A 144,179-nucleotide genomic window follows, 5' to 3' on the forward strand; every position below is an offset into this window, starting at 1 on the left:
GTTGGGTTAATTTCAGAGTTCGTTAAGGATGGACGAGGACTTCTGACGTTTCAAGGTCGGATTTGGGTACCATTCGTGGGCGGTACGCGTACTACTTTGATGGAGGAGGCTCATAGATCGAAATTCTCGATCCATCCCGGTGCTACGAAGATGTATTTGGACTTGAGGAAGGAATATTGGTGGCCTTGTATGAAGAGAGACGTCGCATGGTTCGTTGAGAGGTGTTTGACCTGCCGTAGGGTTAAGGCCGAGCACCAGAGACCGCATGGTAAGTTGCAGCCCTTGGAGATTCCCGAGTGGAAGTGGGAACAGATTACTATGGATTTCATCACCAAATTGCCGAGAACCGCCAGGGGAGTCGATGCAATTTGGGTGATTGTGGATAGGTTGACGAAGAGTGCACACTTCCTTGCCATTAGCGAGAGTTCATCAGCGGAGAAGTTGGCAGAATTATACGTGAGAGAGGTAATATCTCGGCATGGAGTGCCGATCTCAATTGTTTCAGACCGTGATGTACGTTTCACTTCCAGATTCTGGAAGAAATTTCATGAGGAGCTGGGTACTAAACTACATTTTAGTACCGCATACCATCCCCAGACAGACGGTCAGAGCGAGCGGACGATTCAGACATTGGAAGACAAGCTTAGAGCGTGTGTGTTAGACTTCGGGGGTAGCTGGGATGCGCATTTACCCTTGGCTGAGTTCTCCTACAACAACAACCATCATTCGAGCATTGGTATGCCACCTTTTGAGTTGTTGTATGGTAGGAGGTGTCGGACTCCCATTTGGTGGGGAGAGGTGGGACAGAGAGTGATGGGCAGTACAGAGATCGTACTTCAGACGACCGAGCAGATTCAGCAGGTTAGGCAGAGGTTATTGACCGCCCAGAGCCGACAGAAGAGTTATGCGGACAGGCGCCGATCCGAGCTTGAATTCCAGGTTGGCGACTTCGTTCTCCTGAAGGTTTCTCCTTGGAAAGGAGTGATCCGGTTCAGAAAGAGGGGCAAGTTGGGGCCCCGGTTCATAGGTCCATTCCGTGTGATTGCAAGGGTAGGTCGGGTAGCTTATCGGTTAGAGTTGCCAGCAGAGTTGGGACAGATTCACAATACCTTTCACGTATCACAGTTGAGGAAGTGTATAGCCGATGAATCGGCAGTGGTTCCGTTAGAGGATATTCAGGTGGATACGAGCCTGAATTACGCCGAGAGACCAGTAGCTATCAGGGATCGGAAGATCAAGGTTCTGCGGAACAAGGAGGTACCTCTGGTGTTGGTTCAGTGGCAACACCGGAAAGGATCGGAGATGACTTGGGAGCCGGAGCGTGAGATGCGGGAGCAACATCCGGAGTTATTTGCAGAGTGAGACTTCGAGGGCGAAGTCTAGTTCTAGTGGGGGAGAGTTGTAACAGCCCAGAATTTTAGGTATTGCTTTAATATTATTTTGGGGCATTTTAGGAAGGGACTCGGCGAGTTGGAGCCAGACTCGCTGAGTAGGGCCCCAGACATGGTCGCGGGTTCGCGACTGGACTCGACGAGTCCAGATATGGACTCGGCGAGTATACGCTGTTCAGCAGAAACCCTAGCCGTTTGGTTTTGGATCGTATATAACGTCCCATATGTCGTCATTGTCCGTCTTTTGGCCGATTGAGAAGAACCCTAAGCGTCTGTGGACTTCTAGAACAGGAGTGAAGGCTATTGGGACCTTGAAGAATTTGTTAGGCAAGAAGAAGAAGAGTTTTGGCCAAAGGAATATCAAGGGGATCGAGTTCTGAGGTTTGGGGACACAGAGAGGGTGTTATCCAGGTAATATTTCGGATCATTTCTTCTATATTGATGTGTGCACGAATTTAGGGTTTATGAAACCCATTTAGTGATTAGATGGGTTATTATGCTATTACCCAGACGTTTATACCCCAGTAATAAGATGTTTAGAAGTCCAGAAAGTCCCATGATTGTATATCTCGGGACCATACGTATTTCAGGAAGCAGTTGCTCGTCTGCATGGCATGGACTCGCCGAGTTGTTCTTCAGACTCGGCGAGTAGCTTGAAGATTCACTGGGACTCGCCGAGTTGTTCTTCAGACTCGGCGAGTGGAGTCGGGGTGGTCCCGCGATTCTTCCACGTGGATCTCGTCGAGTCAAGGGGGATACTCGACGAGTAGAAAGGGAACAACAAGGAAAGTTGGGGAGGACGTCCAGACTCGTCGAGTCGCCTTTGCACTCGACGAGTCCGGTCAAGTTGACCGTTGACCAGAGTTGACCTGCATGTAATTTCTTAGGGTCAGTTGCCTTGGATGATAAGAGTATTAATAAGGGTATATGGTATTATAGGGAGTCTGCGGATCGGCGGATCGAGTGCGAGTGGTTTCAAGAGTTGATAGTTTTCATTACCACGAGGTGAGTCTTCTCACTATACTACACCCGGAAGGGTTTGACTGTGAGACCGGAAGGTCGAATATGATATGTGTTATTTATGCTATAAATAGAAAGGTAGTTGCTATGCATGATATGTATGTTTATACGGGCCGGAAGGCGATATTTTATGTGACAGAAAGGTCAGGTATGATGTATGATATATGTGCTATGTGTGCTAGATTAAATGTATTATGTGTCGTAAACGTGATGGGCCGGAAGGCAATATGTTATGGGCTGGAAGGCAATATGTTACGGGCCGGAAGGCAATATGTTATGGGCCGGAAGGCAATATGTTACGGGCCGGAAGGCAATATGTTATGGGCCGGAAGGCAATTATGTTACAGGCCGGAAGGCAATGTATTGTGGACCGGAAGGTCAGGGCCTGGAAAGGCGTATATGTGTAAGTCGTATACTGGGGAACTCACTAAGCATTTATGCTTACAAGTTGTTATGTATGTGTTTCAGGTACTAGCGAGGACCGTGGGAAGGCGCCAGCATGATGCATACACACTGCTGCTATTTGAGATCTTGGGAATTTTATATATGTATTTGATATGAAACATGGAATAAATGCTATTGGTTGAGTAAAATCACTTTATTTTAAATGAAAAATTTGTTTGAAAATTTGCGTTGTTAGAATGATCTTGGGATGTGATGTTCTGATTTGACTATGTGATACAGTGATGTTTTATAACAATTATGAATGAAAAGGTGCTTTTAAAATGTGAAAATTTATTTGAAAATTTGGGTGTTACACAATCTGAAACTCTAACTTTGATCGACGCCTATCAACATAATTGTTATGTCAGCTATGTGTTGTCTGTGACCTCTGTCTAACCTAATAAATGATCTCCATCGTCTTGAGCAGGAACTCAATGCTCCTTATAACTCTCTGTCAAGTTCTCCCCAACAAATCGGGGTCCGAAACTTTCTTCCATAAAGAGGTGCATACAAAGGTGCACCAATGTTAGATATACAATGCACTACACATTATTAAATATATTAATTTTTTTACACTAATTTGAAAAAATAATCTATTTATAGGCATTAATAAAAAATATTAATTTTTTTACACCAGTTCGAAAAAATAATGTATTTATACGGAACACTTGAGGACACTCGGTCCACCCGTGTATAAATCCTTAAAAAAGGACATATTCGTGCAAATAGTAATTTTATTGCGCCTTTCATTTTGTTATCATTATTTTAGGATATATGCTTACCCACGTCGTCAATGTTTAAGGTGTCTATTCTAATGCCCACATTAATTTGTTTCCTATAAATGGTGGTGAATGATAAGGGTCCAACACGAGCACTTGTCAAATAAAAAGACCCCGTTATTTATTAAAGACTAGGTGTGAAACCCGTGTATTATACGAGTTTATTAAAAATAAAAATTTAATATCAATATATAAATATAAAATATTTTATAATGTAATACTTTACATAGCAGAATGTAATCTTCTGAAAATTTGAAAAAAAGATTAAATGATTTGAAGTATCTATGAGAATTTATTACCAAATTAATAGGATGATTTAATTTCCTTATAGAACCCATTACAATTTTATGGAATTTTATTTTAAGAAAATGAAAATCCCTAAAAAATGATAAGTGGAAAATAAAATTTCTAAAATTGTCACCAAACGACAAGTGTCAAAATGAAAGAGAAGACGACATGTGGCAAAAAAAACCTTCATTTATTAAAAAGGATTTTTTATCAATAAATTAATATCTATCTTGATTGCTTCATCTTAAAATTTCATCAAATTATTTTGTTTACGCTGTTCATATTAGGGGAATCTCTTATAAGTCCCAATATTTTGGGCCTATTTATAGTTTAGTCCAAACATTTATTTTTTTTTCAAGAAAACTCCCGATTATTTTTTGTTTTGCCCAAATTAACGAAATACTTTTGAATATAAAATGAGAGATTTTCGTATCAAATTAGATAATCACAATTTAAAGAAATTAAATTTTGAGATGAAATAATAAATTAACCCAAAATGTTGGAACTTTATTGAAGATTTCTCTTAATAGGAGGACAAAACACAAAAATATCCAACTTATTTTTAGTGCGGTTGTTAAAAAAGTCATTGTGTTATTTTATTTTTGTTATTGTTTTTGATATTTAAAAATGTATTTTCTAGGTAAACCAACATATTATTTTGGGACAATTTTTAGAAATATTATTTGGGTCCCATTTTTTGAAATATTATTATTAGGAATAGGATGTCGACCAACAATACTGTTTATGTGGTAACCTTTAAGGTTCATATTTCTAGACTGGTCCATATCAAATTTCTTGGGTTAACTGATGGTGAAGGACGATGGTCCATTAAACATTAAACAAAATGCCATATTATTTACGAGATGTTCTACTTGATAGTCGTAAACCATATTCACTGAATGTATCCTGCGTGTTGTGCAGGAAAGCAACTATGTGTTTAAAATATGTTAGAAATTACAATTTTATATATGTTTTTGTTTAGCCATTTTACAAATATAAGCTTAGAGGAGCTGGAACCGACGGTACCTAGAGTGTTATAATTTGTCCCAAAAACAGATTACATGTTTAATAATTCAAAATCACTTCCAGAATTGTTGGTACCGGTTCCAGTTCCAGGTATCGGACTTCGAATAGTGTTTAGAAGCTCTGGTGTATTTGTTTTCAGAATCGAACATAACTTGATCCTAAATAACCACGAACCAAAAATGAATATTTTCATTTCAGTTTTCGGTACGAAACCGGTTATATCGACCTTGGAAGCAGTTAAAACCAAAAAATCAATGTTCAATCTGAACCGGGAATAACCAAAAATAAACAAAACCGAGAGCTTTTTGGTACAAAAAATTTGTAAAGGGAGCTGTTTGATACTTATTTTTAAATTTTAGGGAATAATTTTGTTAAAATCTGAATGCAGACAAAGTAAATTGCAATGTGTTATTAGTCAATACTTGATACTTATTTTACTTAAAACAAATGACTTCAAATGCAAAGGAACTAATTTTACTGCTTTGTTAGTTATCGATCATCCTATTTTCATGATTGGGGTAAATAAAAAATGATACATCTATGGAATGAAGAACATATTTACTCAATGCACCAACTAATCATATGATTCTATCCGCTATTAGATTACATCAATGTAAATAAAAATATAGTCAAATACATGCATGCATATTTGTATTTGGAACATCAAAATGTCACCCAAAAAGAAGAGGTTATAAATAAAAAATACATATTGCCAACAAAATCTTAAAGATTTTTTCTCAAACTATAGGATAGAACTAAAATAAAAAATATTGGCCAAAGTTATGTTTTGTAAGCTTTCTAACTTACCAATGCCTATGCTAAAAATAAGAAATAGTTTATTGTACAATAGTTTTTACAGGTCTTCAGTCATAGAGTTTTGTAAGCTTACTAATTTTTGAACTTTCGGTTCAGATTCTTGAAACTCGTATACACGATACCTGCTAAGACCAAAAATCGATACGGAAATTGAGGAATATTTAGAAGCGATAATTGGATCGTTTATGTAACACCCCAATTCAAGACCAAAAATTTCGTTTTTAAATAAATTGTAGGGTCCATTATGTGTTGCGTCTTGGGCTCTGTCCATAGTCCAAATTTTGTATCCGGATTAGGCCTGTCCATCCGTGATTTAATTATTAGGGTTTAGTATTTATAGATGCTTGCAAGCATCTTTGTACGTAGCTTTTTCAGTCGATCATTCATAGTGATTATAGTTTTATTGATTGTAACCTTAAAAGCCTCTACAGTGGAAGTTCTTTATCGAGCTCTGCTGAGGTGTGAATCTATTGAATCATTCAGCTCATTATTGATTCATTCTCTTGTTTGATATTTTGTTTGCATTATTCTAATCAACCTGTGTAATATCTAAACGATCAAAGAGTTTTTCAACTCATCAATTGGTATCAGAGCAGGAGATTATGTAATTCATACACATCTTTTCTGTGAAAGAAGTGATTAGGGTTCATTCCGCATTCATTGATATTTATTGAGCCGTCACTCCATAATTGACGTATCTCTTTAATTATTCATCTTGCCCTAATATTACGTATTACAAAGTCTGATCTTATAACAGGTTGAACGATCAAGCATGGACGATTCTCAATCCAATCCCATCAACATCTCTAACAGCATCGGATCAACAACCAAGATCCCAATCCTCTACACTCAAGACTATGAAGTGTGGACGCACCATTTTGAAGATTACGTTATTGGATCGGAAGATAACGGGTATCTGATATGGGAAGCTATCAGAGCTGGCCCCTTCGCTCACTCAAGCACTTCAAGAATCATTAAAACTTAGAAGGAGTACAATGATCTATTAAAAGATGTGAAGGACGTCCCTCAGGACGAAAAGGAGAAGTTCCAATGCAACATTAAGGCATTGAGACTAATTCGATTCGCCCTTCAATCCGACACATTTCGGTTAGTAAGTTCTTGTGGTACAGCAAAGGAAATCTGGGATCGGCTGCGAGAGCTGTATTCCACAGATGAAGATCTGGAGCACTCGATTCAGACCCTACTTTTCTCTGAATTTGGTGAGTTCAAGCAGAAGCCAGAGGAGGTTGTTATATAAATATTCGATCGGTTCAATCATCTTCTCAGTAAGATGATCAAACATGACATAGAAAGAAAACTCATCGAACAGAAGGTCACTTTCTTAAATGGCCTAAGACCCGAATGGAGGGCGGTTGCGTCGACGGTTAAAGCGCATGAGCAGTTCAAATCATATTCTTTGGCAAAACTGGTGGGAATTCTGAAATCCCAGGAAAAGATTGTGCTACAAGAGAAGATCGTGGTTTCAAACTTGGGGTCTTTGGCCCTTCTATCTAAAGGTAAGAGTAAAGCAGAAGAAGAAGAAGATCTGAATCTGGGAGACTACGATCTGACATCTGAAGATTTTGCAATGATGGTGTCAAATCCCGGAGGTTCATCAAAAAGAAGTTTCCTACCAACAAGAACCGAAATTGGCAGGGAAGCTACAGCTCTGAAAAAGTGAAAGAGGAGCCGAAGGTTGAAGAACCAAAGAAAGAAGCGAAGGGTGAAGCTGATTCTGGTGTCAGCTGTTTTTACTGTCGAGGGAAAAATCACTACGCAAAAGATTGCGTGTTGAAGAAAATGGCAGAGAAAGATGAGGAGAAGGATGAAGAAGCAAGTCTCCTGAAAAGACTGGAGGAGATCAAAAGGAAGAAAGCTATCACTAATCCCTCTATGAATGCTCTTGTTGTGCATGATTCGGTAGATAATGAAGAGTTCGGTGGTGTACAGGTGTGGTCGACCGACTCAGAAGATGATGGAGTGAGAAAGCCTACTCATGGAAAGACTTATGTGGTGAAGAGTGGTGATACCAGTAGAAGATGTTTGATGGTGACAGATGTATCCCAGATGAGGGGATACAACACTGATGGTGGAAACGAAGTGGCTAAGGAGCGAGAGGACGTGTGCTTTACAGCGAAGCCTCTCAGTGTGCAGATCAGTGAACTAGATGAACTGATCAAGAAGGTACAATCCATTTTTGTTTCGTTTAAAATTCCACAAACATCATATGAAAAAGAATTAAATAATTTGAACTCAAGAACTTCAAATCTTGATAGTTTTTTAACTCAAACACATGTCACAAATTCTAATCTAACTGACCAAATGAGCAGGCTATCATCCAAGAGTGAGGAGCGGAGAATGTGGATTGAGCAGGAGTTGGAGCTGGTTAAATCTAGGGATGAAAATATCTATTTGCAAAGAGACAATCTTAAGTTGTTAAAAACAGAGAAATGGTTTTTGTTTGATTGCAAAAAGACTTTATACTAACATTACTCAACTGCATTTAGACTGTGAAATAGGCCAGAAGATACATCGCATGATTTTGCCCTTCCTTGAGCTAAAGGAGGATGAAATCGATGTTGAAGCATACAACTGTGAAAGTGTTGTATCTTCAGATGATGTAAATCCCACTTATATGTTTGGCCTGGACAAAATTGAATCGTTTATAAAGTCCAAAGACCATAAGGACATGCTTAAGAATCTTTTGGATGAAAATGATAGGTTGAAACTCAGAGCCAAAACTATACAAAAATTTGACTCATTGAGTACCAAATTAAGTTCATAAAATAAAATTGATGTTGAAAATGCATCTGAACTTAATAAGGACGATGACATGAGTGAAATCTCTGTAGAGGATGAGGTTGACTGTTCATAGTTTATTAGGAGCGAACCTGAAAACCACAAAAACTTGATTTCTAAAAATTCTGTGGAATTCGCTCGTTTGTCCAAAAATAAGTCCCCAATCCTTAAAGAGAAGGTCGTTGTTTACCAAAAGGTAAGAACCACTCCCAATCAGGTTTATAAGGTCACAGGAGTAACCGAACATCAGACAACCGAACTCTCTGCATTGGTGAATGAAGATAATGCAGATGGTTGTGATGAGTTTTTCTGGTCTGCACCGATAGACAACGCAGATGAAACAGTTGGTTTGTCAGAGCGAACATCATGGAAGGCCAAAGGTAGATATGTGGGAGAACCACTCAATAAACCTACCAACTTTGACGTGCCCAGTTCCAGTGGCACAAAAGAGGTTCCGATAGAATGCGTCTCCTCAACAAACGAAACCTCTTCCATGGAATGTGAACCAGTTGTTCAGAAGCCGAAACAAAAGGAAAATATTCATAGACAACCGAAACAGGTGAAAAATCAAAAGCAGCAGAGAAATCTGAGATACAAGAAAATTCTCTTAGAGCGAAAGCAATTTTGGCGCTCCCAAAATCCTCACTATACTCAGTTTGATAGAAACTCCAAGCCAAAAGGAGAAGAAAATAAGAGTAAAAGGAGCTTCGGTCCATTGGATCACAAGAACCAAAAGAAGACTTTTGGGCGACAGAAAGAATAACACCGGATGGACAGGTTCGCTCCTGAAAGTAACAACAACCGAAAGCCTGGTTTCGGTCCACCAAACAACAACAGACAAAGACCAGAGTTCAGTCCATCAAGCTTTTACAGCAGAAGACCCAATTTCGGTCAAACAACCCACAACAACTGAAAAGCCAGTTTCGGTCCATCAACAAACACCAATTGAAGGTCCAGGTTTGGTCCCTCAAATAGTCACAACCGAAAGGGTCATTTCGAACCTCAAGTCAGGAAAGATTCTCATTCTAACTTCTATTCCTCCAATTCTTCTCATTCTCATTCTTCTTCTAAGCCTAATTCTCGTCCTACACCAAGCTCACAATCGACGAAGGATTTGAAAGGAAAAAGGAAGATTTCCTCAGCAAATGATGACCGAAAGCAAGCTAAAGTCCAAACTCCTGAACCTAAATCCAAAACACTTGAATCTAACTCCAATAAAATCAAAGTGTTTACTATTAAGAGGAAAGATGAAACAACATTAATAAAACGAACTTATCTTGTTAATGCTTCTCTTACTATACTTGTTTCTGTAAAAGGCTCACGAGGACCCAAGAAACATTGGGTTCCTAAATCTGCTTAATTTTTGCAGGTTATAAGTGACGAGCAGTTCGACGAAGAATGGTACATAGACAGTGGCTACTCACGTCACATGACAAGAAGGAAGGAAGAGCTAAGGGAGTTTCGGTCCCTTCAAAACGGTGGTAACGTCAAGTTTGGTAACAACTCCTATGGAACGATAAAGGGTTGTGGGATGATAACCAATGGAGACTTTACAATCAGGAAGGTGGCTTATTTAGAGGGGTTGCAGCATAACCTCATCAGTGTGTCTCAACTGGTGGGAGGTACAGGTCTCCAAGTCTCGTTCGATGACGAAGGTTCAGAGATAATAGAGAAGAACTCCAAAAAAGTTATTCTCAAGTCAGAACGAAAAGGTGAAATGTTCCCTCTGAATCTCAATCCAATCAAAGGGAATCCAGCCATTTGTCTATTGTCCAAAGCCCATTGAGATGAAAGTTGGTTGTGGCACAGAAGGCTCTCACACCTCAACTTCAAAGACATCAATAAGCTTGTCATCGGTGGTCATGTTCGGGGACTTCCACTGCTTAAGTTCGATCGAGAACACTTATGTGCTGCATGTGAAATGGGGAAGCAAAGTCGCCAAAGTCACCCAACAATCATAAACACCAAAGTTGTTGAACCACTTGAGTTGCCTCACATCGACTTATGTGGTCCATCATCAATCGAGAGCATTGGCGGTAACAAGTACATCCTTGTTATTGTTGATGACTTCTCACGATTTACTTGGGTATTCTTTCTAAAGCACAAATCTTAGGCAACTCCCAAGCTGAAGATCTTTATCAAGCAGGTCGAAGTGCAACTGAGAAAAGTCATTCGAAACATCAGGAGCGACAATGGACTGGAATTCAAGAACAAAAAATTCGAAGATTTCTTAGCAGAAAAAGGCACCAGTCACAATTTCTCGGCCCCATATACACCTCAACAGAACGGAATTGTCGAAAGGCGAAACTGATCCCTGTGTGAGGCGGCCCGAACCATGCTGAGTTTTGCCTCCCTTCCTCTATATTTCTGGGCAAACGCCATTGCTGCAGCTTGTTTCACTCAAAACAGATCTTATCTCAACAAGCGTTTCTCTCTCACCCCCCTATGAGATTATTAACAACAGGAAACCGAATGTCAAGTTCTTTCATGTGTTCGGTTCGAGGTGCTTCATTTTCAACTCCAAAGAGCATCGCAACAAATTTGATGTCAAAGCCGATGAAGGCATCTTTTTGGGATAGTCTCTTACTTCAAAGGCGTACAGGGTTTTGAATAAGCGTTCTAAACGAATTGAAGAAACCTATTATGTAACGTTCGATGACAATTACGTTAAGAAATTGAAGTCTACCGAAGAAGCAATTGGAGAGATTTTCTCTCAGACAGGTCAAGTCACAGCCTCAATCGCCAATTTCTTTGACCAGTTCATGGATTTATTTGATGAACCTGAGAAGGCTACTCACTCTGAGGCCACGGCAGCAGACAACAAGATGGATCACCTTAAGAAGATTATCGAAGACGCAACCAAACAAATGGGAGAAGGAGAACCAGTTCGAAACGAACTTCCTCAGAGCAAAACTTTGGTCGAGTGGGAGAATCAATTCTCTTCAGATCAACAGGACTCCCATTTCCAGGGGGAGGGTCCATCATTTTCAATCAACGATAATGCTCACGGCAAGGGGAAGAATGCAATCTTTGTCCGAACCGAAAGTCCGGAACAACCCGAAAGTCCTGTAGCAACCGAAAGTCCGGAACAACCCGAAAGTCCTGTAGCAACCGAAAGGCCGGAACAACCCGAAAGTCCTGTAGCAACCGAAAGTCCGGATCAGCCCGAAAGCCCAATTGAAGAAAGATTTTTTGGTTCACATCCAAATGATTCATCATCTGTCAAGGGGGAGAATTCCAATATGCATTATGATGATGATATTCAATTAGAGTTGCAAGAAATGGTAAATGCTGAATTGGATCCATCCTATTATCCAAATTATCCTCCTCTCACCAAATGGACCAGAGATCATCCTGTATCTCAAATAGTGGGTGATGCATCAGAAAAGGTTCTAACTCGATCACAACTGAAGGCGAAGCAAACTGCTCTATTCTCGAAAGTAGAATTCTGCATGTTTAATTCATTCATTTCCAAAATAGAGCCGAAGACCGTCAATATTGCTCTCGATCATTCTGATTGGGTTCAGGCAATGCAAGACGAACTCAATGAGTTCGAAAGAAATAAGGTCTGGAGACTTAATCCAACACCAAAAGATGCCTCGGTTTTCGGTCTCAAATGGGTGTTCAGAAACAAAATGGACAAGGAGGGAAATGTGATCCGGAATAAGACTCGGCTTGTGGTGAAAGGATATTGCCAGGAAGAAGGAATCGATTATGAAGAGACATTCGCTCCGGTTGCAAGGTTGGAATCCGTTCGAATATTTCTTTCCTATGCTGCACACAAGAACTTTGAGGTCTACTAGATGGATGTGAAGTGTGCCTTTCTGAATGGGGAACTTGAAGAAACCGTGTACGTGGAGCAACCTCCTGGTTTTGTAAATGAAATGCATCCAAATCACTGCTACATCTTGGATAAGGCAGTTGATGGTCTGAAACAAGCTCCTAGGGCATGGTATGAAACATTAACCAAGTTTTTAAAAATGTCTAAATTCAAACAAGGTTCGGTTGACCCAACCTTCTTTCGTAAAAAGGAAGCTAACCACCTTATGATCGTTTAAATCTATGTCGATGATATCATCTTCGGCTCCACAAATCCTAGCCTAACAGCTGAATTCAGGAAGTTGATGGAGACTAAATTTGAAATGAGCACAATGGGTCCGATTAATTTTTTTCTTGGTTTAAATATCAGACAGGGGACCCGAAGGCATCTTTATCAACTAGGAAGCATACACAAAGACTCTCCTTGTCAAATTCGGTATGATGGGAGACTCAAAGGTCAAAGTCCCTATGGCGTTCGGCACCAAGTTCACACCTTCTTTGGAAAAAATGGCAGTCGACATAACACTATATCGTCAAATGATTGGTTCCTTGATGTACCTCACAGCTAGCAGGCCCGATATAATGTTTTCAGTATGCTATTGTGCCAGGTTTCAAGCAAATCCTCGTGAACCACACATGCTGGCAGTGAAGAATATATTCTGGTATTTGAAGCAAACCACCTCTCTTGGTCTCTGGTATCCCTCAAACTCAGGTTTCTTCGTTCAAGCCTACTCAGATGCAGACTTAGGAGGATGTGGTCTAGATCGAAAAAGCACCACAGGAGGCTGCCAATTCCTAGAAGGGAAGTTGGTTAGCTAGCAATCGAAGAAACAAACATATGTTTCTCTATCTACAGCCGAAGCAGAATATATTGCAGCCGCCTCCTGCACATCATAAGTGATTTGGATCCAAAGCCAACTCCGGGATTATGGACTCAATATGAAAAAGATCCCACTATATTGCGACTCAGAAAGTGCAATTAGGATCAGTCATAACCCAGTGCAACATTCCAAGACCAAACATATAGCACTGAGGTATCACTTTATTAAGGATCATGTGGAAGATGGAAACGTCGAAATTCACTTTGTTCGAACCACTGATCAACTGGGCGACATCTTCACCAAAGCCCTTCCTGAAGCAAGTTTCAATAAAATCCTACAAGGCCTAGGTATGATGGAATCGGAGTCAGTATCAAAAAACACCTTCTCAAAACTAAAAGTTGGAAGCGAAATGAACCGAACGCTCGGTCTATTTCGGGCTCGGTTCACACGGGAACCGAAATGAACCGAACTCTCGGTCTATTTCGGGTTCGGTCCCACTGCACTTGTTTTCGCTTATCTCAAAAAGGTGATGTCTTTGGTTGTATATTTTTGTACAATTGTTTTCCAAAAATCCGAAAAACATTTTTTTTAGGAACCGAAATGAACCGAGCGTGCGGTCCATTTCTGGTTCGGTTCATAATTTTTATTGTTTGGTTTGTTTTGTTTTTCTCTTTACAAAATTATCAAAAATTCCAAAAATATATACTTTTTGTCTCTACTTCTGTTTATGTTAACAGTTTATGGAATATCGATGGAGCAGGTATCATTCTCACACTTTATACTAGCTAAGTGTCCCTAGAAGCATGCTGCTGCATGTTGTCCAAAGCCTCAACTGATTTTGAATAAAGCCTTATTGACTGGGTATATACAAACCTCATCTTCCCAATTAGGCTGCTAAATTTATTCTAATCATGAGCTAGCTTACTCTTTTCTCACATGAGTTAAGAGTTTTCTGCTTGGTCATTCCTTTATAGCAGACGTACTTTGGTTTCTTTACAACACCTCAAACATTTATCTCCATCATATTTCGGTTCATAAATGTAACCCTTGAGACTCTCAGAAATAACCACTGAGGTTTATGGTTACACAATCTCTGTGTTTATGATCTTAGCTTCGTGTCACTACTTGCTAAGTGAAACCCAAAATTCAGTACCTACTATGCATTGACGGTGAACAATAAATTTGCTCTAGCTTTCACCCATGAATTAACGAAACCACCCAAGTGTTGTACCACGAAATCTCTATTTTTCTTTTTGTGTGATTCTTATGAAATTGTTACACACCATAACATTTCTTCCCATAGAATCCAGTTTTAAATTGTTTTTGAGATTTCACACCAAACACTTCCAACAAGTCACTAAATATTGTCCAAACCTACTTGTTCAACAGACCACATCGGTCTCATAAGTACTTCATTCGGTTTCTATCTTTTGTCAAGATCAGGAATTCTGAACTGAAGCGAAAGCCACCCTTCTCAGCCTCATCAAAAGATGCCTTTCAACACTTCTTAACAAGTGCTTGATCATAAATCAACAGGAATCCACACAGACACTTTAAAGTCTCTCTTGACTTTGAAGGAAGAGATTCGTGCCTAGGATCCACTGTTTCATGTCTATATTGACATCACAAATTCTCACATAGATGTTGCTTTAATTCCTCATCTTTGACACTCTATGCACAAAAATCTTTTTGATTTTCCAAAAGTCTGGTTTAGTTCACTAAAAGCTACTTTTTTTTATGTAGCTCCAGTTCTTAATGCTATATTCACAAGGGGATGTTGTGGTTTTTCTAAGTGTTTGTTTTTATTTAATGACGACAGCTCATTTTAAAGATAAGATGATGACTCAGCCGGGAGACTAAAGCTTTCAAGAATTCAAAAAGGTATTTGATGGGAAGGTGTGCTAACTGGAAAAGTTTTTCTCTCTCATGCGTAATCATCGGGGTTGCCAACTGTTACGCTTCAATCAACTTAGGAACCGATTCGCGTTTCAAGAGGATTTGGGGGCGAATTTTTCTCTCACCTCCATACCCGGTATAAAAGTTTAAACCCTAGTTGTTTTACCTTTTTACTAAAACTCAAATTTCTGAGAGCAAACAAAGGCGATTTTCTCCCATTGTTCATCTTCTTCTTCGAAGCACTCAATAATGGCGGATTCCTCCTCTGCTCATGAAACCTCCCACATTCTCCCAATCAGACCCCAGCAAAGTTTGGTCATTGATCTCACCCCAGTTTCCTATGATGCCTTCATGTATCCCATAGTGGAGTGTCTCAAATACTCTCCACTGGCTCTCGCACTGTCCAAGGTCGACATTGTGCCTATGGAATGTCTATCCCAGATTTTCTCCACAGCCCACTAGGATAAATCTTTTGATCGTATCTACTTCGACATTCTTGATACCAAAACCTCCATCTCAAAGCAACAATTTTGCTCGCTTCTAGGGTTTGAACCTGATGAATCGAGGGTTAACCCTGATTCGATCTCTGTGGGTCAATTATTCTCCATGTTTTACAACATGGGTTACGCTGAAATCCTTACCACTGTCACGATGTTCAAGAAGTCGTGTCTTCCTCCTTAATGAAATGGATTTTTCATGATACTGTTCAAAGGTTTATCAGAGAGGAGTGCAGGTTCTGATGGGGCCAGTCGTCTGTTCATGACGATTCTTGATGGGTTGTACAATGGAATCAACCTCGACTAAGGCTTAGTTCTGTGGCAGCAGTTAATCCAAAGCCTCGCCTCTACTTCTCGACACACTAAAATCTCCTATGCCAGGTTCTGGACGCTCGTCACCAAATAAGCAATGGACAAGTATCATGTTCCCATAGTGGCCACTTCTCCACTCTCCTCGATTGGCGTCTTCCATACTATAAAGATCATTGTCAATGATCCTTCCAAGTTTCTCTTTGTTGGCTCAATTCCTGAGTCCATGTATGCTTGTGTATCAGGGGAGAGCCGCATCATCAAGACCTACAAGAAGTTTCTTCCTTCGGGTCCCAGAGAGCTGACTCCAGAGATGCTTCAATCCATCAACGATGCCGACAAACCTGCTCCTAGGGGCAAGAAACCTGAGAAAGGGAAAGACAAGAAAGTAGTCAAAGGGGAGAAAGGCCCCTCTCCTAAAAAGAGAAAACCAACAAAGGCAACCCAATCACCTCCACCGAAGAAGAGGAACACCTAGCCTAAACGCAAACTCATTCTTGCTTCTTCCTTAAGTGAATTAGAGGATGAAAGTTCAAACTCAGAGGAGTCGTTTCGAGGCGACTCTCCTCCCCGTTCGCCTTCACATGAGGTACTAGTTACAACCAAACCTCTCTCTTCTCCACCTATCACTATCTCTATTTCCATTCCCCCCATAACTTCCTCTACTGTTATTCCACCCACTTCTATTCCTGTGCCAACTCCCATTTTCTTAGACCCTACAAAAACAACAACTACTGGAGTTCGAACCAACGTATCTGATACTGGGGCTCGTACTTCAACAACCGAACACGCACCTGCAACCGAACATACTTCGACACCCAAACCTACTCCCACAACCGAATCTCCACCATCGCCTTCATCTCCTAATCACTCAGCCGAAACCGAGACATTTCTAGGAGGGGAAGATATGACCTTCGATTCTGTTTACTACAGTCCCTACTAGGTTCAAAGCAATGATGATGATGATGCACCTGTCACCAAAAAGCACATCAAGGAACTTCATGAGAAAATTGATACTCTCGTCGCTTCTTCCTCCTCCTCTCGGTCCCATATCACAGAAGCTTCCATTCAGGGGATGGTTGATACTTTCACCAAGGCACACGAAGCCTCTATCAACTCTGCTACTATTGCTATAGATGCATCCTCAAAGGCCTGTGTTGCTGCGACCGAAAAAGTCGAAAAACTATTTCGAGATGCTAACATCTTTTTGGAGTCTTTGCAGGGGACAGCTGAATCTAATGCAGCGAAAGTTGATTCGGTTGTTGAGAAGCTGGCTACTTCCTTTGAAACAGAAAAGCACTACTTTTCCAGTCTTCTTCAGACCCTTGAAGCTGACAACAGATCCTTCCAGGCAGTCATTGAGGATCGCCTGTCCAAGCTCCAAGAAGACCTTGCCACGGAAAATTCTGTGATGGATGCGCTTGCACGCAAAACAACTGTGCTAAAAACCAAGAGTCTTCAACTTTCCCAAGTTGAGAAGGAGATTGATTCTCTTTGGTCCGAGCGTGCGGTGATTAAGAGTTGTGTTTCGGATGTCCACGGAGCCTTCTCGAACATCATTGAAGCGCATAACCCAATTCTCAATTACTCAGTAAGGCGAACTCTTGCTGAGAAACTTGCTCCTGCCATTGCCATGCTTAGCAGAATTGAGGGGCTTCCTGAGCAAGTGGTCCATCAAAAACAAGGGGGAGAAGGAGCTTCAAAGGGCAGTAATCAATCTCAACCGCCTCCTACTTCTACATCAGCTCCATCTAAAGCAACCGAACCACCAACAACTGGTCATGCATCAGGTTCGGGTGCTCAAGACAAAGGCAAAAAGGTTTTCTATGACAGTGATGGAGATGATGACAAAGAAACCATTGCTGATATCTTGAAGAAACAGGCCAGGGACAAGGAACCAGACCTGAGTGCTCGGATCGCTAGGGAGGCCGAAGCAAATGAAAGGAGGATGAAGGAGGCTCATGATCTCCTTGAAAGTCGAAAACCCCTATTCCCTCCATGGACTCTTGAGAAGCTTGTCAAAGAAGCTATCGAGTCTCCCAGCATCCTCTGGCTTGAACCAGTGATCTCTTTGGACAGGGCTAATTCTGTTAATTCTCAATTCGACATGCCCTTGACCCGAAAGGCCTTTATCTTTCATGCATTTCCCCACATTGCTGAAGTCCCTCATCCTCACCCGAAGGTCGATAGGGAACTTATTGATTTGTATATGAGGTTTGCTCAGCCTCAGTATCAGACGTGGAGTGCACAGAAGATCGTCAACGTTCGGGTCCTCAAACCCTTTCGGGAGGGTAACTTCACGAACGTCAGATTCAAAGTTTTGAGGGGGTCAGATAAAGCCGAACATGCCATTTTTCTCGTTGATCTTCCTGACCTGAATCCTCATGATTGGATCATCCTGCATAACATCCTCCTCACCAATGAAGCTGAATATGGGCCGATCATAGATCTCTTCAAGAGGATGTTGGTTTGTTATCTCTTCGAGGTTGCCAAGATGGATCAGGAAATTGCTAGTGTACTAAGAAAGAAGCCCACCATCTCCCCAGTTGGTTCTGCAAGTGATTTGAATAAAATTCCGATGGGGAGGATCGATCCGAAGCGAAACTCAGTTATGTTCACCAGAAATGAAGGCCAAAAATGTCTGTTCGCCTTGGCTGACAAACATCTTTATACCACTTCGTGTTTGGAGCATGTTCTGGGGATCATCAATCGGTGTAAGCAAAATTCTGAAGATGATAAGAAGTACTTCAATGACATGATCAACTGGTATATTCGTTTCAGACAAACTATTCTTGCCACCATTCCTTGTCTATTCGATACCACGAAGATGGTTAATGCAGCCGGATCCAGTAAGCCAAAGTAGAGTCTCGCCCCAATTAACGCAAAGGGGGAGATTGTAGGGTCCGTTATGTGTTGCGTCTTGGGCTCGGTCCATAGTCCAAATTTTGTATCCGGATTGGGCCTGTCCATCCGTGATTTAATTATTAGGGTTTAGTATTTATAGATGCTTGCATGCATCTTTGTACGTACCTTTTCCAGTCGATCATTCATAGCGATTATAGTTTTATCGATTGTAACCTTAAAAGCCTCTACAGTGGAAGTTCTTTATCGAGCTCTACTGAGGCATGAATCTATTGAATCATTCAGCTCATTATTGATTCATTCTCTTGTTTGATATTTTGTTTGCATTATTCTGATCAACCTGTGTAAGATCTAAACGATCAAAGAGTTTTTCAACTCATCATAAATTATAACATGAAAACCGTCGTTATGAAAACATTCATAATGATATCACATGTCACAACCAATGTCTCGATAATCCATAACATGTCACCATAAAAACCATTTTGTCAAAAGTTAAATAAATCAGAGTACACTCCCAGGTAACTCCATGCGGAAACATGTGTGTGTGAGATGCGCTGCTACACCGCCGACTCCTTCCCCTTAAACGAAGAGGTACCCGAAACCAAAACTGAAACTGTAAGCACAAAGCTTAGTGAGTTCCCCCATCATACCCATAGCATATAATCATCAGTATCTTTCAATCAGTAATCGGTAGCTACCCTCCCCTTCGGTATCTTTCAACCGGTAGCCGGGAGCTACCCTCCCCTTTAGTATCTTTCAACCGGTAACCGGGAACTATCATCCCCTTTGGTATCTTTCAACCGGTATCTGGGAACTAACCTCCCCTTCGGTATCTTTCAACCGGTATCTGGGGACTATTTCACCCCTATCCCTATCACATATTACAGGTCATAAACATATTGGTTTCATACTAACATACAAAAGCATACTAAGTCACGTAATGACATATCATAATCATATTACTATACATGTGTGGGTTTTATCCACCCCTTCAGTATCTTTCAACTGGTAATCGTCCTCGGTATCTTTCAACCGGTAACCAGGGCTAGCGTGCCCTACTACTACTAAACACATTCTCAACACAAATATAGCAACTAGACAATTATCAAAAAGATAACCATCTCAACCATAATCACATACTGGTGGGCCGACATTGTTGCCTTAGACCCACCCCTACTAGAAGGTAACTCACCTCGTACGGCTGACTGCTGAAAAGCTGATCGACAGATGTCTGACTGCTGCTCTGGTGATCCTCCGGCTATAATTCCCATAAAACACTTAGTCAGATGCTAATAACTGTTCTTATGGTAAAATGACTATTTTACCCCTAACCAAGTCAAAGTCAAAGTCAAAGTCAACTTCCAGTTGACCTGACTCGCCGAGTTGGGCCTCCAACTCGTCGAGTCCCTACCCTTCATATGTCATTCTTCACCCCTCTACTCGTTGAGTTTAGCAATGACTCGATGAGTTCTCCTTCTGAAACAACCTCGAACGAACCTTCATTCGACTCGCCGAGTTGCATGAACAACTCGTCGAGGTCACGCTTGTCCTACAAACAATTCCTGACCTTGACTCACTGAGTTGTATGAACAACTCGTTGAGTTCATCTTCAACAGTTGGGAGATTGCCTTGGACTCGCCGAGTCTGCTCATGCACTCATCGAGTCCTATAAACTCCGGGTCTATGGCTAAGTCCAATGCATCGGATCACTCCCTCGGACCCTTCCCGGGCCATTCTAACACTCACTGGGTTCCTTTGAACCCCAACAGAAAATGGAAGTCAAGCCTCCAAATCTGCGAGTCCTAAGAACAACTCGCTGAGTCGAGTTTGTCCAAGTCTCATTTCTAGGTTTTTGATGTACAACACTTGTCCAAATGATAGATCTAGGCTCCTAAGATCGATCTAGTAAGTAAAGTTACGAACTTTACGTGCATGCGTGGGATTATGAGCTACAAAGACCCTAAAAGAAGCTCTTGAATTGCATAAGGATTTCCATGGGTGCAAAGGCAATCCCTTTCGGCGCTCTAACCCTTTAATGAGCCTAGATTTGAAACCTTAACCCCCACCATATTTTCAATCATGGTTGGTCACCAAGAATGGCTTATAAAACCCATAAATCTCCCCAAAAGGGATCTAATGCAAGAAAGAGCAAGGTGACGACTTTATACCTTCCAAGGACTGTAGACGATGCACAAGTTCGACTCCTCTAGCAAACCTCTTGATTCCTCAAGCTTCACCTTCCGTCTTGCCACCACAAACCACCAAGAATCACCAAAAAGGCCTTAGATATTCTCCAAGAACGATTAGGGTTTGATGTGAGGGAGTTCTGAGAGCATAAGGGGTGAGGGAGGATGAATAAGACATTTAAATAGGGTGCAAACCCTTGGATTAGGTTTTTGTCCAGCCAGAGTCTACTCGTCGAGTCATGCCGCCGACTCGACGAGTTCGCCACATAACCCCCAGATCCAAGTTGCTACTACTCGACGCGTTGGGCCATCAACTCGCTAAGTATTAGTCCAAATTATGAAAAATACTTGAATGAAATTCATACCAGGAACCGGGTGCTACAATTCTCCGCCACTTATTTTAGACTTTGTCATCGAAGTCTGCTGCTTGATCCTGGAAAAGCTCCGGATAATGCTCCCACATCTCATCCACCAGCTCCCACGTCCACTCCGAGCCCTTCCGAAGCTGCCATTGCACCTTTACCAACTCGACCTTCTTGTTCCTCAAGTCCTTCGACATCCGGTCGAGGATCGCCACAAGCCGCTCAATGTAGTTCAGGCTGTGATCAACCTGAATATCCTTTAGGGGCACCACCGCCGAGTCGTCCACCATACACTTCCACAACTAGGAGACGTGGAAAGTGTTGTGGATTTGATTGAGTTCGGCTGGCAAATCCAGCCAATATGCCACCCTGCCCACCCGGGCTATAACCCTGAAGGGTCCAATGTACCTGGGGCCCAGCTTGCTCTGCTTCCTGAATCGAATGACGCCTTTCTAAGGAGACACCTTCAGAAGAACCATATCACCGACTCGAAATTCCAGGTCTGAACGGCGCTTGTCGGCATAGCTTTTCTGCCGACTCTATGCAGTTTGGAGCCTGCTCCTGACCTGCTGGATCCTCTCTGTCGTCTTGAGCACCACTTCGGTGCTCTCCATGACCCTCTGGCCAAACTCTCCCCAATATATCGAGATCCTGCACTTCCTCCCATATAACATCTCAAAGGGAGGACGATTGATACTCATGTGGTAGCTGTTGTTGTAGGAGAATTCAGCCAATGGGAGGTAAGTGTCCCAGCTACCAACGAAGTCTAGCACACACGCCCGCAGCATATCCTCCAGAATCTGGATGGTCCGCTCGCTTTGACCATCCGTATGAGGATGAAAAGCGGTGCTAAAGTGGAGGTGAGTACCCAACTCGTCGTGGAATTTCTTCTAGAACCTGGAAGTAAACCGTACGTCCCTATCTGAAATCACTGGCACTGGCACTCCATGTCGCACCACCACCTCTCGAATGTGGTATAAAATGGGCGCTCTTGGTCAACCGATCCACAATGACCCATATCGAATCTACTCCCCGCATGGTCCAAGGAAGTTTGGTGATGAAGTCCATGGTGATATCTTCCCATTTCCGCATGGGAATATCTAATGGTTGTATCTTCCCATCTCCACATACCATGCTACGTCCTGCTTCATGCATGGGCACCAATAGTCAAGACGAAGATCCCTATACATCTTCGTCGCCCCGGGATGGACAGAAAACCTGGATTTGTGCGCCTCCTGCATCAATGTTTGATGCACGCCTCCATGATAGGGGACCCACACCTTACGGTGGAGGGTCAACAACCCTCGGCTATCATAGTCGAACGAGGAAACCTGACCCACAATATGCTCACTCTTCCAATGTTCCTACTTCCATAGCCTCCTGTTGGGCCTCTCGGATCCTCTCCAACAACGGAGTCACCATGTTCATCCGCATGCAGATATCTCTAATCGGTGCCGCCTTGCGGCTGAGCGCAGCGGCCACCATATTGGCCTTTCCCGGGTGGTAAAGGATCTCAGATTCGGCTGGTCCACGAGATACCTTAGGCTCGTGTGGTCCGTGTAAATGGTACAACGAACCCCATAGAGGTAATGACGCCAAATCTTGAGGGCAAAAACAATCGCCCCCAGCTCCAAATCATGCATCGGGTAGTTCGCCTCATGAGGCTTCAGCTACCTCGAAGCGTAAGCAATAAAATGCCCTCTCTACATCAATACCCCGCCCAAACCCGAGATGGACACATCGTAGTATACTACAAAATCCTCCATGCCCTCTGGCAGGGCTAAGATTGGCGCCTCGCACAATCTCTGTCTCAATATCTCAAATGCAGCCTGTTGCTTAGGCCCTCAACGAAAGACCACGACTTTCCTTGTCATCCTGGTCAGAGGTACGACTATCTTGGAGAAGTCCTGGATGAATCTCCGATAGTAGCCTGCCAGCCCCAGGAAGCTCCTAATATCAGATGGAGACCTCAGGACCTCCCACCTCATAACGGCCTCCACCTTGGCTGGATCCACTGAAACCCCGTCCTATTTGACAAGGTGCCCAAGAAATTGCACCTTGCGCAACCAAAACTCACACTTGGAGAACTTAGCATACAAGTTCTCCCTCTTCAAAGTACCCAAAACCTCCCGCAATTTCTCCTCATGCTGCTCTCGCGTCCTGCAATAAACCAAGATGTCATCGATGAAAACTATCACAGACCGATCCAACATCGGTTTGCACACGCGGTTCATGATATCCATGAACGCGACAGGAGCATTGGTGAGCCTGAAAGGCATCACCACGAACTCATAGTGACCATAGCGCGTCCAGAACGCAGTCTTCTGCACATCCTCCTCTCTAACCCTCATCTGATGATATCCTGAAAGCATATCAATCTTGGAGAACCAAGACGCTCCCTGTAGCTGGTCAAAGAGGTCATCAATCCTCGGGAGTCGGTAATGGTTCTTCACCGTTACCTTATTCAGCTCCTGGTAATCTATACACATCCGATGCAGCCCATCCTTCTTCTTCACAAATAGAATCAGGGCTCCCCAGGGTGATCTGCTCGGTCTGATGAATCCCTTGTCTAACAGCTCCTGCAGTTGTGTAAACAAGTCCTGCATCTCAGGAGGAGGCAACCGATACGGTGCCTTGGCTATCGGAGCCGCACTAGGGACGAGGTTGATCCTGAACTCCACCTGCCTCTCCGGAGGTATCCTAGGCAACTCCTCAGGGAATACATCCGCATACTCCCAGACCACGGGCACATCGCCCATCGTCGCCTTACCCGCCTCCCGGGCATCCGTAACATAGGCGACAAATCTGTGTAACCCTGCTGGAGGTAGCGCCTCGCTCTCGCTGCTGAACATAAAGTTGGTCCTCGCTGTGGCGTCTCGCCCTGGATCACCAGCTCTCTCGCCTTTGGGGTCCTGATCTGCACCAACTGTTGAGCGCAGTCGATCACTACTACATTGGGGCTTAGCCAATCCATACGAATAATAACCTTGTTCCACTGTAAAGGTTTGGGAACTAAGTCTACCAGGTAAAATTCCTCAAACAGCCCTAATACACAATCCCAATAGACCTCTGATGCTCGCACTGACCGGTCGTCCACAATCTCGACCTCTAGAGGGCAGTCTAGTATGCGCGAAGACTCAGGAAACTTCTTGCTAAGAGTAAGAGAAACAAACGATCAGGTAGCACCTGAGTCAAACAACACCTGAACCGGGATACCGTTCACATGGAACGATCCTAAACAGATCATACACAAAACATATCAAAATCACATCGACATAATCATGATGAAGTAAGAGAAGAAACCATACCCGTCACCACATCAGGTGCAGCGTGTGCCTCCTCGGTTGTCAACTGAAATGCTCGGCTCCGCACCACTGGAGCCTCAACCCTGGCCTTCCGACCATCGGTAACCTGCGCTGCTACTAGGGTCGGCGCCACTGTCGGCGCTGCTGCTATTGCTACTGTCAATCTAGGGCAATTGGCCTTCTTGTGGCCCCTCTGATTTCAATGAAAGCAAATCAGGTCCTTCATATGCACTGTGGGGGCGGGGGAAGTACAATCTTTGCCAAAATGCCCGACCTGCCGCACTTATAGCAGCCGGAACCCGACCCAGTATGACAAGCTCCCTCGTGTGACCGACCGTATTTTCCACAATGGTCCCGACCCGACTGGCCCTTCGACCTAGAGTCGAATCCCTTGGGTTTCTTCCCCGAAACCCCAGTAACCTGCCCAGTCTAGACCTTCCTCTTCCTGAGGTGCTCCAAATCGATCTCCCTCTCCCGCTCCCTGGCAATGATAGAGTCCAAGGTCGGGCATGTCTAGAAGCTGACATGCTCCTGGATGTCGGCACTCAACATGTCGTGATAACGAGTCCTCCTCATATCCTCATCTCCTACATATTGGGGCACCAAAAGATCCCTCTCCTGGAACTTGGCGGTGATCTCCGCCACAGTCTCCGTAGTCTATCTCATGTCCAAAAACTCCCTGGCCAGCTGCTGAAGCTCTACAGCTCGCATAAACTCCGCCCTGAATCTGGTCACAAAGTCTGACCAGGTCTGTCTCTCTAACATCCCACCGCAAAGCGGACCTTCGACCCTTCCGGGCAAAAGCTCGTCAACTGTGCAGACTTAATGTCTGCAATCCATCTCCTGGCAGCAATGGGGTCCTTCGCCGCATGAAAATCCGGCGCACCACTCCTTCTATAGTCCTTGAAGGACAGTGTACGCGTACTCACCTGGCCTGTTGCCAAATCACTCCTGAATACTCGAAGGCGATCCTCCATCAGCTCTATGATCCCCTCCTTGATCGACCCGAAAATGACTGGGGTTGACTCAATGATGCCTCGCGTAATCTCAAACGCGATGAACTCGCATAATCCATCATCAACCTGCTCGGATCCCGCGCCCGAGCCCGATCCCGATCCTGACCCAGATCCTGAGCCTCCTGCTCCATGTCGTGTGACCACCATACTGAGAATAAACACATAAATGTTAGGATCAAAACATACCCCAAGAGGTCTCACACATTATCCAAGATTCCTGGTTCCATCTCGGCCCTCCTTGACTCTAATACGGATCCTCTGCTTTCAGTAGTACGGGCCGATACTACCTTCCACATCTATCCGTAATTTCCTCAAGGATTACATCGATTTCACCAAGTCCCTTAACCAATATCCCTTTCCAACTATTCTCATCCTAGTCTTCGATTTCAGTAGTACGGGCCGATACTACTCTCCGCCATCAGCTGCACCAGGAGTCCTTACCACCCTCCCTTAACTAGCCTGGGGATACTGTTACATATTTGCTCACTAGTCAGTTGAAGTTAGCCAGGACACCTACTAGGCCGTCCTACTGCTGACTAGGTAGTCCTAGCATACAACTCATACAACAGGTAGGGGTGTAAGTGAGCCGAGCTACTCGTGAGCCACTCGGGATCGACTCGTTAAAACCTCGACTCGAGATTGAATTAAACGAGCCTGAGCCGAGCTCGAGCCGAGTTTCAGTTAATGGGCTCGCGAGCCTACATGAGCTTAAACGAGCCTATATATATATATATATATATACACACACACACACACACATACACACACACACATATATATATATATATATATATATACATATATATATATATATATATATATATATATATATATATATATATATATATATATATATATATATATATATATTGGCTTGTTTAGGCTCGCGAGCCCACAAAATTGTTCACGAGCCGAGCTCCAGCTTGGTTAAGCTCTGGCTCGGCTCGGCTCGTTTACACCCCTAACAACAGGCTTATAAGGCATTCATCCTAGATCCTCAACCCTAATCTAGCATGCAGTTCTTGAAACATATATCAGGCATAAAAGGCATCCTCCTGGATCCTTAGCCCTAATCTAGCATGCAGGTCTCAGAGTTATATATGATATAACATAACATAACAAGTATGGGTATCTTGGGGAAAACTTACTTCAGCTCGGCTGGTCGCACGCATTATACACCTTGTTCTCTCTCAAACTCTTTTTCTTAAATTTAGAAAACCATTTCTTTTTAAAAAAATAATCCTTTTGCCCCACGGTTTGAGTCCAGACACCCCCCAATGCTGTGTCCGAATCCCTCAAACCAGGACTCTGATACCAACTTGTAACATCCCAAATTTCAATGCCAAAAATTTCTTTTTTAAATAAATTATAACATAAAAACCATCATTATGAAAACATTCATAATGATATCTCATGTCACAACCAATGTCTCAATAATCCAGAACATGTCACCACAAAAACCATTTTGTCAAAAGTGAAATAAATCAGAGTATATTCCCAGGTAACTCCATGCTGAAAACATGTGTGTGTGATGCGCTGCTACACTGCCGACTCCTTCCCCTTAGATGAAGATGTACCTGAAACCAAAACTAAAACTATAAGCATAAAGCTTAGTGACTTCCCCCATCATACCCATAGCACATAATCATCGGTATCTTCCAACCGGTAACTGGGAGCTACCCTCCCCTTTGGTATCTTTCAACCGGTAGCCGGGAGCTACACTCCCCTTCGGTATCATTCAACTGGTAACCAGGAACTATCCTCCCCTTCGGTATCTTTCAACCGGTAGTTGGGAGCTACTCTCCCATTCGGTATCTTTCAACCTGTATTCGGGAACTAACCTCCCCTTTGGTATCTTTCAACCGGTATCTAGGGACTATTTCACCCCGTATCCCTATCACATACTACAGGTCATAAACATATTGGTTTCAAACTAACATACATAACCATACTGAGTCACATAATGACATATCATAATCATACTATTATACATGTGTGGGTTTTAGCCACCCCTTTGGTATCTTTCCATCGGTAGTCGTCCTCGGTATCTTTCAACCGGTAACCAGGGCTACCGTGCCCTACTACTACAGTACACGTTCTCATCACATATATAACAACCAGACAATTATCACAAAGATATCCACCTCAACCAGAATCACATACTGGTGGGCCGGCATTGGTGCCTTAGACGCACCCCTACTGGAAGGTAACTCACCTCGTAGGGCTGACTGCTGAAAAGCTGATCGACAGAGGTCTGACTGCTGCTTCGGTGATCCACCAGCTATAATTCCCATAAAACACTTAGTCAGACACTGATAACTGTTCTTAGGGTAAAATGACTATTTTACCCCTGACTAAGTCAATGTCAAAGTCAACTTCCAGTTCACCTAACTCGCCGAGTTGGGCCTCCAACTCGTCGAGTCCCAACCCTTCATCTGTCCTTCTTCATGCCTCTACTCGTTGAGTTTAGCAATGACTCGACGAGTTCTCCTTCTAAAACAACCACGAATGAACCTTTATCCGACCGCCGAGTTGCATGAACAACTCGTCGAGTTCATCCTTGTCCTACAAACAAGTCCTGACCCTGACTCGCCGAGTTTTATGAACAACTCGTCAAGTTCATCTTCAACAGTTGGGAGATTGCCTTGGACTCGCCAAGTCTATGGCTAAGTCCAGTGCGTCGGGTCACTCCCTCGGACCCTTCCATGGCCATTCTAACAATCATTAGCTTCCTTTGAACCCCAACAGAAAAGGGAGGTCAACCCTCGGACTCACCGAGTCCCAAGAACAACTCGCCGAGTCGAGGTTTTCCAAATCTCATTTCTTGATTTCTGATTTACAAAACTTGTCCAAATGATAGATATAGGATCCTAAGATCGATCTAGCATGTAAAGTTATGAACTTTATGTGCATGCATGGGATTATGAGCTAAAAAGGCCCTAAAAGAAGCTCTTGAGTTGCATGAGGCTTTCCATGGATGCAAAGGAAGTCCCTTTCTGCCCTCTAACCCTTTAATGAGCATAAATCTGATACCTTAACACCCACCATGCTTGGAATCATGGTTGGTCACCAAGAATGGCTTATAAAAGCCCTAAATCTCCCCAAAAAGGGATCTAATGCAAGAAAGAGCAAGGTGATGACTTTATACCTTCTAAGGACTGTAGATGATGCACAAGTTCGACTGCTCTGGCCAACCTCTTGATTCCTCAAGCTTCACCTTCCTTCTTGCCACCACAAACCACCAAGAATCACTAGGAAGGCCTTAGATTTTCACCAAGAATGATTAGGGTTTGATGTGTGGGAGTTCGGAGAGCATAAAGGGTGAGGAAAGCTGAATAAGACGTTTAAATAGGGTGCAAACCCTTGGATTAGGGTTTCGTCCAGCCAGAGTCTACTCGTCGAGTCATGCAGCCGACTCGATGAGTCTACCACTTAACCCTCGGGTCCAAGTCGCTACTACTTGATGAGTTGGGCCATCAACTCGCCTAGCCTTAGTCCAAATTATGAAAATACTTGAATGAAATACATACCAGGAACCGGGTGCTACAATTTAAGCCTATTTTGTACCAACCAGTTGGGGTTTGGTTTTTCAATCAAAACTCTCATCCCTACACTGTATTGTCATTCCATAAGGAGTTAAATATTAAAAAGATAATAACAAATTACACATAGAATTGATAAAGTTTCATGGTTTATTTGAAGTTCATCCCTCTACTTCCAACAAAATAATAAATATGGACAAAAATGCCTACAATAGGCTAGATTAATGATAATGAAACATCAAGCAAGGAACTCGAACAATCAACAAAGTCTAGAAGATGAATTAGATGTTGAATCTCTTGAGGAATAATTTTCAAGCTCCAAAGATGAATGATCTTCTTTCAAGAACTTTACAACACACACACATACACACACAAAGCTTAGATACTTGCAAAGGGCTTGGGAGTTCCTTTCAGGTAAAGATGGAGCTTGGGTTTGGGGAAAACCTAGCCACATCGTTCCTTAAACAAGTCTCATGATTCGAGGCCTACGGTTTTGAGCCCATTACAGTGTCGTGTTGCGGTCTTAAGCGAATAACACATCGCAGTGGCGTGACATTACCACGTTCTGATGACGTGGCATTACAACACCATGGAAAGCCACCTACCACGCCACGAATGGGGCTAATGCTCAAAAGCTCAATTCTTTTAGCATAAAATTCAAAACATAAACCCATACCAAGATTAGATGTTACAGTTCTCCCCCATTTGAATCAGAAATTGTCCTCAGAATATGCAACTGAGAACAACTCCAAATAGTGCTTTCATGTCTGCTCTTTGGGCTCCCAACCCACTCGGAGCCCTTCCGGTGCCGCCACTGCACGTTCACTAAGGGCACCTCCTTGGTATGTAAGGCCTTAGTACTCTTATCCATAGTGATAATCAATATCTTCACATAGTTCAGGCACTATTACCATGAATTTCATCTAAAGGAACTACTATTGAATCGTCCATCAAACACTTCTGAAGCCGAGAGTCATGGAAAGTACTATGAATATCACTTAGATCCTCTGGTAAATCTAACCCATAGGCCACCTTGCCCACCCTGAAAATCATTCGGAAAGCTTGATAAATATGAGACCCATCTTTCCCCACCTCCTGAAACTGGGTGATGCCTTCAACAAAACCATATCCTCGATCTAAAACTCTAACTTTAACCGACGCATATCATCATAACGCTTATGTCTGTTATGTCTTATCTTCAAAGTTTGTCTAACATAATGAACAATCTCCATCGTCTTGTGCACCAAATCAATTGTTGAGGTCGAATTATGATGTGAGGTGTCAAAGTGTCTTATGTCCTTGTTAGTGTCGAAGTATGTAATGCATTATTCGTTGTATGTATTTCATATGGGCATCTTTGTACGTTGAAGCGTATTAGATTTAGCCCTTATGTAATTTTTCTTAACTTCTGTCATTCTTATAAATAGGGATAGGTACTAGAGAAAGAGTAAGTTTGGAGCCTTCCAGTGTTCTTACTCTAAAAAAACCCTCTTGTATCTTTCAGATTTCTAATTCAGCCAAATGGATTATATTTACATCTTGTGTTCTGAATTCAATTCATACTCTGATTTTATTTTGTTTACTCGATTCATACGAACAACAATTGGTATCAAGGTAGGATTCTAACAATCAATTACTGATTTTATCCTTGTTTCAAAAGTTTTTGAATCGTTGTTCTAGATTCGAAAATATTCCACAATTTTGAACCGGAAAATCATTTCTATAGAATTCTTTTGATTCGATTTTGATGTTCGTTTGATAAATCGAGTGTTTAGTGATTGATTTTGAAATATTCATTCCTTAGATTCCTCTTTTTGAATATTTTCATCACTTGTGTCCACACAATAATGACGAACTTCAAGATGAATACGGTAACTTCTTATTCTCATCTTCTCGGTTCATCAACAAAAATTCCAATGTTGATTCCCGAATTCTATGAACAATGGGCAGATAGGATGGATGATTATCTCAATGGGATTGATAAGGAACTTTGGAACTATATTACTGAAGGAGAATGTCCTATTGGTAGAGTTCAACATATTGTAACTACTGCTAATGATCTAAATCTAGCATCGCAAGCAGAGAGACTAAAAGCAAATAACAAAGGATGCTTGCGTGAACTTCGTGGTGCTCTTCCACCGACGGTTTACAGATGTGTATGTGGTTACAAAACATCTAAGGAGATCTCAGATACTTTGCAGGAAATGTATCAAGGGAATGAGAAGATGAAGAAAAGCTCGGTTAAGCAGTGTCTGATTGAGTTAGGAGAATTCAGACAAAATAAAGGTGAAAATATTGAGCTGTACTATGATCGTCTTAATGAATTAATCTTCAAATGTAGTCGTTATGGAGTCAATCGATCGACAAAGGAGTACAATTTTACATTCTTGATGGGACTTGGAAAAGAGTGGTGAAGCATAAGTCTTATGACCGTAACTCAATAAAGCATTGACAACTACTCTCTTGGTAATCTCTACGATGTTTTGAAAGCGCATGAAAGTGAGATAATTGAAATTGCTGAAGAAGCGAAACTTAGTTTGGGTGGTCCTCTGGCACTAGTTTCAAAGGTATCAGGAAAAGTAACTGAGTTTGAGTCTACTGAGAATGATGGTTCTGATAATGAAGTTTTTATTAGGAACTCTTATGATGAAGCTGTGTCATACTATTCGAATAATAAAGTCATGAAGTTTTACAAAACGCCATTCAAACCGACGTTAAAGGAGGTGATTTGAAGGGAAACTCATTTGGAAAGAATGTGAGAAAGGAAATAGAGGAGTAGAAGAAAGAAAAGAAGTCTAAGGTTGAGAAGCCATATGGGAATCGACTGTATGTTGAGGATGTAACATCCCATTTAGAATATAATAATTAAATAACAAACCGGGAACCCGAGAAGCAATTTGTATTATTATTATATGTTATTATAGCCCAAAATCGAATAACAATTAGCTGGGAGTTGTATTTGGGAAGTCAAATGTCAAGATTTGAACCTTCAGGGGTTAAAGTGTAATTTTGGGAATTAATTTTTAAAATTTTTCATAAGTCAAGGTGTGTTTGGAATTATATGGACTTTATATGTAAGGATTTATGGAAGGAAGGGTTCAAATGGTAAATTTTAGGATTTGAATTAAGAATAATAATGGAGGAGGGACGGAAATTGACAATATGGGCCAATGTTTCAGAGTGAGCAGGACATAAAACCCGTCACCCCCCTCGTTCTAACTGTAAACCTACTATATCATTTTGTAGCTGCTATCTTCACCACCTTGTCTCTCCAGCTGCCACCCTATGAAGCCCCTCTAGCCACCGCCACCATCAATTTAACTGCCGCCTAGAACCACCAAGCATTCACCGGCGTTATTGTTGCCGGCAACATTGAAGACTGATGGAAACTGCGATGAGGTCATGATATAATGAAGAGCAAAAGGGGTGTACCAGCGTCATAGCATTGCTGCATTGCCGAGTCCAACTTCCGCCAGTGATGTTGTCTGCGGCCGGTGAAAACCCCACCGAGATTGAGGCCGGAGCCATGAACGATGAAGAATCGGTTGCTAACGGCCACAATCACCAGTTGGACCAACATCATCTCACATTTTCATTCCACTCGAGGTGTTTGACATCATGTGTGTCGGTGTGGCCGCCAGAAATGGCTTTTGGTCGCCATTTCAACTCCTCCTCGCACCACCCGCCATCTGCCGTCACTTTCTGTCGCCACCAGCCACCGTGGAAGGTGGCTGTGTGCGTGCTTTTGATATGTATTTAGGTCTGTGAGTGTGTGTAATACTGTTGTATTTCATTAAAGTATATGGTTTTTGTAAACTGGAAGCAAAAGTGAGCCACCACCACCACTTCCTACCGCCACAGTGCGACTATGTGTGTGTGTTTTTATTAGTATGTGTGTGTGTGTGTGTGTTATTTTGTTTGGTTTGTAAATTGTAATGGTGCCTAGAATAATAATAGAAATCCATAACCACCATCGTCAGGTGGTGGCTGCCGCCTCCTGTTGCCACCGGCTGCTGTGTCGGGTGGCGGTGTGCTTGCCTTGTTGTGTTTGACTCATTTGGGGATGCTTGGTCAAAGTGGGCCCAAGGAAATCCTATTTAACCTAATTAAACCCTAATGGGCCCAATGATGCCCAAAGTAACCTAAAAGCCCAACCATTGGACTAATGGGCTAGTATCGAGTTGGAAACCCCAATTAGGGTTTGAAAAACCCTAATGACATAAAACCCTAATTTTGGGAATTTATTGGGACACACATGGGAATTATTTAATAAACTTAAAATATTAATTGATGATCAATTGCAAGTTAACCTAAAGTAGTATTACACTTAATGGATTAAGTCCTTAGTGGATTAAGTAAGAACACTTAACCCTAATCGTCATTTCATGTGAAAACCCTAATTTCACATGGGCCATGAGTTGGGCCATCTTATTGGGCCTTTGCAATTAGACTATTAATGGGCTTTCCAAGAATAAGCAAATGGACTAAATAATTATATGGGTTTTAGGATAAGGCCCATGTGAGAGTCTTGGGCCCAATTTGGAAAATTGGACTATAGATGGGCCATAATTGGGCCTGATGATTATGTAATATTGGGCAATGGGAATGCCGATATTTTGGACTACAATTAATGGATGGGCCTTAAGATAAGACCATGTAGAGGACTGGGCCCATTTTAGAAAATTGGGCCATATGTTCTGCTTTAGCCCATTGGTTGCTTTAGCCCATTGGTTGAGTGTTGTTTATTCTTGATAGCTTGGGAATCTGTCAAATAGCAGCTGGAGTTTTGTCTGCGGGACTTTAGCAGTGTGCCAAGTGAGTTTTCATCATTATACTCAAGGGTCTAAGGCACCAAGGTCAGACCTTTAAATTATTATTGGTTATGCTAGTAGGATCTATTAGATCGGTATCCTAGAGGGTAGGATGATAATATGTGATATGTGGTATGACCTGTTAGTTAGATATCCTAGAGGGTAGGATAATATTATATGTTATGTGGTATGATTCGGTAGATCATTTTGTTGTCTATCGACTGTTATGTGATTATCTGTTATATGTGCACATGTTTTGTTTATTGGTTGAGGCTTATATGCTTTGTGCGAAAGCCAGTAGACCTGGGCATTCCAACCTATTGGTTATTGGCCTGGAGTATTCCATCATGAGAATGACTGGACTCATAGTATGTGGCCATTCCAACCTGCTGGTTCTGGGCATGGGGTATTCCATCCCGAGGATGATTGGACCTATAGTATGTTGGCATTCCAATCGAAAGGGTGAGGGCCTGGGGTATTCTAACCCGATGGTTGATTGGACCCAGAGTATGCTGTTTATGATTATATGTGTATTGTTGTGGGTATGGGTATTTTGGGGAACTCACTAAGGTTTCGGGTTTACAGATTCAATTTATTGTTTTAGGTGCATCAGGGGATCGTGGCAAGGCAAAGGCGTGATCATACAGCTCCTCATAGTTCATGATTTTATGATTTGATTATGAGGATACTCTGATGATTAAACTATTTTGAAAACAAACTATAATAACTTAATGGTTTTAAATGTTCTAAAGAGTTTTGAAATTTTCTTGAATTTTATGGGTGTTAGAATTTGGTATCAGAGCCTTGGTTTGAGTGAATAGGAAGAATATTCGTGTGAATCTAGTCTGAAATCAAGGAAAAGATTTTCAATATGATTTTCAAATGGTTTTCAAAATAAGTAAAGGAGGATGCAGGGTGTACGATCAGCCAGAGCCAATAAGTTGACCCCAAAATACTATATAGTGATTTGATTATGTGATATGTTAGAACAACTTGCTAGTGCTAGGATAGGGGTCTTCAGGAATTGCATGATAGAATTGCCTAATTATATGATGCTTGCTAGCCTAGGGTTCCTTTATATGAAATTGACATCATTACTATAGTTGCTTAGTGTATGCATCACGACTATACATAATTAAGATGTTATATCCTGAGAATGTTTGCTTTGGCCTTATTTCCTGTTCTAGTTTGATGAAGGGCTTAGGGTAGGATCAAATATTTGAAAGTCTATAGGGCCCAACGTTATGTAGGGCTAGCATACACGAGTGTTGCAAGGTTGGTGGAAGTTTCATAGGTGGGTGGGTGTGTGAGACCGATAGGTCAGTTGTGAGACAGTTAGCATTCCTCTAGGAGTGAGGTTCGGCGACCACCATGATTATGTATATTGTTAGGGCGTTGTGATGATACTTGAGACAAATATAAGTAGGTGTGGAAGGTAGTATGGGCCCATACTACTGAAAGCACATGACCCATACGTGTAGCAAGGAAGTTACAACCCTTAGGGTTGGGTTGGGAATTGGTTCCTTGTCATTATATGGGTTATCAAAGATCTTTCTGGTGTATTATCAAAATGGTGGTTACAAGATGTCTTGAGACAGTTGTCGCAAAAACTATAGCAGCTGTAACGAGGACAAGGGGGAGGAGCTGGCCGATCTTTCTAGTACCGGGATTTGTTACTAGGACATGTTTTGATGAGCAGAGGGTTGTAGTTATTTGTGACTAGGAAGGTATTCTGTACTTGTTACATTCCGCGGGTTGAGTGGGAGAGTCTAGCACATGAGTTTTTAGATTTGAGGTTCGAGGGTTTTGCTCGGGGCCGGAATGCGAGTCACAGGGACTCCGAAAAAGGAGTGATGATTATGTCAGCTGGGGATTTGCAGCTGGAAGTAGAATGGTTAATAGATGGACTAGAATGTTGTTTTATAGGGCAAGGATTGTGCCCTTTCAGTTTTCGAACTCAAAGGAGTGAGCAGACTTGGGAACCAGGATCAGGTGGTGTTCCAGCTCGGGTCAGATAGTCGCAGGGGTTGGCGACATCATTTTAGCGCTGGTGAGGGCAGGTGGGTTGATATGGCATGAGTATCTTGTGGAGCGTACGCGATTACTGTCCCGACCCATAGGAGCTAAGATCCGATTTTCCTTGGATCTCTTGTATCGGTCGGTAAGGATTGATTGTGTGACCTATTTCACTTTTGGGATTGTAGACTATGTCTTGGGAGTAGTTTGTAGCCCGGTTTAGGGCAGAGGTTGCTTCAGCTACTGCAGTTCATTTGTGGACGTTGAGCTGGTGAGCGAATCAGGGTGCGAGACCCTGAAGGATATAATTTCTAATCTCGAGAATGGGAGATTTGTTTGGAGGACCTTGTGAAGAAGGTTATTATGTGGGAGGTCTGCGGACCGGGTCCCACAAGATGGTTATTCAGCATTGTCAGGATTCAGTAATTTAAGTAACCGTTATTGATTGGCGGGGGAAAGTGCCAAGGGAAGTAGCTCGTTGTCGAGACTTTGGTTGGAGCATATATCTTTGGACTTCAAGATTTGGGAGTGGGATCATTAGAGCATTAAGGACTGTTGGCTTCCTGAGCGTTCAGAAAGTGTTCATCTAGTTGTTACAAGCGTGTGATCATTTGGGGTTGGCTAGTAAAGGAGTACCAGTTGGAAAGGTCTGGATGTCATCAAATCGATCGTTGGAAAGTGAAAAGGATTGGGAATTCTCAAATTTTTATGTATTGTGAAGGCTTAGTCGAATCAAAGTGGGGAAGAGTTACCTCGGGATACAGAAGCGGGAGTGGTTTTGAAACTGGGATAAGTTTCGCCTCCTTGCAGGAAGAAAGGCAGCCCAAGTGGTTGTTGGGTTGAGAGTTGTGTAGGTTGGGAGTTCGGTAAAACTCACTGTCATGTGTATCGGGTCCTCTCGGTGTGGATAGCAGAATTTGGGGAATCAGGTTGAGATTCTAACCATGAATTAAGTTAAATTATGTGTTAGGTCGAGTGCGTATTCGATCGGTATGGAAAGTGTTATAAGACTGCGGGGGTAGCTGTAGCATTCACTAGCAGCAGATAATGATAGAGTGATGTAAGTCTGTGGGTGTAGCAATTACTTTTAGGGTTGGATTTGGTGACGTCAGGCTTTGCCGCATAGACCCAATCATTTAGCTCAGATGGTTATTAGAGCCTCAGTGACATGATAACTAGTGGCAACTAGTTCCAGGAAAGGATTTAATTCGGTAGTTCTGTGAGGCAACTATATGGGAGTCGTTAGCTCCGCGACCGGGCTGGGACCCGGTATGTCAGATGATTTGTGAACGAATTCAGACAAGGGAGGTCTCGGGAGATTTTGGAAAGGAGCCATATGGCAGCATACCGCTTCAGGCAGATCAGTGTTCAGACAGTTTCCGTGTTTAGGGCGGTATCGATGAATTGGGTCTTCAGGTGTATGAGAAGTATCTAGATGTTGGAACCCCCATATATCAGGAGTTGAATAGTTAGAGGAGGGACAAGCCGTCTGGGCTCCACAATAATGACTTGGTATGAGAGTTTTGGAAAGGAGCCAAACCATGTCGAGAATTTAGGTTTCAGATCGAGTAAATGTTATCATATTGCAATGGATTCGTTTATTTTCAGTTTTTAGAACCCTGTGAGGGTTGGTTATGGTTTCCTGGGAAAGGATAGGGTTATGCTCGAGATTGTAGTTGAAGCTGTTTGGCGTGTATGGAATGAGAAGAAACGATTTCAAGGATGAAATCAAACTTAAGTGGGGGAGAGTTGTAACATCCATTTAGAATATAATAATTAAATAATAAACTTGGAACCCGAGAAGCAATTTGTATTATTATTATATGTTATTATAGCCCAAAATCGAGTAAGAATTAGTTGGGAGTTGGTTTCGGGAAGTGAAATGTCAAGATTTGAACCTTCAGGGGTTAAAGTGTAATTTCAGACTTAATTTGTAAAGATTTTCATAAGTCAAGGTGTGTTTGGAATTATATGGACTTTATATGTAAGGATTTATGGAAAGAAGGGTTCAAATGGTAAATTTTAGGATTTGAATGGAAAAGAATAATGGAGGAGGGACTGAAATAAGGGTTCAAATGGTAAATTTTAGGATTTGAATTGAAAAGAATAAGGAAGGGTTCAAACCACCTTGTCTCTCCAGCCGCCACCCTATGAAGCCCCTCTAGCCAACTTTGTCATCAGCTTAACTGATGCCTAGAACCACCTAGCATTCACTGACGTTATTCTTGCCGGCAACATTGAAGACCGACGGAAACCGCAAGGAGGTCACGATATAATGAAGAGCGGAAGGGCCATACCAGCGTCGTAGCGCTGCTGCATTGCCAAGGACGACTACCACCGGTGAAGTTGTGTGCGGCCGAAGAAAACCCCACCGAGATCTTGGCGGAGTCGTGAACGACGAAGAATTGGTTGCTAATGGCCAGAATTGCCGATTGGACCAACCTTATCTCGCATTTTTGTTCCTCTCGAGGTGTTCGACGTCATGTGTGTCGCTGTGGCCGCCATGAATGGCTTTTGGTCGCCATTTCAACTCCTCCTACCACCACCCGCCATGTGCTGTCATTTTCCATCGCCACCAGCCACCGTGGAAGGTGGCTGTGTGCGTGGTTTTGATATGTGTTTAGTTGTGTGAGTGTGTGTATTGCTGCTGTATTTCATTAAAGTATATGGTTTGTGTAAACTGGAAGCAAAAGTGAACCACCACCACCACTGTGGGGTGGTGGCTAGCACCTTTCGACCACCTCCGGCTGCCACAGTGCAGCTGTGTGTGTATTTTTATTAGTATGTGTGTGTGTTATTTGGTTTGGGTTGTAAATTCTAATGGTGCCCGAAATAATAATAGAAAATCCATAACCACCACCGTGAGGTGGTGGCTACCGTCTCCTGCCGCCACCGACCATCGTGTCGGTGGGGGTGTCCTTGCCTTGTTGTGTTTGACTCATTAGGGGATGCTAGGTTAAAGTGGGCCCAAGGAAACCCAAATTAATATAATAAAACCCTAATGGGCTCAATGAGACCCAAAGTGACGTAAAAGCCCAACCACTGGAGTAATGTGCTAGTATTGGGTTGGAAACCCCAATTAGGGTTTGAAAAACCCTAATGGCATAAAACCCTAATTTTGGGAATTTATTATGACATACATGGGAATTATTTAATAAACTTAAAACATTAATTGATGGTCAATTAGAAGTTAACCTGAAGCAGTATTAGACTTAATGTATTAAGTCCTTAGTGGGTTAAGTAGGAACACTTAACCCTAATCGTCATTTCATGTGAAAGCCCTAATTTCACATGAGCCTTGAGTTGGGCCATCTTATTGAGCCTTGGCAATTGGAATATTAATGGGTTTCCAAGAAAATTGGGCCATAGATCGGCCATAACTGGGCCATCTTATATGGGTTTTAGGACAAGGCCTATGTGAGAGTCTTGGGTTGGATTTGGAAAATTAGGCCATAGATCGGCCATAACTGGGCCTTATGATTATGTAATATTGGGCCTTGGGAATGTAGAGAGTTTGGACTAGAATTAATGGATGGGCCTTAAGATAAGAGCATGTAGAGGTCTGGTCCCAATTTGGAAAATTGGGCCATATGTTGGGCTTTAGTCCATTGGTTTACTATTGAGCCTTTGGAGAGTGAGTTGGGACTTGGGCTAGGAACCCAATTATTAATTGGGTGTTGTTTGATGTTGACAGCTTGAGAATCTGTCAAACAACAGCTGGAGTTTTGTCTGTAGTACTTCAACAGTGCATCAGGTGAGTTTTCCTCACTATACTCAAGGGTCTAAGGCACCAAGGCCGGTCCCTTGAATTGTTATTGGCTATGCTAGTATGATCTATTAGATCGGTATCTTAGAGGGTAGGATGATAATATGTGATATGTGATATGACATGTTTGTTAGATATCCTAGAGGGTATGATAACATTATATGTTATGTGGTTTGATTCGGTAGTTCAGTTTGTTGTCTATATACTGTTATGTGATTATCTATTATATGTGCACATGTTTTGTTTATTGGTTGAGGCTTATCTGCTTTGTGCGAAAGCCAATAGACCTGGGCATTCCAACCTGTTAGTTGTGGGCCTGGAGTATTCCATCCTGAGGATGACTGGACTCATAGTATGTGGGCATTCCAGCCTATTGGTTGTGGGCCTGGGTTATTCCATTGTGAGGATGACTGGACCCATAGTATGTTGGCATTCCAACCGGAAGGTTGAGGGCCTGGGGTATTCCAACCCAATGGTTGATTGGACTCATAGTATGCTATTTATGATTATATGTGTATTATTGTGGGTATGAGTATTTTGGGGGAACTCACTAAGCTTTCGGGTTTACAAATTCAGTTTGTTGTTTCAAGTGCATCAGGGGATCGTGGCAAGGCAAAGGCGTGATCGTAAAGCTCCTCATAGTTCATGATTTTGTGATTTGATTCTGGGGATACTCTGATGATTAAACTTTTTTGAAAACAAACTATAATAACTTAATGGTTTTAAATGTTCTAAAAAGTTTTAAATTGGCATGAATTTGATGGGTGTTACAGAGGAAGAAATAGGAGAAGAAGGAAACGGTTAAGAACATAGACCATTATGTTGAAAGGCTAGAAGAAATGAGAGCTGGGACGAAAGGGATGTCTTTGGTTGCTAAGGGAAGTGTTGATGGGGATGGAGCTTACCAAATCTAGTCATCTGGATCAGATGATGAAGAAATGCGAAATCCCTCTCATGGTGCAATGCATGCAAAGTTCGAAGAGGAAATTAAGGAAGAGGAGAATGTTACTGGAAGATGATTCATTTCTACAAGCACACACATGTCCCCAATGACTTCGAAGGTACATTCTCTTCTTGAATCCTTTAATATTCCTTCTAGTTCATATGATTATGTTATATCAGATTTTTATAAGACTATTACGTATGTTAATGACTTACTCATTTTTGTTAGTAGTGATGTTGATCCATTACAAGAAAAACAACCTTTTACGACGCGCAATTTACGACACGTGCTGATTAATGATACGCAAAAGTGTGTGCCCTAAAAAAGTTGTCAGATCTTTAGAAATTTGAAGAATTTTGGACGCGCATTTTTGCGTGCCCCTAAATTTGTGTCACAACAAAAAAAAGAAAAAACACGAATGGCACTTATTAAAATGAGCGTGTCGTATAAGCATGTTGTTTTGTAATTTTTTAGGAAACACGCGTCTGATAATAACAAAGGGGGGAAACGAAATCCCAAAAGTTAAAAACCCCGCCTTGTGTTCTTTTCTCCCTTGTTTTCACCAGTCAAAAATCCCTTCTCCTTACAAGCCCTACATTCGATTGATGCAAAAGCAGGTTCGATTCTTCTCTTATATGTTATCTTGAGCTTGATTTTCGATATTAGAATAGAATGCAGGGGTTATTTTTTTAACTATCCTAAATTCCACAAAATCGCAGGAACCATTATTGCTAGGGCTTTTTTCAATAACGAAGCTCTTGGTGTTCTCTGGCGTCTACAATAATCATCGATCATGACTGTGCTTGAATAGTTGAATGTACCGCTCTCTCAACACCCTTTCTTGCTTATATCTGTCTTTGATTATCCCTCATGACTTCCACACACAAACACTATCGATCATGAAACGTCTTCAAGGTAATCGTCATTCTCCCTCTTGTTCTCTATCCTCTTTTGTTATGGCCGAGCAACCTATCGCCTCCTTTACCGCCATCACACCCTTCTACTATGATCTGCTTCCATCACTCTATGAGAAAAAACCTAAAACCTTCTACCGCCATCACATCGATGCTTCACCTGCTGAATCAATAGTTACGACAACTACCTCGTCATCCAACGATCCCAAGAAAAACCTAAACCAAGTCATCAGTTCAATTCAGAAAACCCTAGGAACCATCCATCGGCTCTACCTCACTGTCTCTTCCTTCAACGTTTCCTCCCAACTCCCGCTTCTCCAACGCCTGTAAGTTCTTTACCTGTGTATTATCAATTTGATGTTTTTTCTAAACACGAGCGTGTTTCAAGATTGCGATACTGACTCGCTATGTCAAATAAATTCTTAATCAAATCATCTGCTATTACTTATCGAATCTGGATAATTTTATTTTCTCTATATGCAGAAACACACTTGTTATGGAGATAGATAATATGGCGAAAGTGGTACCTCTCTCTGTCTCTTCACATAAGGTGTTTGGTAAAATGCCCCAGAGAGGTAATTCACGCCACTATGTCATGCCTTCTCCTTGATTATGCTCAATCACTTTTCTATGCGAAGCAGATCGGAGTTGGTTTCTCTCTGATCCCTTTGTATCATCATATAATTGATCCTAGGTCTCCCCATCAATAATGTTTTTCAATATTAATGGAATTTCTTTCCAGTTTACAGACGCATGACAAGTGCTAAATGAAATACCTGAATAGATTGTGTTCACAACTCCTCCCTTTCATTTCTCCTCCCGTCACCTACACCATTGAAAACGGTAACACACACTCTTAGGTGTAGTTTTTTTTTTTAGATGTAATTTTTTATTTTTGGTCTTGTATGTTGTTCTTGGGCTTTTGATTTAATTATGTGTATCTACTCTTTTTTTTCTAAAATTATCATATTTTAGGTTTTAAATGAATGTTTTTTTGGGATTGATGTTTAACCTTCTTGGTGGTGGCTATTGAAACTCTGAAATGAGTTCTGCCCCACAAAAACCTATTGAAGCTTTTCTCTTCCTCTCTACTCTCAAACCACCTTTTTCTGTTAATGTTTGGTAAGATGGGGAAATTAGTTTCGAATTTGAAGTTCTGTGATTTTAGCCTAATTGTATTTATATATTGAAGGTTTTATCTTCTTAGCTTAATTTATCTTTTCCTTTAAAATTTAAGAAATTTTCACACGTTTTGATGTTGATTTGAGTTAAATGTTGATGATGCTTATATGTGGTCTCGATAACTTGATTTTTTTTATTTGTGTCTTGTATTATATATGTGAGTTAAAACAGCTTAAATAGGTAACCAGATTCGTGGTTATTATGTATTTGTATTAGTTGGCTAGTTTTACAAATTTACTTTTCCATAGAATATATATAATAGCCATATAAATTGTAAAGTTTAAAAGGTAATTGCTTGGCTTCAAAGTCTTAAAAACTTCAAAGTTAAAAAAGTAAATATTTTGAAAGCAATAAAGAGAGTTCAAGGATGCACGGGTTCTCTATTTTTTACTCTTTGATATTAGAGATAATTTTGTTGTATTAGTACATGTAAGGGGATGTTTCTCTTTTACTTAATGAGCTTAATGAGTTGAATTGACACTTTACACTTACAACACTTAATAGGAAAAAAACAACCCATAAATATTAAAGCTTATGTTTGTAACTCTGATCATATTGTTTCTTTTAGGAGGGGATGGAATTACCAAATAAATTTTACATTAAAAGAGACAGTAAGTAATATAAGCCCTTTGTTACATCCTTGTTTCATCTGCATTTAAATAATGGGCTATTGATAGGTAATATACATTTTTGGAAGCGAACCTCAGAATGTAAAAAGTATAGTAGCTGAAACAGTACCTCTGGTTACTGCTCATGTCATTGTAGGTTACCTACCTTAATAACATTATTTATAAATTTGGAGTAGTGGGTTTGAGGGTAACTAATCCTTATTTTTGTTCTTTTAGTTAAAAAAAGAAGAGACTAAGAAGTTGTGTAATTGTTTTTTAATGCAAGTTTTAGTAAACATGAATACTGCTAGTGCAAGTGAAATAGTGATACAATTTTAATCAGCGATGCTCTGCATACATGGCGAAGATCATCCATTGATACAAAAATATAAACAATACGCATAGGTGTTTCCTTTGTTGCATCAACTTTTGAATTTTTGACCAATATCTTGACCAGAGTCCATTTCTTCAGTAAGATATCCTTGAATATTTCCAACACGCCATCAAATTCTACCTCAGCTCGTGAACTTCTTATGAACTTCTCCCCATTAGCCAACAAGGGCTTCTCTTGGTAAATGGTCTTCACAGGCGGAGTCAGTTTCTAGTCCCCACAATTCTTTTTAAGTATATGAGAATAATTACTTTTGAGTAGAAGAATAAGAAAATAAAACTTTTCTAACCTGAAAACAACAACGTTGTACGTGCCCCGGTAAAGAAACAGACGAAGGTACATAGAGAGGTTGTCAATTGTGTTATGATCGAAAGAGAAATGGTGGAGGTGCGATATGGTGGTATCTCACCAGGGTGCTGGGCTGACTTTCTCGCTGTAGATTTAATGAGGTACGGGCTTAAGTTTTTATTAATTGTCATACCTGAGTCGAGGTCTATTATCTGATCCGACTTTGACCCCAACACTCTCATTTTGGCCCCATTATTCTTTTTAGGCCCACTACAATTGTGGCTTATGTGGAGATGGTGGGGATTTTGATATGCAGGTCAGATTTGAGAAAATTACATAAATGGTCCCCTGTGCTTTCTGATTTTTACCATGTTTAGTCCAAAAGATAATAGATGAATCAGTTTCTTGTATTTCTCTTATTTCAGATGCTTCCGGAAGGTGATTGGCATTGTCCAAATTGTGCATGCAAATATTACAGTAAGGACAGTGGTAGAACTGGAAGTTCACTTCTTACATGCCGCCTTTGTGAGAAAAAAGCAAGTTTTTTATTATTTTAATTTTTTTATGTTTATAATCTTGTTTTTTAGGGTTTTAGGTTTTGCTGAAAGACAACTGTTTCTCTTCCAGATAATAACATCCTCAATTGTCTAGAATTTTCAATTAGCTTCAAAAGGTGAAGAAAATTTGTTACTTTCCACTGCTCATCTGCTCACCATCCCCGCTTGTCTTCCGCCACTTTGCTTCCTTTGTACGAGCAACAGTCGTTCAACTTCACAAACATCATAAGGTAATTATGGAACTCCAAAGTCGATTACTTTCCCACTATTTCAATAATTCCATTAGTCTATTACTTTCATGATTAGACTACTTGATTTCTAGATATGAGTTGGTCCTCAAAGCAAATACAATGTAGAATGAGAATGATGTTACATAACGTAGGGAACACGTTTTTTTATGTTTAGGCACAAGTCAATGCTAAAGATGTTACATAACGTAGGGAACACGTTTTGAGGCTAATGAAGAGATGTGTGGGGATGATGAGGATAGGGAGGCTTTGCAAGAGACCATAAAGAATATGCAAGCCAATACAGAGCTCGTATTCAGGTCTATTTAAGTTTCTCTGTTCTCTATGAGCCTATCTTCTATATCGAGTGTTAAAGTCTCTCTTTTGAGGACTACACTTGACAAGAGAAATGATTATAGCTGAAAAGATTATTGTACATGTTATCATGTGATACCACTACACCCACCCCCTAGTGATACTTCAACAGAGAGGATTGTACAGATAGATGGATCCAGTGAGCAGATTGAGGCTGGAAAACAATTGGTTAATGAAGTAATCAGTGAGGTATGTGCAGTTTTACAAGGAGACCAAGCATCAGCTTGGTTTCAGAAACTGTATGCTAGATTGCACTTGCTTTTCAGTATACATAGCATCTTTATTCTTACTTGGATAACATAGTTTACTTTGATTGCTCAATATGTGAATCCAATGGCTACATGATTCAAAATCAAAATCTTTAAAATGAGGTTTTTTTTAAAGAACTTTCTGCTAATTTAAGACAAATTGGGTATCTTTTAGTTAAAGGTTCTTACACCTCCCATTTTTGCCTTCCATCTTTGGTCTGTTATGGACATCCACCGCCACAACAGTCTCCTAATGCTGCCCCACAAGGTGGTGGCTATGCCCAACCAGCTCCTTATAGTATACTTTTATTACTCAATAAATAATCTAATAATTTAATTTATGTTTCTCTTTTTAAGGATAAACTAAAGAGGTTCATATGGCCTTCCAGTTGGAGAAATAAAGTTAATCTTGCATTAGGAGATATACATGTTGCAAAGTGTATAAAGTCTGACTACCCATGTGACCCATTGGAGGAAGCTCAAGGTTCTTTGCTTTTCTTACAATGTAATAATCCATCTTCACACTTATTTTATAGTTATGTTTTTATTATTTTTTTTATTTGTTTTTGCAGGCAATATAGATACTTTGAGCAAGTTCACACATTTAAAAAGATCAACACAAATCTTGTTTACAGTGAGGCATACATTAGGTTATTAGAACTATTAGTTTGTAAATTTCTGTTACAACTGTACTGATTTGTTTTATCTTTTTATGGAACGATTATTTGTATGACATTAAATTTTATGAAATGGATTGTATTTTTTGTATATGATATTTTATTTTCTATTATGAGACATTGAATACAAATTTAATTTGAAAATTAGTAAATCTATAAATAATATTTTTTTTATACATTTAAAATTATGATACGCAAAAATGTGTGTCATCTTCAATTATGACATGGCCTTTCTTGACAGGGGCTTTCTTGATACGCATTGCGTGTCATTAACATGCGCGTCGTAAAGTTACGACACACGAATGCGTGTCGTCTTCCTTTATGATAGGGTCTTCCTTGATACGCATTGTGTGTCGCAAACGCGCGTCGTAATTGCGCGTCGTAAATGAGCGTCGTAAATGCGCGTCGTCTCTCTTTATGACAGGGCCTTCCTTGACGCGCATTTGCGCGTCGTCTGAGCCTTTTACGACGCACAATGAGCGTCGTAAAAGGCTGTTTTTCTAGTAGCATGAGAAATCAAAATTTTACTAGTAGAAACTAAGAGAAGGTTAGAGTCGAAGAGGAATAGAATATATAGTCTTGAATTACAACCGAAAAATGTTACTAGTGATAGGAATCTTATTAGATAAGACAATATACTATTGATGAAAAAACGTAACATATATTGCAATTCGCCTAAGTGATTATATGCTAATCTCACTGCTTTACATCATTCCACTAACATACGTAAAGAACAGTATAAGGAACTATTGCCTTTCTTAACATTCGAAAGGGAGAAAATAGATTTGACTTCCTATGACTGTGAGTAAAAGATTTCTGAGTTTGACAAGGTCCCAAATGACTCATATACATATGGTACTGTTAAACTAGATGAATGTTTTAATGCTGATGATTTAGTTCATATTGTGAATGAGACCTTGACCAAAACCGAATAAATTAAAATTTTGAAAAGGACTATGAATTCAACATCTAACTCTCAAAATAGTTTTGCTGATGTCGAAAATGAATCTGACAATATCAGTGAAATAGTGGTAGAAGAAAATGTTCCCATCGAAACAACGATACCCAGGGTTGTTGTTGATCAAGTCTATGAGGAAACAGAGAAGTTGAAAAAGGCGATGAAGGAGAAAGGTCCTCATTATCTTGAATCAAAGTCAGTTGTTTATCCAAATTTCAAGTGTACAGATGATGTGGTGTTTCCAAATCAGGTCTTTGTCATATCAGGAAATGGAGACAAAGTGAATCCTCAAATCAACAAAAATTTTGTTGAAGACAACAAAGAAGTTTCTAAAGAAGGGTTTTTCTCAAACCAAAGCACAAATAATCTCAACAAAAACTCATGCACTTTTCAAAGGCAAAAGCCAAAAAGAAATTGGGAAGTTAAAACATAAAAAGTTAATGATGACAATCAACTGAACCAAATTCTCAAAATCAAACATAAAAGCTACGATTTTCTATAATCAAATTTAAAAAGATTTTAAAAGATGAAGGTATTTCAACGTCGAAAGCAAGGAAAAAGGCTTATTGGCAAAATGTCGTGTCTTATAAGAAACAAAAAGTTTTGTCAACTAAATCATCTAAACAGAAAAAGGTTGAACCGGTTAAGACTTTTTTCTCAAAGTAAGAGTTTTGTTCTAAAGAAATCGGCTAAAAAACAAAATGATTTTTCTAAAAGTCATTCCAAAGTTCACAAGCCAATTCAAAAACCGAATCTTAAAAAACCAACGAATGAGAATTTTGTTCAAAATCAACAACAAAGGAATTTTCTTCCTAATCGGAAAAATCAAAGGTTTTCACAAAACTATTTTCATAGAATGGTTTTTGTCATAATGAACAAAGAAATTATTGTCAATTTCAAACTCAAAGAGGTTTTTCGAATGGACAAAAAAATTGTAATCGAACATCGGTTGGTTATAACAATTTTTTCCAAAACCGTTTTCAAACTCATACAAAACCATCATTTCCAAAAATAGATTTCGAAAAATTAAATGTCAAAAGCACGAGAAAAGTACCTTTTACACCTAAACAACCTCAATTTCCCAATCCTATTTCGAAGCAGCCAGTCAAAGCTTCATTCACAAAAGGGAAGACTGACACAAAGAACATCAACCATTGGCCTAAAGGAATCCAACCCTTTTTGGAAAGTTTGTTCCCAAAACAAAGGTTGAGTAAAAATGAAATGATGTTGGGAAAGGGAAAGTCGGTATCGAATCTAAACCAATGAATGATTTCATTTCAATACCAAAGTCAATGGAACTTGACTTAATCGATAGTTTGAAATCCAAAGTTCGTAATTGGTTGTTAGGTTCTTCATTTCATAATGCATTTCACTGTAATCACCAAGGACCCAAAAATCCTTGCGGACTTAACTTCTTTAATTAATCGTCAGTGTTAAGTGACAAGCAATATGATGAACACTGGTACATCGACATTGGTTGCTCTCGTCACATGACAAGAAGAAAGGAAAACTTGTGAGATTATCGAAGTTTAGAGAATGCTGGAGTGGTGAAATTTGGAAACAATCAGAAATGTCAAGTTAAAGGCTATGGGAAAGCAACGAATGAAAAGTTCACTGTAGATCGAGTTCCATATGTTGATGGTCTTAAACATACCTTGGTTAGTGTTTCAGAACTTGTTGTAGGTAGTGGTAGTCAAGTCGTTTTCAATGAGGAAGGAAGCATGATTTCAAATAAAGAAACTAAAAAGGTTTTGCTCGAATCTAAGCGAAATGGAGATATGTTCATCCTTAACATCAAGTCGATTGTTGGTGTTCCCTCAGTCTATTTACTTTCAAATGTGTCATCTGATACGCATTGGCTATGGCATCGAAGGCTATCTCATCTGAATTTAAAAAATTTGAATAAATTTGTGGTAAATGATCTTATTCGAGGCTTACATGTTTTAAAATTTGATAATGATTCGTTATGTGCAGCATGCAAAAAGGGTAAGCAACAACGTCAAGCTCATCCAATAGTCATTGATTCGAAGATCATTGAACCTCTCGAATTTCATCACATTGACCTTTGTGGACCTTCAACTGTTGAGACTCTCAACAAGAAAAGACACATATTGGTCATTGTTGATGATTTTTCACAGTTTAATTTCTTCAAATGAAGTCAAAAACAACTCAAGTAATTTTTGATTTCATCAAGCACATTGAACTAAGTTTGAGGAAGAATGTCAGAAAATTCAAAAGTTACAATGGCTCAGAATTCAAGAATCAAGTTCTTAATTCATTTTTATCTGATTGTGACATTACACATAATTTTTCATCTCCTTACACACCACAAAAAACGGTGTTATCAAAAGGAGGAATAGGTCTCATTGCGAAGCAGCAAGGAACATGTTCACATATGCGAATCTTCCATAATATCTTTGGGCTGAAGCGGTTTCGACAACATGTTTTATTGAAAATAGATCTTTTATTCATCATCATTTTAATATCACGCCATATGAAATCATTAACAATAGAAAACCAAATCTCAAATTTTTCCATGTTTTTGGTTGCAGGTGATTTATCGTGAATCTTAATGACAACCTTCCGGAATTTCAGTCTAAGGCTGATGAAGGGATATTTTTGGGATATTCGAAAATTATGTTGCATATAGGGTGCTGAATAAACGAACAAGGAAGATTGAAGAAAGTTTTAGTCTGAATTTTCATGATCATTATGTCAACCGAGTTGAAAAGAATTTTGAACAAAAGCTAATCATCACTAAAATGAATGATGAGTCCCAAAATTTGAATTCTTTAGATTTTGATTAAGATTTAACTTTTCCAGAAGCATATGCTGCTGATAATCAGATTTCTGAAGCATCAAAACATGTGGATGAACCGACAATCACTCAGGATGATGCTGATTTAAACTCATCAACAAACACTTCAACACATAAGGAAAGTCAACAAGTATTGCATGGTGATCAAGTGGAGGGGAGCACTTGAGTTTGAATGATGATGTTGAGGGGGAGCATTCTTATTCTAATGTTGGTGTTGAGGGGGAGTATGGTGGTTCGACTACAGATGTCGAGGGGGAGCGTCAACATCTCAATTTAAATGACAAGGGGGAGCAAACTGGATTTATTCCTCTTAATTAAAATGATCAAACTGATGTTTTTCATGTTGTGAATGATAATGTGTCTACTGAAGGTGAAGAAATGGGTGAAATATTTGAAGATGCACCATTGGATTTTGATCTTGCATATCCACCATTAGAAAGTTGGATGCACAATCATCCAATAACAAGTTCTTGGTGGTTCTCAAGTTGGAGTGTGAACAAGAGCTCAACTTCATGCTAAGAATTAGGTACTAAATGTGCATCAAGAATTTTGTATGTTCAATATTTTTATTTAAACCAATGTCCGTAAAGGATGCAATGGAAGATCCTGATTTTATTATTTCCATGCAATCCGAATTGGTTTAATTCAAAAGAAACAAGTTTTGGAGACTTGTTTCAAAACCCGAGGATGTATCAGTTATAGGCTTAAAAAGCATTTTCAAAAATAAAACTGATAAAGAAGGAAGTATAGTGCAAAATAAAGAATGGTTGGTTGTGAAAGGATATTCACAACAAGAACGTATTGACTATGATGAAACCTTTTCCCCTGTCATAAGAATCGAGGCTGTTCGAATATTATCTGCTTATGCAGCACACAAAGATTTTGATGTTTATAATATGCATGTCAAGTGTGTTTTTCTCAACAGTGTCTTAGAGGAAACTGTGTATGTTGAACAACTTCCAGGTTTCGTAAATGATAAATACCGTGATCATTGCTATATTATAGATAAAGATATTTATTGACTTGAACAAGGACCTCAAGCCTGGTATGCTACTGTGACCAACTTTCTAAAACACTCGAAATTTAAAAAAGGATCTGTTCATCCCACTCTATTTCGAAAGAAAGTGGGGAATCACTTGATGCTTATTCAAATTTATGTAGATGATATTATTTTTGGTCAATTGGCCCTTCATTGACTAGCGAATTTGAAAATATGATGAAAATTCAATATGAGATGAGCATGATGGGTAAGATAGATAATTTTTTGGGATTGAAAATTCATCAAAGTAGAGAAGGTATTTTTGTCAATGAATAGAAGTATTCTCATAATCTGCTTGAGAAGTTTGGAATGACGAGTAGTTCAAAATTGCGAGTAGCAATAGCCGACGACACACACTAAGGTCCTTCATTGGACAAGTCTGTTGTCGATATTACTTTCTATAGAAGCATGATTTGTTTGTTACTTTACTTAACTGCTACTTGACTTGATCTTATGTTTGCTATTTGTAATACTGCCAGATACCAGTCTGATCCCAGGGAACCCCATCTAACAACTGTTAAGAATAACTTTTTCTATCTCAAAGGGGCAGTTTTGTTAGGTTTGTTGTACCCTTCTAAAAAGGGTTCTTCCTACTGACGTTTTGCAATGCAGAACTAGGAGGTTTTCAACTTGATAGAAAAAACACAAGTGGTGGATGTAAACTTTTGGATGGGAAAGCTTATAAGCTGGCAATAAAAGAAACAAACTTGTGTTTTGATTTCTAAAGAAGAAGCAAAATATGGTGCTACTGCAACTAGCACTTCTTAAATCATTTTGATAAAAGGTCAACTTCATGATTATGCAATCAACAGGAAAAAGATACCATTGTATTGTGATTCACATAGTTCCATATGCATCTGCTGAAATCCAGTGCAACATTTGAAGACCAAGCATATTGCATTGCGCTATTATTTTATGAAAGATCATGTCGCAGAGGGAAATATAGAGATTCATTTTGTCAAAACAACAGATCAACTTGATGATATCTTTACCAAACCTTTGGATGAAAATACTTTTCTAAGGATCTTGTCGGGGTAAGGAATGATTGATGAAACTGTTGTTCCTAGTTTTACTTCGTCATGAAATCAAGAAGAGTCAACAGACCCATGAATGATCCAGAAGTTACTGGACATGCTTCGTTTTTGACCTTCCTCTGAATGATTCAGCACATACTTTGTTGTCTAAGGAGACTTGATGTTTCGAAGTCCATGTCACAATGTCGATGATCTTCATTTCATTTGTCTGGTAACATTTTTTTGTTTTTCATTGCAGGTTTATTAAAATCAAAATACCAAAAAGATTTTGTTACTTTTTCTTTTCAACAATTCTGAAAATTCAAACATATTTTCTTTCTTTTGTTTTTACATTACAAAAATAAAAATTCCAAAAAGCTTTTTTTTTTAATTTTTATAAACCAAAAATCCATTTTTTTGTTATTTTATATGTTTACTAACTGTTTGTAGTGTACAATCGACATATTTTGGTGGATTTTGCATCGACTCATGGGGAAGGTTTACTTTCGCATCTTTGCACTAGATAGGCGTCCCTAGAAGCATGTTGTTGTATATCAACCTAAGCTTCAAAGACTCAATGTGTTTCAAAGCCTTAATGGATACCTCACTATGAGTGATCCTTCCCAATTAGGTTGTATTCGCATTAGTCGACGAGTTGCCTTTTCTCTTCTTATGTTGAGTAAAGAGAATTCTGCATTGTTCTTATCATTTGCAGAGGTAGACTTTGTTTCTTAACAAATCTATTTCATCAACTTAATTCTTCACAATTCACACACTTCACTTGATTAACCTCAACATCTCCGATATAAACCAATCAGAATGTAGATGCTGCATAAGTTTATGTTAATGATCTTGATTCATGAGTCCGCGATGATAGTGAAACCCAAAATTTCTAACTATTGAAGGAACTAACAGTGAACTTTATGTTCAAGGTTTTAATGAAACACTTGTCTCAATACCACACTTCGATATTCAAAATCATATTCCTTTACTATACGTGATCTTGATAAAATTCTCTTATCCAAGACATTTTTGCCCAACAAGGTCTAATAGTTTAAGGTTTTTTTTTTCAGGGATATGATTGTCGTCTAAATATTTGTTTGATCTTTCATTACTTTTAAAAATTTTCAAATGTCCCTTTTCACTGACTGCACTGGTCAAACAAGTAATTTTTTAGCCTTTCGATACTCCTCGATGAGTATTCGATTGTAATTCATGTGAAACTACACAAGCTGTTCGACATCTCACTTGATGTAGAACGAAGCGATCTTTTCTTGGGGTCTTACTGACTTTATGTTAATTTGTTAATTGACATCACCGAACCAAAATATTTTATTTTTGTTCTCAACTCACTTTTTGGCACACATTTGCACAGGGAATCATTGAGGTCTTGCGTACTACTAACTCAAACCTAGAGTTTGAAAGTTTGGCTATGATTTTGTTTCTCATCCTAAAAGTGAATGAGGCCTGCCTCAAAACAAAGGTTCTTTGACGGTTCTTATCCTCCTGGGGCAATTGAAACGATTGATTGATGTGATGATTTGGTTGCTTCATGGTTTTCAAGGAAAAAATGCTCATTACTTTTCAGACGTGGAGACTTTTACGACTACAAGTCCGTTTTTCAAGGATACACGTGGCAAGATTTCATTGATAACCACTTCAAATTCAAACTGGGTCTTAACTATATAAGGATTTTGCGGTATTACAGTTAAACTTTATGCGTCCAGGTTAAATATTTCCCCAAATTATATTTCATTATGTTCATATTTTGTCTCAAACCTTCAATCCCTAAAAATGGCGGCTACTGATGTTCATGTTGATTCTTCTCAAACCATTGATGATTCTTCATCTTAACCTGTGTTGAAGATCCAAAGTACAAATAATCAAGTTCAACCCGATGTCTCAAAGTATCCAAAGAAGTTGAAGATGCTCCTTGTTGCTCCTAATCACTCTGTGATTTCAACGGTGATGACTTCCTCATTCTCTATTCCTATGCTCTGGTTGTCTTTAGCCGATTTAACTGTTGTGTCAAACAAGGTATCAAAGGTTGTAAATTTCCAAATCACAAATGATAAGAAGAATAAACTTTCCAAGAAACACTTTGCTCAAATCTTGAAAATTCCCAATGTTAGACCTTTCTATGAGGTTACGAATGAATAAGTGATTTGCATGTTTAATGAGATGGGTCATCAACCCCCAGTCACCAAGATTAGTAAGTTCAAGAAGTCCTCTTTACCATGTATTGTTGGGTTTTAGTTCAAAAATAGTTTCATAAAGTTGAAAAAATGGCAACGGAAGATTTTAATTTTTTCTTGAAATAACATAAACAATTTATACCCACCAAGCATCTTCTTGCATGTTTTAGAAATATTAAAACAACAACCAAAGAAGAAGTGAAGAAATAACAACCTTTGTAGTTCTTTGGTTCCTCTTGGGAGGCTTGGAAGTTGATGTAGAATGTGGAACCATTGAGACACCAACAATGACTCAACTTGATGTGGAATTCTAGTTCTTTGTATAAAAGTGTTTAGCTTTGAGCCAAACCCAAGTATGGTTCAAAGAGAGCAAAATGCAGACATCAAATCTTCAAAAGTGGAAGACTAGAGAAGAAATGGAGAGGGAGGGAGAAATTCTTGGCAATAGCAAGAGAGAATGGGGCAAGAACTTCAAGAGTGGAAGCCTCATATTTATAGTGCCTAAAAGTGATGTTATTAACCATTGGTTCCTTCAACTTTAGACAAACTTGTCTCCGTGTCATAAGTATGTCTCCCAATGCCTTTAAAGCATGATTAGACAAGTCATACATTTCTTCTTTTTATGCATATCACGAAAATTGCATAAAAAATAAGAAAGAAAGTCAAAGTTTTTTAAACACTTTTATAAAATATAAACCTTGTCTTCTAGGAAAAAGTCAAAAGGATTCAACTAGTCCAAAAGTTTCCACATGACTTATAAATCATACAATATGATATATATTAAGTTACTTGCTAATGGAATTTATTATTTACATGAAATACATAATTTCCAATATAATTATAAGACTATTTTTGAATATTTATTAAAATCAATTTCTAATAAATAATCAATTGTATCAAGTTGTTGTTAGTGTGACCCATTAGTATCATATGTTATTTAGTAATATCACTTAATATGACTCTTAAGCATACTAGGACTTTCAATCTCCCACTTGCGCAAGAATCATATTAGACTAATATAGACATTGGTGAATGTCTAGCAATATTTCACTGCCCCTAAGACTATACGGCTGTTTGTGGCATTCTATCAACGCCCAATTCCCAAAAAGCTCAAAGCTACAACTGGTGTATAAGGTAAGTTTATTAGTTATCCCTTTGCTATAGACATCATGTTGAACATGAGATTCGGATTGTGATAAATCTCACTAGTTGTTCAACTTTTGGTAAGGCGCCTTAGATGTCTAACTCTAAACACATAAGAGGAACAAATCCCATCTTGACTACATAAGCCTCCTACATAGTTCACACCATACCTAAAAATGACTTCTATAATTGCCCGGTTAAGGAACATCATTTGACCATTATCAAACATAGTACTCCCTACACTTAAGTCCCACTATGTATCTCAGGTGTTAAGGATACAAGGATAGTACCTTATAATCAAGTATCATTCACGATAGTGATCCATGAGATGATCTTGATGCGGGTCAGCTCAATACTAGTTCTCTGATAAGTACCTATGAAACTTGGTTACAACCACTTGCCTACTTTCATCTAGTGGTCACACTTCAGCTTTAAGTCAAAAGAATGACTTAATTGGCAAAGAGTCTCTTAGCTAGACTAAGTATACTGTCGAATTCACAAAGATTTCTATGTGATCCTTGATTGGCAAAAATCAACATAGTTTTTCAATGATCCCATTCATCTAATCACATTTTGAATTCAACTTCTAAAGCAGTGTATTCTTATTTTGTAGTAGATTATGCCATCATGTTTTGCTTGGACCACATTCCAGCAAAACTTACCTTTCATTCCATAATGAAGTCAAATTCCAATTATAATTTATAATTATTTATATCTGTTGAAAACTTAATATCTTGTGTTTCACTTTCCATAAAGATTCTTTCTAAACTGATTGTCTCATATACATTCTCTTAGTTCTTCTAAAGCACTCTTGGAATGTTCTCTTAGTCATCTAGTGACTTAACCATGTATTCAATTAGTATCCTACCACATGCTTACAACATGATCAAATATCATGTCTCATGCATAGTATGTCATAAATGATGAATTCATTTGCCAAGAAAATAGAATATAAATCACTTCATTTAGTTTAAGCCTATGAGCTATGTACTTTTGGGGCTAGCTCAAAATGGTACCATAAGACAATGCCAATAATTCTCCAACAGAATCTTGTGTCTTGATCCCTATTAAGATATTGCCAATATATATATATATATATATATATATATATATATATATATATATATATATATATATATATATATATATCAAACCTCTAGCATTCATTTTATCAATGTTTGCAGAAATCGAGATTAATTGCTTAGCGTTCTCTAACCGTCGAGGATTAGGGTATTAATCAGAATTTTTGGAGTAATCGGGTTTGGTGGGATTAATCGGTCTTGGAGGGATTAATCAGTCAACAAAAGTCAAAAATGTCAAAAAGTCAAAAAAAGGTCAAAACAATTTCAAAAAAGATCAAAAAACTAATTTTTTTTACTCCAAAATTTATAATATTATGCAAAAATGTTCATATTTCCGTATTTTCAATTTTTCATATTACAAATTTTCTTATTTTCCAATATTGTAGTACTTATTTTTCTTATGATATATTAATATTTGATTAATTTTAATATTTTATTAATAATTTATGGTCTCCGATTAATCGTCGCCAAGACCGTTTAATCCCTTAACACCAGTCGACCTTCGAGCATCCGTCGAATGATTTTTACAACCTTGATTTTATCTATCCCTTATATATTTTACATTCCAAGAATGTATATTTTCCTTCCTAGGTCTTTCATTTTAGAGACACTTTCCGAGTAAAGGTGAAAACGAACTTGCTTAGATAGAATGTGCTTTCAAATGATTAAGTATGTCTTATTCATACAAGATTAAGAATTTCACTATGCTCCCACTAGTTCTTAGAAAACACACATGCTCTATTCATTTTTATATAAAAACATACCTTGTGGTTTTATATTGAAATCATGATTGCAACATTGAGATGTTTGCTTTATATCCACATGTGGATCTCAAGCTCTACACATTTTGTTAGGATAACAAGGATCAAGAAAACCTCCAAGCTAATCTATATAGATATCTTCTAGTTGATGTCTATTAAGAAAAAGCAGTCTTTCTTGGAATCTATTTACTATATCTCATATTAAGAATACAAATTTATAGTAAACAATATCCTTATTGATCTAGTCATAGCTACTTGTTAGAAAGGTTTGATCATAGTGAATGTTATGAGTATGATGAGGACCATAGTCAATGACATGAGTATGAGAAAATCCTTTTATAACAAGTCTTGCTTTAAATGTGTATGGTTATCCATGCAATTTATTCTTTCTAGAAGAATTATTTACTCCTTCTAGCCTTTCTACAGGGATAAATTTTAATCAAGCCCATTCTTGATTATCATACATGGATTATATCTCATGTTCATGACTCTAATTCATTTATCAGATTCGAGATCTGACATATCATCTTGGTATTTGATGGATTTTCCAGAAACCATTAATAAAAGCTCATCAATGAGAGTTTCCACATCTCTCAAGTCATGGATGAATTCTACCATTAATGTGAACAATTTGTGTTTGTGAATAGCTATTATTCAATTATAACAATCCTTGTTAAAACTAGTGCCAACTATTAGTACATAAGGTTATGGTTCTTGAGCTGCTTAACGTTCCATGTACCTCCTACTCGCTTTGTCATCAAATGCTTGCTTTCTACTAACTTAGCTTTCACAAGAATAAGAGGACATGTTCTTGGTGGGTTTACATATAATAATCTAAGCCACATTTAGAGTGTTATACAAATTTGTATTTAGTAGCTTCTAGGTTTAGAAGCTTTAGTCCAACATCAGCCTCAAATCCATAAAACATTTAGTAAGATAAGGACGAAGCCTTCCCATACTAAATCTTATAAAGTGTTTAATCTACTTATTAGTTGGTATTTTTATTGAAGATACAATTCATAGTGATTGAAGTATTATCCTAAAAAGATTAAAGGAGGATATATCTACCGATTAGATAGTAAATCATACCAAGTAATATTTAATTCATCCTTTATTATCATTAAGGCCTTAGATGGTTCTTACCATTTTGTTTCTCAACTTTTGAAACCTTCAACAAAGATTTCACAATTATTTTTTACCACGTAAAATATGATTAAAACTACTATAATTCTTAAAGTTGACTTGGTATCTTATGCTTAATCTCAGACATTCTTTAGAAAGGAAGTCATACACCAAATTGTATAACTCCTTAATTATTTTCTCTACACCTTAGTGAAAATTTCATTAGGAATCCTTTACATATAAATAAGGTTCACATATGTCAAATAAACTACATTATTTTCCTTCAAAGATCCCTTTCTTGAAGTAGGAATATGTAAATGCCATTTATATGATAAAGATAACAATGTCAAAGATAGGTTTGATTTAAAACAAGATTAAGTCAAAAGTACTTGTATATAGAACATGATTTTATAAAATGTTGATATTTACTCTACAGTTCTATTAAGAGATCTAGTCTCATAAATAGAAGTTAACATTTCAGAATATGAATATTATCGTTATGACAAACAATTAAGTAAATTATCATACATTTGAATAAAATAACCGAGACCTAAATTTAGACATGGTAAATTAAAACATACATTGTTCCAAAACAGATACTAGAAATACTAGTCTCTTCTAGACTTTCTTTCCAAATAAGAGGAGTAAATCCTCTTCCAATGTCCAGTTTCCTCACAAAAGAAACAAGATCCATCAATGTGGGCTTTAGTAGATTTCTTGGGCCTAAAGGTGTTCAATCCATAAAACATGAGCCTCTTATATCACACAAGGTGATTCTTTTAACCTTGCATTATTCCAATGTTTTAAACTAGCTTTAAATAAAATATCATTATATTTATTGGAATATTGCTTCACCTGTTATATCATCATATATATTTTTAAATTATCCAAGACTTCCTAGAAGTCATGAATAACTATTCCTAGCTTGATGTTAGAAACATCTTAAGCCTCACAGTGATTCCTTTACTAGGTATCATGTTTAGGTTCATTACTAAAAGCAAATAGTTGTATACAATTTCATATCTCTCACGAGATTGTCTCTTAAGACATGAACTCATTCATTAAAGTTGTATCTATTGAATGTTATTGTTTCATTAATTCATTAAAGAAAATGACAATACATGATAATGAGAATGGATTACTTAGCTACAATTTTTTTTTAGCAAAAGTCATTTAGTATTTTCAATATTTAATCTTTAATAATTAATACCCTTTAGCCCATCCATTTGAATTCAACTCGGTGGATATTGATTATCAATTGTATCTTGCTATATAATTCCTAGTTTTATGGGATCGCTAATAACAAATTTATTAAACATGTTTGATCCCATATATGCCTCGTAACTCTCTTGGTTAGGTATCCTTTATCACATAAGATTTCCGATCAAATCGTCTAATTTGAAAAACTTGTTTAATCGGCTTATAACTTGTCTATAGAAATCGTGAATACACCCCATCCATCAAAAGATAACAATAAGCGGTTAGGAATCTTTTATCCAACTAGTGCATAGAAGAGACGTGTCAGGGTTCTTCAAAGGATTGCATTGATTTGAGGTTTGTAAAAGGGTTTTTATATGTTTTATAATTGCAGTTTAAAAACAAATGATATCATCGTTATTATATGCATATAATAAACCATCGTATCATTTCTCAAAAGAAAATAACTTTTAATGGTTCTATATAAAAGTTAGTTTTTATATAATTAGACGCAATTCAATTTTAATAAACGGTATAAAGTTTGAATGCATTTGAACCTTTTATATCTTTAATAAAACTTCATTTTATTACTTATATATTTGGAGTTTGTAAAAGTTATAAAAATCACAATTTAAATACTTATAATGGAGCATTTCAAAATTTGCCGTTATTAACGATTTTATAAAACCGGGTTTTATTTTAAAATAATAACTTGTTACATCTTATGTCCAATTTTGAAAAACCCAAACTCCATGTGATGCTTATTTTGTCCAAAATTATTTTTGCATGTGAAAAACTAATTTCATCAACCACACAAAATAATGCATAAAATAAACAACACAAAACATGCATAAAAAGATATGTGCATAAACATAACCAACTAATGACATTTTTGTGAGCCAACACAAAAATCCCATGTCCATTCCTAAAGGCACTTTTAAGAGGACCAAAATTCTTCTTGTAATGTTGTTGAAGAAGCTCTCACTCGAGTAAACACCCATTGCTTGCTAAAGATTTGAAAAGTTTCTTTAAAGGAAAGACAACAACTTTCATGACACTTTTCAGAAAGTGTCATCTTCTGCCAGGCACATGTTGAACTCGAAAATTTTTCCTTTTGTCTTAAAAAATGGTTCAAATTTCATTTCTTGTAACATCTTTGTACAAATAAATTATTTCTAAAATCTAATCTATTACTTTACAAAATAAACAAGAAAACTAATATATTTAATTTATTGCATACCATATGAATAAATAAATTATTACAACCATTTTATAATAAAATAGCCGACACAACAACATAACAACATATTGGTCCTTGGCTAGTTTATGCATATCATATACATCAATACACACATCAATCAATTTTTGTTTTTCTAAGACAACTTTAAATGACAAAAGATGCATCAAACTTTTGTCACATAAAATAACAAAAAAGTTGTCATAGAAAATATGTATGAACTTATTTTTATACAAAAACAAGTTATCTATATTCTCCAAAAACTAAGATTTCCAAAAATAAAAAAATCTAACCAAACATACAAAGCGACTTTGATGCCAATTGTTGGGTTTTAGTTCAAGAATAGTTTGATAAACTTGAAAAATATGGCAACGGAAGACTTGAATTCATTTCTAAATAACATAAATATTTTATACCCAACAAGGATCTTCTTGCAAGTTTTAGAAAGATTAAAACACCAACCAAAGAAGAGTTGAAGAAGTAATAACCTTTGTAGTTCTTTGGGTCCTCTTGGGAGGCTTGGAAGTTGATGAAGAATGTGGAACCTTTGAGACACCAACAATGACTCAAATTGATGTAGAATTCTAGTTCTTTGTATAAAACTCTTAAGCTTTGAACAAAACTTAAGTATGGTTCAAAGAGAGCAAAATGCAAGCATCAAATCTTCAAAGTGCAAGACTAGAGAAAATATGGACAGCGAGGGAGAAACTCTTGACCATAGTAAGAGAGAATGGGGCAAGAACTTCTGGAGTGGAAGCCTCATATTTATAGTGCCTGAAAGTGAAGTTATTAACCATTGGTTCCTTCAACTTTATAAAAACTTGTCTCCATGTCATAAGTATGTCTCCCATGCCTTTAAAGCATGATTAGACAAGTCATACATTTCTTCTTTTTATGCATATCTCGAAAATTGCACAAAGAATAAGAAAGAAAGTCAAACTTTTATAAACTCTTTTATAAAATATAAACCTTGTCTTTTAGAAAAAGACAAAAGGATTCAACTAGTCCAAAAGCTTATACATGACTTATAAATCATACCATATGATATATATTAAGTTACTTGCTAATGGAATTTAGTATTTCCATGAAATAAATAATTTCCAATTTAATTATTAGTGTTTTATTGAATAATTATTAAAATCAATTTCTAATAAATAATCAATTGTATCAAGTTGTTGTTAGTGTGACCCATTAATATCATATGATATTTAGTAATATCGCTTTAATATGACTCTTGAGCATACTAGGCCTTTCATGTATTTGGAACTTTGTTTTTGGAATATTTCTTGGATGCTTAACAGGTCGAAATGTTGGTTGTGATAAATCGAAACTAGAGGTGTATGGTATGATTGCTGGTCTTTATTATGACCTAACTATGCATTATGCTACATAGCCGTGGGAGGAGATTGGTGCCAGTATTTCACACACCAATGTTGCAAATGGTGTTTCATGTGCAAGATATTAGAGTTTGATTTTGAAACAAGTATGTGAGAAGGAAGGAATTATGGTTCTAGATAATGTTGCAAAACCTGAATTTTCTCTCTATCAACATCCGAACACTGTTAAAGATGATTCAGATATATTTCCTTCAGATGCATGAATTTCGGATGCCATGCTTCGTAAGCTGGATTCATCAAACCCAGTTCTTGTTACTTACCTTACTACTATTAATCCTACTATCGAAACATGAGTTTTATTGCCGAAAGGAATAGAAGGACCTTTTAAATGGGGGAAAAGTTCCAAAAAGTCTACCAAGGTTGAAAGAACGAAGAAGCCAAAAAGTCTTCTGCAGGATGTTTAAAAGGAGGTGGTGCCTTCGAAAACTGGTGTTTTGAAAAGAACGAAGAAGCCATCCAATAGAACTTGTCATTCACCTGAATAGAGGCCAATTATCGAAGATGTTGCTGAGAAGTCTATTTCTTCAACAAAAGGGGATTTTGTTTGCAAGTCAAAGAGGATTTGTAAGCGCCAGCTCAGTCGAAAGGGTATTTTTATTCATGAAATTCCAGCTGCAGTTTCTCTCGCTTCAAAGAAACAAAGAGCTCGTGACATGGTCAAGAATATTCAGAAGAACAAAAAGAAATTACAAGATCCTCTTGATGAGGTTATGGTCAATACCGACTTGGAAGATGACAGTGGTCACTTACCGATTCGCGATAACATTGGCTTCAATTCACCCCAGAGGGACTCTCCGGGTATGTCGAATTTTGAGGCGACTCGATGTCTTCGGGGCTCTGTGAAAGCATCTCATGTGGACACAACTACTAATTTGGGTGATTCATCTACCTTTTCCATCCCTAAGAAGACTTCAGTCATATCACCCGAAATTTCGATTGCCAAGTCCATTATGGATGAGGTGCGAACTATAGGCATGATTGTGGACATATCTTTATATGGACACAAATTTCAACATGGGTGATGGGATGTCAACTCATGATGCCCAAGGTACTTCGAATATTTCTAGTTCATCTGTTCCGTTTTCCATTGTTTTGTCATCCATATTCGAAACAACCATTATTGATACTTCTACTTCCTTACCACCGTTCATTTCTCTTACACACACTTTGTTACCTACTTCAACTTTGTCACCTAAATTTTCCAACATTATGGATCAACATCTGAAGACTGAGGTTGATCAAGAGGATGATGATTTCATGGTTTCATTTGGTGATATTCAGTTTGTTCCCGAGGAGGAGAATATTCCTGATCACTTGTTAATGTCTGGAAAACAATTAAAAATCTTGAATCGCAAGTTGAACTCTTTGCTTCAGATTCAAGTTGATACAAGAAGTCCAAACACGGTATTTGGGATTAAAATTGATGTGCTTTTGAAATATCAAGAGCATAGGTTGAAGGCTCAAATGGAACACATTGAAACGAAGCATGAAGAGTGCTTGAAACTTTGTGTAGAGAATTTTCAATATGAGGTCAAAGAGCTTCACAAAGTAGCCAAAGAACGACTTACTGTTTTTGAGGAAGAAGTCCATAAAATAGAGCAGGCTGTTAATATCAAAGTCAAGTCCCTAAACTCAGACTTCTCAAAGGAGTTGTCTAAGCTAAAAAGAAAGTCATTCTTCTATTGAATAGATGTTGGATATTATTCTTGAGGCTATTCAAAAGCAAGTTGAAAATTTTACTGCTTTGTCATCAATTGATTTCCATGTGTTTACCAAGATGGAGGATTTTTCAACAAGCCTAAAGGAATCCATTTTGAAGCTTGAGTCCTCTCCAAAGTCTTCGGCTTCTTAGGAGTCTCCATCTCAAATGTTATCATCCTTTGAGTCCACTCTAATGGCTGAATTGGCTCCTCTTCTGAAGCTTATTTATTTGATGCCAACTGAAGCCCCGCCTGCTAAAACAGGGGTGCAAGGGGGAGAGAACAATGTTGGATCATCAAAGTACGTGGATAAAGGAAAGGTGTTTGGGATGGTAATGAGTACACAAATTCCAAATTCGTTGCGTAACTCCACATTATCAACAACGTCAACTACTGTCACTTTGAAGCCATTGACAAAAAACATAGTCATTGGTTCAACTGCTAGGGGTTCAAGTTCTAAGCTACCAACTTTGAATCAAGCTAAAGGTGATAGAGGGAAGGGTATTGCAAATGAAGGTTTAGAAGAAGAAGAGAAACAGAAGAATATTGAAAAGGAAATTGAAAGACAAAGAAAAATCAACAATATTTTAAGGAAAAGGCAGGTTGATCCTCCTGGTCTTGAGAAGGGATATCCAACCAAACATTACTATTACAAAAAAATCAAACATATTCTTTTACTTAGTAACATGTATGATTTTTTGAAGGTTGCAAAGAAGAGCTATGAGATCGAAAATTCAGATTTCAATCAACTGGATTTTCCTATCAATCATATGATGTTTTTCTCTGCTCAATATCAGTTGTTTAATACATTCGAAGACAGAGAGGAGTATAAGAAGCTGAAATTGAGATTTGATGCGGTCCTTGCAAAAACGGAAGAAAATGTCTGGTCCTTATTGAAAATAGTTAAAGTGTTGGGTGTTGCCAAGGATCAACTTGTCGAAGGTCTTTTGCAGAACTTTCATTTTCATGTGGTTCAAGCATTTAATCTAGCTTTTGATTTCATAGTTGTAGACTTTCCGTTCATGAATCTCAATGATCTAATCAATGTAGTGAAAATCTTGAGTGGAAGGTAAAGGAAGCTTGAAGAATTTTGAATATGGTGAAATTTGTGTCAAACTTTTGGGAATTATATTTGTTGGAAAAAATGAGAATACTATGTTTTTGTTTAGGGTTGAGGACGTTGAAATATATACAAATTTTCAATATACGAATCTTCTTGTTCGTATAAATAATCTCAAAAGGAATACTAAAGGAGATAAAGTTGAGGTTCGCAGAATAATCATTTCGTACATGGAGATTAGAAGAGTTCTTCAGCAAGTGACGAAGATGCTAATGTGTAACGCTTGGTTCCTGGTATGCATTTAACTTATTTATCTATTTATTTTAAGAGATGGACTCGACGAGTTGGTGGCCCTGAATCTTCGAGCAGAAGGAAGATTATGCGCGGGGTTTGAGCTATCTACTCGAAGAGTCAAGAGCCCTCGACTCGGCGAGTAGATCAACTAGAATGAAAACCTAATTTTGGGATTCCTCACCCTATATAAGCTCCTTAACCCCCACCCATTATCCTCATTTACAACCTCCTTGTCCCAAACCCTAGTCCACAAAACCCTATAGCATCTTGTGAGTGTGTGAGCCATTTATAAGCAATCCATTGTGTTATTGAAGCTTGAAGAAGAATAAGGAGTAAGAAGGCTCAAGAGGAAGATAGTAGACCCATAACTATACTTCTTTGGGTACATTTTCTGTTAATCAAGTTTCTTTCTTGACCTCTAGTTTATTACATCTCTTCCTTCCCTTTTTATGAAGGTTTTGGCCCAAGAATGATAACCTTTGGAGATGGGACGACTCAAGTGCATAATCTTCCAGATCTAGAATCTAGAGGGGCTGTTATGACATAAAGGTGCAAACTCTATGCCATTGGAGCCCCCATGAAAGCCATAAAGTATCATATTGGCCTTTTTAGCCCAAAAGACCATGCATGTGAGGAAAAGGTGGGAACTTTATGTGTCCAAGTAGTGTTAGTAGTTTATATCTGAAGTTGTAAGATTTAGTATGGTGTATGGAAGGGTTAAGGACCAAGTTCTAGCTCCAATGGAATTAGGGTTTGAGCTAAATCCTATAAAAAGTGGTATTAAGGGGTAACGTCAGAAACTTTACCCTTAAAAGGACATTTTCAGGGTTATTGTGAAGTATAAAGCTTGGATATGAAGTGTAGGGGCTTAATCCATTAAGATAGCCCAAACAGATAGGGCAACTCAGCGAGTCCAGTAAGGGGCTCGACGAGTTGAAGCTGGGTTGTCATGATTGTATGTCAGGTAGAACTCGACGATTCTATGAAGGGACTTGACGAGGTAACCTAGTTGACCACGAGTCTGAGTAGTACAGGAACTTGCTGAGTTGAGAGATAACTCGACGAGTTGGGTTAACTGGGAGTTGACCTTGAATTTGACTATTACCAGGATGTTGACTTTGACCAGGGGTATAATGGTCATTTTACCCTAAGAAGGATTATCAGATTTTGATTAAGTGTTATTTTGAAATTGATAGTCGGGGAGTCGTTGGAGCACCCGTCAGAGATTCCTCACATGAGATTTCATAGCTAGAATTTGAGGTGAGTTTTCTCTAGTAGTAACGGGTCTAAGGCCACAATGCCGGCCCGTTATATTTTAGTAGTTCCTGGCTACGGTTCAATGTCGGGGCCGTCTCGAGAAGCGTTTATGTATGCTTGATATGTTTGTGATTCTTGCATGTTATGTGTTATGTGTTCTGGGCTTTGGTCCTATGATGGGGCAATCCCGATGTATGTTAGCTTATAGGTTATGTGTTATGTGTTTCGGGCTTCAGTCTGATGCCAGGGCAAGCCTGATGTATGTTAGCTTATATGTTATGTGTTATGTGTTCTGGGCTTCAGTCTGATGCCGAGGCAAGCCCGATGAATTTTTATATGCTTATGTTATGTGTTTATGTTATATGATATGTTGTATGTATGGCGGGGCAAGCCTGATGCCGGATGAGGTTCGATGCCAGACGCGATTCAATGCCTGGGTGAGCCCGATGCCGGGCAGGAGTCCGACGTCGGGTAAGCCGATGTCGGGTTCGTCCAGATGCAGCTGGGCAGAGTCCCAAAATTATGTTATATGTTATGCGTATGGTATGTGGTAAATTGGGGGAGCTCACTAAGATTTGTGTTTATGGTTTTCAGTTTTGGTTTTAGGTACTTCCCCTGGTAAGGGGAAGAGCTCGGCATGACTGCATGGCACACACAATTGTTTTTTGCCTGAGAGGATTCACTATGATTTATGATATTATGATTTTGATACATTGACAAATTTGATGATGTTTTTTAGATACATGACAATAATTTTTAGGTGATTGATGATATGGATGGTTTTTATTACCGATTTAAAACGAAATTTTTGGTCTATATTTTTGGGATGTTTCATAACGACTTAGGATTCGACACTGCCGACAAAGGGGAGATTGTTGAGGTCGAATTGTGTTGTGAGGTGTCAAAGTGTCTTATGTCCTTGTCAGTGACCAAGTTGGTAATATAGTATTCGCTGTATGTATTTCATAAGGGCATCTTTGTATGTCGAAGCGTATTAGATTTAGCTATTATGTACTTTTCCATTCATATAAATAGCGATAGGTACTAGAGATAGAGTACCTTTTGAGCTGTCAAGTGTTCTTACTTTAAAAGCACCCTCTTGTATCTTTAAGAAGTTTAATTGATCCAAAACAAATTATATTTACATATTGTGTTGTAAATTCAATTCATACTCTGATTTCATTTCGTTTACTCGATTCATACGAACAACATCAGTGCTCCCCGTGACACATTGTTCAACTTCTCCCCAACAAATCCGGGTCAGAAATTTTTGTCCATAAAGAGGCTCGTACATAGGTGCATCAATGACGGAATGATATCTATATTTGTATGAAAACTTAGCCAAAGGAAAGTAGGAAGCTCATCTCCCACTGAAATCAATGATATAGGATCTCATCATAACCTCGAGTGTCTGAATAATCCACTCACACTACCCATTTGTCTGTGGATGAAATCAAGTAATAATATGTAGCCGAGAACCCAACTCCTCATGGAACATCTTCTAAAACCTAGGAGTAAACTGAATGTATCGATCTAAAACTATAGAAATAGGCACACTGTGATGAGCAACAATCTCTCAAAAATAGATGTTGGCCAATTTCTTGGCCAAGGAACTCTCCTCAACAACAACGAAGTGTCACACTTTATAAAATGGTTAAAGATTACCCAAACAACAGTAAACCCTTAGTCTTCCTTGGTAGCTTCGTCATAAAGTCCATGGTGATCTGCTCCCATATCCATATGGGAAGCTCTGAAGGATTCAACTTATTTAGAGTCCTATGATGTTCGGCATTGACATTCCAACAAGTCAAGCTCCTCTCAACATACCAAGATATCTCCTTCTTCATGAAGGGCCACCAATAATTAAGTCTCAACTCCTGATACATTTTTGTTGTGCCGGGTTGAATCGAGAACTTATACTAGTACACTTCCTCTAGAAATGTCTAATGAACCCCACCGGGAACTAGAAACCAAAACCTGTCACACCGAGTCAACAATCCACTCCTATCGGTAACAAACGTAGAAATCTGACCATTCATCTTCTCTTCTTGTTGTTCTGCTTGTTGAATCCCTCAATATTTCTTCCTCTCTAATAAAATCCAATATTAGTGAAGTTATGGTCGTCCTCAAATATATGTCTCTTATAGGAGCTCTTACCTCTTTGTGACTCAAGGCATTAGCCACAATATTAGCCTTACCCAGGTGATACAAGATCTCATGTTGGTAATCCTTCGCCACGTCAAGCCACTTACACGGACTCATATTAAAATTTGGTTGATCCATAAGATATCTAAAACTCCTGTGATTAGTATAGATGGTACGGCCTACCCAATATAGATAGTGTCGCCAAATATTGAGGGAAAACACCACCGCTCACAACTCTAGATCACGTATAGGATAGTTAGCCTTGCAAGGCTTCAGATGTATGGAAGCATACACAACCATTCTAACCCGCTGCATGAGTAATGCTCCCATTCATGTTATCAAAGCATCACATTATACTACACTGGAACCTCACATAACTTCTCCCTCAAGGTCTCCAATCTTGCCTGCTGCTCAGGCCCCAGTGGAAAAAAATATTCTTCTTAATCAAGCGGCAGAGGGAAACAACAATTTTGGAGAAATCTTGAATGAACCTCCTGTAGTACCCTACCAAATCTAGAAAACTTCAGATCTCAGATGGAGACTTTGGGACGTCCCACTACATCACCTCCTCAATCATGGCCGGATTGACCAAAATTCCATTTTAATTAACGAGGTATCCTAGAAATTGAACCTCAAGCAACCAAGATTCAAACATGGAGAACTTAGCATATAGTCTCTCCTTCCTCAAAACTCCAAGAAAATCCCACAAGTGCTCCTGATTTGGTTTGCGGTCTTGGAAATTAACCAGAATGTCATCAATAATTTATCAAAAATTATGGAGTTGTTGAGAGAAGAACATATGTAACATCCCAAGTTCCAAAGCAAGAGATCGGGGGTGTAAAGTGTAAATGGAGGTTTGGACTCGGCGAGTTGGAAAGGTAACTCGGCGAGTCGAGTCACGTGTGGATCGCGTGAATAAGTTACCCGACTCGGCGAGTCGGTGGCTAGACTCGCCAAGTCGGTGTTGGAATAAGAAACCCTATTTTTAGGGTTTGCACCCTATTTACAAGACATTATGTGCTCAATTCAGCCCTATTCTTCCAGAAAGCTCCAGAGAAACCCTAGAAGTGTGTGAATCTCCTTTAATTGAAGAAAGTGAAGCTTGTAAGAGGAAATTGGTAAAGAAAGGTTTAGGAATTCGAGGATAGCATCAAGAGATCTTGTAGATCTAAAGTCTACATCAGATTAGACTCATCTTTGGGGTAAGAAGTCACCTCCTTAAGCCTTTTTCCTTATTGTTCATCCATGGTGGTTGTTTTTGGATTCTTTAGCATGATTGAGATCTATTTTGGGTATAGAGACTAGATCTGAGGTTGCAACTTTAGATCTAGGTTGTATTGGAGCCATGAGGGCAGAAAGCATCAACCATGGTGCTTGATTGAGAGTAACTTTGTCCCAAAACCTTCTTCTAGCTTGGTTGGAGCTTGTTGAGCCTTGGATGCACGTAAAGTTGGAAACTTTACGTGTGAATCTGGCCCTAGGAGTCCAGATCTATGTATTGGAAGCAATGAAATAGCCTGAAATCATCCAAATGAAGATGTCACGTTTGGACTCGGCGAGTTAGAAGAACAACTCGACGAGTCTTTTCGAAGATTGCTTTCGACTTGGCGAGTCTGTTCTTGGACTCAGTGAGTCTGGTCGTGGAACCCTAACCTTTTCTGGTTAAGTATCGAATCGGTGAGTCGAGGGACGACTCGGTGAGTTAAGCAGGATGGGACTCTGAGATTGTTGGACTCGACGAGTCTTGGGGAGACTCGGCGAGTTGAGTCGTATTATGGGAGTTTCTGAGTAAAGGAACTCGACGAGTCGTCGGGTTGACTCAGCGAGTAGGGTCAACCAGGAAGGTAGACTTTGAATGTGGACTTTGACTTTAACCAAGGGTTGACCAGTTTGACTTCCAAGGGTATTTTGGTAATTATTGGTATTTATTGGATTTGGTTAATTGGTAGTGTTCAGTGGTGGAGTTCGTGTCAGTGGTCGGAGCAGCGTGATCTTATCTCTTCAGTCAGCTATAGCAGGTGAGTTATCCTCACTATATCGATGGGGTCTAAGGCACCAAGGTCGGCCGTTTATCAGATGGAAATCTGGATAGTTGTTATGTTATTACTTTGCTATATCTGCATCCTGGTAGTTAGGATGGCATATGTTAGAGACCTGGTTAAGGTCGGTATCCTGGTATATAGGATGATGCTATGCTAGTGACCGGTTAGGTCGGTATCCTGGTTAGGATGATGCTATGCTAGTGACCGGTTAGGTCGGTATCATGGTTAGGATGATGCTAGGTTATGTTGTCTGCTAGATCGGTTGATTAGTTGTGAATTGCTATATAAATATATGTTTGTATGGACATGGTTGTTGGACTAGGGTTGGGTTGAGGCAGGTCCTACTTTATGTTGTAGGCCTGCATACCCAGGGCGGACCGGTTAGACCGAAGGCCCGGCGAGCGGTTCGGATAGGCTGAAGGCCCCAAGAGGGCAGACCAGACGTGCCAAGGCTCGGAGAGTGGACTAGGCAGACTGAAGGCCCAGTGCGGGCGGACCACTCATACTGTAGACTCAGAGAGTGGACCAGGTGGACTGAAGGCCCGGTACGGGCGGACCAGTCATATTGTAGACTCGGAGAGAGAGTGGACTAAGTGGACTGAGTGGACTGAAGGCCTGGTGCAGGCGGACCAGTCACCCTGTAGACTCGATTTGCATTACTGTTCTATTTATGATATGATATGTGAATGGTATTGTGGTTGGTATTTTAGGGGTAACTCACTAAGCTTTCGGGCTTACAGTGTCAATGTATTGTTTCAGGTACTTCAGGAGATCGTGACAAGTTGGTATCAGAGCCTTGGTTTGAGTGAATTGGAGGAACATTCATGTGAATCTAGTGTCAAATCAAGGAGAGTTTTCAAAGTGAAATTATAATGGTTTTCAAAAAAATGAGTATAGGAGGATGCGGAGGTACGATAAGCCAGAGCCAGTAAGTAGACCCCAAAATACCATACAAGTTATTTGATTATGTGATATGTTAGAACAACATGCTAGTACTAGGCTAGGGATCTTCAGGAATTGCATGATAGAATTACCTGATTATATGATGCCTACTAGCCTAGGGTTTCCTGTTGTGTGAGGTAGTTAGCAGTTCCTCTAGAGGTGAGGATTGAGTGTTTGCCATGTGTATGTTTATCGCTAGGGTGTTGTTGTGATACTTGATATAAATATGGGTAGGTGTGGAAGGTAGTATGGGCCCGTACTACTGAAAGCACATGACCCATATGCATATCAAGGAAGTCACAACTCCTATGGTTGGGTTGGGAGTTGGTTCCCGGGTTATTGGGAAGCATCTGATGTTATTTTGGTGTGAGTTCAATATGGTGGTTACGAGGCATGTCGGGAGCGGATCCGGATCTGGATCGGGATCAGGAGAGGGCGGTCAGGGTGGTTTAGCGCCACTCGAGGTCGTTGGTCAAATGAGTACGGATGAGTTGGATATCAGGATCCGGGAGATCCTGCATGATGAGGTTGCTGCTATGTTCCGAGCTGAGTTGTCGAAGATGTTTAGGTCGATCAAGACCGCGATGGCTGAGTATTTTGATGAGCGTTATTCAGCTCTTGCAGAGACGGTTGCCGCGGCTGTGGCAGCGGCATGGGGAGGAGCCGGTCGGACTTTTCAGTATTAGGACTTCGATAATACGAACTCCGTTACTTTTAATGGAGTTCAGGATCCGATCATTGCTATGAGATGGTTGTCGGACGTGGAGGGGTGTTTCTTCACGTGTTCTGAACCTTTTGAGGCTTGGGGCGAAGGATTGGTGGACGTTGACTACGGGATCTTTTTCAGATGCGCAGCGGGCTGCGATTACATGGGATCAGTTCCGGGAGATGTTCAGTACCCGTTATGTTCCACGGGTTGACAGTGAGAGGTTGGCTCAGGAGTTCTTGGAACTGAAGCAGGATTCAGAGTCGGTGACGGAGATCATCAATATGTTCACTGAGAGGGCGATGTTTTTCCCTGAGTTTGCTTTGGAGCAGGCTCAGATGTCCCGATATCTAAGTATGCTCAAGGGGGATATCAGGCAGTTTGTGTCTACGCAGAGGTGTGAGACCTTACTGGAGTTGCAAGAGGCTGCTCGGCGGCGTGAGTTGGAGATTGAGTTGCACTTGAGAGAGCAGATACAGGCCCTGTCGCAGTCGCAGCTAGTGGCAAAACGGCCCTAGCCCATTGATTCCAGGTTGGGAGGTCAAGGTAGCCACACTTGTGAGAAGTGTGGGAATGGTCATACTGGAGTTTGTAGGTCTGGTGGTGCATGCCGCAAGTGTGGGAGAGAAGGCCATTACGCGAGGGATTGCCATCAGTCAGCCCCGATTCAGGATTTGAGGATTTTTTATCATTTCCATCAGGTTGGTCACTTAAGGGCCAACTGTCTACAGCTTGTTTCCAGATCTGTGTAGGTTCCAGCATTGACTACTTTGAGGATTACTGATGGGGGTCAGGGTGGAGCGGAGCCTCCAAGGGCTCAGGGGCGCGCTTTTCGGCTCACAACAAAAGAGGTTAGGGTAGAGCCGGATACAATTGCGGGTATGTTTTTGTTTCATTGTTGCCTAGCTATCTGCTTATTTATGTTGTCTTGTATTTTATTCGCCGTTCTGCGTGTTTCATGGTTTGGTTGGGGTGTTAGTAACTAGGAGTTGTAAGCGGTTAGCATCCAAGGGATTGATGGTCAGAATTTGGTTGTATGGTCTTGTTGTCGGCTATGGTAATTGCGATTTGAGAAGTGTTCAGCGGAGTGTCGAACTCCCTTAGAGTTCGTGATGTGCGATGTCGGGAGGTGATTTTGTAGAGGTTGCTCGTTTCAGAGGAAATAAGTTCATGGATAAGAGGAGTATGTTGAGTAGGGATGATTGATTTATGTCAGTTCAGTCACCGGTGGTTGGTAGTCAGTGCTTTAAGTGGGGAGAATTGGAAAATTCTCAGGAGGATCGAGAAGCATTAGAGGTGGATTAGCTATTTGGGATTCAACAGTGTTGCAGTCAGCCAAGAGTTTGGGCTGGTATGAGTAAGTGACAGACAAATGGGGCGGGGTACAGACCAAGGTTTTCGAAAAAGGTGATTGGTTGTTGTGAGGCCTAGGATTAGGTCGGAATCTGAGTAGATGGAATGCAATTAGAGTTCGTAACACCTAGAGTGCTAGAACAGTATGTACAGGAGAGATTCCCAGGAAGGATAGTTCAGGATGATGTATTATAGTTTGAGCGGTCCGAGGAGAATAAAGGCCAGTGGGCATACTAGTCAGGCAGAAGGCAAGAAGAATGGTCTAGACAGGATGAAGGCCCTAGAGGGCGGTCCAGACATGCTAAAGGTTCTGAGAGTGGTCCAGATTGGCTGAAATCCTAGTAAGGCGGTCAAGTCATGCTGAAGACTCTGTATGTGTTGATAGATCTATATAAGGAGATGGATTGGGTATGTTGCAATGCAATAGTAGACAGTAGGTCTGGCCCCAGGTATTGATCATGTTAGTGGAAGGAAGTGCATGGACCCGAGAGTCCTTGCGAGCTGATTCAGAGTGTGTGTGATGCATGGAATAGCGGTTACTCTACAAGGGAATAATGTAGAGTGGGGTGTGAGCACTGTGGCACTTGTTCAAGTAACAAGGTGTTCATGTAGACTTCCTTGGATAAGGAAAGGGAAAGGTATGTAACTCCAGGAGGGAGTGTTGGTTCACGGAAGTGAAAGCAGTAGTGAGAGTGGATGATTGAGAGTATTTCAATTACGGTGGTTGAGCACTGTTATTGTGCCAGTGGTATGGAAGCACATTGGAAGGGATGCAAGGATGGAGCCTTGGATTTTCAGTATGGTTGTGAGTAGGAGGTTATGTATGTAGCGGTAGTTCGTCCTGGGGATGTCTGGAGGTATCGTCAGTGTGTCAGGTTTTCCATCCCGAGGACGTTGGATCAGGTACAATATGGGCATGAGAGTGTAGATGGGAGCTGCTTAGGGGTGGTAAGATGTATCATCCTGTCAACGCGGGAAGGAAAGAGTAGGATTCAGAAAGGAAGCGGAACGAGTCCCAACAGTGAATTCCATAAAAGTTATGCCAGTCGAGGAAAGGGATAGCAGTTTGGTACCAGGTCAGGACTCGGTGGTCTATAGTGATACCCAACTTTTGTAAGAGGCAAGTGATTAGGTGAGTTGGAATGATGGAAGTATCATCAGGTGATACTTAGTTGATGTGTTTATCATTAAAAGAAAGAAGCCGATGGCTGGTTCGAAGCAAGTTTCATGACTCTGTAAGGGAATTGGGTTTTATTGAGATTTGTTAACAGTATTTGAAGGAACTTGAGTCGGTTGAGATCAGGAGCTATATTGTGGGAGTATTATCTGGAATTGTGTTTTTGCAGGCTTCGAGGGGGAAGCCTAATTTAAGTGGGGAAGAATTGTAACATCCCAAGTTCCCAAGCAAGAGATCGGGGGTGTAAAGTGTAAATCGAGGTTTGGAATCGGCGAGTTGGAAAGGTAACTCGGTGAGTTGAGTCGCGTGTGGATCGCTTGAATATGTGACCCGACTCGGCGAGTCGGCAGCTAGACTCGGTGAGTCGGTTCTGGAATAAGAAACCCTATTTTCAGGGTTTGCACCCTATTTAAAGGACATCATGTCCTCAATTTGGCCCTATTCTTCCAGAAATCTCCAGAGAAACCCTAGAAGTGTGTGATTGTCCTTTGATTGAAGAAAGTGAAGCTTGGAAGAGGAAATAGGTAAAGAAAGGTTGAGGAATTCGAGGATAGCATAAAGAGATCTTGTAGATCTGAAGTCTACATCATATTAAACTCATCTTCGGGGTAAGAAGTCACCTCCTTAAGCCTTTTTCCTTATTGTTCATCCACGGTGGTTGTTTTGGGATTCTTTCGCATGATTAAGATCTATTTTGGGTTTACAGACTAGATCTTAGGTTGCCACTTCAGATCTAGGTTGTATTGGAGCCATGAAGGAAGAAAGCATCAACCATGGGGCTTGATTGAGAGCGTCTATGCCCCAAAACCTTCTTGTAGCTTGGTTGGAGCTTGTTGAGCCTTGAATGCACATAAAGTTGGAAACTTTATGTATGAATCTGGCCCTAGGAGTCTAGATCTATGTATTGGAAGCAATGAAATGGCCTGAAATCGTCCGAATGAAGATGTCACGTTTGGACATGGCAAGTTGGTAGAACAACTCGACGAGTCTGTTGAAGATTACTTTGGACTCGGCGAGTCTGTTCTTTGACTCGGCGAGTCTGGTCGTAGAACCCTAACCTTTTCTGGTTAAGCCTCGAATAGGTGAGTCGAGGGACAACTCGCTGAGTTATGCAAGATGGGACTCTGAGATTGTTGGACTCGACGAGTCTTGGGGTGACTCGGTGAGTTGAGTCATATTATGGGAGTTTCTGAGTAAAGGAACTCGACGACTCGTCGGGTTGACTCACTGAGTAGGTTCAACCAGGAAGGTTGACTTTGACTGAGGACTTTAACTTTGACCAAGGGTTGACCAGTTTGACTTCTAAGGGTATTTTGGTAATTATTGGTATTTATTGGATTTGGTTAATTGGTAGTGTTCAGTGGTGGTGTTCGTGTTGGTGGTCGGAGCAACGTGATCTTATCTCTTCAGTCAGCTATAGCAGGTGAGTTATCCTCACTATATCGACAGGGTCTAAGGCACCAAGGCCGACCCTTTGTCAGATGGAAATCCGGATAGTTGTTATTATGTTATTGCTTTGCTATGTCTGCATCCTGATAGTTAGGATGGTATATGTTAGAGACCTGGTTAAGGTCGGTATCCTGGTATATAGGATGATGCTATGCTAGTGATCGGTTAGGTCGGTATCCTGGTTAGGATGATACTATGCTAGTGACCGATTAGGTTGGTATCCTGGTTAGGATGATGCTATGTTATGTGATCTGCTAGATCGGTTGATTAGTTGAAAATTGTTATATGATGATATATTTATGTGCATATGGTTGTCGGACTGGGGTTGGGTTGAGGCGGGTCCTGCTTTGTGTTGTAGGCCAACATACCAAGGGCGGACCGATTAGACCAAAGGCCCGACGAGTGGTCCGGATAGGCTCAAGGCCCCAAGAGGGCGGACCAGGCGTGACGAGGCTCAGAGAGTGGAGCAGACAGACTGAAGGGCCGGTGCGGGCGGACCAGTCATATTGTAGACTGAGAGAGTGGACCAGGTGGACTGAAGGCCCAGTGGGGGCGGACCGGTCATACTGTAGACTCGGAGACAGAGTGGACCGGGTGGACTGAAGGCCTGGTGCAGGCGGACCAATCACACTGTAGAATCAATTTGCATGACTATTCTGTTTATGATAAGATATGTGTATGGTATTGTTTTTGGTATTTTGGAGGTAACTCACTAAGCTTTCGGGCTTACAGTTTCAGTGTATTGTTTTAGGTACTTCAGGAGATCGTGGCAAGGCGAAGGCGTGATCGTACCGCTCCTCAATTTAATGTTGATGTTTCTGGGATACTCTGATAATAAATGAACTAAAAACCTTTTTGTAATAACTTAATGAATATGGGTTGTTTTTGAAAAGTTTAAATTGGTTGTAAATTTCCACAGTGTTAAAACATATGATTAAGAGATTATAGTGCAGAATTTAAATTAATCTCAATGATCTTAATAAAGTTCGACAATAATAACTTAATAGAATTATAGAAAAAACATACATCAATAAACATAAAATAGCTCAAAGATACTTGTTGAATCAGAAAATGTTTTGCATTTAAACACAAGTTAGTAATGATGAACAACAAAGTATATGAAAATATTTACAGATAAGAAGACATATATTTAAATGTTAGAAAATTAAAAAGGAAAGTAACATTAGATACACACTTATTGATCAACAAGATCATGTATTTATAAGAGGAAATAATACATGTCTACAACTGGATAATATAAAAATAATGATGACGTTGACGAGCATACTTCCCATGCCTAGAACTAACAAAACCAACCTGACTCTCTTTGTCAGTAAAAATTGATCATTACATGACACTGCGGTATTACAAAAGGCAAACTCCAATAATCTCTTCGCCAATTTTTCTTTAGCATCTCCATTCTTTCACAAACTCTCCGGTTATCAAAACAAGAATCTCTTCAACATGTCAACACAAAACATCTCTATGCTTCATCATCCATCTAATTCTTCCCATCCACAATAACCACCTTAGCTGTCGAGGGTCACTTACCTCGCATCTATCTTCTTCGCTTATCTAGTTTAAAGAACTTGATAACGAGATGCTATAACTTCCTTACACTGACCAACCATTTGATTCATCTTTCGATATCAAGATTTACTTCATTGGTAGTGAATTTCAATTTTGAAGTGAGCTTGAGGATGTGCTCTAGATTTTTATTGTTGCACCCGTGAAATGATTTTGCATGGAGAAAGTTATTTTTAATGTCCATGGTGATTCTAAAGATGATATTGTGATCAATGTAGTTGGTTGCACTGTAATTCATTTCATAAATCCCTTCGGTGACATTGTTGGATACTCGAATGGAAGGAGACCAACCTGATCGATACGAATTGAATGAATCTTAGAATCTATCTTTGCAAAGTCACATACAATAGGTTTGAGAAATTGGAAGCTCTCTCATATATGGGATTCTTCATCTCATGCTTTTCAATCTTGAAGCTGAATACTCTGGCAATTGCTCAAATTTCTTTAGGATTCATTGATGCAAAGTCTGTCTGGGTTCTATAAAACCCTTTGCCAAATTGCACTAGAGGATATTAAAGGAATATTATATGCTAGAATGAATGGGGTTTATAAGTTTTGACCACTTCAAGAGCATAATTTGACCAAATGTCTTCAATCTTTTTTCCGGGCTTGTTGTGGAATTGCCATTGTTAAGGCCAAGATCCTCAATCCTATCTTGGATCCCAGATCTCAAAGATATCTAAGGATCCTTCAATCTATCTAGGATCCTATATCTTAAAGGAGTCTTAGGAACCCAAACATACATCAGGATCCTCAATATCGCCATTATTATTTCCTAACAAGCTTAACGACTATATTTCTTCATTATTTCTCATATGTGCATATATGGTCAACATAGGACTCATTCACAATGAAGAATTAGTCCAACCAGTATTAAAAACTGGGAATACTAAGTTAAAGCATGTTGCAAATACCAGTTCAGTAGGATCCTAAAAATCTTAGATTTGTAGTTACTTAACCTAGACACTAAATACACTTGTAAATCACACACACCACATACAATAAACTAGCACCTTAGACACCTTGAGCTACTAAAACATTTGTAATCATATCTTCCTCATTTTCTATGTAATACTTATTCAGATTAATAAATCAAACAAGGCATGTGATCATTATCACCTCCCATGGTTTTATGCCAGAGATCCTAGCAAGGATCAAGGGCTTTCCGTGTAAATCACTTATGCAATGTTTTTCTAACTTCTTTAATCACTTCACCTACAACACCACCGCCTCTCATGCAATTTATTTGATATCCACTTAGTCGATTTTTGACAAAGTTGATTTGGCGCCCACCGTGGGGCCGTGGTGTTCTTAATTCTCGAAAATTATGTCTACACATCCAACTTTTACTTCTTCCTCTATTCTCCAACTTCCTAAAAAAATCTTCCACCACCTCTATTTTAGTCAAAAATTACACCAATACTAATCAACCAAATTGAATGAGAGGTTGTGATGTTCGAATTATGCAATAGCAAATGATAAAGAGAGTGAGACGACGGTTTACAAGGAAAGCCCTCGATCATTTCTACCATCTCTGTCACAAAACCTTGGGAGGTAACAGTGATCACCTGTCTTGATGATTTTATTAATGTAAAATGATGATTACAGTGAATGTTTTAGTAAGAACAAGTGAATGATTTCATAGAGTAAGCGTAGAGGAAAGAACAGTGTGTTGTGTGCAAGATACAAGTGTTAATTTATAGTCTAAACTAGCCAACAAGATATCTGATATTTTTGGGATCATCTATGACCAGCTTCATGAACCTTATTTGACAAAGTATTCCGAGTCTTTTGCATAGTTGAGATGATTCTTCGTTGAGAATTGGTTTTTCCTTGACTACTTCTGCATTTATATTAATTATGAACATAATATAACCAATATAAGTGTTAATAAAAATAATAATGGTGACAGCCAGGATCCTAAGGTAGCTGAGGATCCTGAATATGTAAGGATCTTGGCCCAAATAATTGCACCTAAGTTATTCTTGAAAATAAAAGAATCAATTTTGTATACATTAAAGGAATAAAATAAATTAAATTTAAGAGAAGAATTTAAAATTATTCATTAATGGATAGGTTTTATCTTTATCGAGATAATTGAGAAACAGCCAAATCATCTCTGTTATCTTTTTCTGGCTATATATGTGGACTTTCAGTAACTTCCTCTTTACTTCCTTCAGTTGTCATCATCTTAATGTGAAGGTAATTTTTTCTTATTACTTGTTTCCTTTTGTCCCTTTAATTCTTCTTGTCATGGTCAAGAAAACTTTTCGTTCTCAAGGTAGTGTTGTAACCTATCCCGAGAAAGATTTCAGCGATCAAGCAAATTTTAACCTATGATGAGGTTTGCTCCTTTGACGAAGAGGATATAGAATCGTGAAAATTATTGGGGCTTTTCCTTCTAACGTAGCTTTCTATCCTTTCGAAGCTACTGTCCAACCTGATTATGTATCTCCGATGTGGGTCTGTTTTCAGAATATTTACTTTAGGGTTAACCTATCCTATTATTGGCATCGTTCGTGATGTCTTTATAAGTACCCATATTTCTTATATCCAAACTATGTCAGTGGTCTGGAGGATCCTATTTTGGATCGACCGCTTAAATCAGTCCAAAAATATTGACATTGATTCATCTGAGTTGGCTGTCATTTATCATCTTTCTACTTTTGGTTCTTCTTGATTCCTGTTAAGTGTCAAGACAAACAAACCCCACCTAATTTTAAAATCTAAACAAAATGAAAATGCTTGGAAAGAAAATACTTCTTTTTGAGACGTGACTCGAATCCCGATGGGGATTCGCTGCCAAAAACATGGGTTCAAAAGGGTAGTATTTAATTTATACTTTTAAGGATCTTGAAATTTACTTCCCTTATTTTGTTTGTTTTGATGCAACATTCAAATTTAAGGAGCTTGCTCCTGCTGCTGACGATTCTAAAGAAATGATTTCCATGTTTCTTGTGCTTCCTCCACACGAGAGGTTCTTCAAGCTCGAACATTCAAGTCTCCAAGAGGGTTTCTCCACTACCACCTCTATGGCTACTGGTAACATTATTTGTCTTTGATGTGTCTTTTAGAGGATCCTAATTTAATAGGGTTCTATGGCAGGTTCTAAGACTACACTGTCCAAGGCCCATTTTGGTTTGGCAAATCTTGAAGATGATATACCAGCGGTTCTATCAAAGTCAAGTAGGAAAAAGGAGCTACTCTTCCTATTCCCAAGAGATCTCATATAGATCTCACGGTTAAGGCTTCAGGATTCCGAAAATGAAAGACTTCTGAGGCTATAGACATCAACCTAGAGAACCTGAGCATCGAGGATGTTCTTTGGATGTTATCCTCATTTTCCCAAGCTATAAGTATTCTGCACTTAGGAATTATTTATGTTAATCTATCATACCTGTTCTTTCTCATGCTGATATTTATGTTTCTTGCGGGTCTCCACTCACGTTTCCCACGTTACTAATGACGTTAGGGTTCGTATTGATAGAGTTGAGTTTGTTCTAAACGAGCAAAAGAAGACATGGAGGGTGACCAATGAGGATATTCTCCAGATGGTAGAGTTGTTGAGTAACAAAAAGTTGAGTAGGAGGAAGAGCATCTCACAGATCTCGAGGAAGTGATCATTGACACAAAGATAAGTGTTGTGATAGCTATTCTGCAGGCTAAGATTAAGCTGGCGGAGGATCTGGAGAACGCAGGTTCCTGGGACGTGGGTGGATGGCACGGGGCATTGGCCAAACTGATTAATAAGCCTGCTATCGCCAATCGGGATCCTGTGTCGTTGCTAGCCGTAGAAGGGGAGAAGAAAGATGCGGCTGATGATGACCAGGCTAAGGTCTAGGCCTGCAAATAATTGGTTTAGGCCTGCAAATAATTGGTTTAAGTAGTTTTTGTTTTCATTAATGATGTAAAAAAATTAACTTTTTGGCTGGGCTGGTCTACAACCCCTTATTTGAATGACATTGTATCATTTTCCTTTTATATCTTTCTCCTATTTTTCTGTATTGTTGTTACAATATTAGGATCCTTAAATAATTAGGATCCTGGAAAGTTCGGTTCCTTCAAATAGTCCTGAAACAGAATTTCTTTAGTAGTTCATTTCTAGCATATTTGAATCTTGGTAATTAGTTGATTTTAGCTTAGCATATTGGAAAATTCAGGATCCTTAAACTTTGTCTAAAGTTCTTTGAGAATACGGATAGATGGAACCTGATTATCTCCAAGTTTTTTCTCAAGCTTTGTAAGTCTTGTTGTTAGCTGAGGATAAATCTCCACTTAGGAGAGAACTTCAGTTCGCTGCTGGTAATGAGGCTCTTTACTAAAGAGGGTTAAAAAGGATCCTTACAGAAAAAGATCTTTAAATATGAGGATCTTAGATCATTCATGGGAAATCTCTCCTTAGGATAACCTGTTTAGGTTATAGACTTTGACCAAATTCTTTTCTAACACCATTGGTTCAATGGATAACATGTTAATGTTATATATTGGGGAGGATTCCGATTTGTGATATAATTCATGGGGAAGATCCTTAATTATAACAACATGAAAATGTTATGATTCGAGTGTATTCTCTGGGAAAATTCCCCACGTGTGATAACATGTAGATGTTATAGACCTTATGTAGTTTCTGGTGTAAGATAGTAATTTTTGTATAAGATGAGAATGTTATAAACTTTAAGGATCTCAACATATGTTCAAAGATAAGAGGGTTGCCAAGCCATTGAATCATGCAATGACCCCCTTATCTGTATCCCACAGTTAGATATCATGCGTCCAAGCAAGGTATATAAACCTTTGTTCGTGTAAAAGAGGTAATTAGATCTTTAAACCTTAGAGAGGATTAAGTACCCTTAAGCATAGGAGAGATGATCAGTCTCTAGCTTGTGTATATGATAGTTTAAAGATTACATCGTTAAATATAGTGGGGTTTATCATGTATTAATACCATGAGATCCTCATGTGTCAAGATCCTTATGTTTCAGGATCTTAATTCTTAAGGATCCTTACATTTTAGGATCTTTAATCTTGAGGATCCTTATGTTTCTGTATATCAAACATTAGCTAGGGGTGGGCGTTATTCTAGTTAACGCCCCTCCGAAGCTTAAGTTAGTAATGTATTTGAGGAGAAAATAAACAATGACAAAAATTTTATGATAAAGAACATGTGTACCTTGGTTTTGTTGTGGATCTTTCGACCCTACTTACAAGTAGTATTCTTTGAGGTGTAAAGCATTTCAGGCTCTTGGCAGAACGTCTCCTTTGAGTGTTTCCAACCAATATGCTCCTTTTCCCGCTTCCATGTCCATGAGATATGGTTCATCCCATTTAGGAGCTAATTTCCTTTACTAGGATCGTAGTTGTTTTGGAATGTTTTCCTTAATACCAAGTCTTCTATTCGGAACTTTTTGATTTTTATGTTCTTATTGTAAGCCTTGGTGATCCTTTGTTGATGAGTAGCAATGCGTATTTTGGCAAGAACTTTGAGTTCATCAATAGTGTCAAGATCATGTGCTAGGATTTTGTCATTGTTTTCTCGATCACTCAGTAAGTATCTTGCTGTCGAGATCACTACTTTGGTGGGGATCACAGCTTCTGCCCTAAACACCAAAGAGTAAGGGGTTTGACTTGTGGCTATGTTGGAAGTAGTCCTATTTGCCCATAAGACGAAAGGAAGCTCTTCTACACATATTCCCTTGTTCTTATCCAATCTTTTCTTTAAGTTGTTTACAATGATTTTATTGTTGGATTCTGCTTGGCCATTAGCTTGGGGAAGAACAGGAGTGGACATTATCATTTTCATTCCCCAAATTGTGCTAAAGTCTTCCGTACTTTTTCTTAAAAATTAAGATCCATTGTCGCATATGATTTCAGCCGTGATCCCGAACTTAGTCCAGATATTATGTTTAATAAATGATACCATCCCTTGTCTCTTACCCGAACGAAGGCTTCTACTTCGATCCACTTGGAGATGTAATTATTCGTCACCAGCATGAACAATTTTCCTCCTAGGGCTACCAGTAATTTTCCAACTATATCCATTCCCCATTTCATGAATGGCCGAGGGGAGATAACAGGATGTAGAGGTTCTGTCGGTTGATGTAGGATGTTGCTATGTCTTTGGAAAGCATCACACTTTTGAGAATCTAGAAAGGAATCTTTCCTCATGGTTAGGCAGTGGTACCCTATTCCTAGTATTTTGGAACATTAGGGTTTGCCCCCTGTGTGATTGCCACAGTCTCCCTCATGTATGTTATTCAAGACTTCTGTAGCTTCAGGATCTTCCAAGCATCTAAGGTATGGACCTTAGAGGATCCTATTTGTTGCGATCCCTTTGAGGAGGGATCCTAGGGTCAGGATCTCCAGTAGTTGCTACACTTGTCAGTTATTTAGGATCTTCTGATTTGTCAGAGAGGGTTTCTGTGTCTGGGGTTACTATGTGGGTTATAGGGATCTTTGTTTCTGGTGGGATCTTAAGTTGTCTAATGTGTTATCTTCTATGATTTCTTCTCTGGGAACTTAGGTTAGGCTAACGTTTTTGAAATCAGAAGCTAGTTTTTTTAGGATCTCTAGATATTGTGCTAATCTTTCACCTTTCACTGCATAAGATCCATTGAAGGGATTAGTTAGTAATAAAGAGTCAACAAATACCTGGAGATCCTGATTTGAAGATCCTTAGCCAATTCTAGTCCCACGACGAGGGCTTCGTATATTGCTTCGTTATTGAGAGTGTTGAATTCGCAAATAACTGTATGAGGTAGGATGTTCCCCTATGGCGATTTTAGTTTGATCCCTAGTCCTGTTCCCTTTTTATTTGAAGCTTTGTCTGTGTACAACGTCCGTTTTCCCATGTGTTCATCTTCTAGGAGTTGTTTGGCTTCCGTTTCTACTTCGTTTCATAGATCATTACTAAAGCCAGCCACAAAGTCTGCTAATGTTTGTTACTTTATGGCGGATCTTGGTTCATATCTGATGTCGAACATGCTTAACTTCACTGACAGTTTTTCCATTCTTCCTGACATTTCTGGTTTTCTTATGACGTTCTTAATAGGATAATTGGTTTTTACATGTATAGTATGTGTTTCAAAATCATGTTTTAATTTAATAGAAGCAGTTAATAAGGAGAGAATTAATTTTTCGAGGTGAGAGTACCTATTTTCAGGATCGAGACGTTAGTTACTGCGTTTGAGGGTACTGAGAGGTATAGGAGGAGCGATTCTCCGTCTATGGGCTTTAGCAGTAATGGCATGGAGCGCAAGTATTTTTTGAGTTCCTGAAAGGCTTTTTCATGATCTATAGTCCATTCAAACCTTTTGTTTTTCTTCAAGATTTTGTAGCAGGGCTTACATCTTTCAGTGGATATTTAAATGAACTTGTTGAGTGCTGTTACCCTTCCAATTGGCCTTTGGATGTGTTTTGTTGAAGATGGAGATTTCAACTTAATGCTTGCTTTGATCTGTTCCGGGCTTGCCTTGATTCCTCTCTTTGTTACCAAGTACCCAAGGAACTTGCCCGACTACATCCCAAAGGGGGATTTGAGTGGATTCAACTTCATATTGTACTCATCTAGGATGTCGAATGCTTCTTTAGGATCCCTGAGATGGTCTTCAGCTTTCATTGATTTCACTACCATTTCATTAATGTAGACTTCCATGGTATCCCCTAGATTGTCTTTAAACATCCGATTCACTGGTCTCTGATATGTTACACCTGCATTTTTATGACCAAAAGGCATTGCGGTCTATCAATATATACCTGTTGGTGTAATGAATGTTGTATCTTCTTGGTTGGATGTCTCCATCTGTATTTGTTGGAATCCTGTAGAAGCATCCATGAAGGTCAGGAGTTCATGGTCAGCCGTCGCATCTATCATAGAGTCAATATGTGGAAGGGGAAAAGGATCCATAAGACAATCCTTGTTAAGATCCGTGTGGTCTATACATACTCACCATTTTCCGTTTTTCTTTTATACAACAACCATGTTAGTCAGCCATCTTGGGAACTTTACTTCCTTGATCATTCCCATCTTTAGGAGCTTCTCTACTTCTTCTTAGATGATCTGATTCCTTTTAGGTCCAAACTTCCTTCTATTTTAGTGTATTGGTCTGAAAGAGGGGTCAATATTAAGTTTGCGAGTGATAATATTCTTTTCTATACCCATCATATATTTGTGTTTCAATGTGAATGTCTTGATTCAAGTTCTTAGGAAGTTTAATAGTTCATGCTCAATTTGCTCAGGCATTGAAGATCCTATGAGGAATTTAGCTTTAGGATCCTCTTTTCCTAGCTACACTTCTTTCACATCTTGTTCCTTTGTTTCCAGGATGTGATGTGCCCCCTGCTTTGATTACTATGCCTGTTGAGGTTTGGTCGTTGATTTCATGGAGGTTTTATAGGATTCTTTCGATTCTTTTTGCTCTCCCATGATCTTGACCGTTCCCCATGGAGTAGGCAATTTTACACACTAATGATATGTTGATGGAACTGCTTTCATCTCGTGGCTCCACAGGCTATCTAGTATCACATTATAAGATGATAATGTGTGAATAACACAAATTTTGTATAGAGTTTACCCCCTCTGTGTATATCGGTAGCTTTATTTCTCCAATTGTGTGTTTCGTGTCTCCGCTAAATCCTATGAGGATCGAGGATCTCTTGATTATTTCTGCTTCTGGGATGTTCATCCTTTTTAGTGCGTCTAGGAGCATGATGTTGACCGAGGATCCTCCGTAAACAATGATCCTTCTCACGAAATGGTGGGCCATGTACAATGTTATTATGAGTCCGTCATGGTGAGGATCCCGAATCCCTTCCCTGTCCATCTCGTCGAATGTGATTTCGTTTTCACTGCTTAGCATGGTATTCTTCCATGGACTATCTTCCTTTTCTGTTTTAGAGACCTTGCCATGTCTTTTAGCCTGAGAATTAGAAGTACCACAGATGTTAGATTCGCCTGAGATAACATTAATTATCTTAGCGTCGGAGGGTGGAGATCTTGGTTACTCCGGGATTTTGTGACCACCCTGGTTGTTCTCCTTGGATTTTTCTCTTTTTCTCCCGAGGATCTCTTTGAGGTGTTCCTTACTAAGGAGGTAGCTTATTTATTTTCTTAGGGCTATGCAGTCCTCCATCGTGTGACCGAATTCTTCGTGTTAGGAACACCATTTGTACTTATCTTTCCAACTGGTGGAATTGTTATCCATCTTTGGACATCTTGCTTTGTCTCCGAGATCCTACATAGCATGATTATACCTGAAACATCCACAGAAAAACAATAGTCATTGATCCTAGGAGGTTCCTCTTCTTCTCCTTCATCTTCGAGGGGATTGAACCTGTGGTGACCTGGTTTGGAATAGGGCTTTGAATTGTAGCTTCTTGGGGTTGAGGATTCGGTCTTCCTGTTGGGGTTCTCATATTGAATAGAAGGGTTGCTTCTCTTCTATATTTCTTTGTCCTCTTCGAGGCTTATGAACCTTAACGCTTGGCACCTGACTTCGTTCAATCTTTTGCACAAGGTCATCACAAGGTCTTCGTAGAAGGGTGAATCCTTGCTTAGTCCCATCTCGAAGGCCTCTACGGTAGTAACCATGTCATTGTTAGGGATGCTCATAGCTTCCCTGCCGAACCTGTTAACGAAATCCCTAAGATTGTAAGGGATGACTAGTGATCTTCTCGAAAGATGTACTTCGAGAATATTGGTTATTGAAAATATTGATTGTAAGGGATGATACGGTAAGGGTTGAGCCAATGCCTTTGCATAGGCGAGCTTCCTTCAAGTGACCTGGGATGGGAATGATCTGCATCCTTTCTCGGTATACTATTATGTGCTCTTCTGGATCCGTAGTTCCATCGTAAAGCTTAATTCTAGGAGTTTGGAGGCGCTTAGAAACTTCAGTATTGGGTATTGCGGGAGCGAATCTCAACATCATGTGACCATTTGTGTTAACTGATGAAGTTCCCTGGCCATGTTTGGGTTTATTCCTACATTAACGTTAGTATAGAAAGTATTAATAGTATTGTTGTTTAAAAAGTTACTAGAATCAAGATTTCTAGGGGTGTTGAAAGGCTCATTGAGATCATTGATCATGGATGCTTGGTTGTCCCTAGTTATCCCTCAGGGCGAAAACACAGTGGTTGGAACTGTGTTCTTCTGACGATTTTTTGAGGATCCTGCATTATCTAAGTCCAGGATCCTTGGTTGTACAACCGTGAGCGTTGTTTCCTGAGACTTCTGAAATTCCTCCTTCATCATATCCACTTCTTTGAGTAGTGCTCTACTCTCCTCTTGTTGTCGGGTCACCTGTTGCGTCATTTTCCTCATTATAGTGAAAAGTTATGTAGTAGTGACTAACGCAGTCAGATCTTCGAGTCCTGAGGATCCCAAACTTCCCTGATTAGCAGTGGAGGCGGTGCCTTTCTTGGAAGTATCAGGCATTTTTCTCTGAGTAGGGTCCCACTCGGAGAAGGTTGTAGGATTTTGGTTGAAATGGAAGGAAAAGAGGATGACGAAAGGATCGGTTGTGGATACATGATTTTTTTGAGGATTTTGAACACCACGACCCCATGATGGGGGCCAAATTGTTTTGTTCAAAAATTAGACAAGTACTAGTGAACCAAATTGAATGACAGGTTGTGATGTTTGAATTGTGCAATAGGAAATGATAAAGAGAGTGAGACAATGGTTTACAAGAAAAGCCCTTGATCCTTGCTAGGATCTCCGGGACAAAACCTTGGGAGGTGACAATGATCAGCTGCCTTGATGATTTTATTAATGTAAAATGATGATTATAGAGAATGTTTTAGTAAGAACAAGTGAATGATTTCGTAGACTAAGCTTAGAGTAAAAAACAGTGTCTTGTGTGCGGGATACAAGTGTCAATTTATATTCTAAACTAGCCAACAAGATGTCTGATATTTCCGGGATCCTCTATGACCGGATTTACGAACGTTCTTTGACCAACTATTCCGGGTCTTTAGCATATTTGAGACGTTTCTTCGTTGAGAATTGGTCATCTTTTGAATACTTTTTCATTTATAATAATTATGAAGAGAATATAATCGTTATAAATGTTAATAAAAATAATAATGGTGATAGTCGGGATCCAAAGGTAGCTGAGGATCCTGCATATTTAAGGATCCTAAATATGTAAGGATCCTGGCCCTAACAACCTCCAAAAGGACCTCCTTGTTAAAGGAAAACTCTGGATAACTCTAAAAAGTACACCTGTCCGATCATCAGTCATGTGAATTTGGGATCCTTGGGATTCCAGGATCCTCTTGTTCCGTAATAGCAAACTCTTCTCCATGGTGCAGATGGTAAAGAAACAACTAAACAAACAATGGGATGAAAAAAAGACTATAATCCAGGAGATGGAATGAATGTGGGCGAAGATCCATAAACACTAAGGAGCAGCACCCTGGATCTTGCAGCTCATGATCCTGAACTTTGACAATATAGGATCCTCAGGAAACCGTTGGGGGAATGGGTCCTTAGAAAACCGCTGGGAGATAGGATCCTCAGGAAATTGTTGGGAGATAGGATCCTCATCACTAACACCTGCTTCCCATTGGGTGTAACCCTAGGTGAGTAATCCCATATGATCCAGGATCCCGACGAAATCTTCATCACTCCCAATAACAAGGATCCTGGTAAGTTTCTGAATAACAATACTTTTAAGACTAACTCTATGAAACTTGATACATGAATGAGTCCCGTAATGGCCAAAGAACTTCAACAGTTACGACAGATAATCTTATGCGTGCCTCAAGTGGTCCAACCTATACAAGAGCATGAAACCTCGTGATAGAAGTATGGATCCTGAGGAACATGTAGCACAATACATGGAAAGAATGGAGATCATCCCCATTCCCTCACACCTGAAGTAAGCTTTATTGTGCAAGGATTTTGGTCTGACCCTCACAGGACTAGCCTTAAAATGGATTCTTAATGTTACTCCTTACTCAATTTCTTCATTTTCTTATTTTCTTCATATTTTTAACAATCAATTTTTTAGTAGCAGAACATTCGAAAAGATCACTAGTGAACTTTATCGAGCCGTACTGGATCCTAAGGAATGCATTAGGGAGTTCATAAACCGGTTTGGCAACGAAGCTTTGACTATTCGTAACATTGATATGGAAATTGTCATGGAAGCCTTCAAAATAGGCCTAAAGAAAGACTATCCATTATACGCAGACCTAATAATTACTCCATCCAAAATAATGGATGGAGTTAGAAGTAGAGTACTAAGGTTCATCAGGCTGGAAGAAGATAAGGAGACCCAAAAGAAAAGCAACCCTCCAAATTCATACGATAATCCCAATAGGAAGGCTGAGACCTCGACCCAAAGATCCTATAAATCAAAACCATGTTCCAAACTGTTGGAATAGTGTCTAAGGCTACAACTATATTTGGCATGTATTTGACCCGGTTGTGCATGGTCCTTTTGGGTTGCCTTCACCATAGCAACTTGACAGGATGATTTATAATGAGAGAAGGAATATTATTAACATATTATAAGTATAATATAAGGAATAATAATATTATTGTTTGATTGATATAAGTCATAAATTAATTAGGAATTAATTTGGTGACTTAAAGAGATTAATTAAATAAGGGGGTATAAACTGTCAATTGTTTGATAGTTACACTTTGGGCTGTAAATCCTTTAAAGTTAAGGGGTGGACAAATTCTAGGGCTTAGGATAGCCATAAATTCGTCCAAGGGCTTATCTTGGAAGGGATTTGAATTGCTTTGAGTAATAGTTATCCAGCTAGCGTTTTAGAGTGAAACTCTAGGAGGCTTACAAGTATAAATAGACCCCATGGGCAAGGGAAATCGACACCTCTGCTAAAGCAAAGAAACCCTGGCCGATTTCATCCCCTCTCCTCTCTCACATATCATCCGCTTGCTAGTTGGTGTTTGTAAGCCTTTAGAGGAGTGACATTTGTGACTCTAAAGCTCCAAGAACAAGAAGATCAAACAAGTGTTTTGAGGTAAGCTTCTAACTCTGGTTTTGTATTGTTCTTATACTCAATTAGCCATTAGAAGTCTTGGATTCAATGTATGTTCAATTAGAGAAACCTAGATCCAAGCATTATGGTTTGCATGTGCACATAGGAATGTTCATATGGCCAAAACCCATCAGTGGTATCAGAGCCTAGTTTGGTTTCTATTGAATTGATACTTTGATTGCTTGTTTGTTGCAAAAAAATTCATTTTTCTGTTCTCTGCCTGCTCTACTCGGCGAGTCCCATGGTGGTACTCGGCGAGTAGGCTCAACTCAGCGAGTCCATCAGGGTATCTGGGTACTCGGCGAGTTTGAGCGTCAGAATGTGATAACTTCGGGGTTTCTTGTTGTTTATCTTATGGAAACTTGCCTTTTCATATTAGGTCAACCCTAATCCGATTTTTTGATATATATGACTATAATCTTGATCTAATTAAAGATATTTATCAATTAATAAAATATTTAATTTCCTTATATGATAATTAATTAATTATTTTGATTAAATTGGTAAATTATTTTGCAAGAAATCATTAAATAAATGAAATATGGATAATTATGTGATTTTAGATTATTTGTTATTTGATCCTTTATGTTTTAAAAGTTTAAAACTTGCCCTCAAGTTTTGAAATTTATATTTTGTGATTAAAAGTTTAATTTAGGAAAATTTAAATTTCAAACCCTAGAATTTTACAAGTTTAAAATTCAACCCTATACTAATATAATATTAGAAGACTATATATATATATATATATATATATATATATATATATATATATATATATATAATTAAAATGCTAGTCTTATCGTTAGTAGGTCTCATTCACGAAGCCGGTCTATAAGGTGGGTATAAGGTTGCTGCCTATAAAATGTCGCTTAATGGGTGAACACTCTCACCCACCGCTTGCTTGATCGGTGGAGGGTCGTTAGCCGAACGGGTAGGATAGGGCAACTCTCTTTCCTCATTAATAAGTACAATGAATCTATAAAGAAACTACATGTTTTCAAAAATTTCCCAATCTTAGTTACTTTAGGAAAAGTGAATTGATGCAATCCCATGAAATTACACTTTGTACCCTTGCTAAGAAGTTAGTGGAGCGCGTGTGGTTTACCGGCACACTAATTGGTTCTATGCACAGGTGGCAAAGGGTGATTAATTGTTTATCATAGTTTGATGGAGTGTGTGTGGTTTACTGTCACACCCCAAAACCACGAACGGCGGAAACGTTCAGGGGTGGAGGACGTCATGTACAGTATCACAACAGTGTAATATAATAAAAAAGCAACAACATCATCCATTGCATTATAAGTAAAGTTTTAATACATGTGTGTTCTTTAATGTAGTAAGACACCAAATATATACAATCAAAATAAAAGACGAGACTTGACTGCTCCGTCTTCTCAAAACCTGGCCTCCGTACCTATCTACTGATGACCTGAGAATACAAGTTATTTTGAAAGAGAGTATCAGCTTTAAAGCTGGTGAATTCATAAGTATTTAAGTGTCATTGTCTTCCTTACTAAAAGCTGTTTTAAAAGTCATGCAAACCTTTAAAATAAAATGTTGATGGACGTATGAAAAACCCTAGAAAATCCCTTATTTTCTATCAGTGTGAGATGTAGTCTTCTACCAAGACCCGAATGTTTTGTTATGACTATGTAGTCTTCTACCAAGACCCGAATGTTTTGTTATGTCAATGTAGTCTTCTACCAAGACCCGAATGTTTTGTTATGTAAAATGATAGTTTTTCCTTCTATTGACTAGTACTAAAGTACTTAGTCTAACTTATCGTTTATGTGAAAGAATCACAAAATAAAGTAAACAGGAAAATGTACTACTGTAAGTGTTGTCACTGGGTACTATGACCAACACAACATCGCCTTAAGCCAAATGTATAACCTAATGAACATCCGAAGATTGTCCAATTGTCCTCTGTAGCAGCAGCAGGTGGTTGGAAGGGTTAGTCCCAAATCGATCTACCTAATATAAGTAGTAACCTTAGACCTCCGTAGATGGTCATCGACCACTGGTGCTAATCTGTGGGGTTCGGAATGGTAAGTCCCGTCTAGTTATCCCATTGAACCGGGATAGGAAAGACAATTTACACAGTAAGTACTAATAAATCATCCTCGTAGTCCTAAGTACAAGTATCCAGGTAAGTGAATACAGGATAATGCATTTATGTAAAAGTGTTCCTGTATGGTATTCATGTATGTGTGTCCATGTAACAGGTAAGTATATGTAAACATATTCATGTATCAGGTAAACCTCTGTAAGTACTCATGTATCAGGTAATGTACTAGTATAGAGTCATGAATGAACTGACTCTTGTGTGATTCTTTGTAATAGAAGTAATGTTTGATATCTTCAAATTATCCCTACGATAATTTACTGTAATATAACTGGTTGATCATGTAGGTTTATACACTCTTACTACTCAAGGGTGTGGGAACAAAATGAAAGTTGTAAACTACAACATCAATACATATATAAGAATATAGGTGTATATACATAGTTTAGTTCAAGAATGAAAAATGGTTTTGTAAGACATCTTATGGGTTTTGAACAATGATTAACAATGACCTGAGGTCATTTTAATATACATTTCAAAGGTAAAACATTTGATAACAATGTGTTTTTAAGATTTAAAACCATTTCGTGTATCACATTTTGTAGTATGTGAAATCTGTTAAATGACAAACACAGTTATAAAATACATATCAATGATTTAATAACATGTTTGTTTCTACTTTTATTCCCCCCATTAAAGCATTTAAAATCCTTTAAAACATTGATTAGGGGTATGAACTCACCTGTAGTTGGTGATTGGAATGAACTGAACGGTATAGGATTGCTAGGTGTCAAGCGAGGACTTGTGCACACACTACAATCCTAATGAACATATAATCACACATATATGCACTCAATTAGACTCAAATGACTAATTGATAATGTTAAGACATCCTAGGCATAATAAACACTTTATATAAGTGTTTTAAGCCCTAAGGATTGCATCTAAGCCATTGTGGGACAAGGTACTTGTGTTTAGGGTTCCAAAGGACCCTATATGAGAGTTTACTCCCCATAAACCATCACACATGGAGTTTACGGTTGTAAATTCTTTAGTTTACGGTCGTAAACTCCTAAATATGTGTGTTTGGTGTGTTTTGAAGTCCCAAATGCTTTCTAGAATTATTCTAACTTGGTGGCTAAATCCTTGGAACGTTTTAAGGTCTAGAAATACTCCAAATAGGAGTTCACGGCCCTAAGGCTATTTCCCTTAGAGTTTACGGCCGTAAACTCTAAGTATAGGGTGTTTTTGTTGTTTTCAAGTCTCTTGCACTTGTGGTATATGTTCTAGAGTTTTATCCCTAGCATATGAAGGCATTAGGCACACCTTGGTGCCCTTTTTAGGAGTTTACGGCCCAAGAATCATGTCTTGGCCGTAAACTCACTTTGTTAAGTGATTTTGATGTGGTTTGGTCCTTCATTTTAGTGGGAACAATTTGTTGTAATGGTCTAGGGCTTTAGGTGTCATGAAAACACCCCTTTTGAACATTTCAATGGAGTTTACGACCTAAGATACACTTGGGCCGTAAACTCTCCTTTGTTTGTGTTCTTTGATGTGTTTAAGGCCTTAGATTAAATGGGAACTAGCCTAGATAAAAGCCTTAAAGTTTTAGAGCCCTTAAAACACCATTTAGTGTTTGAAATTGGAGTTTACGGCCTATGATAAACTTGGGCCGTAAACTCCCAATCTTGGGTGGATTTTGGTTTGTTTTCTTGTCCCTAACACACATACATATGAGTCTAAGGTTTTATCATAACACAAAGGTCGGTTTCGGCTTTGTTTCGGGAGTTTACCGCCCAAGAACACCTTGGGGAGTAAACTCCTAGATCTAATGATTTAGCCATCTAAATCATGTTATAAGCACATATAAAGCTTTCTAACACTACTAGAAAGAGTTACTCATGTTTTGGGATAAAAGCCCGAAGATCCGTGAGAGAGAAAATGGCTTTTCTCTAGTTGGAAATGTGAATAATGAATAAATTTGGTTCAGAAATCTATTTATAGTCTTGAGATATTTTGGCAGAAAATATTTTTATTCCAGAAATGATCTCTAATATAATAGAGTGTTGGAATAATAGTGTTGCACAAAACTCTAGTGCGCCCACTCTCCTGATATTTCCTGAAGTGTAAACCCTGAAATGCTCAAAGTTACACGAAAAAGTCTGAAAATTAATTGTGACTGTTATAACTTCTATTGAAGTGATATAGTTTGTACAGAATAGAAATTTCGGGTTGTCACATCATCCCCCCGTTAGAAGGAATTTCGTCCCGAAATTAGAATTTAAGCAAATAAGAAGTTACAAATAACTAAGTGAAAAGGTGAGGGTATTTCAGTTTCATCTGATCCTCACGTTCCCAAGTGAATTCTGGTCCACGCTTCGCGTTCCAGCGCACCTTCATTATCGGGATACGGCTTAGTTTGGTTTGCTTGACCTCTCAGTACATGATCTCTATTGGTTCCTCCACGAAGTTGAGGCTCTCGTTGATCTCGATCTCGTCGAGTGGAATAACAAGAGTCTCGTCGGATAGACACTTTTTCAAGTTCGAAACGTGGAAGGTAGGATGTACGTTACTGAGTTCTTGCGGTAGATTGAGCTTGTAAGCTACAGGGCCGATTCTCGTGAGAATCTCAAAAGGCCCTATGTATCTTGGATTGAGCTTCCCACGCTTTCCAAAGCGTATCAAGCCCTTCCAAGGTGAGACTTTCAGTAGGACTTGGTCGCCCACCTGGAACTCCAATGGTTTCCTACGCTTGTCAGCGTAGCTTTTCTGTTGGTCTCTAGAGGCTTTCAATCGTTCACGAATTTGAACGATCTTCTCTGTCGTTTCCCGAATGATCTCCGGACCCGTTGAGTGCTTTCAGGAACTCGTCCCTTAGCTAACTGGGTATCACCCACTTCAGCCCAGCACAGAGGGGATCTGCACTTTTGGCCATAGAGGGCCTCGAATGGAGCTGCCTTTATGCTCATGTGATAACTGCTGTTGTAGGAAAACTCGACAAGAGGTAAATGGGTATCCCAAGCTTTTCCAAAGTCAATCACACAGGCACGCTACATATCTTCTAAAGTTTGGATAGTTCTCTCACTTTTCCCGTCGGTCTGTGGATGGTAGGTTGTACTCATGTCCAGCCTAGTTCCTAGGGAATTTTGTAATGACTGCCAGAACCTCGAAGTGAATCTACTATCTCGGTCTGAGATGATAGATAAAGGAACACCGTGCAGCCTTACAATCTCTCTAATGTAAGTTCTGGTAAGTTTCTCCATCTTGTATGTTTCTTTGATCGGTAGGAAGTGTGCAGACTTGGTCAGTCTATCGACGATGACCCATATGGAATCAAGTCCACCCGTCGTCTTGGGCAACTTGGTTATGAAGTCCATAGTGATCCTCTCCCACTTCCATTCCGGTATCTCCGGTTGTTGTAGAAGACCGGAGGGTTTCTGGTATTCGACCTTGACCTTTGCGCAAGTAAGGCATTTACTCACGAAGGTAGCAATATCTGCTTTCATGTTAGGCCACCAGTATAACTTTTAAAGATCCAGATACATCTTATCTGAACCCGGGTGGACGGAATAACGAGTGTTGTGAGCTTCGGTCATGACCAAGTCTCTGAAGCCACCGTGTTTCGGTGTCCAGATCCGATCCATGAGGTACAAGGCTCCGCCACCCTTGACTTCTAAGTTCTTATCCATTCCTCTATGGGATTCACCCGCCATGTTTTCAGGTTTCAAAGCGTCGAGCTGAGCCTCTTTAATTTGCGTGGACAAGTGTGAATGGATAGTTAGAGTCAAGGATTTGACCCTACGACCAGAATATTCTTTCCAACTTAAGGCGTCGGCTACTACATTGGCTTTACCCGGATGATAACGAATTTCGCACTCGTAATCACTAAGTAGTTCGACCCACCGTCGTTGTCTCATGTTGAGCTCCTTCTGGTGGAAAATGTGTTGCAGACTCTTATGGTCTATAAAGATCGTGCTTTTTGTATCGTACAGGTAGTGTCGCCAGATCATCAGAGCAAACACAACTGCTCCTAGTTCAAGATCGTGGGTTGTGTAGTTAACCTCATGTGTCTTCAGCTGTCTCGAGCATAGGCGATGACTTTACCTCGCTGCATCAGAACACATCCGAGTCCTTGATTGGATGCATCGCAATAGACAATGAAGTCTTCTATCCCTTCGGGGAGGGATAGTATCGGGGCGGTGCACAAGGCTTGTTTGAGCGTTTGAAACGCTCTTTCCTGTTTCTCTTCCCAGTCAAAGGCCACGCCTTTCTGGGTCAGGGTTGTCAGAGGTTTCGCTATGCTGGAGAAGTTCTGAATGAACCTGCGATAGTAGCCAGCTAGACCTAGAAATTGACGAATTTCAGTAGGTGTCTTTGGTGCTGACCAGTCCTCGATGGCCTTTGTTTTGGAAGGGTCCACGTGTATACCTTCTTCGCTAACCACATGGCCCAAAAATTCGACTCGCCGAATCCAAAATTCGCACTTGAAGAACTTCGCGTAGAGCTTCTCCGATCACAAAGTTTCTAAGATTTTCCAGAGATGTTGGCTATGATCCTCCTTACTTCGAGAGTAGATGAGTATGTCATCTATGAAGACGATGACGAACTGATCCAAATAAGGACGACACACCCTATTCATCAGATCCATGAATACTGCGGGCGCGTTAGTTAATCCGAATGGCATCACTACAAACTCGTAGTGCCCATAACGAGTTCGGAAGGCTGTCTTTGGAACATCCTCCTCTAACACTCGTAGTTGGTGATATCCGGATCGCAGATCTATCTTCGAGAAGTAGTTGGCTCCTTGAAGTTGATCAAACAAATCGTCAATGTGGGGCAAGTGATAACGATTTTTAATGGTAAGCTTGTTGAGTTCTCTATAGTCGATGCACATGCGAAACGATCCATCTTTCTTCTTGACGAACAAGACCGGCGCTCCCCATGGTGAGAAGCTTGGTCGAATGAATCCCTTCTTGAGAAGTTTGTTAAGTTGACTGGAAAGTTCCTGCATTTCAGCCGGTGCCAGACGATACGGGGATTTGGCTACGGGGGTAGCCCCTGGCACTAAGTCGATTCTGAACTCGACTTGGCGCTGCGGTGGTAAACCGGGAAGCTCTTCTGGGAATATGTCAGGAAAGTCGCGTACTTCTGGGATTTTCTGAATGTCTTTCAGTTCTTGACTGGTATCAACGACGTGTGCGAGGAATGCATGATATTCCTTCCGCAAGCACTTCTGGGCTTGAATGCACGAAATGATGCGAAGGCTCGTACTAGGTTTGTCGCCGTAGATGATTAAGGTTTTGTTGTTAGGAAGGTTAAGACGAACTGCTTTTTTCAAAGCACAAGATGTCGGCGCGAAGAAGACTCAACCAATCCATGCCGATGATAACGTCGAAACATTTAATTTGGACTGGCATGAGATCTATCTTGAAAGTATGGCCATCTAAAGCTAATGTACAACCTACGTATATGCAGTTAGTGTTGGGTTTTGAGCATTCTAACACTTCCTAAGTGTACATGCAACCCTAAATACCTTGGATCTATGTTTTCTCTATTATACATGCAAATAAGAACATCCAAGGTATTATCCTAATCTAGCATACAAAAACTATGAATGTAACAAGATAGAATACATACCTCTTGATGTAGCTTGATGTCTTCAAGCTTTAAGAGCTTAGCCCCAATAGTGTGGAAGCCTCATGTGGAATCACAAATCACCAAGACACCTTGGAAGACTTTAGAGAATATGAATACTTGGTTCTCTCTTAGTGAAATCGGCTAGCCCTCATAGTGTATCCACACACTAGTGCCAATTTCACCAACCAAGGACATCTTTATATAGTGTGGAGGATTAGGGTTAAACCCTAATACCCATGGCCTTTCATTTCCTAGGATCCATGGGTTAAAGACTCCATGGACTATCCATGAAAGCTTAGCCCAACCTAAATGAACTTGGCCCATTCCATATATATAAGAGTCCATATTTAATTAGTTCCTTTTGATCACTTAATTAATTATAAATTAATTCTTGATCAATACTAATTAAATAATATGATTCCATATTAATATATTAGAACTTATAATATATTAATATTAATCATAAACATACTATTCTCAAAAGATTATCCATATAAATTGTGTCGGTGAAGTGCAACCCAAATGGACCATGCCGGGTCGGGTTAAGTACATACCAAATATAGTTATGGATTTAGACATTAATCCAACAGTTAGTACTTTCCGTTTCCCCGTTAGCCATTTCTCCTATGAATGAACTATCTAATGCACATGTTTTTTGTTTAAGCAGGTGTGCAAATTTGTGACTTACGAAACTTTTCTCTGCTCCACTATCGAAAAGAATGCAAGCATATGAGTTATCGAGGAGAAATGTACCAGTAACTATCGTAGGATCAGCTACCGCTTCCTCGTGGCCTAGGGCCATAACTCTTCCTACTCCTCCAGCCATTCCTGCTTTAGGGCAGTTCCTCTTCTAGTGGCCCACTTCGCCACAACCATAGCAGGCTTGGGCCATACCGACATTAGGAACTTGGGCGGCTTGAGTTGTTGGAGTCTTGCAGAAACGGACCGTGTGTCCCTTCTTGTTGTAGTTAGAGCACTGCATCTCCCTGCAAGGTCCGTGGTGGTGGAAGTTGCACTTGGTGCACTTTGGGAGAGTCCCAGCATATGTTTTTGCTGGTAAGAGGTTCGCAGGGGCAACAGGAGTCACTGTGGCAGCATTGATCGCCACAAGTTGTTGCTTATTAGAGGATCCTTGCGGAGCCCCTCTTTTCCTCTTATTCCACCCCTTCTTGTGGTAGTCGGGGTTGGACTTTTGTGGCACGGGTGTAGGGATTGTTGGGTTCTGAGGTTTCTGGTGATCGATGAGAGATTGTGCCAGTTCCTTGGCACTATCGAAGGTGATAGGCCTGGAAGCTAACACACTTGACTGGATCTAGGGCGATAGTCCCCAGATGTACCTTTCGATCTTCTTGCTCTCGAGAGCAACCATATCAGGGCATAAGTTCGCCAGATCACAGAACCTGTTTGTGTAGTTCGTGATGTCAGATCCAACCATTTGCAGACCCCAGAACTCCTTCTCGAGTTTCTGTACTTTGCCTCGAGGGCAGTACTCTTTCATCAGCATGTCTTTCAACTTTTCCCAGCTGATGGAATATGCCACCACCAGAGTCAGATACTTAACATGGTTGTTCCACCATGTTAATGCTCTGTCAGAGAAGGTACAAGCTCCGAACTTGACCTTGTTGCCTTCTTGGCATCCGCAAATCTCGAATACAGATTCCATCTTCTCGATCTACTGCCTTAACACCATAACACCCCCAGGTTCCATTGAAGCTGCGGGGTTTGGCGTTCGTGAAATCCTTGTAGGTGCATTCCCGAGGGTGTCCATGGCTTTCGCCGTGGTTCGAGGGACGTGCACCAGTTCCCGATCCACTAGGGACAGGAGCGTTGATTGCTGACACAGCAGCTGCAACTGCTGCTGTGAAAGCTGCCTGGAACATGTTGGCATCAAATGGGTTAGGTGGTTGTACAGGTACAGGCGGTGGTGGAGGTATCGGTGTTTCGTTGTTAGGGTTACGCCTTGTACTTCTGCATGGCGGCATCTTTAACTATACGTTTAAAAGAGGACGACATGGATAAGAATAAAATGATTTATGAATGTGTCTCATGGACTAACTCCCCATAGTCCAACAACAGAATGAATAGAATGACTAACTGAAAATGACTGCAGTTGGATAATAATTTCCATAAGATTAGATATCTGTCAAAAATACTGGAATTACAGATGTAACAAGTTCGGAAAAATGGCCTAGAAGTAGGCCTTACATCAACCAAGATGGAAAATTTTGACAGAATTAAGTCTAGATCAAGACCTAACAGGTCTAAGATTTATACAGATAGGAATTTAGACCAAAGTTCTACATAAACTAGGTTATATCCAAAAGGTGAGTTGACGATATTCTATCGGCGACGAGAAGTGCTAGCATGAGTTCTCGATCCCGACAGTAGACGTTCAATGTCCCTTATACGCCTGTCCGACCTTGCTTGCTGAGCCCGAAGTTCTCTAACTTCAGCTCTGGTTTCAGCAAGTTCCCTCTGTAGATTTGCATTGCGGACCAGAGTCCTTTCATGAGCAGACTCTAGTTGGCGAATGTGGACAGTGTTAACAACAGAGTTGGCGTCAACTTCCAAAACTTGATTAATAGACGCCTGAGCCATGATCGTGTTTCGAGACATCCTACGCACTATGATTGGTAGGACTCTGTCAGCAGAACCTCCTTCAGTGAGGTTGTAAAAACTTCGGTCTCCATTGTAGGGAATGGATTGACCCTGTTCATGACTCCACGTAGTCAAGTTAGTGGCCCACAGAGGTGTGGGTCCTTGAAACACAGGGCGGGGGTTTAGGTTTGGGTTTTGAGCAGCTGGGGGTAGGTTGTTGACTTCTGGCTCCGAGTCAGAACTATCGGAAAAACCCTCAGCATGGTGATCATCCAAAGGGATTGGGTGATCATCTTTTGGTTCTACCTCTAGCCAACCAGCATTGCCTTGGTTCGGGAAGTACGGATCGCCATGGTGAAATCCAGCCATTTCAATCTACGCGAGAAAAGGGATATGAGAAATGGCTAAAATAGACGAACTAACTAAGATAATTATAGTATGACCAAATACCCATATGGTATTTCTTTATGGTTGTGTTGGTAAGTTTTTAGACTTGTTGCCACATCACAACCGTTCTTTGGCATATGCTAATCACTCCTAGGACCAACATAGTTGATCAGGCTATGCCATTCCCAAGACTGACCATATATCCTCAGGCTTACTTGTGATATTCAACAATCGTAATACTTTTGTTCTTGTCATTGTGACACTGATTTTAGTATGAATGCAGGCACGTATACTTACTTAAATATTTTATTATTTAAAAGTATAACTCTTAGACAGAGTGTTTTAATCCCATGTATTTATAGTTAGTATATCTTTTATGGATTGATATACTATATTCACTATAAACAATGCTCTGATACCAAATCTGTCACACCCCAAATCCACGAACGGCGGAAACGTTCAGGGGTGGAGGACGTCATGTACAGTATCACAACAGTGTAATATAATAAACAAGTAACAACCTCATCCATTGCATTATAAGTAAAGTTTTAATACATGTGTGTTCTTTAATGTAGTAAGACACCAAATATATACAATCAAAATAAAAGACGAGACTTGACTGCTCCGTCTTCTCAAAACCTGGCCTCCGTACCTGTCTACTGATGACCTGAGAATACAAGTTATTTTGAAAGAGAGTATCAGCTTTAAAGCTGGTGAATTCATAAGTATTTAAGTGTCATTGTCTTGCTTACTAAAAGCTGTTTTAAAAGTCATGCAAACCTTTAAAATAAAATGTTGATGTAAGTATGAAAAACCCTAGAAAATCCCTTATTTTCTATCAGTGTGAGATCTAGTCTTCTACCAAGACCCGAGTGTTTTGTTATGACTATGTAGTCTTTTACCAAGACCCGAATGTTTTGTTATGTCAATGTAGTCTTCTACCAAGACCTGAATGTTTTGTTATGTAAAATGATAGTTTTTCCTTCTATTGACTAGCTAAAGTACTTAGTCTAACTCATCGTTTATGTGAATGAATCACAAAATAAAGTAAACAGGAAAATGTACTACTGTAAGTGTTGTCACTGGGTACTAGGACCAACACAACATCACATTAAGCGAAATGTATAACCTAATGAACATCCGAAGATTGTCCAATTGTCCTCTGTAGCAGCAGCAGGTGGTTGGAAGGGTTAGTCCCAAATCGATCTACCTAATATAAGTAGTAACCTTAGACCTCTGTAGATGGTCATCGACCACTGGTGCTAATCAGTGGGGTTCGGAATGGTAAGTCCCGTCTAGTTAGCTCATTGAACCGGGATAGGAAAGACAATTTACACAGTAAGTACTAATAAATCATCCTCGTAGTCCTAAGTACAAGTATCCAGGTAAGTGAATACAGGATAATGCATTTATGTAAAAGTGTTCCTGTATGGTATTCATGTATGTGTGTCCATGTAACAGGTAAGTATATGTAAACATATTCATGTATCAGGTAAACCTCTGTAAGTACTCATGTATCAGGTAATGTACTAGTATAGAGTCATGAATGAACTGACTCTTGTGTGATTCTTTGTAATAGAAGTAATGTTTGATATCTTCAAATTATCCCTACGATAATTTACTGTAATATAATTGGTTGATCATGTAGGTTTATACACTCTTACTACTCAAGGGTGTGGGAACAAAATGAAAGTTGTAAACTACAATATCAATACATATATAAGAATATAGGTGTATATACATAGTTTAGTTCAAGAATGAAAAATGGTTTTGTAAGACATCTTATGGGTTTTGAACAATGATTAACAATGACCTGAGGTCATTTTAATATACATTTCAAAGGTAAAACATTTGATAACAATGTGTTTTTAAGATTTAAAACCATTTCGTGTATCACATTTTGTAGTATGTGAAATCTGTTAAATGATAAACACAGTTATAAAATACATATCAATGATTTAATAACATGTTTGTTTCTACTTGTATTCCCCTCCATTAAAGCATTTAAAATCCTTTAAAACATTGATTAGGGGTATGAACTCACCTGTAGTTGGTGATTGGAATGAACTGAACGGTATAGGATTGCTAGGTGTCAAGCGAGGACTTGTGCACACACTACAATCCTAATGAACATATAATCACACATATATGCACTCAATTAGACTCAAATGACTAATTGATAATGTTAAGACATCCTAGGCATAATAAACACTTTATATAAGTGTTTTAAGCCCTAAGGATTGCATCTAAGCCATTGTGGGACAAGGTACTTGTGTTTAGGGTTCCAAAGGACCCTATCTGAGAGTTTACTCCCCATAAACCATCACACATGGAGTTTACGGTTGTAAATTCTTTAGTTTACGGCCGTAAACTCCCAAATATGTGTGTTTGGTGTGTTTTGAAGTCCCAAATGCTGTCTAGAATTATTCTAACTTGGTGGCTAAATCCTTGGAAGGTTTTAAGGTCTATAAATACTCCAATTAGGAGTTCACGGGCCTAAGGCTATTTCCCTTAGAGTTTACGGTCGTAAACTCTAAGTATAGGGTGTTTTTGTTGTTTTCAAGTCTCTTGCACTTGTGGTATATGTTCTAGAGTTTTATCCCTAGCATATGAAGGCATTTGGCACACCTTGGTGCCCTTTTTAGGAGTTTACGGCCCAAGAATCATGTCATGGCCGTAAACTCACTTTGTTAAGTGATTTTGATGTGGTTTGGTCCTTCATTTTAGTGGGAACAATTTGTTGTAAAGGTCTAGGGCTTTAGGTGTCATGAAAACACTCCGTTTGAACATTTCAATGGAGTTTACGGCCTAAGATACACTTGGGCCGTAAAATCTCCTTTGTTTGTGTTCTTTGATGTGTTTAAGGCCTTAGATTAAATGGGAACTAGCCTAGATAAAAGCCTTAAAGTTTTAGAGCCCTTAAAACACCATTTAGTGTTTGAAATTGGAGTTTACGGCCTATGATAAACTTGGGCCGTAAACTCCCAATCTTGGGTAGATTTTGGTTTGTTTTCTTGTCCCTAACACACATACATATGAGTCTAAGGCTTTATCATAACACAAAGGTCGGTTTTGGCTTTTTTTCGGGAGTTTACCGCCCAAGAACACCTTGGGGAGTAAACTCCTAGATCTAATGATTTAGCCATCTAAATCATGTTATAAGCACATATAAAGCTTTCTAACACTACTAGACAGAGTTACTCACGTTTTGGGATAAAAGCCCGAAGATCCGTGAGAGAGAAAATGGCTTTTCTCTAGTTGGAAATGTGAATAATGAATCAATTTGGTTCAGAAATCTATTTATAGTCCTGAGATATTTTGGCAGAAAATATTTTTATTCCAGAAATGATCTCTAATATAATAAAGTGTTGGAATAATAGTGTTGCACAAAACTCTAGTGCGCCCACTCTCCTGATATTTCCTGAAGTGTAAACCCTGAATTGCTCAAACTTACACGAAAAAGTCTGAAAATTAACTGTGACTGCTATAACTTCTATTGAAGTGATATAGTTTGTACAAAATAGAAATTTCGGGTTGTCGCATTTACCGGCACGTCGAATAGGTGATTGTTACAATGAAGGCACCATGTGAATTTGCATGGTAATTCACAACCACTTTGTGATCCTCGGTATCCCAGTCACAAACGAGAGGGGCATATCGAGATTTAAACATGCCATTGAAAAGTTTCAATGAATCTCATCTAAACCTAGGAATTCTCAATACATTTAGACTTAGAGTTAGGTTTTATGGTGGAGAATTAGTGAATCGTCATTCACTTACCTTCAAAATGTTTGCATGTTAGATTACTATATCCCTTTTCTAAAGTGTAAATATTGTTGTTGGATCCTAGCCTTAATTTTCTTATTGGGTTATTATTAGGGATTCAAATTCTAATCTATCTTTGTCTTTTCTATTTGTAGATGTCGAACACGAACAATGCTACTGCTAGTTCATTCACATTGATGAGCCTTTGTCAAAAGGTCACTTTCGATGGAACGAACTTTAGCGAATGGATAAGATACATTCGCACGATTACTCGCTATGAGGACAAGGAGTATGTCCTTGATGAGAAGCTCAAGAAGATCAATTCAGAAATTGCTACTCCGGCTGAAATCATCGCTTTTGAAACTCATGAGCGTGATGCAACGTAGGTAGATTGCATCATGATAGCCACCATGAACTCCGAATTCCGAAAGTCCTATGAGGACATGTACCCGTACGAGATGCACCAAGACTTGTTGGAGCGATACCACCAAAACGCGAGACAAGAGCGTTATGAGATTTTCACTAACATGATTTCCGCAAAGATGGGTCATGCAGAGTCTCTTACCGTGCACCTGCAAAAAATGCAAAGCTATGTCGACCGTCTTCGCAAGTTGAATGTTGACTTTGGGGAAGACTTGGCGATCGAGATGGTGCTTCACTCTTTGCCTCCAAGTTACAATCAATTTAGGATGACCTACCACATGAACAAAGAGAAGGTCACCCTAAGCAAGCTCCAAGGTCTCTTAAGGGTTGCTGAAAGCAACTTCAAGGACAAGTCTGTTGCACCAACTCCCAATCCACCGCATGGTCCTGTTTTGGCCATTGGGCAAGGAAAGGGAAAGAAGAGGAAGGCTTCATCTAAGAACCATCACAAGGTTAAGCCCCAAGATGGTGACTATTCTAGTGGGACCAAAGTTAATCCTGCCAAACCCTGTCCTAACCCTAAGGAGGCAGAGTGCCATCATTGCCATAAAATAGGGCATTGGAAGAGAGGCTGCCTAGAGTACCTACAAGCCATCAAGGAAGGAAAGATCAAGCCGTCTTTCGCAGGTATACACACAATCAAATCTAACAATTCATCTCATGGTATTTCTTGGGTTCTTGATACCGGTTGTGGTTACCACATTTGTTCTAATGTGCAGGAACTAAGAAGAAATAGAGACGTGGAGCATGTAAGAATAAATCTAGTCATGGGGAACAGAAGATCGTCGCCTGTGACCAAGATTGGAGTGTATTCTTTAGTGCTTAGGAATGGTTTAGTTTTAGATTTGAACAATTGTTGCTATTCGCCAGAAATGGCTAGCAACATCATTTCATTTCATGGTTTGTTTAGACAAGGTTTTAGATTTTCTTTATGAGAATGGTTCTATTTTGGCTTATCTAAATGGTGTCTTTTATTTTGAAGCTATACCATGTAATGGAATTTATGAAACCGTTATGATTGTAGATAACTTAGGAAATGATGTTTTATGCATGGATTCTTCCAATAGTATGGATAGAGCATCCTTGTGGCATTGTCGTCTTGGACATGTCAACAAGAAGCGTATAGCCCAACTCCAAAAGGATGGAGTGTTGGAGTCATTCGACCTTAGGGAAGATGACACATGCGAGTCTTGTTTGCTTGGAAAGATGACTAAGTCACCTTTCACAAGTACGTGTGAAAGGGGTGAGGGTCTATTGGACTTAATACATACCGATGTATGTGGACCATTTATATCAACCACGAAGGATGGCAACCGCTTCTATGTGACTTTTACCGATGACTATAGTAGATATGGGTATATCTACTTAATCAAGCAAAAGTCAGAAACTTTTGAAAAGTTCAAAGAGTTTAAGAATGAAGTGGAGAATCAATTGGGCAGGAAAATCAATATGCTTCGATCCGATCAAAGAGGAGATTACCTAAGTCTTGAATTCCAAGATTATCTCAAGGAGTGTGGAATAGTTTCATAATTGACGCCACCTAGGACACCACAATTGAATGGTGTGGCAGAAAAGCGTAATTGAACCTTATTGGACATGGTTCGCTCTATGATGAGTCATGCTTCACTACCTATCTCTTTTTGGGGGTATGCCTTAGAGACTGCCACCCATATCCTTAACTGAGTCCCTACTAAGAAGGTTGCCAAAACACCTCACGAGATGTGGACAGGGAAAGCTCCCTCGTTGGCACGTATCAAGGTTTGGGGTTGTGAGGCTTTCGTAAGACGAGATACTCACGACAAGCTCGAACCTCGTAGTGAGAGATGTATTTTCATCGGCTACCCGCAGAAATCCTTTGGATATCTCTTCTATAGACCGAAGGACAATGTAGTCTTCGTTGCAAGGAGAGGAGTTTTCCGAGAGCGAGAACTCATAAACCAAGGAGACAGTGGGAGGCAAATTGAGCTTGAAGAGATTCAAGAGTCGATAGATGAAGGAACCTCTACCGCTGGCACTCAACCCGAGGAGGAGACTCCGGTTGAGCCTATTGACCAGTCCTTACCTCTTAGACGTTCCGAAAGAGTTAGAGTTCAACCCCAGTTTTATGGATTTCATATTACTACCGAAGGGGACACGTATATTAGTGATGGTATACTAGTAAATCTAGATGAACCTAAAAGCTTTAAGGAAGCCATGGCAGGCCCGAAGTCTACAAAATGGTAAGAGGCAATGGACAGCGAGATCCAGTCCATGTATGACAACCAAGTTTGGAATTTGGTCAATAATGTGCCCGGACGTAAGACCGTTGGGTGCAAATGGATCTTCAAAAAGAAGACCGACGTGGATGGAAATGTACACACATATAAGGCGCGATTGGTTGCGAAGGGCTTTACTCAAACTCCCGGAGTTGACTATGATGAGACCTTCTCACCAGTTGCGAAGATAAAATCTATTAGGGTGATGCTAGCTATTGTCGCATTTCATGATTATGAGATTTGGCAAATGGATGTCAAAACCGCTTTCCTTAACGGGAAGTTGGCTGAGGATGTTTACATGGCTCAGCCAGAGGGTTTTGTTGATCTGAAGCATCCTAATAGAGTGTGTAAGCTTGAGAAGTCCATTTATGGACTTAAGCAAGCATCTCGCAGATGGAATCTTTGCTTCGATGAGAAAGTCAAAGAGTTTGGATTTGTACGAAGCAAAGATGAATCATGTGTATATGTCAAAGCCAGTGGGAGCATAGTTAGCGTTCTCGTTTTGTATGTTGATGACATACTACTCATAGGAAACGACATCCCGACTTTGCAGGAGGTTAAGTCCTGGCTCGGGAAGTGCTTCGCTATGAAGGATCTCGGAGAAGCTTCCTATACTTTGGAAATAAGGATAGTAAGAGAGAGAAGTAAGAGACTAATAGGACTTAGTCAGAACACTTACTTAGATAAGGTACTAAAACGTTTTAGTATGGAAAACTCGAAGAAGGGAGAATTACCGATACAAAGTAATGCCAAGTTGAGTAAGACTCAAAGTCCGAGTGCCGAAGCTGAAATAGCAGGAATGAGCCGAGTACCATACGCTTCCGCATTTGGCTCAATAATATATGCTATGACTTGTACTCGCCCTGATGTAGCCTTTGCTTTGAGCATGGTTAGCAGATATCAAGGGAATCCTGGCAGAGCTCATTGGATTGCGGTGAAGAATATCCTTAAGTACCTTCGGAGGACGAAGGAATGGTTCTTAGTCCATGGAGGGAGTGATGACTTGAAGGTGCGAGGGTATAGTGACGCCAGCTTCCAAACCGACCGAGACAACTACCGTTCACAGTCGGGCTGGGTCTTTACCCTTAATGGAGGAGCAGTGACTTGGAAAAGTTCCAAGCAGGAAACCGTAGCTGATTCAACGTGTGAATCAGAGTACATTGCAACAAGCGAAGCGTCAAAGGAGGCAATATGGCTGAAGAACTTCATTGGTGATCTTGTAGTCGTACCCGCCATAAAGGACCCCATAGAGATTTTATGTGATAATGAAGGAGCGGTTGCCTTAACCAAGGAACCGAGAGATCATGGTAGATTTCGACATATCGATAGAAAATATCACTTTATTAGACATCGTGTAGAAGAAGGACAACTCGTAGTGAAGAGGATATCATCGGAAGATAACCCAGCAGATCCGCTTACGAAGGGACTGAGTAGGGTTAGGCACTTGCAGCATGCTAGGAGTATTGGGCTGAAGGATGATATTAGTATAGATTAGATGGTAGTAGAAACATGTAATAGATAAATGTAATTAACATTTGACGATTAAATAAAAGAGTATTATTTATGAGTAATGTTACTGTCTTATGTTAATTGTTTAACTATTGTTTCATTTTGCATGTTTTGACTTCCAGAATAATTGAGTTTATTAAGAATAATCGAATTATTCGAATTTTCCACAATCGTTCATATGTTGGAAGTCGATATGACTGAAGATTGTTATGAATTGGTGTGTAGATTGTCTAAATTGTATTAGACATATCAAAGGGTTGCTGCAACGTTCATGAGTTCTTATGAACTGGTTTTGAGCATTGGAACAAACCCACGCTTGCTGGAATCACCTTATGGAATATGATATAAAAGGCTGATCGCAAGACGATTATGTCATATAATCTTAAAACCTAGATGTATGGTTTGTTATTTGCTGATTGGTTGTACATTGACAATGTGAAAATGCATCAGTAACTTGGTGTTATAAAACACATTATTGTGTATAGTTGATTAATGAATAAGTAAATGCATATAAGTCGAAGTTTATCTGTTACTTTTATCCTAAGAGGTTAAAAGCGATATCTCGTCCGCTCGATGATTTGATTTGACTTATGCGTCGGGCCCGGTCAGAACTGAATTGATGTGTTCAATTAAGTTCTATGTCAAATGAATCAGAAATCGAGAAACCAAATGCTAGACAAAATTATTCCATAGAATTGTCAGCATGATATCTAAACAGAGGACTGTACGATCCCTTATTTAAAGGACAAGATTGATTAGATCAGAGTTTGACAGCGTCTTTGAGAGCTACGATTGCAAATCGAATTGTACTTGTGCATATAGTTACTAGACTTATCCAAGTGGGAGACTGTTGGAATAGTGTCTAAGGCTACAACTATATTTGGCAAGTATTTGACCCGGTTGTGCATGGTCCTTTTGGGTTGCCTTCACCATAGCAACTTGACAGGATGATTTATAATGAGAGAAGGAATATTATTAATATATTATAAGTATAATATAAGGAATAATAATATTATTGTTTGATTGATATAAGTCATAAATTAATTAGGAATTAATTTGGTGACTTAAAGATATTAATTAAATAAGGGGGTATAAACTGTCAATTGTTTGATAGTTACACTTTGGGCTGTAAATCCTTTAAAGTTAAGGGGTAGACAAATTCTAGGGCTTAGGATAGCCATAAATTCGTCCAAGGGCTTATCTTGGAAGGGATTTGGATTGCTTTGAGTAATAGTTATCCAGCTAGGGTTTTAGAGTGAAACTCTAGGAGCCTTACAAGTATAAATAGACCCCATGGGCAATGGAAATCAGCACCTCTGCTAAAGCAAAGAAACCCTGGCTGATTTCATCCCCTCTCCTCTCTCACATATCATCCGCTTGCTAGTTGGTGTTTGTAAGCCATTAGAGGAGTGACATTTGTGACTTTAAAGCTCCAAGAAAAAGAAGATCAAACAAGTGTTTTGAGTTAAGCTTCTAACTCTTGTTTTGTATTGTTCTTATACTCAATTAGCCATTAGAAGTCTTGGATTCAATGTATGTTCAATTAGAGAAACCTAGATCCAAGCATTACGGTTTGCATGTGCACATAGGAATGTTCATATGGCCAAAACCCATCACAAACCTGATCATTATAGGGTTAATGCCCTTGACGATGATATAGAGGATAGTGACTTCCCCAGGATCACTAACTATTGTTTTTCTATGGATGTTTCTGGTTTAGTTGTTGCCATATAGGATCTCATGATGCCAATGTAATCAAATTTATTTTTGGAGGATCTGACATCTGTGGAACTTCTTTTCATGCAGCTACAAGGCACGCCAAAGAATCCATGATTGAAAGGGATGAAAGACCCCGAAGGAACATGTCGATAACAAACAGCAAGGAGATCATCTTTGACTAAAAGGATAGAAAAAACACCCAGAATGATCATCATGACGGATTGGTGATAACTCTGTACATCACTTTTTCAGGAGGATCCTGGTGGATGGAGGATCCTCGGTGAACATCATACTCTTAAATGCTTTGACCAAGATGAACATTCTAGAATCCGAGATAATCAAGATATCCTTAATACTAATAGGATTCAACAGTGAAACAAAGCATACGATTGGAAAGATCAATCTGCCTGTCTACATCAAAGATGTAGGAAATGGATCATTGACATAAAAGAGGTTCCATCAACGTACCATCAATGCGTCAAGACGCCTACCCCTTGGGGGATAGTGACGATCATTGGTGATCAGCTAGAATCCAAAGAATTCCACAAGACCATAATGAATCCTTCATCAGTACCAAGACAATCAAAGCAATTAAATTAGGGGGAACGAGGCATACTACAAACAAGTGAACATGATATGAAAGAAAATAACCTAAATCCTAAGGATCCTAAAGCCAATGTCCTCATAGGATACTCAATACCAGAACAAATCAAGAAAGAACTAATAATGTTCTTAAAAGAAAAAAGCAAGACCTTTACTTGGAAGCATGAGGATATGACAGGTATACATAAGAAAATTATAACTCATAAACATAACATTGATCCTTCTCTCAGACCGATATATCAAAATAGAAGAAAGTTTGGACCCAAAAGGGAGCAAATCATCCAAGAGGAAGTTGAAAAACTTCTCAAGACATGAATGGTAACAGAATTCAAGTTCCCAACATAGCTAGCCAACGTGGTGGTAGTTCTAAAGATGAACGAAAAATGGCGAGTATGTGTGGACTACACGGATCATAATAAGGCTTGCACTACGGATCCTTTCCCTTTACCACACATCGACTCCATGATAGATGCTACAACATCCCATAGATTACTAACATTCACGGATGCCTAGGCTGGATTCCAACAGATATAAATGGAACCATACAATAAAGAAGATACTACCTCAATAAACCCTACACAAAAAATTGGGACACCATGGAAGGCTACATTGAGGATATGGTGGTCAAATCCAAAAGAAATGAAGATCATCTTAGGGATCTTGAAGAAGCATTCGATATATTAGATGAATACAACATGAAGCTAAACCCATCCTAAAATGGTCACCTAGAGGGGAATAAAAGTGAGTCCTGGCCAAGGATCTTTGAATTGGGAACCACTCCTCCCACATCTTTCAGTATCTTTGGATGTTGTAAGTGTTGTTCTGGCCAATGATATTGATGGATAACAGCAACCTATTTACTATGTAAGCAAAAAGTTTCTACGATCCTGAAACTAGGTAGTCTCTCCTTGAAAAAACAACACTTGCACTAGTGACAACATCTACCAAATTAAGACATTATTTTGAAACTCGTACTATACATGTCAAAGTTAACTATCCTATTAAGAATGTCTTGAAAAAACCATAAATGTGAGGTAGAATGACTGAATGGTCAGTGAAGCTCATCACATATGAGCCATGATCCTTAATAAATTCAGAAGCAATAGCAGATTATGTGGCTTATTTTCCTGATGATCTACAACCGAAGGTATAGTTATAAATCCAATCACTTCAAGAAAAAGAAAACATGAGGGATTTGATACTATTTACATATGGAGCATCCAAATTTAGTGGAGTAGGCCTTGGGATCATAATAAAATCGCCACAAGGGGACATCCTACCCTACTCGATTAGTTGTAAATTCAAGGCGACAAACAATCAAGCTGAGTATGAAATACTTATCATGGAACTACAACTAACTAAGGATCTTTAGATTAAGGATCTTCTGGTATATGTCGATTCGTTATTAATAAGTAATGATTTTAATGGATTATATGTAGTTAAAGGTGAAAGACTAGTAATATACCTTCAAAATCTTAAAAAATTAGCCTCTGAATTTGAAGCTTTTAGTTTGAATCAAGTTCCTAGAAAAGATAATACCGAGGCAGAGACATTAGCCAACTTAAAGTGTTCGCTCATGATCTCGCCAGAGACCAGGATCCCAGTAACCCACATAATGATCCTGATGATAGAAGATCCCCCCAGAAGACCTGATGACCTCGAAGATGATGATCAGTCGACCACCATAGCATCAATTAGAGGCCCAATTCCTTGATCCTCTAACCAAGATCCCAATCCAAAGACTCATGATCCTTAGAGAAATTCAAGATCCTGGACACAACCCATCATATAGTATCTCTAGAATAGTACAATCCCAAAAGAAGAAAAAAGAATAAAGTGTTCAAGATGATGATCTCATGCTTTGTTATGATCCACAGAGTATTATAAAAGAAATCCAGAACAGGTCCAAATCTAAGACCAAGAAGCCGTGGAAGTTCTAAAAATACATACATGAAGGGGATTATGGCAACCACACTAGGGGCAGATCCTTGTGTTCTAAAGTGTTAAGAACAGGACACTATTGCCAACCATGAAAAAACATGCTCAGAAGTATGATGCCTATCTCATTGCTTCAGAAGCAAGAATGGGGGCATATTGACTGGCTACCCTAGAAGGAAGCATCTTTCGAAGATCGTGAAATGCAATACACCTTGAAGTGTAGTTTATGTAAGTCAATTTAATCATAGTTCATCATAACTGAGTTGAGGTACCTACCTACTCCTTACCCTCATTTCCTTTCGTTCTTTATTTTTATTCTAAGAACAGTACTGACACAAGCATCATAGGAATGTTAGCCAAGCAAACACTCATCCCAAGCTAACATTTGCGACATGTAGCAACTCAAGGATCCTAGCCACTACGAATAAAGACTAATCATCTCTACTCCGATTAAGGTTACTTAATCCACTCTAAGGTTTAACGAGTTAATAACCTCTTTCATCTTGTATTCGGTTTCCCACACCTCTCACTTCCACTCGATATCTTACTATGGCATGTGAGTAAGGGGATAATTTCATGCTTTTGTGAATTGGAAAACCTCTTATTTCTGAACATATGTTAAGATCCTAAGGTTTAAAGATTTAATGACCTCTTTCTCACGAGTTTAGGTTTCTACACTTCGCTTGGACACATTATATCTTACTACATGAAGTGAGTAAAGGGATAATTTCACGCTTTAGTGACTTGGCAACCCTCTTATTTCTGAACATGTGCTAAGATCCTAATGTAAATTTCTATGGTTTATAACATTATCATGTTATCTTACGAAATGGCATTTTCCCCAGTTATTATCTAAAGTTAGGATTCTCCCCAGTTATTATCTGATGTTGGGATTTTCCACAGTACATATTAAGTTGAGATCTTCCCCAATATTACTTAAATAGGCATTTTCCCTCGTATATATTCGGTTGAGATTTTCCCCACTACAACTAAAGTTGGGATCTTCCCTTGTAGATCTTAAGTTGGGATCTTCCACGACATATCTTCGGTTTGGATTTTCCATAGTATTTCATAATTTGGGATATTCCCCAATATTTCTTAAGTTGGGATCTTCTCCAAGATTTCTTTAGTTGGGATTCTCCCCAATAAATTCTAATGCTAGTATTATCTCCCAAGAGCATATTCAGAAGAATTATCTTCAAGATGATAAGATGACAATCCTAAAGAGAAGTTCAAAGAGATAATTAAAAGTCTAATACAAATTTTAGAAAGAAGATCCCTCCAGGTTCTATATATCTTTATCTTATATGCTTAATACGACCGATGTTTTTTGTAAAACAATTATGGCTAATCGAGGATCCTTACTAATGAACCTTTAAATTAACTATTCGCTCATCAGAAGTTATCGAAGACACCACGAAACTAAAGAATTTATCCTAGGTTTTTTTTATGTTGGGATTGATTCCCAGTAAATTCTAAAGTCGAAGCTTGAGAATCTTTTCTAAGGAAAAGAACAAGGATGAAACATGAAGCTTACGAAAAAACTCAAAGGGTGACAACCAGGTTCTGTCTATCCTTGTTTTAAACTTTTGAGAAATCTTTAAATTTTTCTAAATAAAGTTTGAGGATCTCAAACTCTTCAAGAACCCAAATAAATAATATTTCGTGGTTATCAGATTTCTAAGTTTTAAATTGATACTTTCTGAAAAAGGTTTTCAATTTAAGTATTACTTTATAACTCCATAAACTTTTCTTCTAAATGTTTACCTACTTTTCAAACAAAAACTTACCTCTTCTAATACCTCGAGATCCTGACTATTACAAGATCCTGATCAAGTAATATTTTATCTCGGATCTTTAGTATTCTAAAATGTTTTTGTAAATTCTAAACTCGTTAGGATCGTGATCATTTAAGAACCTTTAGAAAAACCTTTTTAAACCTACTTCTAAATCTAAATCAACCACAGAAGAAAAGAGATAATCCAAAGCATAAGTATAAAAGGGGTTACCCTCATACCCAACAAAAAAGAAAATATTGTTTTACAGAACAATAAATTAAATTTTTTTTTTACATTTATCTAACTTAATTTAAAATTTGATCACCCCCAGCTCGGATATACTCTTTCTATTTCTTCTCTTCTTCTCTGTAGGATCCTGACCAACATCTACAAGTTTGCTAGTCAACTTAGCCAGGATTTCACACCAACAGGAAATGTTCCAAGAGCATGCATTCTCCACATCCTCCGCCAACTTAATCTTTACCTCCCAGATGGCGTGAAAAACATTGCTCTTTACCTTTGCAATCACCTCCTTGATCCCCACCGCATGCTCCTCCTCTTTCCACGCTTTCTCCTTACTCAGTTTCTCCACCCTCTTCAGAAGCTCCTCGTTGATCCCCCTCTTACTCCTAAAGGATTGCTCCACCCAGTCAAGCTTAACCTTTAGATCTATGAAGGACCACGGTAAGAGAAGTGAAATCAAACAGAAGAAATCAGAAAGATCCTTACAGCTTGCAAGAAAGAGATAATCTTCCTTAGCGTTTCATCCACCAAAAGGATCTCCAAATCCAAGGTCTCATCCGACTTCCTTTTTCGGGATCCTGGACACTTCACGGTTAGGTCTATCGAGGTTCTCTTTGAAGGAAGAGAAAATAAGGTCTTCTCCGTCTTGACCACAAGTTGGCCAAAGGACATGGAGGAGTCGATATCAACAAGGGTGAACCAAGCACTAACATGTATAGCATTGGATCCTAAACATAATAAAGGAACTCAATAAGGCCAGGATCCTCCATGAAAATTAAAAGATAGACATACAAAGGATCTTTACATTTTGACATGGGGGAATAGCAGATGTACTCTCTTGAAAGCTAATTTGTTTGAACCTAAAGCATCTTTCAGTCTCAGGGAAAAGAGGGATACTCCCAACCTTCTCCTTGGTATCTTCATGAGTAGGGACGTGATCCTAGAACATGCTGCATCAAAACAAATAGAAAAAGGAAGTTCGAATTTCAGATCCTCAATGAAATAAAATAAAATCCTATCCTTTCTAACCTAATTCCATGCCAGGAGATCATCATCGGGGATGGATTCACATTTTACAAAGAATTATTTCACTTTCCAAGAACCATTGTTTTGTTTAAAGTTTAAATAAGATGTGAATTATTTGTTTTGACTTTGAGTAGGAAATGAGAATACCCAAAAGTTTAGATATCATAAACATGGGACAAATCAACTAATCCTGTGCATAGATTGGCTCAATTGATTAACCTAAAACAAGATCCTTCCAGATCATAGGAACAATTTGGATGGAACCAAACCCAAGTAGGAAAGACAAAGGCATGTTTGGCCATAGCATCAAAAAGCTCAGAAATCACATCATCAAGACAAGCTCTAATTGATTTCAAGGACTCAGTGTCGTTATCATCAAAAGAAAAAGTCTCATCGTGAGACAAAATCTTTTAATCGAGGAAGTCCTCATAGAAAATTGTAAGGATGCTCGAGCAAGAACATAGCACCTTTTTTACCCATGATCGTCAAACAAGGAAATGAGAAGAAAGGAACTGGAAATTTACCTTCAAGATAACTGATAACCCTTGAAAGAGAGCTAAAAGAAGTAACAAAATATCGGTAACCATTAAACCCTATTTATGTGGATTTCAGAGGAAAGAGAACTTTGACATCGTATTCATATCTTTCGCATAGATACAATTCTATTTGTTAGAGTTTTAATTTCAACAACCAAATCTATATTTTTAAATAAAATTATACCTTTAAATATTCAAAATTAAATTAAATTTTTGCAGGTATAGTTTGGGGAATTATTAGGGCGCAGATCCTCAATGCTATCTAGGATCCCGGATCTCAAAGATATCTAAAGATCCTTAAATCTATCCTGAATCCCAGATCTTAAAGGAGTCTTAGGATCCCGAACATACATCAGGATCATGAATATCACCATTATTATTTCCTAACAAGTTTACCGGTTATATTTCTTCCTTATTTCTCACTTGTGAAAAAAATTGTCAATATAGGACTCATTCACAATGAAGAATCAATCCAACCAGGGTTAAAACCTAGGAATACTAAGTCAAAGCACGTTTCCAATACCTGTTCAGTACGATTGAGGATCAAGGGCTTTCCTTGTAAATCACTTGTGCAGTCTTATTCTAATTTGTTTAATCACTTCATCTACAACACCACAGCCTCTCATTAAATTTGCTTGATACAAACATAGTAGATTCTTGACGAAAACAACCATATCTTTCAAAATTATACAACCATTCTAAAAACATTTTGAATCCTTGGATCGAAGTGTTCTAAGACCTGAAAAGAAGTGAGCGTTAGTGCATAAATGGATATACCATAAAATATCAGTTTGCGGCATATTATAGGTCAGATGTCGGACATAGACTTCATCGAATAGCTTCCAGAATGGATTCACCCATGAGTGAATCATATTTATTCAACAATTTTAGCGGCTCTCTAGTTAGTTTTTTTCTACCATGTGATCAGAGTGTCGGTGTAGTTGTCTTCAGAGATGTAATTGTTTTGGTCAAAAATTGATCAAGTGTAATTCAACCAAATTGAATGAGAGGTAGTGGTGTTAGTGTAATGTAAGTATCAAATTGTAATCAAAGTGAGACAAATAAGTTACAAGAAAACCCCTTGATCCTTTGTAGGATCTCTGACATAAAAACTTTGGAGATGATAATAATCTCTTTCCTTAAATCTATCCTGAATCCCAGATCTTAAAGGAGTCTTAGGATCCCGAACATACATCAGGATCATGAATATCACCATTATTATTTCCTAATAAGTTTACCGGTTATATTTCTTCCTTATTTCTCACTTGTGAAAAAAATTGTCAATATAGGACTCATTCACAACGAAGAATCAATCCAACCAGGGTTAAAACCTAGGAATACTAAGTCAAAGCACGTTTCCAATACCTGTTCAGTACGATTGAGGATCAAGGGCTTTCCTTGTAAATCGCTTGTGCAGTCTTATTCTAATTTATTTAAATACTTCATCTATAACACCACAACCTCTCATTAAATTTGCTTGATACCCACATAGTAGATTCTTGACGAAAACAACCATATCTTTCAAAATTATTCAACCATTCTACAAACATTTTGAATCCTTGGATCGAAGTGTTCTAAGACCTGAAAAGAAGTGAGCGTTAGTGCATAAATGGATATACCATAAAATATCAGTTTACGGCATATTATAGGTCAGATGTCGGACATAGACTTCATCGAATAGCTTCCAGAATGGATTCACCCATGAGTGAATCATATTTATTCAACAATTTTAGCGGCTCTCTAGTTAGTTTTTTTCTACCATGTGATCAGAGTGTCGGTGTAGTTGTCTTCAGAGATGTAATTGTTTTGGTCAAAAATTGATCAAGTGTAATTCAACCAAATTGTATGAGAGGTAGTGGTGTTTGTGTAATGTAAGTATCAAATTGTAATCAAAGTGAGACAAATAAGTTACAAGAAAACCCCTTGATCCTTTGTAGGATCTCTGGCATAAAAACTTGGGAGATGATAATAATCTCTTTCCTTGATGTGTTGTATTGATTTTAATTTGAGGTTACAAATATTATGAAAGTAATAAGAGTGAAAGAGTAATGGTAGAGCTAATCGTGTGTGTTCGGTGCTAGATACATGTGTTAGTTATAGTCTAGTGTAAGTAACAAGAAGTCTGATAGTTCTGGGAACCTCCAAAATTGGCATATGAACGTTATTTGACTTGGAATTCCTGGTCTTTTGACTGTTTGAGATGACTCTTTTTTTAGAATTGGTCTTGTGTTCACTAGTTTTGCGCATGTATTAAAAATAAATAAAGAAAAATATAGCCATTATAAGCGTTAGGAAATATTAGGGATAATAATCAGGATCCTGGAGTACGTCTAAGGATCCCAAGGCTTCAGAAATATTTGAGGATCCTGAACACAATTCAAGGGTATTACCTATAATAATTGCCCCTAAATTATACCCGTGAAATATAACTGTTAGTGTTTAGATATTTTGAGGTATAGTTTTTAAGTAAAAAAAACTAAAAATCCCTAACAGATGGGGTAATTTGAATTTCATCCGCTAGATTTCTAGCTATTGGAATTGGTCAATCATCCATCTACCTTTCAGTGATTTTTGTATAAATAGGACCTCCAACTCCTAAGTTTTATCTCATTCTTCCATCTTTCATTCAGTCGTCAGTTGAATACCATCGAAGGTACTAATCTTGTTTCCTTTTTTCCTTCTTATCTTTAGTCATGTTCAAAAAATCTATTCGTTCTCGCTTCAACATCATCCTTGTTCTTGATGAGGATTTCAAGGACTATAAGATTTTATCTTACGAGGAAACTTGTACCTTCAATGACAATGACATCGAGGTCGTGATATCGGCTGGAACTTTTCATACCGACACCATCTTTAGGGATTTTAATGCTTGGATCCAACCTGATTTTGTCTCTCCCTCTTTAGTTTGTTTTCCTGAATATCCTTTCACCATAGGACTTTCTTACCCTTCTTTGGAGTCATTTCTAAATTTTTCGGGATCACTAAAATCTCATACTTTCAAGTCGTGCCAACAGTTTGAATGATCTTGTATTAGATCAATCATTTGAACCGCTCAAGCAATCGTATCAATAGTTTACGTGAGCCAACATACATCTATGATCATTTGAAGGTCAAAATCAATAAATCATTCCTTGTATTGAAATCAAAGCGTAATGATGGTGCTTGGAAAGGGAGATATTTGTTCGTGAAACGCGACTGGATTCCTGATGGAAATCTTCTATCAGAATATTGGATTAAAAAGGCCAGGGTTTCCTTTTTTGTATTAAGAACCCTGAGATTCACACTTCTTGTTTTTTTTATGTTTTTCAACCTTCAAGTTCGACAAGCTAGTTCCTCCCGTAGAAGATATCGAGGTTAGAATCAAGAGTTTCCTAACTCTGTCCAAGTTAGAGAGGTCATTTAGTCTTGCTCAGTTCAATCATCAAGAAAGTTCCTCTACAACTATCTCCATGTCTAAAGGTAAGGATCCTTCCTATATTTTTCCTTTTCTAATGAAGGATATTGAATTCATAATGTTTCTTTTGTTATGCTCAAGATCCAAGAGTACACACTCTGGTGCCCATTTCTCCCTTGTTGACCTGGATACGACCTTGTCCAACAGTCAAATAGTGGTGAAGAAAGAGAAGACTTCATCCTCAGTTCCGATAATAAGAGGTCTCGTAGATCTAACGGTGAAAACTTTGGTATATAAATATAGAAAGAACACCAGTCCTACGAATTTGAGCTTGGAGAATCTTGGGGTGGTGGATGTACTTCGGAAGCAGGGTTGTAAGTACAAACATCATTTTTCTTTTCACATTTTCCTCTTAAGTTCTACTAATGTTTTTTTTGTTTCAGGTCTATGACCATATCTATGATGATTTGAGGATTCGACCTGAGAGGGCTAAGCATGTACTCAAAGAGAAAGAGAAGATGTGGAAAGCAGCCACTGAGGACCTCCTAAAAAGGGTGGAACTCTTGATTAAAGATAATGCCAGGAAAGAGGAAGACCACGAGGCGGAGATGGCGGACGTGATCGCCAAGGCAAAGGCCAACATTGCCCTGGTTGTTTGGGAGGCCAAGATCAAACTATCCAAAGATGTAGCCAACGCAAGATCCTAGAATTTGGCTAGGTGGCAAGCAACCTTAGCTATATTATTGGGTGATCCTGCCAACACCAATGAGGATCCTAATGGGTCACAACCGATAACGAATGAGGAGGAGAACACCCTAGGAAAGGATGAAAAAGCCACGGTCTATGCATCTTAGCTAATAATATTTTGCATGCTTTTGTCCAAGACAATGTTTGTTTCTTATGCAATTTATGTACCACTTCTTTGTTTTTGTGTGATTTTTCATACTTCTCTACTTGCATGGTTAATTTACTTGATATGGTTGTAGGATTTCTAAGGATCCTTACTTCGTAAGGATCGTGAAAAGTTCAAACCTTATAAGAACCTTTTAAGATCTGATTAGCCTGAAATGATTAGTCATCAACTGGGATCTTAAACTAATCAATATATTTTAGGATAATAAATCTGTTTTATGTTGGAAAAAATAATTTTAACGGATAGATAAGACCTGGTCATCCTAAGGATTTTCAACCATTTCACTAATGATAAGTCTTGAAGCTTTTGTATGGAAAAGATCTTTGCTTTAGGAATTCATCAAGGAGGATCCTTAACTTAGTGAACCGAGAAGGATCCCACCTGAAGAATAAATTGGAAATAACGTCACCTTGGAGAAAAAACCCAGAAAACTCTTGTTTTGTATGATAATGTCAAAATACTTGCATATCTTTAAGGGGGTATCCCAACTTTAGTAAACATATTAATGTAATAGTTTTCAACAGATCACTGGGGAAAATCCCAATTTTAAGGCAACACGTTACTGTTATAAGATTAATAAATGATTGGGGAAAATCTCAAATCGGATGATAACGTGAAAATGTTATAGGTCTTAAGTTTTTATCGGGGAAGATCCCAACGTTTGATAACAAATATGTGTTATTAACCATCAGAAATCAATAGACAAGAACCTAACTTAGGATAATATGTAAGTGTTATCAACCTTAATGAATCATTGGGGATGATGCCAACTTAGGATAACATGTAAGTGTTACAGACCTTATGTTTAAACATTAGGATATTGATATATGTTCAAAAATAAAAGGGTTGCCAAGTCACTAAATTGTGAAATGATTTTCTTATTCACATCCCATAGTAAGATTTTGTGCATCCAATTATGGTGCAGAAACCTTAAATCGTATGAAAAAGGTAATTCACTCTTTAAAACATAGACGGGGGTTAAGTACCCTTAGTCGTAGCACATATGACCAGTCTTTATTCATAGTTACATATTGCACTCGACAAGATTATAGAATCATGTATTTATTGGGATCCATGAATGTTAGGATCTTCGAATGTCAAGACAAATAAACATTAGGATCCTTACATGTCAGGATACTAGGATCCTAGGATCCTTATTTGTTAGGATAGTTGATTTCCAACGCATAGAAAATGTTAGCTTGGGGTGGGCGTTAGCTCGGATAACGCCCCTCCGACGCTTTGGCCAGTATTGGCTTTCGTAATAATAAAAAGAATCAGATAAGAGTAGAGGGTAAAGAGAGTGTACCTTGTGTTTGTTTGAAAATGATCGATATAACTTACATCAAGTATGTTTTTAGGTGGATGACATTACAGGTTCTTGGCAAAGACGTTACCTTCAAGGGTGCCTAGCCAATATGCCCCCTTTCCCGCTTTATAATCAATGAGATACGGTCCATCCCATTTAGGTGCCTATTTCCCTGTACTAGGATCCTTGGTATTTTGGAATGTTTTCCTAGGTACCAAGTCACCTACATGGAACTGTCTAACTTTAATGTTCTGGTTATATGATTTAGTAAGCTTTTGTTGATGAGCAAGAATGTTGATCCTGGCAAGAACCATGAGTTCATCTATAGTGTCAAGATCCTGGGCTAGGATCCTATCATTACTCTCCCAATCCTATAAATAATATCTTACTATTAGGATTACTACTTCATTAGGGATCACTACTTATGTTCCAAACACCAAGGAGTATGGAGTTTGCCCAGTGGCTGCCTATGAAGTGGTCTTATATGCCTACAGAATGAGAGGAAGTTCCTCTACCCATCTTCCTTTCATCTTATCTAACATTTTCTTTATATTTTTTACTATGATCTTATTGTTGGATTCAAATTGACCATTAGATTGAGGGTGAACAGGAGTGGACATTATCATTTTGATCCCCCAACTAGTGCAAAAGTCTCTCGTCCTTTTGCTTATGAACTGGGATCCATTATTGCATATGATTTCTGAAGAGATCCTAAACCTAGTTAGAATATTACGCTTGATAAACGAGACCACTTCCTTGTCTCGTACTTGGACAAAGGCTTCAGCCTCTTTCCATTTCAAGAACTAGTCCACTATTACTTGCATGGACACCTTTCCACCAGGATCTTTTGGTAACTTGCCAACTATATCCGTTCCCCATTTGAAGAATGACCAAGGGGAAATGATAGTATGCAATGATTCTGCAGGTTCATGAAGGATGTTGTTGTGTCTCTAACAAGTATCACATTTTTTGGCATGCAAGAGAGCATCCTTTTTCATTGTTGGCCAATAGTATCCGGTCCATAATGCTATAGAGCATAAGGATCTGCCACTAGTGTGGTTTCCATAATCTCCTTCATGTATATCTTTTAGGACTTGTACAACTTCATGATCTTCTATGCATATTAGGTATGGACCTGCCATGGATTTCTTTTAATGTCTTCCTTGGATCATCACAAATCATGAGACCCTCATCTTGAATTATTCTCTCTTTTTTCCTCTTTGGGAGTTGTGCAATTTTGGAGATATTCCACTATGGGATGGATCTGATGAATATGATCCCGTGGAAACGGTTGAGGGTTAGAATCCTCGATTATTTCCACATTGGTTGTTTGGCCATGGTGATTAAGATCATCTAGTTTATTGGAGGGATCTTCTATCACTAATATTAGTATATGGGTTATAGGGATGCTAACTTCTGGCGGGATCTTAAGGGAAGATCCTATGTTTGCTAGTATGTCTACCTTAACACTTTGTTCTTTGGGAACTTGGTTTAGGCTGAAAGTTTTGTATTCGGAGGCCATCTCTTTAAGGATTTTTAGGTATAATACTAGTCTTTCACCTTTCACTGCATAAGATCCATTAAAATGATTAGTGAATAATAATGAGTAAACAAATACATGAAGATTCTTGATTTGAACATCCTTGGCTAGGTTTAATCCCATGATCCATTCTTTGTATTCACCTTTCACTGTATGTTGTCCCCCCTGTGTTGATTTTAGTATGATCCATATGCATGTTCCTCTAAAGATTGATGATCCATCAGTGAAGAGTGTCTATGTTCCCATGCCTTCTTCTTTTTGGAGTTCTTTGCTCTCCAACTCTTGTTCAGGTTGTAGATCTTCACTAAAATCAACCATAAAGTCTGCTAGTACTTGTGACTTTATTATTGATCTTAGTTCATATTTAATGTCATATGTTCATTGTTTCATGGACCACTTCGCCACCCTACTTGTGACATTTGGTTTTCGCCTAACATTCTTGATAGGGTAATTTGTTCTAACATGTATAGTATGTGTTATAAAATATTGTCTTAATTTTCTGGAAGAAGTTAGAAATGAAAGTATTAGTTTTTCTAGATAGGGATACTTGGTCTCGGGATCCAAGAGACTTTTACTTACATAGTATATGGGTTGTTGGACCTCATTGAGATCATTGGCTAAAACTGCGCTTACAGTGTTAGAGGACACTGAAAGGTATATGAGGAGTGGTTCCCTATTTAATGGTTTCACTAGCAAGGGTGTAAAACTTAAATAATTTTTAAATTTCTAAAATGCATCTTCATTTTCTTTAATCCACTCAAACCTTTTGTTTTTCTTCAAGATATCTTACAAAGGCTTGCACCTTTCTGAAGATCTTGAGATGAACCTGTTAAGTGTTGATACTCTCCATGTTAGTCTCTAAATATCATTTTTGGAGGATGGGGATCTTAAATCGATAATGGCTTTTATTTCCTCCACGCTTGGTTTTATTCCTCTTTTAGTCACTTTCATGTATCAACAATTTCCCCTAAGTGACCTCACATCTATCTTTTTCACTTATCAAGTTTAAAAAACTTGACAACAAGCCTCCACAACTTCCTTACACCAAGCACCCATTTGATTCTTCTTTCGATTTCAAGCTTTACTTCATTGGTAGTGAATTTTGATTTTGTTGTGAGGTTGAGGATGTGTTCTAGATTTTTCTTGCTACACCCGTGAAATGCTTTTGCATATAGAAATTTAATTTCAATGTCCATGGTGATTTGGAATATTATATCGTGATCAATGAAGTTGGTTGCACTGCAATTGATTTCTTAAATCCATTCGGTGATCATTGTTGGATACTTAAATGGACGGAGACCAACCTGATTGACAAGAATTGAATGAATCTTAGAATCTATGTTTGCAAAGTAACATACAATAGGTTTTAGAAAATTGGAAGCTCTCTCATACGTGAGATTCTTCTACTCTAGGTTTTCAATCTTGAAGTTTAATACTCTGATGATTGCTCAAATTTCTTCTGGATTCATCGATATGAACTCCGCCTGGGTTCTATAACACTCTTTGCCGAATTGCACTAGAGTATGTTGAAAGTGATGGGTTTTAGCCTTAAGAACATCCTATGTGCTCACACAACCCTAATGCTTGGATCTAGGTTTCTCTATTATACATACAATTTATCCAAGACTTTAAACCCTAGTTCTAGCATACAATTAATTATATTAACATAAGAAAGAGGTTTAGATCTTACCTTGATTGTTATGTAGCAATAACAATCTCAAATCCTCCTTGTAATGACTTTATAAAGCTTAGAGTCAAAAGTGTCACTCCTCTAATGGCTTACAAACACCAAGAGCAAGAGGATGAAGAATAAGGAGATAGGAGGCTGCCCAAAATGTGTGGAAACCCTAAGGAAGAAGTTCACCATGTTTTTGAGTCTCAAGGGTCCTTTAAATAGTTAGGCTATTAGGGTTATCTAACATGGAAACCCTATTTTGGATGCTTAGGCCCTAAGCAACCCATGGACTCCCTCCTTAGAGGCCTAGGACTATTTCTAATGGGTTTCCCCATAGAATTCGTCCACTCCTCTAATATGGAGTCCATTAGCCCAATATTCAACTATTACACAATTGACAGTTCTAGTCCCTTAAGTTTAATTAACGTCTTTTAGCCACAAACTTAATTCTTATTAATTCTTGACTAATATTCATTAAACAATATGATTTCTCCTTTAATATATTATTTTCATAATATATTAATAAATCATAATTAATCCTCTCTCTCTATAATTCATCCTATCAAGTTGCTTTGGTGAAGCCAACCCAAAAGGACCATGCACCATCGGGTCAAGTACATACCAAAATAGTTATGGACTTAGACACTAATCCAATAGTCTCCCACTTGGATAAGTCTAATAACTATTTTGCGTATGACTTCAGATCCTGATCTGCAATCGTAGCTTTCCAAAGCCGCTGTCAACTATGATCTTATCAGATACGCGTGTCCTTTAGATAAGGGATCATATATTCCTCCATTCTAGATATCATATCGATATAAGACATGAATTCTAATCATTCTCTCTATACTATTTCCCGACTTTCAATTTATGACAACTGACAACAGACTAAAATTTATCACAGCAAATTAGTCGCGGCTCGGCCAAGCGATTAGGTGTCATCACTAAATCATCGAGGGGCCCAAATATATCGCTTTTATCCTACTTTGGATAAAAGAAACGGATAAAATTTGACTCAATGCTCGCTTGCACTCACTTACCGAATTAAACACAACAATATGTTTTATAACACCAAGTTACTGGTGCGTTTACATATTATCAATGTGCAACCGACTCGCAAGATACAACTCACACATCTCGGTTTCAAGAATATAAGATGTTATCGTCTCACCAATCACTCATGATAAAATCCATGAAGTGATCCAAGTGAGCATGGGTTTAATCTAATGCTCAAATTATATTCATAAGCACTCATGAACGTTGCAGCAAACAATTGCTTATGTCTAATACACTTTCGACAATCCACACACCAATTCACAACAGTCTTCATTCATACCTACTTCCAACATATGAATGACTATGGTCCGTTCGAATAATTTGATTGTTCTGAACCAATTTGATTGTTATGAATGACTATGGTCCGTTCGAATAATACTAATCCCATATGGCCCCAAACTTTTGAGTATAAATAAAACACCTTTTATCTATCACCATATTGATTACTCATTATTTGTTGTTTCGGGTAATCAACTTCTTACTTGGATTATTACTACACTTTTCCCATTCTCTTAGCATGCACACAATTTTTACCTACGGTTCTTACTTTGTGAAATAGATCAAATGAACACATTTCCAATCATACTCATTTCACAACTCCTAATCCTTTTTCACAAGTGAAAGAATATCAAATTCTTATGCTAGATTCTAACATTTTATGCAATGATCCTTTCATAATGTCATAGTACAAAAGTCACAATGACTATTGCCAATGAAATTACAAAGTCCTCTATCTGAGATTGTTACAATACAATTCCATAGACGTGATGTCTCTTACTCAAAGTACATTCCTTAAACATCATTTTGCATAAAATTTTCTAATCTAGACATAGACTCTCAATATCTAACTCCTAATATGGAACCATTTCCATATTTTCCATATGAAAACTCATTCTTAATAGAATCTTATCTATTCATAATAATGTCGATATGGTCCATCCAACACTATACTTCCAACTACTCACAAGCTACCAATCCTCGGCGAACTTTGGATCGTCCTTTGATAGTTGTTTAATTATCTTAGTCAAAACCAATTCTTGTCCTTTTTCCTTCTAAATGCACTAGACATTTGGAAAATTTTAGAATGGTCAAATATTATAGTATCTGTAACCGATCCTTTACCCGAAGCGTATGGGATACGATGCATAATGTCTTACATAAAGATACGATACTTTATCAATCTTTTGCCATAATATTTTATGTGTCACATTTTCGCAATTCGAACTATGAAGGGGGATGCCAGAATCATAATCAAAATTTTGAGAACGCACTATGTATCCTTGACTAAATCTATTAACATTCCACAACCTAAGCCTTTAGATTTGACATGAAGTATAATATTCTCTCCCTTAATTATAGCAAAACAACTATTCAACCCTTACGACTTTGCAAAGTATAACTCTTGTTTTTCTATAATTAATATTGCTAACTTGCAATACTTGTATTAATAATCACACAAGCATAATATTTATTCTCCCACTACCATGATGATTATTATTATATAAGAATAACACTTATGCTCCCACTAGCTTTGACATGTTTTAGAAAACAACTGAACTTCCAGAAAATAATACTTATTGAATTTCTGAAGTTCATATTTCTAATACCTAATGCTTTGATAATCTTTTATCAAAGCTTCTTAAACTTATACACCTTTTCCTTAGATAGCTCATATGTGTGTCTTAAACAATTCAGGCTAATTGACAAATCTCACAATTCGAATTATGGAAAGGGATACCGTAACCATAATCAAATTTGAGAATACAATTTTACAATCGCAATCTTCTTAAAATCTCTCTTAGTGAAAGCATTTCCTCACAATCATCTTCATGAAGGAGAAAATCTTATGACACTTAGATTTTAATGGTGTATGTGTTCCTATCCATGCGAATTGTCAAAACCAAAGATTGCTACAAATCTAAACCCTTATGGACCGAACTTTCTTAATCTTGATCTCTTGCCTTATGGTAACACGGTTGCCCACCATGTCTTCCAGGTAGTTAAGCAGCTCACCCTTTTCTTATCAATGTACTTTTCATTGATCAAGGTCCTTGCCTTTTATGCATTTAAATGAGAACTCATAGAACTCACATGCATAATTAACTCAATTGGAACGACACAGAAACAAGATAGTGTCAACACGATAGGTTGTAAACCTCAAGTCGTGTGCTAGTGATGTTCGATAAGGTTTATTCTTGATTTGTTCTTGAAACCTTTCAAGACCATTAAGACTCCCGCTGACTCCTTGACATATAAGATTCTCTTGTCAATAAACATTTCTTGACAAACAAATATTCAAGAGTTAGTGTAGCTTTTATCAAGACAAAACACTTCATAAAATTGGTCCTAGCTGGTCTTTGTCTTATCCAAGACATCACAACTTTCAACATTTGATGATTGTTATAAACCTTCTTAAGACTTGTCACTCAATGTCACAATCTTAACTCTAAGACTTGTTTTTGGAACGAACTATAATTGACTTCTTAGTTTAACCATTTCTTCAATTCTTGATTCCTCTTCTCAGACACAAAATTGTACTAAGACTCACTTAGAGGATCAATTGAAATATGGTTCTTAATCATTAAGACCTATCATAAAAGGTAATAAAAGGTACTCTCCCTTATTCTCAGAATAGAGAAACTTTTATCTTTCTGCCTACTTGATTCTTATTATTTGTTCTGCTATTGATTTAAACTCTTTCAATCAATTCAGAATTATACTCAATCTTATAAGTATAACCATATTCACTAAACCTTTATTAAATCATCACAAATATCTTTGTTACTCTTGTGGTGGACTTGATCAACACACAACCTTGTGTACTTGATCTCCTAGTCCTTCACTTGACACTTTGTCAACAAATTAGTCTAATTTCCAAATATGAAATTTCTCATTCATCATCCAATAGTTGTTGTATGATTCCAAGTTTCTATCCAATTGATACTTGGGCGATGAGAAACTTTCCCTATTTGGTAAATTCTTGATGTTTTCACAAATAACATAATTAAGAATCAAATCCATTATTGCTAATAATAGAAACTTATAAACATCAATTTTTCATACACGCCATTGCAAGGATAAATAAATAATATAAAATCAAATTTTATTTTATTGCGGAAAAATTTGTCCTTACAATGCAATTCAATTGAAAAACTATGTTGTTACATATTCCTAAGCAATCTATTCTAACTCCAAGTAGTAGCTTAAGAATCTAATCTTCAAGCAATGCGATTGAAATCCATTTCTTCACGATTAGATTCAGCTCACTTCTTCCCTAACCTTCCTTTCTTTTCTTCGATCCTACAAAACATTGAAATGTAATCTTATCACATCATGTATTAAGAATCTAGAATAGGAACTTAAAAGAGTTAGTTAATGGAATTTACCTAAAGTAGAGCCATGCGTTTTGACTCTCCCATCTCTTAGATCTCTTAGGTAAATAGGGTAGCTTCGTCTCCAATGCTCCATCTCTTGGCAATAAAAGAAAATTGACTCTTTTGGAACAGCACATGGAACTACTTCCGACTTTGCCTTTCTCTTATGATCAAACTTTTCGATCATGGCATGCCTTTCGTTGCCATTGCCTACATCCATAGAGGTCTGGAAGGAAGATCCACCAATCAACTTTGTTTTTCCAGTGCGCCACATCATTGTTGATTCAGCAGCAATAAGCATATAGGTAAGATCAATGAGGGTTATGTCGTGGTTCATCATATAGTACTCTCTTATGAACTCACTATATGAGTCAGGAAGTGACTGAAGAACCCAGTCAACAGCCAACTCCTCATAGACAACAGATCCCAACATTCTTAACCTATCAATATATGACTTCATCTCTAGGACGTGTGCACACACTGACTTTCCTTTTTCATGTTTACTTGCCAAAAGGGATTTAGTGACATTGAACCTTTCAATTCTTTGATCTTGTGGGTTATGGAGAACAACGGGAGGAGGAGGAGGAAGTGAAATAAAACTAGTCCACTTTGATTCTTCACTTGAATAGCGGAACAACTTATTTTTAGCAGGAACACCTTTTCCTTGAAATCTGGGAAGACCATGATTCTCATACTTTGACATCTACAAAATGGGAGAAAAACAAATTCAAGTTATTCGATTTATTGAGTCCTTAGGAAATCACCCAAATGATATACTAAGGCTAGGACCCAACACAATATTCCACAACTCGGGTGAGGGATGTCGTAACCCAAATTGCAGAACATTTGAAGGTAAGTGAATGACGAATCACTAATTTTCCACCATGAAAAACGAAAAATAGTTTAAGTTTTAAATGTATTGAAAACTCCTAGATCCTTTGAGATTCATTGAACTTTTCAATGGCATGTTTAAATCTCGATATGCCCCTCTAGTTTGGGACTGGGATGCCGAGGATCACAAAGCGGGTGTGAATAACCATGCAAATCTACATGGTGCCCCCACATGTTACAGTCATCTATTCGATGTGCCAGTTAACCACACACGCTCCACCGAACTATGACAAACATTCAGTCACTGTTTGCTACCTTTTCTTAGAACCATTTAGTGTGTCGGTTAACCACACACGCTCCACTAACGTCTTCGCAAGGGCACAAAGTGTAATTTCATGGAATTGCATCAATTCCCTTTTGCCTAAAGTAACCAAGATTGGGAATTTTGTAAAAAACTTTTAGTTACTTTATACTTCATTATACTTTTAATGGAAGGTCTGTGTCCTATCTTACCCGTTCGGCTAACGACCCTCCACTAGTCAAGAGTGCGGTGGGTAAGAGTGGATACCCATTCAATCGCCATTTTATAGGCAATTTCCTTAAACACCCCTTATAGACCAACTCCGTAAATGAGGCCTACTAACGGTAAGACTGACTTTTACTCATACATATATATAATGTTAGACTTTTAATGTTATATATAGTATAGGGTGTATTTTACACTTTTAAAATACTAGGTGGTCTGACTGAATAAATTTCACTTTTAATTTAACTAAATGTGAACCTAAACTTTATGGATTTATTAAATCTCCGTTAATTACAAACCTTAATTAATTAATAAAACCATAAGGGTGAGATTTGAACTTTTCAAAACAATACTAGTGTTTTAGAATTTAACATCTCTAAATTAACTTTTAATCAACTTTTAAATTCCAAAACTTGAGGGCAAGTTTTGAAACATTTCAATACATCAAGGATCAAATAGCAAATAATTTCAATTAAACAATTAATTTAATAATTATCTAAATTTGACTTAATTTCAATTTCTTGCTAGATAAGTTACCCAATTAATATAAATAATCAATCTTTAATCATATAAGGAAGTTATTATCTAATCAATTGGTAAATATCTTTTGTTTAATCAAGGAAATACTCAAATATAAGATAAAATTCGAATATTAAAGACCCAAAACAATTAATGCATGTATCCTCAAGCAAAATAGCAAGAAATCCCGAAACTGCCTCCTTTTGACGCTCGAACTCGCCGAGTTCCTCTATGGACTCGCCGAGTAGGAGCAACTCGCCGAGTCCACATTGGAAGTCGCCGAGCTCATCAGTCAGGAAGCCAAAAATCGATTTTGGAAGCTTGAACAAATAACCAAAGTATCAATACAATAGAAACCAATCAAGGCTCTGATACCACTGATGGGTTTTAGCCATAAGAACATCCTATGTGCTCATGCAACCCTAATGATTCGATCTAGGTTTCTCTATTGTACATGCAATTTATCCAAGACTTTAAACCCTAGTTCTAGCATACAATTAATCATATTAACAAAAGAAAGAGGTTTAGATCTTACCTTGATTGTTATGTAGCAATAACAATCTCAAATCCTCCTTGTAATGACTTTAGAAAGCTTATAGTCAAAAGTGTCACTCCTCTATTGGCTTACAAACACCAAGAGCAAGAGGATGAAGAATAAGGAGATAGGAGGCTGCCCAAAATGTGTGGAAACCCTAAGGAACAAGTTCACCACGTTTTTGAGTCTCAAGGGTCCTTTAAATAGTTAGGCTATTAGGGTTATCTAACAAGGAAACCCTATTTTGGATGCTTAGGCCCTAAGCAACCCATGGACTCCCTCCTTAGAGGCCTAGGACTATTTCTAATGGGTTTCCCCATAGAATTTGTCCACTCCTCTAATATGGAGTCCATTAGCCCAATATTCAACTATTACACAATTGACAGTTCTAGTCCCTTAAGTTTAATTAATGTCTTTTAGCCACAAACTTAATTCTTATTAATTCTTGACTAATATGAATTAAACAATATGATTTCTCCTTTAATATATTATTCTCATAATATATTAATAAATCATAATTAATCCTCTCTCTCTATAATTCATCCTATCAAGTTGCTTTGGTGAAGGTAACCCAAAAGGACCATGCACCATCGGGTCAAGTAGATACCAAAATAGTTATGGACTTAGACACTAATCCAACAGAATGAATACTACATCTTTGAATGAAATAATACTACATCCTTGAATGAATGTTGTTTGTAAGTTTTGAATGCTTTAAGAGCATCATTTGAGCAAATGTCTTCGATCTTTTTTTCATGCTTGTTGTGGAATTTACATTGTTAGGGCCAAGATCCTCAATCCTATATAGGATCCCAGATCAGAAAGATATCTAAGGATCCTTAAATCCATCCAGGATCCCTAATCTTAGAGGAGTCTTTGGAACCCAAACATACATCATGATCCTAAATATTGCCATTATTATTTCCTAACAAGTTTAACAACTATATTTCGTCATTATTTCTCACATGTCCAGAAATGGTCAACATTGGACTCATTCACAACGAAGAATCAGTCCAACCAGGATTAAGACTTGGTAATATTGAGTCAAAGCACATTGCAAATACCAGTTCAGCAGGATCCTGAAAATCTTAGATTTGTAGTTACTTAACCTAGACTATAAATACACTTGTAAATGACATGAAAGAACACAATAAGCTCGAACCTTAGACACCTTGAGCTACTAAAGCATTTGTAATTGTATCTTCAACATTTTCTCTGTAATGCTCATCCAAATCAATAAAATCAAAAAAGGTAGGTGATCATTATCACCTCCCAAGGTTTTATGTTAGAGATCCTAGCAAAGATCAAGAGTTTTCCATGTAAATCGCTTGTGCAATCTTGTTCTAATTTATTTAATGACTTCACTTACAACACCACATCCTCTCATGCAATTTGGTTGATATCACTTAGTCGATTTTTGACCAATACGATTTGGTTCCCACCATGGGGTCGTGGTGTTCTTAATTCTCGAAAATTATGTCTACACAACCAACTTTATCTCCATCCTCTATTGCTCCGATTTCGTCAAAAAATCTTCCACCACCACTAAAAGGACCTCCTAACTAGAGGAAAACTCTAGATACCTCTAAAAAGTACATCTCGCCAATCATCAACCATGTGAATCCGGGATCCCTGAGATTCCAGGATCCTCCTATTCGGTAACAGTGAACTCTTCTCCATGATGAAGATGATAAAGCAACATGTAAACCAACAACAGGAGGAAAACAAGACTATACTCAAGGAGTTGGAAAGAATGAGGGTGGAGATCCATAAACCCTAAGGAGCAGAACCCTCGAGCTTGCAACCTTTGATCCTGAACTTTGACAATGTAGGATCCTCCTGAAATCGTTGGGAGACAGGATCCTTAGAAAACCGTTGGGAGATAGGATCCACAGGAAACTACTGAGAGATAGGATCCTTAACACCAACATATGTGTAACACCTGGTTCCTGGTAGACATTTAAATTATAATTAATTCATTTTTGCAGAGAAACTCGACAAGTTGGGAGCCCAAAACTTGTTGAGTAGAGACCAGAAGTGACGCGCGATTTAAGTAACCTACTCGATGAGTTGAGAGCCCTAAACTCGACGAGTAGGGCTTCCAGAATGAAACCCTAATTTTGGGCTTTTGCACCCTATTTAAGGACCTTAATCCCCACATGCAGGCCTCATTTCCAACCTCTAAGTCCCAAACCCTAGATTCAGAAACCCTAATGCATTTATGAGCATGTGAGCCATTTTTGAGTGAAACTTTGTGTGTTTTGAAGCTTATGAAGGAAGGATAAGCTTTGGGATTCAAGAAGAAGTTAGTAGATCGAGAGAATCCATTTCTTTCTCATCGTTATCTGGTAAGCAAGTCTCAAACTTTCTTAGTAACTTCTTTGATCTCTTTATTATCATTTTATTGTGTTTTTGTTCCAAGAAACTTGATCTTTGGGATATGGACGTCCCAAGTGAGTAAACCATCAGATCTGGAATCATGGAGAGCTTTCATGGCATAAAGGTGCAATCTTTATGGCCACTGAAGCCCCATGCAAGGTATAGGATGTCATTTTGGCCTTTTAAGCTAAAAAAGGCCATGCATGGAGAGAATGCATGAAGCTTTACGTGTTTATGTAGTGTCTAGGGTCCAGGTCTTGATTTATATGCCTTGGTTTAGAGTATTGATGGCTTTAGGATCAAGATCTAGTTCCTAAAGAGTTAGGGTTTGGGCTAAACCCATTAAGTGAGGGTATTTACGGGTAAAGTTGGAAACTTTACCCTTAAAAGGACATATTTAGTATATATGAGAAGTATGAAGCTTAGATATGAAGAGTAGGGGCTTAATCCATTAATATGTAGCAACAGACTCGCCGAACTGAGGAACTCGACAAGTCAAGAGAGGAACTAGACGAGTTGTGTCTATTTGTACTGATTCTGTAAAATGTAGAACTCAACGAGCCTGAGGAGGGACTCAATGAGTTGACTCGATTTATCACGAGTACGATTAGGAAGGGAACTCGGCGAGTCAGGGGGATAACTCGACGATTTGAGTCAACTCGGAGTGTTGACTTCGACTTTGACCGAGCATTGACTTTGACTTTGAAATTGTCTTTGACCAACGTTGAGCTGTGAAGGGGTCTTGAGTAAGGACTGGTATCTAAGAGGTAGTTTTGTATCGGGCATGAGTGGAGCCAGTTCTAGGAGCAGAGACGTTTAGCTACTTCACCCGACATTTGAGGTAAGTTTTCCTCCAGTAGGAATGGGTCAAAGGCACCAATGTCGGCCCGTTTATGTATGTTAGCATATGTCGGACATAGGTTCGATGTCAGGATGTGCCCGATGTAGGTCTATATTTTTCAAGACTTCGATCTGATGTCGGGAAAGTCTGAGGAATGTTTCTATGCTTGATGTCTCCGTGATTCTTGCATGTGTCTGTTTGAATGTTTTCGGACGACGGTCCGATGCTTGGGCAAGCCCGAGGAATGCTTATATGTTAAGATCATGTGTTATTTTTATATGTACCTGTTGTTATGCTTATGTATACTGAGCTTTCCTTGATGCCGAGTGGGGCTCGATGCTGGATGGGGCTCGATGCCAGATTTTGGTCCGACGCTGGGCGGGGCCCGATGCTGGACATTGGTTCGATGTCGGGCGGGGCCTGATGTTGTGGGCTAGGCCCAAGTTATGTTTCTATGTGATTATGTGATATGTGTATTGTATGATTGTTTGGGGAGATTCACTATGCTTCATGCTTACAGTTTTCAGTTTTGGTTTTAGGTACTTCCGCTAGTAAGGGTAAGAGCTCGGGATGACTGCATTGCCTACACTACAATGTTTAGCCTGGGTTTATTTACTCTGATATTTGGACATGTGATTTTGATACAATGTTTTGATATAATTTTTGAGATACTATCACTGATGTTTTTATTAGATTATTTGGGTTAGTATGGTTTTATTTATAAATTAAAAATAAAATTTTTGGACAGTATTTTTATTATTTTTCAAGTTGGTATCAGAGCCTTGGTTTGAGGGATTTGGGCACACTCTCGGGTGTTTCTGAATTCAAACTGAGGACTTGGGATAAATTTTTTAAAGAACAACCATTTTTACAAAAATGATTTTGAAAACAGAAAAGGGGTGTGGTGCATGCAATCAGCTGAGCTCAAGTAGATACTCCCAAATTACCCATACAAGTTTATGTTATGATATGCTTATGAGAACAGCATGCTAGATTATGGCTAAGGATATAAGAAGGATTCCTTATGTGCCTGTTATATGTGTAGTTAGTGATATGATAGCCTGAGTAGAGGATGCTTGATTATGTTTACTTAATGCTCAAATGTTGGTTGCTTTGTGCTTTTAGGAATTCTAGTTATCTCTAAATAAATAGTAAATGAATATTTTAAGTTACATATTACGAGGACTAAATAATTTCAGAAGCTTAGGTTTAGCTCTATTTCACAGCTCTTGGTTGAGTCCAACCGTTGTAGGGTAGGACCTGCCATTCGAAGAATTATCTAGTCGGAGTGATATGTAATGGTATTCACAAGCCAGTTAGGGAGAGATAACAAGGACTTCTTATGCAACTGATGACAGAGAGTGGGTTGGTGATTACCCTAGGGAAATCCTAGGATTAGATTAACATGAGAATAGTTGTAGTAGTAGAAGTGACTTGGTGGAGTGAAGGAAGTTCTTGAGGGAAGTACAGGTATATGTGGAAGGTAGTATGGGCCCATACTACTGAAACCAGAGGATGCGTACACAAATCAAGGATGGCTAAGATGAACCCAATACACTTGTAGTGTGTTAGATCCCTCGAGTTATGATGTATATACTAATGTTTGCTATGGTGTATGTTCAGTATGGTGACGCCATGCAGTAGGCCAGTCGGCAGTTCGGGTGCCGGTGAGGGATCAGAATCGGACTCTAGAGCCGATCAACCATGTGTACAAACCGATGTTGGACTGATCTGTGATAGTCTTCATCGATTATGTGTTGGTTTATTGCAAGACTCAAGAGCAGCATGAGGAGAACCTGAGAGAGGTGTTGGAGACACTGAGGAGGGATAGACTTTTCGCAAAGTTCTCCAAGTATGAGTTTTGGTTGCACGAGGAGCAGTTTATGGGGCCCCTTTTCAACCAGAAGGGTATTCTGGTCGATTCGGCTAATATAGAGGTCGTGATGCAGGGGGAGGTTCCGAGGTCTCCATCATAGATTCAGAGTTTTCTTGGTCTAGCAGGTTACTATCGGAGATTCATACAGGATTTCTCTAAGATCGTTATTCCTCTTATTCGACTGACGAAGAAGTCGGTGACATTCTGCTTGGGGTCTGAGCAGTAGGCAGCCTTCGAGACTCTCAGACAGCGGTAATGCAAGGCATCGATTCTGACTTTGCTACAGGGCGTCGACAACTTCATGGTTTACTGTAACGCCTCAACCATGGGCATGGGTGCAGTGTTGATGCAACGGGGTCACGTGATAGCATACACTTGAAGGCGGTTGAATCCTCACGAGACGAACTACCCATCGCACAATTTAGAGCTGAGGGCTGTAGTTTTTGCCCTCAAGATTTGGCGGCATTACCTCTATGGGGTCCGTTGTACCATTTACACGAACCACAAGAGTTTGAGGTACCTCATGGATCAGCCAAATCTGAACATGAGGCAGCGTCGGTGGTTAGATGTGGTGAAGGATTACGACTGTGAGATCCTTTACCATCCAAGCAAGGCTAATATGGTAGTCGATGCTCTTAGCACAAGGCAGTGGTGGCTCCAATTCGAGGCATATGTCTAAGGATGATAGTGATTACTTCGTTGTTAGAAAAAATCCGAGAGGCGCAGGTTTAGGGTTTGAAGGAGGAGTGTCGAAAGTGTGAGAGGATCATAATCTAGGTGGCCTCAATTGATTATGAAAGTCATGGTTTGTTGACACTGCATGGAAGAGTCTGGTTTCCTTACTGGGGCTGAGTATGATAGGTTGTGATGGATGAGGCCCACAAGTCGAGGTTCTCCATCCATCTCGGGGCGAATATGTACCCGAATCTATGCCCTAATTATTGGTGGATCTGCATGAAGCGGAACATAGCTTGGTACGTGGAGAGGTGCTTGACTTGTAGGAAAGTCAAGCCCGAAGACTAACAACCACACAACAAAATGAAGCGATTAGACTTTCCCGTTTAGAAATAGGAAGATGTCACTATGGCTTTCAGCACAAAGCTTCCCAAGACCACACATAGAGTAGAATCGATATGGTTCATCGTGGATCAGTTGAACAAGAGTACTCATTTTATCCCGATCTAGGAGAGTATATCAGCCGAGAAGTTGGTCGAGATCTCCATATGTGAGGTAGTGGCACGTGATGGAGTGCCTGTTTCGGTGGTGTCAGACTGAGATGTACGTTTCACTTCCAAATTTTGGAAGCGGCTTCACGATGAGATATGTACTTGTCTCCACTTCAGCACCACTTTCCACTCTTAGATGGATGGGCAGAGCGAGAGGATGATTCAGACACTCGAGGACATTTTGGATTTCGGTGGCAGTTGGGATACGTATCTTTTGTTAGCGGAAATTTCATATGACAATAGTTACCACGCCAGCATAGACCGACCTCCCTTCGAGATGCTCTACGGGAAGAAGTGTAGAACCCTAATCTGTTGGGGTGAGATCACACAGAGGGTCAAATGGAGTACTGAGGTAGTACTCAAGACCACTAAGAGGATCCAAGATGTCTGGATGTAACAACGTAAATTGTGAAAACAAATTTTCCATTCCAAAATATCATAAAATTCATATGTAATATCAAATCTATATATCAACATCATCTCGATAAACGAATCCCAAGATCCCAATGTAAATAAAACTCCATCTGTGTGTGTACGGTCATGCCGGCACCTTCCCGCAATCCTCACTGGTACTTGAAACACATAACAAACAACACAGTAAGCATAAATGCTTAGTGAGTTCTCCAAAATACCATAAACAACACAAATGCCACTCGAGGCTACAGTACGACCCCTCGGTCGAGGTGTCTTAGCGGGACCCCCTAGTCTCGTAGCACGTTGGACCCTCTAGTCCGGTCATAGCGTGTTGGACCCTTCAGACTGGTCTGTATCGTTGGACCCTTCGGTCCCGTCTATATCGTTGGACCCTCTGGTCCGGTCTATACAACACATAGCATACATATATCACAATGCACGTAATCTCATACATACAGATAACACATAAGACCCTCTGGTCTACACATAGATACCAATCTAGGTAATGTATAGTGAGAATACTCACCTCGGGTAACTCGGATAATCTTGCACACGAATATACTGATCTAGCCCCCGCCTAATCACATACAAAATATCCACAAATAAATAATGGCTCCCAAAGGCTCGATTAAATCCCTTTCTATAATCCCACAGAAGAGTAAAAGACCATTTTATCCCTCCTTGACCCAAAAGTACAAATGTTAACTAAAACCCTAAAAGTCAATAAAAGTCAACAGGAGGCAGTACGCATGGCGTACCAACTCGTGTACGCGGGGCATACTCCCGGCTAACCAGAATCAAGGGACTCAATCCCCTACGCGGCGCATACTGGGATTACGCCCAACGAAAGTCCCAGTTTCACATTCTCAAAAGTTTTGGTCTGAATCGATTAAAACAAAGGTTCATATCCCAGATCTAGGCACTCTTCTGCCTCCTAAACCATAAAGTTGAAACCTTTAGGCCTTTGCATGGCTGAAAAGATTATAACTCCTTTGAACCTCTTATCCCCTTTTCTAATTAAGACCATAACTCATGCATGACTCCATAATGACGACCAAGTTTGGATTTTTATGCATCTACAACACATCCAAAGCTGAAAGGGGAGAGATCTAGGCTTATGGAGACCATTTACTCATAAAGTCTCCATCTTGGGACAAAACCCTAAGAAATTGGACCATGAAACACAAAACCAAAATGAAGAGGAAAGTTTTGAGCTTTTTACTTCCGAATGATGCTCCCACCCTTGCAAAGCTCAGATCCAAAGCTTGCACTCCAAGACTAGCTCCCACAATGATCCTCTCTTCTTCCTCACAAACAAATAAAGGAACTTCCTAGCTCAAAAGCACCCACACAAGATAAGAACGAAGGGTAGCTCTCTCTTAGGGTTTGACTCTCGGAAATGGTAATGATCCTCTCTTCTTCCTCACAAACAAATAAAGGAACTTCCTAGCTCAAAAGCACCCACACAAGATAAGAACGAAGGGTAGCTCTCTCTTAGGGTTTGACTCTCGGAAATGGTGGATGTGGATAAGGCCATAACATTCTCTATAAAGGGCTCAAGCCACAATTAGGGTTTTGCATCTGGGCCCGTTACACCCGGCGTAACCTTGGTACGCCCAGCGTAACCAACTTGGTCCGCGTCCAACTTAAGCGCATGAGTACACACAACGTACTCTTCAGTACGCCCAGCGTACTCATTTGCCATAATCTTCTTTTAAGGGTTAATCTTGACAACTTAGAAGAGAAAAAGCGTTAAATAAATATACCTGAATTTCAGGATGTTACAATTCTCCCCCACTAGAACCAGACTTCGCCCTCGAAGTCTCATGCCGCAAACAACTCCGGATGCTGCTCCCGCATCTTTGACTCCGGCTCCTAAGTCTACTCGGACCCTCTCCGATGTTGCCACTGGACCTGAACCAGGGGCACCTCCTTATTCCTCACAACCTTGATCTTTCGATCCACAGTCGCGATTGGCCTCTCAACATAATTCAGACTCGCATCCACCGGAATGTCCTCTAGTAGTACCATTGTCGTCTCATCAGCAATACACTTCCTCAACTGAGACACGTGGAAGGTATCATGAATCCGGTTCAGCTCCGCAAGTAGCTTCAAATGGTATGCTACCCTACCTACCCTAGCGGTCACCCTGAAAAAACCAATGTACCGGGGTTCCAGCTTGCCCCTCTTCCGGAAACAGATCACTCCCTTCCAAGGAGATACCTTCAGGAGTACGAAGTCTCCTACCTGGAACTCGAGCTCGGACCGTTGCCTATCCGCATAACTCTTCTGGCAACTCTGAGCTGTTAACTGTTTGATAAGGTGTCTATGTCCATAACTAGTTTTGGTATGTACTTGAACCAACCCGGCATGGTCCATTTGGGTTGCATGGCACCATGCAATTAGATAGATTAAATGAGAGAAATAACACTTCTGGTTTATTAATATATTATAAGTTCTAATATATTAATAATATTATTTAATTAGTTTTATCAATAATTAATTTAGAATTAATTAAGTGATCAAAAGATAACTAATTAAATATATGGGTTGATTATGTAAATCATCCATACTTGTATAGTGGGCTAAGAAGCTCCATGGATTATCAAGTTGAGTTCCAACCATAGGATGCTCCATGGATGCTCCATGGGAGTTACAAACCCATGGGTCATGGAAATGAAGAGTCATGACACAGTAGGGTTTACATGATGTAACCCTAGATGTGTCAACACTATATAAGGATCATATTCTCCACCAAAATCGGCTACACATGAACAAATGAGGGCTAGGCCGATTTTTGCAAGTGTAAGATTCTCTCAAAGTTTACTCCTTTGCATTTGGTGTTGTGTGGAGCATTTGAGGCATCACACTTGGGGTGCTAGGCTCACAAGGTTTCAAGGATCACAAGCAACAACAAGGTAAGTTATTTTATCTTCCATTAAAGTTAAATATTGTTCCCCATGTATGCTAGATAGGAATATAACATTGGAATTCAACTTTGCATGATAATTAGACAAACATTGATCCAAGGTTATTAGGGTTGCATGTACACTTAGGAAGTGTTAGAATGGTCAAAACTCATCAGTGGTATCAGAGCCTAGGCTTGTTTGTTGATTATTTTTACAAACTACTTGAAAAAATCGTTTTTCTGCTTTTTGCTCGTTTGAACTCGTCGAGTCCATGGGGGGACTCGACGAGTCCATGACAAAATGCAAGCTACTCGTCGAGTTTGTTCTTGCACTCGAAGAGTAGAGGCTGCAGTTTTCAGAATTTCGATTTTAGTTGCTGGAAATGGACTAGAAACATTACCCTAAGTTGTTTTGGTACTTGAAAACATGTTTTAGATGGTGTAATGTTTATGCTAATCCATTTACAATGACAATTATGAAAATTACAAGTTTTAAGTGTAATTTTTGATTCTTGAAAGTGTTCATATTCATGTTCTTGTTCTTATGATGTTTAGATGATCATAGGAATTGTTTGTAACCTATGTGGTAGATTAATTCATGATCATTATGTGTTTTAATGGAGTCCATAACTTGTCCTCAAGTTATGGAAAACCAAAAGTCACTTTGTTAAAAGTCATTAAAAGAACACATGAGTTATAAAAAATGAAGAGTCTTCATTTTTAATACTCTATTAACTCATAAGTTACAAAACTTTCCCTCAAGTTTTGGAACAAGTAAAATCTTAATTAAAACTTTAGTTCAAACCCTTAGCATTTTAAAAGTTAAAATTCAATCCTTTCACTTTATAATATTATAAGTTAATATATATATATATATATATATATATATATATATATATATATATATATATATATATATCAAGTCGTCTTACCACTAGTACGCCTCATTCACGAAGCCGATCTATAAGGGGGGGTATAAGGTTGTTGCCTATAAAATGGCAACTTAATGGGTGTCCACTCTCACCCACCGCTTCCTTGATTGGTGGAGGGTCGTTAGCCGAACGGGTAAGACAAGGAATTATAAATTCTCATTAAAAGTATGATGAATATTATAAAGTAACTAAATGTTTTATTAAATTCCCAATCTTAGTTACTTTAGGAAAAATGTGAATAAGGTGCTAATCCATGAAATTAAACTTTACACTTTGTTTAAGTCGTTGGTGGAGCGTGTGTGGTTAACCGGCACACTAACTTGGACTTAACAAGGTAGGTAAAGGGTGACTTAAGGTTTATCATAGTATCGGTGGAGTGTGTGTGGTTTACCGGCACATCGATTGAGTGATAAACTTTAAGGTTACCAAGTGACTCTAATGGTTACTTCACACCTCTTTTTTTGATCCTCGGTATCCCAGTTACAAAAACTGGAGGGCACACTCGAGATTGAAACATGCCATTGAAAAGTTCAATGAATCTCAAAGAATCTAGGAATTTCTAATAACCAATTAAAAACCTAAT

Source organism: Lactuca sativa, chromosome 2 (genome assembly GCF_002870075.4).
Source record: "Lactuca sativa cultivar Salinas chromosome 2, Lsat_Salinas_v11, whole genome shotgun sequence".
In the NCBI taxonomy this organism is placed as follows: Eukaryota; Viridiplantae; Streptophyta; class Magnoliopsida; order Asterales; family Asteraceae; genus Lactuca; species Lactuca sativa.